At 40.8% G+C, this 126,310-nt stretch overlaps 2 protein-coding genes across 5 annotated transcripts; one reads left to right on the top strand and one right to left on the bottom strand.

Annotated features, from left to right (window-relative positions):
- Positions 1 to 49,443: 49,443 nt before the first annotated feature.
- zc2hc1a (zinc finger, C2HC-type containing 1A) lies at positions 49,444 to 101,293 on the bottom strand. The gene is made up of 9 exons (XM_043689113.2): positions 101,224 to 101,293; positions 92,647 to 92,714; positions 89,224 to 89,340; positions 79,615 to 79,756; positions 66,206 to 66,348; positions 62,630 to 62,723; positions 60,660 to 60,783; positions 57,796 to 57,909; positions 49,444 to 52,113 (listed from the first exon to the last, which is right to left on the bottom strand). Exons 1-9 carry the CDS (start codon positions 101,291 to 101,293, stop codon positions 51,924 to 51,926), a joined length of 1,062 nt encoding a protein of 353 aa, XP_043545048.1. The 3' UTR covers positions 49,444 to 51,923.
- A 73-nt stretch (positions 101,294 to 101,366) lies between these two features.
- LOC122549382 (uncharacterized) lies at positions 101,367 to 113,521 on the top strand. 4 transcript variants are annotated; one of them, XR_006311514.2, is made up of 4 exons: positions 101,367 to 101,507; positions 102,661 to 102,773; positions 108,758 to 108,847; positions 113,159 to 113,521. XR_006311514.2 is itself a non-coding variant. In XM_087985994.1 (3 exons), exon 1 carries the CDS (start codon positions 104,427 to 104,429, stop codon positions 105,417 to 105,419), a length of 993 nt encoding a protein of 330 aa, XP_087842120.1. In that variant the 5' UTR covers positions 102,792 to 104,426; the 3' UTR covers positions 105,420 to 105,524; positions 108,758 to 108,847; positions 113,159 to 113,521. The 4 variants fall into 4 exon arrangements, 1 of the variants encoding a protein (XP_087842120.1); XR_006311513.2 differs by lacking the exon at positions 102,661 to 102,773; XR_015756905.1 differs by lacking the exon at positions 101,367 to 101,507 and having other exon boundaries at positions 101,970 to 102,773.
- The last annotated feature ends 12,789 nt before the right edge of the window (positions 113,522 to 126,310 follow it).

Here is a 126,310-nt window from a genome sequence, read left to right as displayed (position 1 = left end):
AGGCAAGTTTTTGTTACTGTGCCCTCATTTTAGTTTTCCTAACTCCCCAAACTCCAACATGTAACCACTATTCCTGCGTAAAGATCCCCAGATATAACAGTGGTCTCCATGAACAAATCTGTACTGAATTATCGTAACGCTTTGGGCTACATTTGCTTTCACTGGTAGTACGTGTATTGCATTTGCACTGACTGTGGGCTGTTCCTTGGCAGTTTGCACTGGATTTGGAGAAGCATTTTGACACACTATCCTGTATAGAGAAATTGTGGCCAGCAAGAACAAGGCCAACCACTGCATGTTGTTAAGAAGTTGAAGGTGTGTACTGTACCTTTAAGAAAGAGTGAAAGCTATTTTGCACTGAGATCTTACAAGCACCTGACATGTGACTGACTAGCAGTCTCAAAGTGTACTGGAAAATTGAAAATATGTAACATTTGGCTGTTTTCACAACAGTTCAAAATTAACCAATCAGTTGAAATTATGTCCGAGGATACTAAAACCCAATTGAATTTGAATTCATTGGTTTTGCCAACCTTGAACTCATGAGATGATCCAATGCTTGGGATATAAAGAAGCTAGCATTTGGGAGAGTTAGCCAGAAAAAGTAAACTGCCATCTAGGGAGAGAGACTACCATTCAAAACACTCTCTATCAAAGGCACCTTTTTCATATGAACCGTCTTTGCAACAAAGGACTGAAGATGGCCCAGGTCGATCTACAGCCAGAGGACGGAGGACACCAGAGATGACTGCTGCTGTGTGGTTTTGAAATTAAGTTGATGTAATTTTAATATGGGCTTTTTATTGGAACAAGTGTGAGGTAGGTAAGAAACCTGAAAGAGAAAGGAGGCTTCGAGTTGTAAATAGTTGTTGCTTAATGTTCACTTTTAGAATTAATGAATAACTTGATTTTTTTCTTTTAGTAGTGGAAGTTGGGAGTTCTCTGTCACTTATACTTTAACAGATTACGAGGTGAGGTGAGCTTTTCTGGGTGTTTAGTCTAATTAGGAGGAGGGTTCACTGTGGTGTTGTAACAGTTTGGGGACTCGGGCCTGTGATTTGAACAGGTTTTGGCAGATCTAGTCTGAGATTTGGACAGATTTGATCAGATTTAGGGCATAAAAGATCCTAGCGCTTGCCAATTAGTGTCCTAGATCTTTAAATAAACATATAGGAGTCAATTTGTTTAATTTTGATTACTTGTCATTGTTTAAATGTAAAGTGAGAGAATGACTCTTAAGATTACTAAAGAGTTTGAAGATGATTCCTAAATTTGCCAAGGAAGTTTAGAACGACAGAAAAAGACCCATACTTTTAGAATCAGCAAAAAGGTGAGAATTGGGTCTAACCAGGGATAAAAGGAAAGCTGGTAATGGAGCAACTCAAGCCCTTAGGGGTGTCAGAGACACAGACAAAAGCAGTAGAGTTAGAAAACCTTAAATTACAGTTGAGGAAAATGTTAGAAGATAAACAAAACGAGAGAAGAAAAAGAAAGAGAGAGAAGTTTCTTAGTTGAGCAATGAGAGAGAGAAAAAAAGAGAAAGAGAGAGAGAAGAAAGGGAGAGAGAAAAAGAGAGAAAAGAAGGAGAAAGGAGAGAGAAGTTGAACTTCAGAAGTTGCGGCTTAGTCAGGAAAGTCAAGTCAACAGGATGGAGATGAAGGGAGAAGGTAGTGATATATACAAATATGTTAAAACATTGCCATATTTTGATGAGAAAGATGTCGAAGCCTTCTTTATTTCGTTTGAAAAATTGGCTAGGCAGATGGAGGGGTCAGAGAACTTATGGGTAATGCTAGTCCAGACTAAGCTAGTAGGCAGAGCTAGTGAGGTATTTGCACTGCTATCATATGAGGGGTCAAGAGATAATGAAGATGTCAAACAGGCTATTTTAAGTGCTTATGAATTGGTATCAGAAGCATATAGACAGCTGTTCAGAAACACAAAGAAGGAACCAGGTCAGACTTATGTTGAGTTCGAAAGAATTAAACATTGTAATTTTGATAGATGAGTGCAGGCCTTAAAAATAGATAGGACCTATGAGGCTCTAAGAGAGATTATTCTGCTGGAGGAGTTTAAAAACTCACTTCCAGAGGTGGTAAGAATTCATGTGGATGAACAGAAATTTCAAGAAGTGATAAGAGCAGCAGAGATGGCAGATGAATAGATATTGGTGCATAAGGTGTAGTTTAGCTTCTGGCAAGAATTTTATCCTGTGAGGGATAGAAATTGGGAGAAGGGAAGATCCTATACTATGAAACAAAGAGTAGAGAAAACTGGTAATTGTTTACCACAGATTAAAAAAAGAAGCCCAAGAGGGTGGAAAGGAGGTGAAAAGCCTCAGATGTTTCCACTGTGGTCAAGTGGGACAGGTAAAGTCACAGTGCTGATTGTTAAAGAAAGGCGTTGTGGGAAAAGGTGTGGTAAAAGAAGTTAAGCCAATGGCATAAGTAAAAGTTGTAAAGCAGACCCTAAGAGAAATCGAGGAGTTCCGGAAGAGTGCACTACCTAGGCAGGGGCTGGGTATGGACTTAGTACCGGATCTCTATAAAGAATTTGCCTCTGTGGTTAAAGCTTACTCAGAAAGAACAGGGAGAGAAAGGACAAAAAGTGATTATTTGAGAGATACAAGATCTAATCTGTCTCTAATAGCTAGAAATGAATGTATTTTCACTCTTTCTGAATTGTTACCTGAGAGAGTGGTAATTTGTGGGATAGATGGATAGAAATTTAGCATTCTTCTATGTTAAATCAAGTTGGAATGTGTTATAGACTATGCGAGACTACTCAAAACATTCTTAACAGGCAGCCCAGACCATAACTTTGCAATTTGTTTTGGTAAGTGTACGATGAAAATTACCCGGAGTAAGTTAGCTAGGTTAAATACCAGGTTTTTACACAGACAAAAATTTATTCACAAAATTACACAATGAAACACAAAGAACAGAATAAATAACCCCTACAGAACTCAGTCTATCCAAACTAGACTTAGTTATGATTTTTCATATATATACAACAGTCCCAATAAGCAAACCCCCTTAAAAAAACAGTAAAAAATGAAGTTAGAAGGGCAGAAGGAGAGAGGGTTTAGCTACCTGTTTCCACACAGTTCACTGTTGAACTACTAACTAGTTCTGGACTGAACTGCTCAGCTAGAGAGCTGACCACTCCCCTTTCATTATACAGGTCACTTCTAAAATATGACCACTTTGGCCTGATGTCTTGTAAACAAAAGGCTTCTCAACATCCTTTTCATCTCTGTATCAAACTAGTCACATTGGAGCCGGGAGCTGTTTATGACCCCTGAAAAAATCAAGGACACAGTATCGTTGAGAAAAGGAACAGCATTTAGAAAAAAGGGTCCAGCTTTGTGACACCTCCCCTAGAAAAAGAATGAACCATCAATATCAAAAGATGGCTTCATTTTTAAAACCCTTCAAAAGCAAACTGGTTCGTAGTCTAAACACACTATACTAACTATACACATGCAAACATGCACATCCGCCATCGAACGTCCCCGCATCTCATTCAAGTCTCGATAACACATCGGCAATCATGTTTTTGCCACCTGCCACATGCACAATTATCAAACTGAATGGCTGCAACAACAAGCTCCATCTAAACAGTCTGGCATTTTTGTCCTTAAATTTTTCCACAAATGTCAATGGGTTGTGACCAGTGTGTATGATTGTCTCAGCTGCATAGCTGGTAATATAAACACTGAAATATTGTAATGCCAACACCAAGCTTAAAGTCTCTTTTTCTGCTGTTGAATATTTCTCTTGATGAATGTTCAACTTCCTGGAAAAATACCCAATGGGTCTTTCTATTTCCTCGTCATTCTCCTGCAGGAGCACCACACCGATACCCACATCACTGATATCAATAGTCACCTTGAAAGGCTTTGTGTAATCCAATGTGACTAATACTGGGGCAGTAGTTTACACAGTTTTTAAGGTGTCAAGTGCCTTTTGACAGCCTGCTGTCCACTGAAACTTCTTGCCCTTTTTTAACAATTCGGTGAGTGGAGCAGCCATACTGCTAAAGTTCGGCACAAACTTTTGGTAAAATCCATTCAACCCCAGGAACCATAGTACTGCTTTTATCGTTGATGGTGTGGGAAGTTTCCCAGTTACATTTGTTTTTGCATCTCATGGGGCCATTTGTCCTTGCCCAATAACATTGCCCAGGAAGGTGACTTGGGCTTTGGCAAATTCACTTTTAGCCAGGTTTACCACCAAGCTTGCCTTCCGAAGTCGATCGAACAAGTCCGATAAATGCTGTAAATGCTCCTTCCATGAGTGACTAAAAATCATCAGGTCATCAATATACACCACACAGTTGGGTAATCGGGCAATGACTTTATTAGCCAGTCTCTGAAATGTGGCTGGAGCATTTTTCATACCAAATGGCATGACTTTGAACTGATATAGCCCATTTGGCGTTACGAAAGCTGAAATTGCCTTTGCTCTCTCTGACATAGGTACTTGCCAGTAGCCTCTGAGCAAGTCCAACTTAGAAATGTAAGTTACTTGTCCCACTTTTTCACACAGTTCTCCAACCGTGGAATTGGATACGCATCAGTCTTTGTAACAGTGTTGACTTTGCGATAGTCCACACATAACCATTGGGTACCATCTGGCTTTGGCACCATGACTATGGGTGAGCTCCAGTCACTGTAACTTACTTTGATTCTGCCATCTTGGAGCATGCGCTCTATCTCTTTCTGAACCTATGCCAACTTTACAGGGTCATGCCTATAAGGATGTTACTTAATCAGAATAGCATCTCCTATCTCTACATCATGCACAATTAGGTTAGTACATCCCAGTTTATTTCTGCATATCTCCCCATGTGATATTAATAACATGGGATCATTTCAATTTTCTTGCGGAAGGTATCTCAATAATTTATCCCAATTTTTGACAACTTCCTCATTGTCCAATTTGATTTGAAGACTATCCAATTCAGAATCCTCTGAACTTGGTTTTTCCTTCTGTGCTGTAATCATTAACACCTTCTCCTCTTGCTTTCCTTCCCTCTCAAAATGCCTTTTGAGCAAATTCACATGACACACTCTGTGAGATTTCTTCCTGTCTAGAGTCCTTATTGAATAGTTTACCTCACTCAATTTCCTTCCAATTTGATATGGTCCACTAAACCTTGCTTTTAAAGGCTCACTTCTTACTGGAAGTAAGACCAATAACTTATCCCCAATACACAATTGCGGATTTGTGATTTCTTATCCACTTCCTGTTTCATTGTATGCTGTGATACTTTTAAATGTTGGGTAATCCAAGATGGAGGACTGGAATAATTTCTGGCTGTAAGAGCTGCTCCTTTTTTTGAGGTATTTTAGGTGTTGGAGGTGATTTCCTCGAATTCCAGGAGTAGCAATTACTGTTTTATATGCTGTTGCATTGTTTTGGAACGTTGGGAAAAAAAAGTCAAAACAACAGCAGTTTAAAAGGGAGAAGGGCAGACAAAGGAAGCACATGGTGAGATCAGTGCAGGAGAGAGAGAGAGAGAAAAAAAAACCTGCACAGTTACCGCCTTTGCTGTTTGAATTCGTGTATCGCTGGACATCGGAGTGCATCTGGGAAAATTAACAAACAGTGAAATTCACAACTAATCTTGGAGGAACTGTTGGGCGAAGTTCACAGCACAGAATCAGATAAGTTATTTGTTGTTTTAAGTCTGTCCAAGAGAAAGGGTGCAGTAGTGAGTACAGTGGATTCTATCTTGATTATATATTTTTGGAGATAAGTCTCTTGATTAAACTTAAAATATAAGCCATAGCTATTTATTTAACCTGAGGCAGTGTTTGTAGAGGACTAAGACGGTGTTATTTTCTGGGTCTGTAGATTGTGAAGGAGCAAAAATGGCCTTCAAAAATGAAGGAGCAAAAGTGATATGTACTTCTTGTCAGATCTGGGAGTTTAAAGAGAGTTTAAGGGTTACTGCGGATTATATCTGCCATAAATACTGTTGGATGCGAATCTTATCAGCTCGAGTGGATCGGTTGGAGAGACAGATAGAAGTGATGAGGAATTTGCAACAGCAACAGTATGTGATGGATGGCAGTTATAGGAAGGGGGAAAAGTCTCAGATACAGTCACATAGATGGGTTAACTCCAGGATGGGTGAGAGAAGTCGTCACCTAGGGCAGGAGTCTTTTCAAACAGGTATGCTATTTTGGAAAATGCAGGGGGTGATGGACTCTCAGGGAATGTAGCATGAACAGCCAAGTTTCTGGTATTGAGACTGGCTCTAATGCAACGGAGGGTACATCGGCTTCCAAGAGGCCAATTGTGTTAGGGGATTCTGAAGTCCGAGGAACAGACAGACATTTCTGTGGCCAGCAGAGAAAAAGCAGAATGGTGTGTTGTTTCCCTGGTGCCAGGATCAAGGATGTCTCAGAGAGGGTGCAGAATGTTCTCACGGGGGAGAGGGGCCAGCAGGAGGTCATTGTCCACATTGGAACCAACAACATTGGAAGGGAAAAGGTTGAGACTCTGAAGGGAGATTACAGAGAGTTAGGCAGAACTTTAAAAAGAAGGTCCTCAAGTGTAGTAATATCTGGATTACTCCCAGTGCTACGAGCTAGTGAGGGCAGGAATAGGAGGATAGAGCAGATGAATGCATGGCTGAGGAGCTGGTGTATGGGAGAAAGATTCACATTTTTGGATCATTGGAATCTCTTTTGGGGTAGAAGTGACCTGTGCAAGAAGGACAGATTGCACCTAAATTGGAAGGAGACTAATATACTGGCAGGGAAATTTGCTAGAACTGCTTGGGAGGATTTAAACTAGTAAGGTGGGGGGGGGGGGGGGAGGAGCCCAGGGAGATAGTGAGGAAAGAGAAGGATCTGAGATGGATACAGCTGAGAACAGAAGTGAGTCAAAGTCAGGGAAGGCAGGGACAAGGTAGGACTAATAAATTAAACTGCATTTATTTCAATGCAAGGGGCCTAACAGGGAAGGCAGATGAACTCAGGGCATGGTTAGGAACATGGGACTGGGATATCATAGCAATTACGGAAACATGGCTCAGGGATGGGCAGGACTCGCAGCTTAATGTTCCAGGACACAAATGCTACAGGAAGGATAGAAAGGGAGGCAAGAGAGGAGGGGGAGTGGCGTTTTTGATAAGGGATAGCATTACAGCTGTGCTGAGGGAAGATATTCCCAGAAATGCATCCAGGGAAGTTATTTGGGTGGAACTGAGAAATAAGAAAGGGATGATCACCTTATTGGGATTGTATTATAGACCCCCAATAGTCAGGGGAAAATTGAGAAACAAACTTGTAAGGAGATCTCAGCTATCTGTAAGAATAATAGGGTAGTTATGGTAGGGAATTTAACTTTCCAAACATCGACTGGGACTGCCATAGTGTTAAAGGTTTAGATGGAGAGGAATTTCTTAAGTGCATACAAGACAATTTTCTGATTCAGTATGTGGATGTACCTACAAGAGAAGGTGCAAAACTTGACCTTATCTTGGGAAATAAGGCAGGGCAGGTGACTGAGGTGTCAGTGGGGGAGCACTTTGGGGCCAGCGACCATAATTCTATTCGTTTTAAAATAGTGATGGTAAAGGATAGACCAGATCGACAAGTTGAAGTTCTAAATTGGAGAAAGGCCAATTTTAATGGTATTAGGCAAGAACTTTCGTAAACTGATTGGAGGCAAGGTTTGCAGGGAAAGGGACGGCTGGAAAATGGGAAGCCTTCAGAGATGAGATAACAAGAATCCAGAGAAAGTATATTCCTGTCACGGTGAAAGGGAAGGCTGGTAGGTACAGGGAATGCTGGATGACTAAAAAAATTGAGAGTTTGGTTAAGAAAAAGAAGGAATAGACAGGTATAGACAGGATAGATCGAGTGAATCCTTAGAAGACTTTAAAGAAAGTAGGAGTATACTTCTGAGGGAAATCAGGAGGGCAAAACGGGGACATGAGATAGCTTTGGCAAATAGAATTAAGGAGAATCCAAAGGGTTTTTACAAATATATTAAGGACAAAAGGGTAACTAGGGAGAGAATAGGGCCCCTCAAAGATCAGCAAGGTGGCCTTTGTGTGGAGCCACAGAAAATGGGGGAGATACTAAATGAATATTTTGCAACAGTATTTACTGTGGAAAAGGATCTGGAAGATATAGACTGTAGGGAAATAGACGGTGACATCTTGCAAAATGTCCAGATTACAGAGGAGGAAGTGCTGGATGTCTTGAAACGGTTAAAAGTGGATAAATCCCCAGGACCTGATCAGGTGTACCCGAGAACTCTGTGGGAAGCTAGAGAAGTGATTGCTGGGCCTCTTGCTGAGATATTTGTATCATCAATAGTCACAGGTGAGGTGCCAGAAGACTGGAGGTTGGCAAACATGGTGCCACTGTTTAAGAAGGACAGTAAAGACAAGTCAGGGAACGAGAGACCGGTGTGCCTGACCTCAGTGGTGGGAAAGTTGTTGGAGGGAATCCTGAGGGACAGGATGTACATGTATTTGGAAAGGCAAGGACTGATTAGGAATAGTCAACATGGCTTTGTGCGTGGGAAATCATGTCTCACAAACTTGATTGAGTTTTTTGAAGAAGTGACAAAGAAGATTGGTGAGGGCAGAACAGTAGATGTGATCTATATGGACTTCAGTAAGGCATTTGACAAGGTTCCCCATGGGAGACTGATTAGCAAGGTCAGTTTTCATGGAATACAGGGAGAACTAGCCATTTGGATACAGAATTGGCTCAAATGGAGAAGACAGAAGGTGGTGGTGGTGGGTTGTTTTTCAGACTGGAGGCCTGTGACCAGTGGAGTGTCACAAGGATCGGTGCTGGGCCCTCTACTTTTTGTCATTTACATAAATGATTTGGATGGGAGCATAAGAGGTACAGTCAGTAAGTTTCCAGATGACACCAAAATTGGAGGTGTAGTGGACAGCGAAGAGGGTTACCTCAGATTACAACAGGATCTGGACCAGATGGGCCAATGGGCTGAGAAGTGGCAAATGGAGTTTAATTCAGATAAATGCGAGGTGCTGCATTTTGAGAAAGCAAATCTTACTAGGACTTATACACTTAATGGTAAGGTCCTAGGGAGTGTTGCTGAACAAAGAGACCTTGGAATGCAGGTTCATAGCTCCTTGAAAGTGGAATCGCAGGTAGATAGGATAGTGAAGAAAGTGCTTGGTATGCTTTCCTTTATTGGTCAGAGTATTGAGTACAGGAGTTGGGAGGTCATGTTGCGGCTGTACAGGACATTGGTTAGGCCACTGTTGGAATATTGCATGCAATTTTGGTCTCCTTCCTATCGGAAAGATGTTGTGAAACTTGAAAGGGTTCAGAAAAGATTTACAAGGATGTTGCCAGGGTTGGAGGATCTGAGCTACAGGGAGAGGCTGAACAGGCTGGGGCTGTTTTTCCTGGAGCGTCAGAGGCTGAGGGGTGACCTTATAGAGGTTTACAAAATTATGAGGGGCATGGGTTGGGTAAATAGGCAAAGTTTTTTCCCTGGGGTTGGGGAGTCCAGAACTAGATGGCATAGGTTTAGTGTGAGAGAGGAAAGATATAAAAGAGATCTAAGGGGCAACTTTTTCACGCAGAGGGTGGTACGTGTATGGAATGAGCTGCCAGAGGATGTGGTTGAGATTGGTACAATTGCAACATTTAAGAGGCATTTGGATGGGTATATGAATAGGAAGGGTTTGGAGGGATATGGGCGGGGTTCTGGCAGGTAGGACTAGATTGGGTGGAATGTCTGCTCGGCATGGTCGGGTTGGACCGAAGGGTCTGTTTCCATGCTGTACATCGCTATGACTCTATGGCTCTAGTCAACTCTCCGGCTCTACTTACTCGTTCTCTAAAATTTGACACATAGTCCAAATGGGTGATGTCTGAATTCTGACTTATTAATTTCTCCTTAATCAATTTTAATGGTCCTCTTACTTCATGCCTAAAAAATAATTCAAATGGACAGAATTTGGTTGATTCCTCTCTGACCTATCACCTCCATCTCCACCCCCATTCACCTATTATATTCTTTACTACCTTCTCCCCAGGACCCCCACCATTTATATCTCCACCCTGGAGGCTCGCTGCCTCCATTCCTGATGAAGGGGTTTTGCCCGAAACATCGATTTTCCTGCTCCTCGGATGCTGCCTGACCTGCTGTGCTTTTCCAGAACCACTCTGATCTAAACTCTGGTTTCCAGCATCTGCAGTCCTCACTTTTGCCTAATATCTTCAATGGGCCTCAGGTGAAGCACTGTACATGATTCCTGCTTCCTATTTATATGTTTGGTTTTCTTTAGATTGGTGATGTCATTTCCTGTGGTGATGTCATTTCATGTTCTTTTTCTCAGGGGTTGGTAGATGGGGTCTAACTCGATGTGTTTGTTGATAGAGTTTTAGTTGGAATGCCAGGCTTCTAGGAATTCTCATGCGTGTCTCTGTTTGGCTTGTCCTAAGCTGGATGTGTTGTCCCAGTCGAAGTGGTGTCCTTCCTTATCTGTATGTAAGGATACTAGTGAGAGAGGGTCATGTTGTTTTGTGGCTAGCTGGTGTTCATGTATCCTGTGGCTAGTTTTCTGCCTGTTTGTCCAATGTAGTGTTTGTTACAGTTTTTGCATGGTATTTTGTAAATGACATTAGTTTTACTTTTTGTCTGTATAGTGTCTGTCAAGTTCATTAGCTGCTGTTTTAGTGTGTTGGTGGGTTTGTGGGCTACAATAGCCCACCAACACTGTGATTTGGGCGGCACGGTGGCACAGTGGTTAGCACTGTTGCCTCACAGCGCCAGAGACCCGGGTTCAATTCCCGCCTTAGGCGACTGACTGTGTGGAGTTTGCACGTTCTCCCTGTGTCTGCGTGGGTTTCCTCCGGCTGCTCCGGTTTCCTCCCACAGTCCAAAAGATGTGCAGGTCAAGTGAATTGACCATGCTAAATTGCCCGAAGTGTTAGGTTAGGGGTATGGGTGAGTTGCGCTTTGGCGGGGCGGTGTGGACTTGTTGGGCCGAAGGGTCTGTTTCCACACTGTAAGTAATCTAATTTCATGTGGCCCACTTTATTACTTCTTTGACCCCTCAAGGGTTTTTTTATTACCCTGTGTTAAGTTATCCTTATGATCTTCACTGAGATCTACCTTTCCCTTTCCATGTGAGGATTTCTCTTTGCCCCAATTTCTATATCTCATGGACTGAAATAAATTCTGGAAGCCAACCCGTGTTTTATGGACCAGCTCATAATCATCAGCCACTTCAGCTGCTAACCTTGCTGTTTTAACTCTCTACTGTTACACATGAATTCACACTAGTTCCTCTCTAAGGTTACATTCAGCCTTTATCTCCAGCCTTTTACGCTGAGTTTCCCTTTTAACTGTCAGTTTCTGAATTCAAGCATTCTCTCTTTTTCTCTCTGTTCTGCTGCTCTCTCTCTTTCTTTCTCTTCTGCTGCTTTCTCTTCTTCCCTCTCTTCTGCTTTTAATTGTAACTCAAACTGTTTCATTTCTGCTGCCCTTTCCTTATCTCTTGCCTCCAACTCAAGCTGCTTCATTTGCAATTGAATTCTTGCCAACTCTATCGGTTCTGACGGTTTCTGCAGCAAGTTTAAATGCTTAGCTACTGCTGTAATTATCTCTCCTTTTCTCACAGAAGCAGGTAGGCCCAATCTCAGCTGGTCTACTAATTCCTGTGTCTTGGTTTTATTCACCTTTTGCAAAACTTCCAAAGTCACTGCATCCACATCCAGAAAACTTTTGGTGACTGAAAAAGCCATTCCTATCCCAAGCTTTGTCTACCCAGCCAGACTAACACCCAGAATAAAGACACTAGCTCCTACCACTCACTGTTTAAAATTCTGGATGAGCTCAATCTGTTATGGACTAGGCCAGACCACTCAAAACATTCTTAAGCAGGCAGCCCAAACCATAACTTTGCAATTTGTTCTGGTAAGTGTGCAGTGAAAATTACCCAGAGTAAGTTAGCTGGGGGACAAAGAAGTAATAAAGTGAGCCACATGAAATCACAGTGTTGGTGGGCTATGGTAGCCCACAAACCCACCAACACACTAAAACAGCAGCTAATGAAATTGAAAGACCCTATACAGACAAAAAGCCAAACTAATGTAATTTACAAAATACCATGCAAAAACTGTTACAAACACTACATTAGACAAATTGGCAGAAAACTAGCCACAAAACAACATGACCCTCTCTCACTAGTATCCTTACATACAGATAAGGAAGGACACCACTTCGACTGAGACAACACATCCATCTTAGGACAAGCCAAACAGAGACACATACGAGAATTCCTAGAAGCATGGCATTCCAACTAGAATTCTATCAACAAACACATCGTGTTAGACCCCATCGACCACCCCTGAGAAAAAGAACAGGAAATGACATCACCACAAGAAATGACATCACCAATCCAAAGAAACCCAAACCTATAAATAGAAAGCAGGAATCATGTACAGTGCTTCGCCTGAGGCCCACTGAAGATATTAGGCAAAAGTGAGGACTGCAGATGCTGGAAACCAGAGTTTAGATCAGAGTGGTTCTGGAAAAGCACAGCAGGTCAGGCAGTATCCGAGGAGCAGGAAAATCGATGTTTCGGGCAAAAGCCATTCATCAGGAATGGCTGCATTTTTCCAGCAACACATTTTTCAGCTGGGTTAAATACCAGGTTTTAAAATAGACAAAAATTTATTCACAAAATTACATAGTGAAACACAAAGAACAGAATAAAGAACCCTTAACAGAACTCAGTCTATCCAAACTAGACTTAATTATGCTGTTCCAAATGTACACAACTGTCCCACTAAGCAAACCCCCTTATGGAACAAATGCTTACAGGTTGAAGTTAGAAGGGCAGAAGGAGAGAGAGTTTAGCAACCTGTTTCCACACAGCTCCATTACTGAATGTCTAACTCAAGTTCTGAACTGAATGCTCAGCTAGACAGGTGTCCATATCCCCTTGACGTATGCAGGTTACTTCTAAAAGCATAAAGACTTTGGCCTAAAGTCTCATCTGTTTCCAAATAAATAAAAAGGCCTCCAATACCCTTTCATTTCTGTACCACACCCGGCCGTGTCAGAGCCCGGGGTGTTTTTAAAACTCCTCTGTAAAATGTCAAGGACACAGTATCATTGGGAAAAGGAACAGCTTTTCGAACAAAGGGCCCAGCTTTGCGACAGGCAGGAGTGCACCAGATAATGTTGCTTGTAGCATACAGACAGGAGATGTTACAGGTAGCACATGACCTACCAATAGGATGTCACCTAGGTCTACGGAAGACTCAGGCTAAGGTATAAAAACATTTTTGTTGGCCTGGAATGCACAAGGATGCGGTTAACTCTTGCCGTACACGTCTTCCATGCCAAATGATAAGTAAGCCACAGGCAGTAATAAAACCAACAATTCCCGCCCTTAATGAACCTTTCATCCAGGTTATGATTGACTGTGTAAGACTCCTCCCGAGAGCTTAAAGTGCTAACCATAATGGATGTGTCTACCAGATTTCTGGAGGCAATTCCATTATGAAATATTAAGACGAAAAGGTCGGTAGCTTTCTGCATGCGGTATGGACTACCCAGAAAGATTCAGTCAGACCAAAGGTCTAATTTTACTGCTAGGCTGTTTAAGGAAGTTATGGATAGCTTAGGTATACAGCACTTTAAATCAAGTCCATATCATCCTGAACGCGAAGGAGCTTTAGAAAAGTGATATCAGACCCTGAAGACCATGTTAAGAGCGTACTGTCAGGATTACCCGAATGATTGGGATAAAGGTATCGCATTCGTATTTGTTGGCCATTAGAGATGCTCTCGACAAATCTATTCCATTTACTCCCTTTGAATTAATATTCGGCCATGAAGTGAAGGGCCTTTGAAATTAATTGAAGAGCAATTGACAGGACCAAAGTCGGAGATCTCACACTGAGATTATGTATCCGAGGTAAGGGAGAGATTAAATTGGGTAGGTGAGTTAGTTTAACATCACCTGAACAGGGCACAGCATGAATGAAGCTGGTGGCAGATAAAACCTCTGAAATTTGTCCCTATCAAATTGAGAAAAAGTTGAGTTAGGTAAACTATCTGGTAAAGGTGCCAGATAGAACAAAACTGTATTCGGAATGTCACATGAACATGTTGAAACTTTACTATAATAGAGAGAAGGAACTGGAGAAACAGGTTTTAGTTACAGTCCCGCAGAGTGAGGAATCAAATCCAGATGTTGTAGAGTTTGATGTGCCTCAAAATACTTTAAACAATGAAGAAATCCTTGAGGAGTGGGATAAGTTAGTAAACTATCTGTCTCAGGAGCAAAGAATGCAGTTGAAAGGTTTGTTACTGCAGTATGGGGAATAAGATGGGGAGGACTAATGCTATTGTGCATGAGGTAGAAGTAGGGAATGATGTTCTAATAAACCAACACCCCTACAGGCTTAATCCTTTCAATGCCACACCGCTCCAGAAGGAAGTGGATGTGATGCTCAACGAAGATATCACCGAACTGAGTCAGAGCGAGTGGAATTTGCCGATCGTGTTAGTTCCCAAACCTGACAGGACTCAACAATTTTGTGTGGATTATCGGAAGGTGAACGCCGTAACAAAATCAGACTCATATCTAATACCAAGATTGGAGGACTGTATAGAGAAAGTTGGACAAGCCAATTACATCACAAAGTTAGATTTACTGTGTGGTTATTGGCAGGTACCTTTATCAGAGAAAGTGAAAGAAACTTCTGCATTTGTAACCCCAAATGGGCTCCATCAATTCAAAGTGATGCACTTTGCAATGAAGAACACACTGGCCACATTCCAAAACCTCATGGACAGAATTGTGGCTGGGTTAACAATCTGTGCAGTTGATCTGGATGACGTAGTGACCTTTAGTGAATCATGGAAAGATCACATGGTACACTTAGCAGAGCTCTTTGAACAATTAAGAGAAGCAAAATTGGTAATAAACTTAAAGAAAACAGAATTCACGAAAACTGAGATGACGTTCTTAGGACATAACGTTGGTCATGGAAGGTTGACCCTGAGGAATGCAAAGACGAAGGCCACCGAGGAATTTCCACAACCAACCTTGAAGAAAGAGGTGCTTCGATTTTTGGGACTAAACGCATTCTACCGGAAGTTTGTTCCAAACTTTAGCAGTGTATTGGCACTGTTAACAGATTTGCTGAAGAAGAACATAAAGTTTTGGTGGACAGAACATTGCCAGGAGGCATTTGACAATTTAAAGGCAGTATTAGCCACTGCATCAGTTTTATCCATAGCAAACTGTTTGAAACACTTCAAAGTTGCATTCGATGCTAGTGATATAGGAGTTAGAGCTGTACTGCTACAGGTAGGTGATGATGGAATTGAACGGCCAATTGGTTACCTCTCAAAGAAACTCAACACCCACCAGAGAAAATACTCTATCATCGAAAAGGAAAGATTGAGTTTGGTACTGGCCTTACAACATTTTAATGTTTATGTGATGCACAAAGTGTTGGAGGCAGTTGTGTACACGGATCACTATCCTCATACATACTTGGGATGGTTTAAAGACAAGAATATGAGACTATTTTGTTGGAGTCTTATGTAACAAATTTTCAATTTACAAATCGTACATGTTGCGGGTTGTGAGAATGTGATAACAGATGCGTTATCGTGGATTTAACGGGTCAAGTACAGAAAAGATTGAACAGATACCAATATTATATACATATAGTGTATTTCATGGTAATGGGGTTAAGAATTAGAAAAATAAAGAAACCATCTTTTCATTATGATAGTTCATTTTTTTCTGAATCGGGGAGGTTTTATGAAGTTGAAGGAGTGTACTACCTTTAACAGAGAGTGAAAGCTGTTTTGCATGGAGAGCTTGCAAGAACCTGACATGTGACTGACTAACAGTCTCAGAGCGTGCTGGAAAATTGAAAGTATGGAACATTTGGCTGTTTTGACAACAGTTCAAATTTAATCAATCAGCTTAAATTATGCCCCAGGATACCACAACACAATCGAATTTGAATGTATTGTTTTTGTCAATCTTGAACCAATGAGACAATCTGATGTTTGGGATATAAAGATGCAGGCATTTGGGAGAGTTAGCCAGAGAAAGTAAACTGCCATCTGGAGAGAGACTGCCATTCAAAACACTCTCTGTCAAAGGCACCTTTTTCATGTGAACCATCTTTGCAGCAAAAGACAGAAAACAACCCAGGGAGATCGACAGCCAGAGGAAGGAGGACACCGGAGACAACCATCGCTGTCTGGTTTTGAAATTAAGTTCATGTCATTTTAATAGGGGCTTTTATTGGAACAGTATTGTTATAGTGTGGGAGGTAGATCACAAACCTGAAAGAGAAAGGAAGCTTAGAGTTGTAAATAGTTGGCGTTTAATGTTCACTTTTAAAGTTAATGAATAACTTGGTCATTTTTCTTTAAATAGTGGAAGTTGGGAGTTCTCTGTCACTCATACTTTAACAGATTACAAGGCGAGGTGAGCTGGGTGCTTGGTTTAATTAGCAGGAGGTTTCACTGCTGTGTCGTAACAGTGTTCTTTAACATTTAACTTGAACAATTGTTAATGAGTAGCACTGGATCAGGAAGTGCCAACAAGAATATTGAATTTAATATCGCATCAGATATGAGAAGTGAAATAAAGAAGAAAGAAAGTAGATGAGACAGAAAAAAAGTGATCTTTCCTGTTCTCAGTTACATGTAAAAAAAAGTCACCAATCATAATTATATTCTGAAGGAATGAGATTCCATGCTTATACCAGCATAAGAACCAGGATTGGGAATTGGCATTTCAACCCCTCAAGTCTGCTCCACCCTTTGGTACGATCATGCCTGATCTCGTTCAACTCCATTTTCCTGCCTGCTCTCTATAACCCTTCAATTCATTGCTAATTAAAAATCTCTCTATCTTCTGCTTAAATGTACTCAATGTCCCACCATCCATTGCATTCTGCAGTAGTGAATTCCACAGATTCACAACCCTTTGAGAGAAGTAATTCCTCCTCATCTCTGTTTTAAATCTGTTCCACCTTATCCTAAAACAATGACACATTTAGATTAGATTACTTTACAGTGTGGAAACAGGCCCTTCGGCCCAACAAGTCCACACCGACCCGCCGAAGCGCAACCCACCCATACCCCTACATTTACCCCTTACCTAACACTACGGACAATTTAACATGGCCAATTCACCTGACCTGCACATCTTTGGACTGTGGGAGGAAACCGGAGCACCCGGAGGAAACCCACGCAGACACGGGGAGAATGTGCAAACTCCACACAGTCAGTCGCCTGAGGCGGGAATTGAACCCGGGTCTCTGGCGCTGCGAGGCAGCAGTGCTAACCACTGTGCCACCGTGCCGCCCACAATCTAGATTGTCCCACATGAGGACACTTCTTTTCTGTGTCTACGTCAGTGCTGTTTAGCATCTCAGATACCTCAAATGGATCTCCTTGCGTTTTACTAAACCCAGAGAGTATAGGCCTAAACTGCTCAATCCCTCCTCCTAAGGCAGGCTCCTCATGCCTGGAATCAATCTAATGAATCTCCTCTGACTGCCTCCAAAAAACTACATCCCTCCTCAAGTATATGATACGTTTTATAAACCTGATCTAGAAACAACTTAACAATTAACTGCAATTACAGATTTACTTTCTGTAATACTAGATGTCTGCAATTACAAACACAACACAAAGATGTAAAGCATTATTAACTTCAGTTAATTCATTACACCTGTAATTCATTATGTAATAAGAAGAAACTTGCAACAACAGGTTACCATGTAAAATTAGATCCTATCCTCTTAATCTCAAACACGCATTCATATAAGAGACAGGACACTACTCTCTCCAGAGATCATATGATTTTAAAAAAAAGATTAAAGGGAAAAACACCATATGGGCTAAGAGACCAAACTCAAAGGATGAACTAGGAAGAATTCTCACAGGCCTATCAATTTCCTGTCAACAGACTGAAATACTGACATCTGCAGAATCGATTTAAGCTTCAATTAGATTTGAGGTCTGTCAGATTTTGGGGGTTTATAACATAGGCAGTCAATTAATTGTAAGCAATTTTTAAGTTCGTTTATTAAGTTTGTAATCAGAGTTTGGGTATAATACATTCCTTACTTGGATAAAGAAAGGAAACCAGTGACTGCCACAGACGAGAACGTTTTTACTGATCCTGAAGATTCTGTAGACTTGTGAAGCAGAAATGGTGGGCCAGACGGTATTGGAGCAGTGGCGTGTGCATCAATGATATTTCTCAGCATTTTGTGAATCTTTCTTGCAGAGCCCCAGATATCTAGGAATATTCAGGATGAGATAAGAAAGAAAGGAAAGACCTTTAGCAGGAATGAGGGGAGCAAATCAATGGAGGCCCGAATGGAGTGTAGAAAGTGCAGAGGCCATCTTAAAGCAATTAGGAGAGCAAAGATGGAGCATGAAAAATCACCAGTGAGTGAGATTAGGGTGAATCCCAACATATTCTAGGAGTAAATCAAGGGGAGGACGATAACTGGGGAAACAGTAGGATCCATTAGGGACCAAGGGGGCAATCTATACGTGGAGTTGGAGGACATTAGCAGCAGTTTAACTGGGAAGAAAAGGAAGATGTTGGTACAGAATTCGAGAAGAGGGACTGTGAGGATCTTGAGCATGATATAGTGAGTGAGGAGATTTTGCAGGCTTAAAATTGAACAAATTCCCAGGCCCAGATGAGTTCTATCCTAGGCTGTTGTGGGATGCAAAGGAGGAATTTACTTTATAATTTCAAAAATTATACTTTATTCATAAAAAAACTTTGCATATGGTCACAAATGCATTTCAGTTCTGTACAATAGCGGATCAGGAAATCACATTGCAGTTTGAATCTATCCAAATAAACCAAAGACATCTCTTACATATATAAGACTATATTTACATGTGTTTGAGGCACTAGAAGAGTCCAATAACTGAATAGACCCCAGCCAACTTCATCAGGAAGACCTCAAACATTGGTCAAGAAGGGTGATAGAGATAAACCAGGAATTACAGATCATGAGTCTCATATCAGTGGTCAGGCAACCATTGACAAGAATTCTGAAGAAGCTAATTAATCTCCATTTAGATCACAAGGTTTGATCAGGGAGAGTTGGCATGGTTTTGTCAGAGGGAGGTCATGCCTCACAAATTGTTGGAGTTTTTCAAGGAGGTGATCCAATGTGTAGATTATGGTAGTGCAGTTGATGCCATTTTTCAAAGGTGGGAGCACATGGGATCCAGAGTAACTTGGCAAGTCAGAGCCAAAATTGACTTTGTCGCAGCAGACTATGAGGGTACTTTAGAGATGTATTTTGACCTTTTTTTCCATAAAGGCTGAAACAGAAGTATCTGTTCCAAGCCAATAAAGTAAACAGCTTGAGAGACCTCGGGGGTTTTTTAAAGTTGGAACAATAGCAGCTGCATGAAGGGATGTGCTCAAGCTCCCACAGACCCAGAATTTTAATTTAACTTTCAGTAGTTGCTAGAGCCTTGAAGCTGGATGTGAAAGCTGTTATTCCTCTCTCTGTTACATCTAAAAGCCTGGGTTCTGTTCCTGCTGCCAGAATCTTTTGACTGAATTTGCCTTTGCAATAGGTGTGTTTGTGAAGCATTACTATATTGGAATTGTCGCTGTTGGGAAGTTAGATAATCTGTTTTCCAAGAGAGTTGAGTTATTCCAATTCTTTGTCTTTTGTTTGTATTCTGCATTTGAATTCAGAATAAAGTGTCCTTTGCTTCAAATCTAATAGTTTGATCAATCAAATTGTGTCTGAACGCAACGCTTTACACTTGCCTTTAAAAATAAGAAAATGTTGGGGTCTAGGCTTTCTTCCTCACATATTTTGAGGGGTTTGCTCTGGTCCATGACAAGACACAGGATAGTGGTAGAAGGCTGTTTCTGTGACCGGAGGCTGGGGTCCAATGGCATAGGAGAAAGTGAGGTCTGCAGATGCTGGAGATCAGAGCTGATCTTGTGGCTTGGAAAAGTAGACTCCAAGGCAAGAGTGTAAATGATATGTGGAACTTGTTCAAGGGGCAACTATTGAGTGTCCTTGATAATTATGTACCTGTCAGGCAGGAAGGAAAGGGTCGTGCGAGGGAGCCGTGGTTTAATAAGGAATTGGAATCCCTTGTTAAATGGAAGAGGGCGGCCTATCTCAAGATGAGACGTGAGGGTTCAATTGGGGCGATTGAGAGTTATAGGGTAGCCAGGAAGGACCTGAAGAGAGAGCTAAAAGCAGCAAGGAGGGGACATGAAAGGTCCTTAGTAGATAGGATTAGGGAAAACCCTAAGGCTTTCTATAGGTATGTTAGGAATAAAAGAATGACTAGGGTAGGAATAGGTCCAGTCAAGGATAGTAGGGGGAAGTTGCGTGTGGAGGCGGAAGAGATTGGGGAGACACTGAATGAATACTTTTCTTCAGTATTCACTCAGGAACAGGGCATTGTTGTCGATGAGAATACTGAGGCACAAATAAGTAGAATGGATGGCTTTGAGGTATGTAGAGAAGAGGTGTTGGAAATCCTGGAAAAGGTGAAAATAGATAAGTCCCCTGGGCCTGATGGCATTTATCCTAGGATTCTCTGGGAAGCAAGGGAGGAGATTGCAGAGCCATTGGCCTTGATTTTTATGTCCTCTTTGTCTTCAGGAGTAGTCCCAGAAGACTGGAGGATAGCAAATGTGGTTCCCTTGTTCAAAAAGGGGAGTAGGGATAGCCCTAGTAACTATAGGCCGGTGAGTCTCACTTCTGTTGTGGGCAAAGTCTTAGAGAGAATTGTAAGGGATAGGATTTATGCACATCTCGATAGGAATAATGTGATCAAGGATAGTCAGCATGGTTTTGTGAAGGGCAAGTCGTGCCTCACAAACCTTATTGAATTCTTTGAAAAGGTGACGAAGGAGGTTGATGAGGGGAAAGCGGTAGATGTGGTATATATGGATTTTAGTAAGGCGTTTGATAAGGTTCCCCATGGTAGGCTACTGCAGAAAATACGGAGATATGGCATTGAGGGTGAGTTAGAGGTTTGGATTAGGAATTGGCTGGATGGAAGAAGACAGAGGGTAGTAGTTGATGGCAAAGTTTCTTCATGGAGTGCCGTCACTAGCGGTGTTCCGCAAGGATCTGTTTTGGGACCATTGCTGTTTGTCATTTTTATAAATGACCTGGAAGAGGGGTTAGAAGGTTGGGTGAGCAAGTTTGCGGATGATACGAAAGTCGGAGGAGTTGTTGACAGTGAGGAAGCATGTGGCAGGCTACAGCAGGATATAGAAAAGCTGCAGAGCTGGGCAGAAAGGTGGCAGATGGAATTCAATGTAGCTAAGTGCGAGGTGATTCACTTTGGGAAGAATAACAAAAAGATGGGGTACTGGGCTAATGGTCGGATACTTGGTAGTGTGGATGAGCAGAGGGATCTTGGTGTCCATGTACACAGATCTCTGAAAGTTGCCACCCAGGTAAATAGTGCGGTGAGGAAGGCATATGGCGTACTGGCTTTTATTGGTAGAGGAATTGAGTTCCGGAGTCCTGAGGTCATGATGCAGTTGTATAAGACTCTGGTACGGCCGCATCTGGAATATTGTGTGCAGTTTTGGTCGCCATACTATAGGAAGGATGTGGAGGCATTGGAACGGGTGCAGAGGAGGTTTACCAGGATGTTGCCTGGTATGGAAGGAAAATCGTATGAGGAAAGACTGAGGCACTTGGGGCTGTTTTCACTAGAGAAAAGAAGGTTTAGGGGTGACTTGATTGAGGTGTACAAGATGATTAGGGGGTTAGATAGGGTCGACAGTATGAACCTTTTCCCGCGTATTGAGTCGGGTATTACAAGGGGGCATAGCTTTAAATTAAGGGGGGGTAGACATAGGACTGATGTCAGGGGTAGGTTCTTCACTCAGCGAGTCGTTAGTTCATGGAATGCCCTGCCAGTAACAGTGGTGGACTCTCCCTCTTTATGGGCATTTAAGAGGGCATTGGATAGGTATATGGAGGATAGTGGGTTAGTGTAGTTTAGGTGGGCTTGTATCGGCGCAACATCGAGGGCCCAAGGGCCTGTACTGCGCTGTATTCTTCTATCTATCTTCTAAATGTGTTGCTGGAGAAGCGCAGCAGGTCAGGCAGCATCCAGGGAACAGGAGAATCGACGTTTCGGGCATAAGCCCTTCTTCAGGAATGAGGAAAGTTTGTCCAGCAGGCTAAGATAAAAGGTAGGGAGGAGGGACTTGGGGGAGGGGCGTCGGAAATGTGATAGGTGGAAAGAGGTCAAGGTGAGGGTGATAGGTCAGACTGGGGTGGGGGCGGAGAGGTCAGGAAGAAGATTGCAGATTAGGAAGGCGGTGCTGAATTCGATGGATTTGACTGAGACAAGGTGGGGGGAGGGGAAATGAGGAAACTGGTGAAATCCGAGTTCATCCCTTGTGGTTGAAGGGTTCCTAGGCGGAAGATGAGGCGCTCTTCCTCCAACCGTCGTGTTGTTGTGGTCTGGCGACGGAGGAGTCCAAAGACTTGCATATCCTTGGTGGAGTGGGAGGGGGAGTTGAAGTGTTGAGCCACAGGGTGGTTGGGTTGGTTGGTCCGGGTGTCCCAGAGGTGTTCTCTGAAACGCTCCGCAAGTAGCCGGCCTGTCTCCCCAATATAGAGGAGGCCACATCGGGTGCAGAGGATGCAATAGATGATGTGTGTGGAGGTGAGGGGGGAGGTGTGGGTGCAAGTCTTGCACCTCCTGCGGTTGCAGGGGAAGGTGCCGGGAGTGGAGGTTGGGTTGGTGGGAGGTGTGGATCTGACGAGGGAGTCACGGAGGGAGTGGTCTTTTCGGAATGCTGATAGGGGAGGGGAGGGAAATATATCCTTGGTGGTGGGGTCCGTTTGGAAGTGGCGGAAAAGACGGCGGATAATACGTTGTACATGGAGGTTGGTAGGATGGTAGGTGAGGACCAGTGGGGTTCTGTCCTGGTGGCGGTTGGAGGGGCGGGGCTCAAGGGCGGAGGAGCGGGAAGTGGAAGAGATGCGGTGGAGGGCATCGTCGACTACGTCTGGGGGGAAATTGCAGTCCTTGAAGAAGGAGGCCATCTGGGTTCCAAAGGAAGAAAGTCTTTGATTATAGGACGATATAGACAGATTAGTCAGAGGAACAGATCAGTGGCAGATGAAGTGTAATACTGGTAAATGTGAGATGATGCACTTTGGAAGAAGCAGCAAGACAAAGGAGTCCTCAATGGATTCTTGGGCGCTGGGAAGCTCAAGGTAAGAGATGGATCTTGGGTGCTTGCCTACAGACCCTTGAAACATAGAAAATAGGAGTACAGTAGGCCATTCAGCCTTTTAAGCCTGCTGTGCCATTCAATAATCATGGCTGATATGCTGCCTGTCCCTGCTTTTCCCCATAATTAGTTCATAGTGATAAGTTCACCAATCTCTCTCTCTGAATACTCTGTGTCTCTGTGTGTGTCTGTCTCTCCACTTCCCCCTCTCGATCTTTGTTGATGGTATCACCAAAATCTGCTGTCAAGCACCAAATGCAGACTGGGTGATCTGTTCTGTCCGTTTGAATGACCCTGACCTTGTAGATGTATGCCATTTCAGAACACCAACACACAACCTTGCTCCCATGCTAACATTTCTCTCCTCTGCCAGCTGCAGTGTTTCAGTTAAGCCCACTGCAAAGTGGAGGAGCGGCTATTCATTTCACACGTACGCACTTCCTAACTGCCAGGACTCATCATTGAAGTCGTTCAAGTCAGAGAATGAACACTGTTTTCCATTTTGATTATTTCAAACTCCACCTCCTTCCCCGCCCCCATGTCTTATTTGCATTTGCTCTCAGCAAAACACACATGTTCTTAGCTATTAACATCTAATGTTGCTCCCACTAACACAGGCTCTTCATCTGTATCTCACTTCAATGACGGCAGCCATTCCCTTTGCCTTTCGCTCTGGTCCTGTTATAATTAATCACAGAATGACAGAATTGCTGCTGTGCAGAAGGCAGCCATTCAGCCCATCATATCTGAAATGGTTCCCTGTGTTAGTGCCAATCTCCTGCCTTTTCCCATCTCCTTGTGTGCCATTTCTATTCAAATAATCATCCAAAGGCCTCTTGATTGTTTCAGTTGAACCTGTCTCTATTACATTTCCAGGCAATGCGTTCCAGACCCTTCCTACTCATTGTGTGAGAAAGTTATTGTTTTCTCCCATCACCCTTACTCCCCTTGCACTTCATTTTATATCTATGCCCTCTCATTTTTCCGAGTGAGAACAGCTTCTCCCCATCTACTCTGTCCAATTGCCTCAGTTTTAAAAGCTTCTATCAACTCTCTCCAAGAAGAATAATCCCAGCTTCTTTAAGTTTTCTCGAAAGTGGCATTTCTCATTCCTGCAACTATTCACGCAAATCGTTTCTGCACTTTCTCCAATGCATTCACATCTTTGTTGTCATGTGGCATCAACAACCAAAGTCAAAAGCGTGGCGCTGGAAAAGCACAGCAGGTCAGACAGCATCCAAGGAGCAGGAGAATCGACGTTTCGGGCATAAGCCCTTCATCAGCAAAGTGTGGTATCCATCCACTTATTGCAACTTCCAGCTACCTTCTCCCCAGCCCCATCCCCTTCCCATTTATCTCTCCACCCCGGAGGCTCCCAGACTCATTCCTGATGAAGGGCTTTTGCCCAAAACGTCGATTTTCCTGCTCCTTGGATGCTGCCTGACCTGCTGTGCTTTTCCAGCACCAGTCTAATCTTGACTCTAATGTGCAGCATCTGCAGTACCCACTTCTGCCTAGTTGATTTGAACCACAGTGCTCCAGATGAGTCTAACAAGTGTCTTGTACAAGTTTAACATCATCTCCCTGCTTTTACACTCTATATGCTCATCTATTCCACTTGCTCCTTCTCTGACTCTTAGCAATGGTATAAAACCATCATTTTCCAGATGCCTTCAGTCCAAAGAAGAGATTTGGGGTTGACCATGGTCGAGGTAGGTACCTGCAGCCACGTATTCAATTTTTAGTATTCCATTTTGTAATATAATATGAGGCACTGTGGGACCTGATCAACTTGACCATATTCCTGTGATTATTCAGTTACTGCAGCTACAGACTGTTCAGCTTACTCAGCAAGGCATCCCTCTTAGCAATGAACAGGCAGTGGCATTGAGTAACTGAATGCGAGATGAAGCAAGTCAAGGATGTGATCAAGGAAATCCTGAGCAGGGAGACTTGCTGTGAAGGAAATCCTGAGACCTGCTGTGAGGTCTCAGGGATGGTTGATAAGGTTTCTGTGAACATCATGAGATGATCCAGCACTCTCCAAGAGTAATCATGCAGCCATATGATGATGTTTCATTAGTAGCTTAATTAGATATGCTGATGTATATGGAATCAATGACAATTGTGATTAGTTTGTAACCTTTCAGGATGGGCTGAAGTAAGAAGTCAATAATTTCCTTTGTACAATGGGAAAGTGCATGGTGAGGCCAGCAACTTACTTGCTACTGGTGTAACTTTAACTATTTGATGATTAAAATGGACTTGGGCTTTGAACAATTTGTCTTAACTCATTCTTTGTTAACAGAGCAATATGGGACTCAAGACATCAACTGCTTCTCTCTGTCAGATCTGCTGAGGTTCTCCAACATTTTGGTGGGTTGGGTTCAGATTTCCAGCACTCAAAGTATTTTGTTTTTATCAGATCATTATCTGACTATTGAATGTTTGTATATTTGAACCCTAATGTCTCTCTGCATCTTTTCATCACTTTAGAATTTCATCTGATTTTAACTTTTAATTAAAACCTTTCATCGTTTCTGTACTCCAAAGAAAGGTCTTTAGTTTATGTACTTTAACGTTACAGGTAAGCATTCCATCCACAGATTAGTGGACCTGCTCTGCAATCTCTCCACAGCATGGACTTATTTCCAAGAGTAAAACATCCAAAATTGCATACTGTATATGACAAATGTTTCCTTCTCAAAAGCCTGAGTTCTGTTTTTGTACTTTATGGCATGGACTCTTCATCAGTGCAATGTTGTTGTACTCTCTCCCACTGTATGGCTACTGTGGCTGGAAAAGTGCTGGCTTGGGTGCAACAACTCAGAATGAGAAAGCTGTTGCGAGGAACAGTGAATGGGAAGTAAGTCCATCCATCTATCTCTCAACAAGGGGGTGCTGGGTATTAAAGAGTGTAGAGCAGGAAAGATGCGGACATCCTTCATGAACTCAGTGACAGCAGATGCCACAGACCTGAACACTGTCAACCCCAAAAATACAGTCAACTATCTCCTCCACACGGTTCAGGAGTTGAAGGTGTTTTTGACTCCATTGCTCTTGCTCTGCATTCTTCTTTTGTTAATAATTCATTTTAAATGTTTATTACGTCTGCCAAAAGAAAGGATAATTCAGGCAGATGAACTGTGTTTTAATATTAATATCCTAAATTAATATCCGAATTGAGGGTGGCACGATGGCTCAGTGGTTAGCACTGATGCCTCACAGTGCCAGGGACCTGGGTTCAATTTCAGCCTCGGGTGACTGTCTGTGTGGAGTTTGCGAATTCTCCCCATGCCTGTGTGGGTTTCCTCCAGGTGTTCCGGTTTCCTCCCACATTCCAAGATGTGCAGGTTGGGTGGATTGACCATTCTAAATTGCTTGCAGTGTTAGGTGCATTAGTCAGAGGGAAATGGGTCTGGGGGCATTACTCTTCGCAGGGTTGGCGTGGACTGGTTGGGCCGAAGGGCCTGTTTCCACACTGTAGGGAATCTAATCTAATCTGAATACTATTTCTGGGTCAATAAAAGGTATAAAATTAGTGATTTACATGTTCCAAAGAGAGGATCATGAAATCTTTACTGTTTTGAGTTGCATTCAGGACCAATCTCCCAGTGATTTTCCAGTTTGGATTATTGTTGTGGTCCTCCCATTGACTACTGAGCTTAAGCACTATTAACCTAACACCATCGCTTATGACTATGTATTTTGTAATCTCAGTTTTTGCTTTTACTTTCCATCTGAAAAATTTCTTCATACTAACTGAAATTTTAAAGGATGCGTATCGTTGCGAGTAGGAATAGGCCTCTCAAACCTGCTGCACCATTCAGTAAGGTCACATCTGATCTAATCAACTTCACATTTCCACCTACATTGAATATTTTTAAAGCAGAAATAGATACATTCTTGATAAGCAAAGGGATTGAAGATTAACAAAGACTTTGCTTCTAATACGTTTTCAGGAAGAGAATTCCAAAAGCCCATGACTCCCTGTTATTAAAAACAAATCTCATCTGTACCTTGCTAGATTCCCCCATGACAGGAGAGATTCTCTCCACAACCACCTTGTCAGGTCCATACAAGCTATTGTAATTTCAATTGTGTCACCTCTCTTCTATACTCCAACAGGTACAAGATAAGTGGTTATCCTGCTACAGGAAGGATATTATTGGGCGGCACGGTGGCTCAGCGTTTAGCACTGCTGCCTCACAGCACCAGAGTCCTGGGCTCGATTCCAGCCTCGGGCGACTGTCTGTGTGGAGTTTGCACATTCTCCCCGTGTCTGCGTGGGTTTGTTCCGGTTTCCTCCCACAGTCCAAAGATGTGCAGGTCAGGTGAATTGCCCATGCTAAATTGCTCAGTGTTAGGTGCATTAGTCAGAGGGAAAATGAATCTGGGTGGGTTACTCTTCGAGGGTTGGTGTGACTGGTTGGGCCAAAGGGCCTGTTTCCATTCTGTAGGGAATCTAATCTAATCTAAATCGAAGAGGGTTCAGAAAAGATTTACCAGGATATTTCTGGGACTGGAGGGTTTGAGAATGAAAGAGAGGCTGGATGTTTTTCACTGAGGTTTTGGAGGTTGAGGTGTGACTTTATAGAGATTTATGAAATCAAGAGATGGGGGGTAGTTAAGGTGAATAGCAAAGGTCTTTTCCCGAGGGTGGGGGAGTTCCAAACCAGAGGGCATATTTTTAAGGTGAGAGGAGAAAGATTTAAAAGGGACCTGAGGGACAACTTTTTCACACAGAGGGTGATTTGTATGTTGAATGAACTGTCAGCGGAAGTGGTGGATGCAGATACAGTTACAACATTTAAAAGACATTTGGACAGGTACATGAATAGGAAAGGTGTAGAGGGATATGGGCTAATCACAGGAAGTTGGGATATGAGTCTATGACTCTGAGTCCATGACCAACCTTTTCTTCAAGAATATACACCACTCTTTAGGTATTGGTAAGCAAAACTTCTCGATGTGCTATTGGTTTGTCTGTTTTGCTTCCATTGCTACATGAATTCCGTTGCTCCAGAGCCTTTAGCTTTGCTCTTTTTTTAAAGTTTTTGTAACCTCTATCCCTATCTGTTGATTTGTATTGTGCATCCCCACCTGTCAGTCTTATTATTGCCCATCTTAATTTGTTTTTCTTTTGCCTTTCCTCTACTCTTTCATTTACTATATTTTCCCCAAATTTGATCCCTCACTCCTCCTTCCAATAATTAAAACCTTCACTGTTTCCCCAGTTATACTGTCCACTGGAACACCAGGCTTCAGGTGTAGATCATTCTAATTCAGTTCCCATTTTCCACAGTACTGCAATCGATGGCCCACAAACTAGGACACACGTCTCCCACACCAGTCTTCATTCCATGTTCATTTCTCTCATCTTATTTACTTTAACGTCAGTTTTCATGCGGCTCATGTATTAATCCAGACGTTATTACCTTGAGGTTCTTCTTAATTTAGTGTGTACCATCACACAATGATGATGCAGAATAATTTTCCTTGTCCTATCCATTTTGTTGACATCCACATAGACAATCAAGACTGGATCCTCTCCCCCTCACTCTGAGGGGACCCTGAGCAGATATCACTGAATTGGCACTGTGCAGCATCCTGGACTTTTAGATTCAGTCTTCTATTGCACACCGTACTATTCCATACAGCCACAACATCCCTCTTTGTTCCCACTACTTGGTTTCTGGACCCTGATGAATTTGATATATTCTCAGTTCCAAAATAGTAATGTCATACTCAATGTTAACTCCTCTCTACACAGACACTGTATGCCTGCTAAGTTTTCCCTGTTGTTTGCTGTTATTGTAGATTTTTCCAATACTTTTCTTTTAGCATTCCTCTCAGCTTAAAATCTAGACCTATCGGACTATCATCTTGTGTCAACTCCCTCAGTCCTGTGAGATGTATCTTACTGAAAGCAAAGCTATAATAGTGTATGCATACTCACCAAACTAAACAACTGGTTTCTGTCAGCAAGCACATAGATAAATTGAACAAAAAGAGCTCTACCAACCACAACACATCCACGAATACCTCATACATAAATGTAAAACATTATTTAAGCTTCCATATGACTCTTTTGATGTCTAACCCATATGAATAATTTACATTGTTAATGGAATTTTATAATGCTTTCTCCGAACTCCCCGGACTCACAAAGAAACCCCATTGCTTACAAAGCTGTTTTTAACTCCTTTCCAACTGGAAACTACATACATTAAAGTATAACTTTTATTGAAGTAAGGGTAGACCTTCTGGCTTCAGTACAAGCACAGAGATGCGTCTTTAATTTTTAAATTTAATGCTTCTGTCTCTGACCTTGTAAGATAAATTTCTAACTGTAAGTAACTTCAATCTTGTTTGAATTATACTCACTTGAGATGCTGACAACATCCTAAGCAGATGCTCCCATTTATCTACAGTTAATATTGTGTTATATTCTAAAACACATAAACCATGAATCAGGTTTTTTGCAATATTAGTTACTTGTAAAGGGTGTATATTGTTTTCTTGTAAATGTCCATTAAAACACCAATCTACATTACCGTTGTCATCAGACTTTCATGCAATCGATGTAATAAAATTATATTCTAAAATAAATTAGGTTGGGCAGACAATGGTCTAAATTGAAGCAGGTCATTATTGTACTATCAAAACTAAACATAATCTTTATTGAATACTACCAATTAACATTGGTGGTTTTTATTTTAATAAAAATTGGAACATTATTCAACTACTAGAAGATTCCTTGCATGGAAACATTGCAGGAGTAGGCCATTCAACCCTTTGAACCTGATCTGCCATTTAATATGATCATGGCTGATCATTGAGTTCAATACCTTATCCCACCCTCCCCCATATCCCTTGATCCCTTTTGCCGCAAGAGCTATGATCTACCTCCTCCTGGACAAGATACAATGCTTTGGCTTCAATCACTTTCTGTGGTAGTGAACTTCACAGGCTGGCTACTCTCTGGTGTAGAAATTTCTCCTCATCTCAATTCTAAAAGGTTTACGCCTCGTGTTAAAGCTATTACCTCTGGTTTTGGACTCTCCTTCCAGTGGGAACATTCTTCCTGTAGAGTTCTGTTAGAATTTTAAAGGTTACTATGAGATAATCCCTCTTATTCCTCTAAACTCCACTGAATACAAACCAACTGACTCAATTGCTCCTCATTCATCAGTCCTGACATTCCAGGAATGACTTGATAAACCTTCACTGACTCCCTCTATAGGAAGAACATCCTTCCTCAGATAAGGAGATCAAAACTGCAGACAATATTCTGGTGTGACCTCACTAATGTCCTGTTTAATGGCAGCAAGGCACCCTCATCCTGATATTTGAATCCTTTCACTGTGAAGGACAATAGAGTTTGTCTTCTTTAGTGCCTGCTGTACTTGCTCACTTACTTTCAGTGACAAAGAAAGCAAGGTCTCATTGAACATTATCTTCTCTCAAGTTACAGCCATCCAAATAATAATCTGCATTTCTATTTTAGCTACCAAAACAGATAACCTCACATACACATATATATCCCTCAGATACAAGGAGTGTATTTGACATCTGCAGCCCATATCTTACTTTGCTGGTGATTTCTATATTTCTCCTTCACAATTTTTTTCAATCACATTCCAGGCTTTTCTGTATTACAGCATTACTGCAATTGTCTGCAACTTGATCCCCTTGAGCTGACACATAGACCGTTCCTGGATCAGCCGCTTAAGAAATATATTCTAATTCATTGTTTTTCAGTGACCTCCCAATTCCATCTGCTCACTCCTCGAAACTGCTCATACCCACTTACATCTATTAGCTTTCATCTGCACAACTTTGCTGTTCCTCCTATTTTCGCAACATCTGTGAACCTGGATATACAATTCACTGATCGGGACATCAGAACAGGAGAAGGTCACTTAACCTGTTAAGCCTGTTCCACCATTCAGTTAAATCATAGTTGATCATTGACCTCAATGTAACTTTCCTGCATGACCTCTGTATCCCCCGATGTTGTTAGTTGTCAGAAATCTTATCAATGTCTGTCTTGTACATGGTCAATTATTGAGCTTCTGGGGTAGAGATTTCCAAAGAAATTCTTCCTTATCTCAGTCTTACCAAAGAACCCCTTATTCTGAGATTGGGTCTTCTGGCTCTAGAGTTACCAGACAGGGCAAATATCTCATCCATACCCACCTTTAATACATCATAGTAACATTTTCTAAGTTCAATGAGATCAACTCTCATTCTTTGAAACTCGACAGAATACAGATCTAGATCCTCCACTTTGTCTAAAACAATCCTGACATTCCGCTGATTAATCTGGTGAGCCTCCATTACACTAATGACTTGGCTGATTATTAATGAACCCCATTTACTAGATTTTTCCAGACAACAAACCCTAAACCCAAATCTGCCCCAGGTCCTGCCAACAAATAACAAGGGCAGCACAGTGGCTCAGTGGTTAGCAGTGTTGCCTCATGTCACCAGGGATCCAGGTTCAATTCCAGCCTTTGGTGACTGTCTGTGTGGAGTTTGCACGTTCTCCTTGGGTCTGTGTGGGTTTACTTCCACAATCCAAAGATATGCAGGTTAGGTGAATTGGCCATGCTAAATTGCCAATAGTGTTCAGGGATGTGTAGGTTAGGTGCATTAGTCGGGGTAAATATCGGGAAATGGGTCTGGGTGGGTTACTCTTTGGAGGGTCGGTGTGGACTTGTTGGGCTGAAGGGTCTGTTTCCACACTGTAGGGATTCTAATTCTTAAATACCATCAGATTAGCAAGAATAAAAACACATAGATTTGCAGGTAAACTAGATCAAGAATGTTGAAGAAGAAAAAAATGCTATAGCTTGGTAAACAGAAGGCAGACATGTGTATTTGCAGCAGCTGTCCTTCAGTGTGTATACATATGCAATTCCCTGTAAAGTGCACAGAATGAAAATAAGGTGAGGAATTTAACATGGCTGACAGAGTTTTACATCACAGAAGGAGACCTACTGCCCATTGTATGTGTGCCAGCCATCACATATCCATCTAGTCCAGAGATATTTTCAAGCACTTCGCCTCTAGCCTTGTATGCTTTAGCCTTTCAAGTGTTTGATGCTCTGATGGTTCATGCCCCTGCCGCCTTTTTGGTAAATGTGTTCCAGATACCCAACATCTTCTGGATGAAAGTAATTATTCCTTAATAATTATGTCTCCAACTTAGTGACTACTGTTGTGGAGGAAATATAGAGAACTAACAGGAGATGCAGAGAGTTCTTCAAGAAGTAGGTCTTTTATTTGCAAACAAAAAACCGTGACACTGAGAAAGCAGATTCTCGAATGCCCATGGACCTCAGGATCTGTGGATTTTTATATTTTTTTTATCATGCTTCTGTTAGCTTATCAGCATGTCCAACTATATTAATCAAAGTAACTCACTCTAGCTACACAATAAACCAGTGATGTTAGTTCCCATTATCTCTTTAGTTGCACATTCTACTTAATGTTATTCTAATGTCATGGTTAGATATTATTGCTAACTCTGCTACAGTGATCTTCCATTCCTGACTAACCTGTCATGATAGATATTTAGCTATTCCATCTGATACAATAGTCTCCTGTCTCAAGCTGACATACTAACTATTAATTAGATATTTTAATGTCATGTCCCAAATATTTATTGTCCCAATCCTGTCATAATAACAATTAACAGAGAAACGTGGTTTATTATTTGTGTTATCTCATCTCGCCATAGTGACCTTTCAGCTTTAACCTTACTCTGCTAATTGGTGTAAGAATGTTCCACTATGGTTATGCCATCCTGCCTTCCACAGAACACAGGTTGCCAGTGGTCTTCATGCTTTAACCCTTCCCATGCTTTCATGTTCTTTATTTTCCATATTCTCCCCCTTTGAGACCTACTGGTCCCACCCAGAGAAAGAAGACAATAAGTTCAACCTCTCTTTTGCCCAATACAAACAATATAAGTCCTAAATAATTTTCAAAGTCTAAGACTTAAAGGTTCTTCTTCCATTCCTGTGGTCCCTTGGGCCAAAACCCTGTCCTCCAATAACTAGAACAGGAAAAAAGACCCCAGATCCCTCACCATCTAGAACCCGTGCGTTTTTCAGAAGTATCATCGAAGTCCCCACGTAGACATATTCCTTGCACCATGGTGGTTGTTAGATCATACTAATAGAGTGGTGGGGTTCCATCAGAGGACTAAGCAATTCCTGGGGTAGCTGAAATGACCACAAGTTGCCGTGTATTGATGCGAACTAAAAAGGACTTAATAAAAGGTAAAGCACAACAAAAGATGAAGGCAACAACAAGCAAAACCGCACCTACAATAAGACCAATCTTAGCAAACCATGCTCCCCAAGACCCTAATATATTATTCAACCAATCAAAAGCCTGATGTCCAAACCCTGCATTGTTTTTTAGCTCCTGTCTTAGATTCTTTAGTTTGCTTTATTAAAAAATCCCCCAGGCTAGTGTTGTTAAGTATAATGATACAGCAACGCTCCCCAAACATCACACAAACCATGCCTTTTTCTGCCAGTATCCAATCTAAGGCCTGTCTGTTTTGCCATGCCATTTTAGTAGTAGTATCCAATTGTTCTCCCAAGGCCACAAGGCATCATCAGTATAATTGACAACTCTGCTGGTTGTAATAAAAGTAATCCATTCAACATCCTTGCTAACCCCTATCACAGGGATTAGAGCTTCCTAGCCCATGGCAATCTCATTGCGGGCCTTAAACTCATTAGGAGTACCTCTTGGCTGTCCTATGCGATCAATCCGAATTATCGGATCAGGGACATTCCATCGCTTAGTTCAGCGCATAGCTGACTGTGACATCGCATCAAACTGTGCGTGTGGCGATATAACTACCTCATGTAGGAGCATTACACGGGCACAGCTGCCACTCCAGTCAGCGGGCAGCATCGGGCACAACCCTCCTTTCTTACCACACAGCCACAACGTGTCTGCCAGTGGGACGCGTTGAGAATTTAAAACAGCCCCAAAGTGGTGTCCACCTCGTGTTCAATTGTATTCCCACAAAGACCCTTAAAATAGTCGACTGGCGTGGAGCCATTTCACTGAAAGCATTCAAAACTCAACCCTTCCCATTTCCTGAAAGCAGCCAAGGGGAATGTGTAATTAGTCTGACTGGTGGACCACGGGATGCTATAGCCACACCACCGTTGGAGTTGCTGCCTGCCCACAACATCCTGCTGATAGAACGTACAGGCCTGAAGTAGGAGGCACCAAAACGGGCAATGGGATTGCTTGTAAATTGATGAATCATCCAGGTTAAGAGGTCGGCTAGAGTGTTGCAAATGCCATTGAATACAGGTGGTCAAGTTATAAGGCATATGGACAACATAGTATGAGGGGGTTGCCTTAGTAGACAAGAAACAGTCTTGTCCAGACATCATTACAGCTGTATAATTTGCCCATTGATACCAGTGATTGTCACGGGCGCGTACCCATGTTAGGGCAGCAAGGACCGCACTTCTAATACGTCTTTGCCTCCCAGCCTGAACGACCCTAGAATTACCAGTACAGGTCTGCCAAGTTAATGGTCTCCAAATCTGAATATGCAGGCCTGGCATCAGAGAGGGAAGTATCATGGGCATCCCCCATGTCTTCCCCATCCCCACTGCCAGGAGAACTATGCTCCACATCTCCATCACAATCATTTCTAGAATGATCAGTATCCCAAAGAACTTCACCTGTACCTTGTGTGGAACCCTGCTGAGGGGTACTGGCCTCCTGTGTGCCCTGCCTGTCTCCAAGTTCCTCGGTCTCAGCTCCACTTATCTCAGTGTTAGAGTTAGTTTGTGCTGGTGGGAGAACTTTAGTACAATGATTAAGGTGGTACCATATGTGCCATCCTTCCACTTGGATGGCGGTAGGTGATGCCTTAGTCACTACGAAAGGTCCCTCTCTCCTCAGCTCATTACAGCATCTTCGAAAAACCTGCACATACACCCAATCCCCGCCTTTGATAGGTCCTTCCTCGTTAACAGGTGGCAGTTCCCTTTGTGTTTCCTACGGGTGGATAGTCTCATGTATCATAGTTAGCTGCTGCATATATTGCTTAAGTTCCAAGCTTAACCGCTCCAGGCTAGGCCCTTCATATGGGCCTTTCCACCTGGCACTGGTGTAGGTCTACCTGTGAGCATCTCATGCGGTGTTAGATTGGTCATGCGATTAGTCTGCATGCGATAACTCATTAGCGCCAATGCCAGCGCATCAACCCAATCAAGGTTTGTGCTTGTGCAGATCTTGTTTAATTTGGCTTTCAATGTCCCATTCATCCTTTCCACTATACCCTGTGACTTGGGATGATACGCGCACCCAAACCTCTGTTTGATTCTCACAGACTGCAGCACCAACTTAACTACTTTCTGAATGAAGGCAGACCCATTCTCTAAGCTGATCTCCGATGGTATACCAAACCTTAGGATAAATTCATTCATCAGAGATTTCATTACTGTCCCAGCTCCTGGTTTCAACCTTATTTCCACTGTGCTAACTGATTTTACTCTCCCCAGATCTGTATCATGCTGTGACCATAAAGTGGCTGGTAATGCATCCAATCGCTTATTACCATATTGATCACCTTCCCCCACTGTCACTGGCATGCTCCGCTGACTTCCTTCGGATTCCCTGTCAGGTTGCAGCATGCTAAGATTTTAATATAGCTGCCACCCCCAGATTCCCAAACCTCTGTCGTGAGCATATGCCATTCCCTGACTGTTTCTACATGCCTGGCCATACGTCCTAAGTCTTTAGATTGATATCCCTTATTTACCAGTGAGGTTACATGTGTTGCGGCGCCTGGTACTCTGTACCACTTTTCCAGGAATGCATTTCTCTCTATTTGCAGGATCACTCCATGCTTCCCTAATACTATTGGTTCGCTTCTCAAATGTTGTGGAGCAGTGACTTCCTGCTGCCACTGCCTCTCTAACACCTCATCCTGAGACTCATCAAATATCACTGGACAGTGCAGCTCAGACTTAGGTGGTCTTGCTTTAGTCAACATCGTCAACACTTCTGCTTCCCACATCCCCAAATGTCTTGAATATCACTTGCTATATCCTCTATCCAATAAACATTAACATCTTTAACTTCTTGCATCACTAATTGTGTATTGGACTTTTCTATGACCAAGCCCTGCTGTATGCACTCCAATCTTACCTCTAATTGTAGTAAAGCATCCCCACCTAACAAGTTAATTGGCAAATCTTTAGACACTAATATTGGTAGAGCTATCTCCCTACCTTCCATTTCTAATCTTACTGGAGCTGTAAATCGGGTTAACTGTGATTTCCCTGAGATCCCTACAGTTTTAACACATGTACTTGACATGGGAAGGTGAAAGGCATACCACGGCTCTACACAAGTGTATGTGTGCAGTCCTCACTTTCTCCTATGTAGCTCCAGTATCTATCATCACCGGTGTGTGCCGTCCTTCTATATTAACTTGTATTACTGGTTCTTGATCAGCCTCCCATGCTACTACAGGGTAGTGCCCCTTCCCACCCAGGTTCTCAGGGCATCCCTAACATATCCCACATGGGTTAACAGGTCCTGCTGAGCCTGTAGGTGTCTGGGCAGTGGCCACTGGGGATTCCCGCTGTTCAGGCTGCTGTAGGGCAGACAGGGCCCGGTCCAATAAGGGCAATTCCTCCTAAAGTGGCCTGGATGATGGCATCCCCAGCATATCATTTCTGGCCTCCCTTGAGCCTGATTATTTATCATGTACCTTAGTCCCCCATTCCTATGTCCCTGTCCTTGGGGACCCCAGTTCTGTTTCGGCTGCCCTGGATACGTCACCTGCAGGAAAGCTTCTCTCAAAACCTCCGTTGCTGGCATGGGACTTTCTGGCCCCCGTCTGGCTACCTGATAGGACCCCCCCCACCTTGCACCAGAACTTGGCTCACGCCAGTGTTGATTGCTGTGTCGGTTCTTACTGGCAACACCTTTTTAGCCTTCTCTTTTTCTTTCTTTTTAAGCTCTTCGAGCTGCATTTGCGCCAGCTTCCTTTCACCTCCTGCTGCTGTTAACACAGTTTGTCTTTGTCGTTTTGAAACCTTTCAACTGCATGAGCTACATGATCTCTAAATTCCTGGTGGCTCATTGATTATGTTAGACCCACCACCTCCTCCAGCCTTGACCTGACTTGGGAGGGCATTGCCTCAATGATGGAATTTCGGAACATTGTGGTCAGCAACTGATTAGTCTCTATGTCTTGCTCTGTTTCCAACCTCCACGTCTTTAACTGTTTCTCCAAGTAGGCAGCCGGGTTTTCATTTTCTCCCACTGGATCCCCTCATAACAGTCTCTTAAGACCTGCCATACATTCTGCCTCACCTGATCAAACCCGACCCCATCAATCATTGGACTGTCTGCCGCATTTTTCAAATGGGCTCGGACCATTATTTCCTTTAACTTTGGGAGCGCTACCAACCTCACCAGCAGTGCCTTCAAGTCTCCTATAGCCAGCAATTGCCCTGTGGTTTCATCTTCAAAAGCCCTTATCCACTTTCCTGCTCCCTCATGGGCAGCGCATTCTTCAGCCCTTCCAGATCCTGAGTTCCCCAAGGAATGTATTGTGGGTTTCTCCCCTCTTTTATAAGGAGCGTTAGCATCCTTCCCTGTTGGCCCTTTTTCCCTTTATTGACACTACTTTGGAATAAGTCCCCCTCGGGCTCTGAGGAATTTCTAATTCTTCCCATTCTTTAGGTACAGGGCCTTTTTCTTTCCTTGTCTTTCATCGTCCTTTTCTGCTTGCTTTGCGTCACTTTCACTGCTTTTCTCTTCAGCCCTTCTTTCGTATCGCAATGAGTATTCCTCAATTGCTTTTTGTTTCCTTAGCCCATGCAGCACACTAAGCTCATGTTTCAGCTCTTCTTGCTCTTGTTGTGTAGCTTCTAGTTGCTCCTGCCTGTCCCTTTTCTCTCTTTCTCTACTTTCTCTCAGTTCATTTTTGTCTTCCGCACTTCTATCCCATTCTAACTGTCTCTCTATTTCTACTGTTCCCTTTATTACTGGACACTGCTTCAATGCCTATTCATTCGAGTAGGGAGGAGGTCTATTCAACTCCTCCACATCTGGGTATAGAGGGGGTGGGGTGCTGATTCCTGCTTTTCTGTTTCCCATTACTGCTCAGCTTGTTCTTTGCAGCTTTCCTGGTCACCACAGGTGCCTGACAAGCTACCTTCAGTTCCTCACCCTCTTTCCTGAAAAGTTTCAATATTTCCATCTCCTGATCCCTCTTTTGGTTTCTATTTTTAGATTTATCTTTCAGCTTATAGTTCTTAATTAGTCCTTCCATTTCATTGCACATATGTATATCAAAGGTACCTTCTTTTGGCCGTTTAGTCAATAAATCCTTAGTTCTTTTTTCCCATTTCTCAGAAATTTTTACAATATCATTTCTTGCCAATGGAAATTTCTTACTCAGTATCTCAACTGCAGTCCCTTTATCCATCCTACGATATATTTCAGACAAACTAATGTCTTATCTTTGCTCTCGTAAATCACTTCCTCATACCATTCAAGTCCAGTAGTGCTTTGTTCAATAGTATAAGCAATTCCCAACTTTATAACTTGCAATTGTCCCTTATCAATCTATTAATTTCCAAACGTCCTCAATTGCAGCTAGTTAATACAAACAACCTATTCTCATTCATTCAGCTTAAACCAAACTAACACTGCACCTTCAAAATGCACCAATTATTAACGATTTCTTAAGAAATTTCTCTCTCAAAAAAAACTATCTTAAATTCTTACAGTGCAAAATAAAATCAAAATACCCCTGGATCTCGAGCTCCAGGGAAACAAAACACAAACATTTAACCACCATCAAACAATTGTGCATACAAATCAGATCACAATGATCAAACTATAAACTCTCTCTCTCTCTCACACACACATAGACACACACACACACACACAGAAATGTTCTGCAAGCTGCAGCTGCTCGCGCGCTCTCTCTCACACACACACACACAAGAACTCGGCCATAAATCAATCTCTCTCAGCCAGAGCCTTACTTAAACAGACCCTTTGTTCATTTCCAAAAATCCTATTATCCTACAGGCCTTATTTAAAACATTTAACAGTCTAGTAACACTATGACTATTCTCTGCTATTTTACTTTTAATCATCCACTACCAATTTGCTGGCGTTCTAAACAGGTCTATCAGCGCTTTCAGTAAAACAATTTCCCCTTATTTATTCTGCCCTATCTATCTATAGGGTCTTACAAAACAATTTTCCCTTCTTTATTCTGTCCTATCTATCTATAGGTATATTTCTGCCCTATCTATCTATAGGGTCTTATATTTCTGCCCTATCTATTTATAGGGTCTTATATTACTACCCTATCTATAGGGTCTTACATACACCACGTGGAAGTTTTGCTACTTTTTAATCTTACTCACCCCTTACCCCACTGCGCAATTTTCTTGACCAATTCTCCACGTCTCCTTCAGCAGCAATTTACCCCTCGCCTTTGGATCTTGGATCGGAGAGACCCTCCGGCAGGTTCCCGCACCATTGAGTCCCCAAGGACCACTTGAAGCCAACAAAATATAGTCCGAATTCACAGCAAAAATGCTAACCTTTTTTCGTTGGGTACCCTTATTCTGACAGTCTCGGGAGTGCCCCTGGTGGACCAAGAAGCGCTCTGTTACTGCCGCCCTCTGCCCAGGTGGGTCTCTGCATGACCCTGCTCGCAGCGCCAGATTTGTTGTGGAGAAAATATAGAGAACCACCAGGAGACGCAGAGAGTTCTTCAAGAAGTAGGTCTTTTATTTGCAAACAAAAAACCGTGACACTGAGAAAGCAGATTCTCGAATGCCCATGGACCTCAGGATCTGTGGATTTTTATATTTTTTTATCATGTTTCTGTTAGCTTATCAGCATGTCCAACTATATTAATCAAAGTACCTCACTCTAGCTACACAATAAACCAGTGATGTTAGTTCCCATTATCTCTTTAGTTGCACATTCTACTTAATGTCATTCTAGTGTCACGGTTAGATATTTATTGCTAACTCTGCTACAGTGATCATCCATTCCTGACTAACCTGTCATGATAGATATTTAGCTATTCCATCTATTACAATAGTCTCCTGTCTCAAGCTGACATACTAACTATTAATTAGATATTTTAATGTCATGTCCCAAATATTTATTGTCCCAATCCTGTCATAATAACACTTAACAGAGAAACGTGGTTTATTATTTGTGTTATCTCATCTTGCCATAGTGACCTTTCAATCTTAACCTTATTCTGCTAATTGGTGTAAAAATGTTCCACTATGGTTATGCCATCCTGCCTTCCACAGAACACAGGCTGCCAGTGGTCTTCATGCTTTAACCCTTCCCATGCTTTCATGTTCTTTATTTTCCATACTACTGTCTCATGGGAAAGGTTCCTTCTAATCTATGTCACTCACAATTTCGGATATCTCACTTGGGATCCCCCCCTCAGTCTTCTCGGCTCTAAGGAAAATAATCACAGTCTCTCTGCATAGCTGAAACACTCCAGAGCAGATAACATCCTGGTTAATCTTCTCTTGAAAGTAATCACATCCTTTCTTAGTGTGGCGACCAGAATCGCACATAATGCTTCAATTGTAGCCTAACTAAAGCCCTTGTGTAGTTCCATTCTAACCCATCTGCTCTTAAGACCATAAAATGTAAGAATCATGAAGGGTACGGATATGGTTTAAAGGCATGTGTCTTTTCCCTATAATGGGGGATTTCAAGAGTAGGGGGAATTTTTAAAGGTGAGAGGAGTGATTTAAAAAAGTCATGAGGGGTAATTTTTTTACACAGAGGGTGGATCGCATGTGCAAGGAATTTCCTGAGGAAGTCGTGGATGCGGGCACAGTTAAAAAGTTTAAAAGACATTTCGATAACTATATGAATGGGAAATGTTTGGAGAGCTGTGGGCCAGGAGCAAGAAGGTGGGACTAGTTTAGTTTGGGATTATGTTCAGCGTGGACTGGTTGGATCGAAGGATCTGTTTCCATGTTGTATGACTATGACTCTATAACAGAAGTAGGCCATTTTAGCCCATTGACTCTGCTCCTGCATTCAGTGAGACTATGGTTGATCTGCTAATCCTCATCTATACTTTCTTGACTTATCTCCAGAACCCTTTATTCGCTTAATGATTAAAATTTTGTCTATCTCAGCCTTGACCTTACTGAGCAAAAAGGAGAAAGTGAGGACTGCAGATGCTGGAGATCAGAGCTGAAAATGTGTTGCTGGAAAAGCACAGCAGGTCAGGCAGCATCCAGGGAACAGGAGAATCGACGTTTCAGGCATAAGCCCTTCTTCAGGTCCTGAAGAAGGGCTTATGCCCGAAACGTCGATTCTCCTGTTCCCTGGATGCTGCCTGACCTGCTGCGCTTTTCCAGCAACACATTTTCAGCTTTACTGAGCAACACAGCCTCGAATGCTCTCTGTGATGAACAATTGCATAGATCCACAGTTCCCTGAGACAAAAAGAACTTGTTACTCATTTCGGTTTTAATGGGTAACCTCTTATTCTGAGATTATACCCTCTGGTTTTAGCCTCTCCCCCCAGGGGAAGCAATGTTTCTAACAATTTTTTCATGTTTCAGTGAGGTCTCCTCCCATCCTTCTAAACTTCAAGCTCAATTTACCCAACTTTTTCATACACCAAAGTCCCTCCCTTCTACAAACAACCTAGTTAACCTTGTCTGGATTATATCTAATGCAAGTTTATCTTTCCTTAGAATGTCACGATCAAAACACTTCACAGTAAATTGGGTGTGGTTTCACTAGTACCTTATATAGGTTAGCATGCCCTTACTATTTTTATACTTTATTGCCTTTGAAATAAAGGCCTTTTCTAATATCTAATGAACCCAGGTATTAGTTTTTTTTTGTAATTCATGCATTAGAAATCTAATTCCCTCTGTGCTGCAACTTTCTACAGTCTCTCTCCATTTAAATAATATTCAGCTTGTCTGAGATTAGAGAGGGAGAGAATTCCAGAGATTAGGGCCTGTAGGCAGCTGAATACAGCCACAAAAGTCCCAGCAATTAAAATCCAAGTCATACTCAAGAGACAGTAATTAAAAAAGCACAGATTGTTATAGGGCCGGAGATGGGAAAGGCCAGATTCTAGAAGAAGCCAGGTAGTGGCAGGATTTTAAAACAAGGTTGAAAGAATTTCAAAATTGAGACATTGCTTATGGGAAGGCACTGTAGGTTAGCAAGCTCAGATATGATTTATGAATCTTTGCGAGTTAGCATCAAGCAGTAGAACTTTGGATGGCTTTAAGGGTAAAGCATGGGAGCAGGCTAATAATTTACAAGGGGCAAGTGTAAAGGCAATAAAGATATGAATAGTAGGCGGGAGTGGAGATTGGCAGTGTTAATGAGATGAAAATAAACAACACAAATAGGTGTTTGAAAGCTCATCTTGGGGTCAGATAGCACACCAAAGTTGCTTACAATCTTGTTCAGTCTAAACATTATTGTTGCTGAGAGGAGCAGAATCAACATTGGGGAAATGGAGCTTGTGGTTAGGCCCAAAGACAATTTTTCCAATATTTACCTGGAAGTCTTTTCTGTTCACCCAGTATATGTGTCATATAAGCAGTCTAAAAGTGTAGTGACAACAGAGTGACTAAGAGGCCTGAGTATATCAGAGTGCATTTGGAAACCAGTGCTCTGTTTTTCGTTTCCCTTTGGTAACATTAATATGTAGATGAGAAATAGAAGAGGTCCAATAGTAGATACTTGAGGAACACTAGAATTAAATGCTAAATACATTGCTGATATTTCAAAATGACAATTAAATACAAAATATTAAAAGTGCATTTGACAATTTTAAGTTTAAGTAAATAGTGATTTATGTATAATTAGTATCCACTTTGGCAAGAAGGAAGTGCTATTTACTTTGATTTACTTGGCAAGCTTTCTTTATAACAAAATAAAGTGGACACATATCGATGCAGTGCATGCACTTTATTCCTGATTGTTGTACATTATCTCACATTTTAATTAATGACAGCAGAATAACATTTACATTAATCAAAACATTGCAAGAAATGAAAATACTTTTTTAAAGTTTGTTTTGAAATATATTTTTCATGCCCCCATTACAATTAAATACATTTGCTTTGAAATTGGCTTGGTTTGAAAACAGTTAAATGGTGGAATGCTAATATGACTCAGTTGAAGCTTACAAATTAAACATGATCTCTATTCACCAAAATGTTTGCAAGAGTAAAACTATGTACAGTACATAACACCGTGGCGGCACGGTGGCCCAGTGGTTAGCACTGCTGCCTCGCAGCGCCAGAGACCCGGGTTCAATTCCCGCCTCAGGCGACTGACTGTGTGGAGTTTGCACATTCTCCCCGTGTCTGCGTGGGTTTCCTCCGGGTGCTCCGGTTTCCTCCCACAGTCCAAAGATGTGCAGGTTAGGTTGGCCATGTTAAATTGTCCGTAGTGTTAGGTAAGGGGTAAATGTAGGGGTATGGGTGGTTTGCGCTTCGGCGGGTCGGTGTGGACTTTCCACACTGTAAAGTAATCTAATCTAAATAAAACATTAAAATCACTGAAAATGTTGTTTTAGGAAATGGGTGGAAATACTTTTAACATAGTAATGTTTCTGTTACACTGTCTCAGTTAAAACATTAACTTATTAGACAGCTTTCATCTGATTCCTGGCTTCTGATTTTCAATTTATAGAAGATTTCGCAATTCTCACTTCAGCTTAAATCTCATTAGAATTAATTCTAATCTCTTATAAGGTACTTTACAACAAGAATCAAATACATCACATTATTAGGACAAACCTGATCCTACAAATTACAAATACATACATTAATACTTCAGTTTACTTCAAATAATGCATTAACATAAAGCACAAATATTGAAAAAAAAACTCTTTTGAGATGTGTGTACCATTTCAGGAGAAATGTATATTTTACTGCAAATTAACACTGAATATTATCTAAAAACATGTTTGAATAAGTTTATTCCAATAATTAGTTTTTGCATAAAAGTGCGAGGTGTTAGGGAGACCACTCAACAAACTGAAAGAGTTAATGAGCAATGGATGCAATTTGCAATATCTCAAGAATGATAGAATTTCCAAGGTGCAAAAGATAGAAATCTGACACTTATTAAATCCAAATGCTGTATGGGTTTTCCTGCATTTCTCTGTTTTGCATTGTATAGTGTTTTTGGGATATGAAATGAGTGAAATAAAACCAAAGATGGAATACAACTGCCCCAATATTATTCTACATTTCATCTCAACAGAACTGGCTTGGGGCAGCTGTCATTGGAGTCAAACCCTCATTAAATAGTAATATTCTATTATATTAAAATTCTAGATGTAGACATTTTTAAATAGCTAAATTGCCCACAATTAGCTCTTAAACTGTTCAACATTAATAGGTGACTGGCTAATAAGCATTCCCAAAGACTGCTGTACATTCATAACAGTCATACATGGAATCATATGCCAACATTTCTGTACAGTTGTGCATTTGAACATTTTGTATCTTCATTGCAATTGTGTTTCTTAGGGTTTTCTGAAGTGCTTTGATTAGGCTTGAATTTTCTTTTGTCTTACATTTTCAACTATAGGTTGACTTCTCAGCACCAACATTACATGGTGTCAATATTTGAGGAGAAAGTGAGGTCTGCAGATGCTGGAGATCAGAGGTGAAAATGTGTTGCAGGAAAAGCACAGCAGGTCAGGCAGCATCCAGGGAACAGGAGAATCGACGTTTCGGGCATAAGCCCTTCTTCAGGAAGAAGGGCTTATGCCCGAAATGTCGATTCTCCTGTTCCCTGGATGCTGCCTGACCTGCTGTGCTTTTCCAGCAACACATTTTCAGCGGTGTCAATATTTGGTCTACTAGATTCTGTTTTCCAAAGGTTACCTTCTAAAGACTCTTATTACTCTTAATCTTTGTGTTTTCTCTAATTCCTTCAACTTAGCACAGTGGCTCAGCAGTTAGCACTGCTGCCTCACAGTGCCAGGGACCTGGGTTCAATTCCACTCTTGGGTGACTGTCTGGGTGGAGTTTGCACATTCTCACCATGTCTATGTGTTTCCTCTGGGTGCTCTGGTTTCCTCCCACAGTCCAAAGATATGCAGTTTAGGTGGATTGGCCATGCTAAATTGTCCAGGGGAGTGCAGGCTAGATGGGTTAACCATAGGAATTGCAGGGATAAGGTAATGTGGTGGGCTTGGGTGGGATGCTCTTTAGAGGGTCAGTGTGGATTTAATGGGCCAAATAGCCTGCTTCCACACTGCAGGGATTCTAGGAACTCTGGCTCCATTGCCTTTGCACCTACAGTGTTCATAATGAAAACAAAGTGAGGTTAACTCCATGTAAATAATTTTTCACTTCGGTTGCATTCATACCTAATATTTATTTGGTCACACAGCCTTTTCAGTTTTCTGAGGGAAATAACCATAAATCAGTAGGATTGATCACAAAGAATCCATTGTTTTGTTATATCTAAATCAGTTATTTTCAACATATATATTTGTATGCGTGAATATAAGATATTAGGTTGCAAGTTGTAGAATCATCTTTAAATTAGGAACAGCACAAAATGAGGCAGCCCAGTATCCAGGATATAAAGTTTCATTGTTCACTCTGAAGGGTTCTGTGCAAAATGGGCTTAGTTTAATAATTGAGAGCTAAGCTCACACTCAGCACAGAATGGAAAGGCTAGAAATGGTAAATATCAGTGATAGTTGTGACGGCTTTTTCTCAAGCTAAGGCAGGCTTTTTCCCGTATTTTACTTTTTGCAATACCTGTTCTGGTGACTTAAATTACAATTGAGGAACAAGTGCCTACATGTCCAGTAAGAATATTATATAACTTAAATATTACTTAAAACATAAAACTGCTTGCTGGCCAAAGAATTCTAGGTTATAGAAACAAGGGTCTTTCACTTGTTTCAATTACAGCATAGTTTTCCATTGATTACCTCGTTTCCTGTTCTCTTCCCCCCCCCCGCCCCCCCACCCCAAACCCTTTAATATTTCTCTTTTCTCAAGTAATCTTCTGGTCCCTTATATAAAATGAATTGAATTCAATTTCCAGCTATTGTGGTGGAATCGTACCCAATGTCTTCAGAATGCTGGCCTCTGAATTATTAGTCTAGGTACATTACCATTGTGCCATCACTGTCCCCTTTGGCTTTAATAATGCTTATAAAGCAGAGCCCAAAACAACAGGTATAGTGTTGCACAACCTCAGCATTATTTTTATACTTTGTACCTCTATATATGAAACTAAGGATTCCATGTTCTTGTTTCGGTGCATCTTGTTACACTGTGACTATTAATGACCTGTATACCTTGTTCACTTATTCGCTTTAAATTCTTCATATAACAAGTTGATTGGCAGTAAATCAGTCTATTGGACTGACCTTCCATGTTCTGCAATTACAATTTGCGTCACTCTGCCAATTAATGGAAGGCAGAATTCTGCTCATATAAATATTAAAAGAATTATACTGTTATATATAAATGCCCATTTTTGCACTCAGGGAGCTGATGCTGCTCCCGCAAACTTGGAAATCTACACTTCGCATTGTAAATGAAATCGGAGTAAGCTTAACCTATGCTTACAGTCAGATGAGAAAGATAAATCCAGGAATCCCAAAGTATTTAGCTGGTACTCTAACAGGAAAAACATGGAGTAAGATGAGATGCCCATTAAGTGAAGAGCGTAGGGGTATTTCAGATGATTGGTACTGAAGATGAACAGCAATTATCTAAAAGCACATTTTAAAATAAAGGTGAGATGGTTTCAGGAAAACTGTGCTGGACACTAAATCGGTTTAGAAGAGAAAACACACAGGCCTAACTTCTATAAATCGCAACCAAGCTTAAGAATGAGATTGCAAGATACTTGCATGTAGGAAATAATATATTCCTCTAGGTTATACCAATGATTACCAAAACTAATTCATTATGTAATTAATTACTATAGTGTCTAATATTTCAGGAATAGCAAGCTGATATGTGAACATGGTTGAGAGTGTGGTGCTAGAAAAGCACAGTAGGTCAGGCAGGATGATTTCTGATGAAGGACTTATGCCCGAAATGTTGATTCTCCTGCTCCTTGCATGCTACTGTACTTTTCCAGCACTACACTCTCGACTGATCTCCAGCATCTGCAGTCCTCACTCCCTCCTGATATGTGATCATAGTTTCTACAGAATTTTAAAACATCACCTTATTTATTTGTTCTGAAATTACATTGTGTAACATACATAGCACTAAGTAATAACATAAATTGGATTTGGTGTGCAGCATCTCATGTGATTGAATTTAAAAATGTTCCTAATGACTATTACAGTGCAAGTTTGAGGCATATACACACAACTAAAACTCAATACACACTTCAAACAATTCCTGTTTTTTTTCAATGTCACTTCCATTTTGAGACTGAAAGGAATCCAGAGTCTTCAAAGGATTAATTAAAGCTAGTCTTCACATCCTCTAAACAATACAAATTTATGCTCCAACTGCTGAAGTGTTTTTGTTATATTTTGGATTAGAAAATTATTACAGTTAATCTAAATTTTAGAGCGAAAACAAATTTAGGCACAAATAGCAGTCTGAAGAAAATGTTAAGACTTAAGGAATATCACGGACCTAAACAGTTTTTAAAAAAGGTGCCCTAATTTTGTTTTTCCCCTAAGTATCTATGTTCTCAAATCAAATATTTCACTTATCCTTTACCCAGATGGATATGTAAACATGTTCATTCTAAAGATGCCTTCGGTGCAACTTTGATGACAGACTCCATATTTTTGTATGTAAGCCTGATTATTTCATTCCAAGACAATCAATATGCAACTAATTAAAAATTAACAAGATGTGCCAAAATACTAAACAGCAGAATGGACATTTTTTTTCTGGAGGTTAATCAGTTTGAAACATATGTTAAAATCAGTAGAAGTATGTGACAATTAATTTGCCTTAGCTTATATTTATGACAAAAGAAACACTTCACCAGAAAATGAGTTAAAAGCAATATATTTTGGATGGAAAGTAGAAAATATAGTTGACAAACTAACAACTCTATTGGCATTCTACTTTGGATCTTTATTAATATGCACCCACACATACTCAAGCAAATTAGATAGCAAAGGCACTGATCTGTGTGTGAGATATTTGCATACAGTGCCTGTTTAAGGTTGATCCATTTTAGGTTATTTTGCTTAAAATCATTAATAAAGTTGACAACATGTTTGTTTATTGGCGAATTTCAGTTTAAAGTTGTATGACAGACTTTGAGTGGTCTGACTGCACTCAAAACATTTCCCCTATGTTTCTGCTGTTGCACTTGGTTTCCCTGGCTTTCTGTGGTCCTCGGACTTTCTTGACTTTACCCATCCCCTAACGCCACCTTGGCTCCTATTCCTGCCCTCTGCTTTTCCCTTTTGTCAGTGTCCACTTTCACCTGTTTGCTATGTCCTCGGCTCCACCTAGTGGCAGAGGTTAGTCAAATGTCTGCCACTAGATGGAGCCTGGTCAATTAAAACTTCTTCAGGAGAGTTTAGCTTTAACATGGATTCCAACGGGAAACGAGGTACACTTAAATTCCATTCATTTAAGTTGTGATTTTCAGTAATGCAACCACAAATTTAAATGAAGGCTTCCTTTTTACAAATAAACTGGAGTGCGAGATATCCAATTTCTGCAGATGGGGTGGAGACACTGAGAATCAGCACTCCTGCACCTCTTGGCCAAAATACGTGCAGTAAAGTCACTTCTCCCTGAACATTTCTTCATCTCCATCTCACATTTTGGGCGTATACTAGATTCCAACTACCCTGACACCGGAAGATCTGGATTATTAAAGCTGCCTTGCGCTTTTGACAGCGTCTGCCCACCTCACTGAAATATTAAAATTGCTAATATGTCTCCTGGGATGCTTCAGATTTTAAAATTTCAATATGAGTTAAACGTAACCCACCTCTTTCTAAGTTACACCTAGTTTTGAATATTAAACACATCTTTTAACGTAAGAACTTTGTTTATAGTCAGATGTCTTACCAGTAAATGATGAAATAACTGACAAAGCAGTATGATAGGAATTTAAAACCCAATCTCATATTGATTCACATTTTTCAAAACATGCTAGTGTACAACTTACAGTGAGAAACAACAATGTTAATTAACAGATAATAACATTAGCAGTTTACAATTGCTTTCAAATATAATCAACATTTAGTATTTGCATATTGGAGCCTTTATTTTCTACTTACAAACATGAAACTGCAAAGATACTTTTGAGTAAATAGCTTTATCATCTTTCAATTTCTGCCTCTGCTTTAGAGACATCAAGATTACTCCATGTGAAACCAACATACAAACTTAAAACTCTTTCCTCGGCACTTTTTAAAAGGATGTTTACATTTTTAAAATGAAGGAGGGAATGTTCTAAAACAGTATTACTTCATTGTGCTATTTCCAACAACTGTCAGCAATTACTGTGTAACATAAAAACCTAAAGAACTGCGGATGCTGTAAATCAGAAACAAAGTCAGAAGTTGCTGGAAAAGCACAACAGATCTGGCAGCACCTGTGAACAGAAATCAGAGTTAATGTTTTGGGTCCAGTGACCCTTCCTCAGAACTGCAATTACTATGTGTCGTATTAGTGATATTTTTACATACTTTCATATTAATGATCAAAAGAACTTTATTTCTACACCAATTCCCACAAACTTCAAAGATGATCCAGTACTTTTCTGATGCAGTCATTTTATAAGAAACTATGGGAAATAGCCAGATGCCCAAAGTGGCAATGAGATAAATAACCAAATAAGAGATTTTTCCCCAAATATTAGTTTGGCTGGGAGATAGCTATTCAGCAGGATATCAGCAGAACTTCCCTGTGCTTTTTCAAATAGAGTTGAGATCTTTTAACTTCACCTGAGAAGGGAGATTGGTCTTTGATATACCAGTCTAGATCTTCCAGTATCAGGATAGTTGGAAATTAGTTCACCCTAAAAACGTCCGCTTACATGTCTTATGCATCGCACCTCTGACAGTGGAACACTTCTTGGATTTGATGGGCTGAATGGCCTACTTCTGCTTCGCCATCTTATGGTTTTAAGGACCGCATTGACTTGCCAATGCAGATTACAAACTCAAATCCTCAACTTTTGTGTTCAGAGGTGAGTGCTACCAAATCTGGTACTTTAATAAATGTAAAAGTATCAACTAGCCCTCCCTTTTGAGCAACACAGATGATTTTAGTGTATTAAATTTAAACATTTTAACATTAATATTGGATTCATTTTTCTCATTAGAAACAAATTATTCACATGAAACACCCTTGATACATGAAAAACACATCTTCATTGGTACTATAGACCATTGACAATAACTCAGCAGCTTCAAATAAAATGGCAAGACAGAAGAATTGTAATTCAACAGCATCACACTGGTTTATGCCAATTTATAAGCAGTATGTAGCCTGTACATGTGGTGTAGGTTTGTCTTTGGAGATGAGGTGAGCTTTCAATTGTCACAATTGTCTTGAATTGTCACAATAATCTGTCAATAAGTAGTTTCATTAACAGTATAACTGCTTATTTCTTTAATTATTTCAGATTATTCAAAACAGTCAGTAGTTGAAATAAACATTTTATCATTTTGTAGTGTTTCAGCCTAACAGCTATATACCATTACCAACATAATATGTTTTATACTGAAAACATCCACAAACACTTCAAACTCTGGTTATTTTGTATTTGCATAATCTGCTGTTTTTAAAATCATTTTGTACAGTAATGTGACTCGTCGGTTTAAATAGATAAATGAGGTAAAGCTTTAACTTGATTTTACACATAACTGCTGAGCAAGCTCACAACTCTTATCCAACTCTTTTGAGCTGTTATGTTCAGCATATCACATGTTTAGCTTTAATTGTTTTATTATTCAACCCAGAATGTTTCCATTCGGTTTGCCCAATTTATAATGTATTTGATGAGTGGCAGGTTTGTTATTATATTTGGATGACAACTCAACACTGAGCCACAAGTAAAAGCAAGGGTCAGTTTTCTTCCTTCCCACCCCAACTAAATTGTTTAATTTCTTCATTTAACTATTATTATGCAGATTATTCGACACAAAATATGTTGAATGTTCTTTTACCTGACTAGAGAAACCTTCTCTAGAAAACACAGTGAACACCCATTGACTACATGCTATCCTTCTCCCACCTTAAGATTCATGGTGAAGGCACCAGTCTGACCGCAATTCTAGTGCAGTCAAGTGAAAAGAAATTCAAGAGCTCTGCTATAATCTGATTGCCATTTGTAAACAACACAGAAATTAAGGATTCATATCCAAATCAGTGATTCTTACTATTTCACATTTTCTACTTTGCACAGCACAGAATTCAGAGATTAACGTACTTTGCCATTACACGATACATTTATGTAAATGTTCACAACAGTTGCTTAAACCTGGTAGTGTATCATTGAGCAGTGCAAAGCTTAGGAGTGATGAGCTTTGAAAATTGCATCAGCATGTTTTCCTGGAATGTAATTATTCTGCATGATCAAAGGGTCATCCTTCTCACTCCACATTCGCAACAGAACTTTGCGCACTCGATAGGATACTTGGTTCCACATTCATGACAAAATCTTGGCAATTGCTGTCCAGCTGAACTTCGAACACTGGCTTTCATGATTCCATCATTGAAACTTAGGGAATTATCCCTGGTGTCTGAACTAGGTTTCACATTATTCCTGTAAAAGAGAAGTTTGACTTAAGTTAATGAAATGGGAAGGATTTAAGCTTCAACAAGTAGCAAGATTTCAAAACTTGAAAATAGCCAAGTGCTAATCTGAAATAAAAATAATAAATGCTGTAAATATGGAGCAGGTCAGAGGCATCTGGAGAGAGAAACACTTTGGGCCCAAATGTTAGATCAGTGCTGGGACCGTTGTAACTGGCACTGATTTAAAAAAAATGCTTACTGTGTGGAGATCCATCTTTTCTGATCGACCCATGTAGAAGAACTCTGTCAGCTCAGGAATCCACAAAGACGGCAGCAAATAGAATCAGTGAAGATGGGATTACCCACTTCCATTGGTCTGGCTGCCATAAGTTTAATTGTCCAGTAGTAATGGGGACACTGGGTGTCACGTGGGTGAGTGGATTGAAGGCATAATTAGGTATGATGGGGTCAGGGTTGTCAGGATAGGTTGTAAATGGGGATGGATAGTTGGATGGTAGGGGATAGTTGGATGGTAGGGGCTAGTCGAGTCAGGTGGGGAGTCAGTGCGAGTGACTGGGGGTGAGTTTTGGTGTTACCCAGGCATTAGACTAGGATTTGTCAAACATTTCCTGAGGAACTATCCAAAGTTGGATCGTTCTGTATCATCTGTCCTTCGTGGAGAAATTTGCAAAGAAAAACATCTTTGACTACAAGTCCGTCAAGAAGTGGCCAGCACATAGCATCCTCAAGACACTGCGGGACAAGGAGAGGGTAGATTCTGTTGGGTTATTCCCTGAGTAGACTGTCAAAGTCACCTGGTAGAACGGCTCATCACCAGAACTTTCCAAAAGCACGATGACATAGTTTGGCTGGTAATGATAAGGGCACTACCTGTGAGGTCTTTCATGTATGCCTGGACTCTGTGCCACTTCACATTGCTCTTGAAGTGGCTGCGGGGGAGTAGAGATTCTTACACATCTCCTTCAGGCATGTGCTTTTCCAAATCTGGAGACAGATGCAGTGGTTTTTGTTGAGGCTTGTCCTGAGCAGCTCCTTGATGCAGGACTCTGTGCTCTACTGGCTGTTCCCCGGGATGCATACTGAGATACACATTGACTGAGCCTGGTGGATCATCAACTCGGTGAAAGATGCTCTTGGTCAGCCTGAAACTTGATGGCCTTCCCGACCAAGGAGCTGACCTCAACCGGGTGTTGCAGACTGACACATTCCAAGATCCAGGACTACACACTGAGGGCTAAAGCACTAAAGCTTGTGGCAGCTGTCTGCAAGGAGCAATAGGGAAGGATCACTGTCTGCCAAAGTTAAATAGGGATCTGTTCAGTTATCGGACCTTCTGGTGCCTCAAATGCATGTAAACATTGCTTTCCACAAGAACGAAATTCCTGGGTTTTTGTTTGTTTTCAATATGCAAAGATTGCATAGAATTGAAGTGCTCTAGTGACTATGTATGTGAAGATTTTTTATGAATATAGTTTGAATTTAAAAGAAAACTACCTGAAGTTCGAACACTTCTCAAAGTTAGAGTTTTTTTTTAAGAAGGTCCCAGGGACTGCGGGATTATCCATCACAAGTTCAAGTCAACATGTTAGACTTTGTATGGGGTTCTGATGGAAATCTTGAGTCATATATCTGGTGACCCAGAGATTGAAAGATCTAGGCCTTCACTTTAAAACTGTTTCTCTCCATGCTGTCTAGCCTGTCGAGTATTTACAGTATCTTCTGTTCTTATTTCAGATGCTTCTGAATTAATATATTTATATTTCAAAAATTTGCATCCTTATCTTTCACAAGCATAAACACTTTCCAACATCGGGCAATTTCACTGGTAGTAGATGAAACTTTATTTGTATTTTTTTAAAATTCACTCATGGGCATTTATTGCCCATTCCTAATTGCCCTTGATGCCTTTAACATAATAAACTCAACGGACACTTCACAGGAAAATGATTGACACACAGCCACATAATATGTTAAAGTAAATGAGAAAGGCCTTGTCAAAGAGATAGATTTAATGCAGCTTCATACAGAGGGAAGGGAACTCCAGAACCTAGGGCCCAGGCAAGTGACAGAATAGCCACAAGGTTGGCATTAGAGGAATACATATCTTGTCGGGGCTGCGGAGTGGAGACACTCAGAATAGGGAAAGGGTTAGGCTATGGAGAAATTTAAAACACATGAGAATTTAAAATTTGAAGTGCTGCATAATGCAAGCAAGCACAGGTGATAGGACACAGACACAGAGTTTTGTATCATCTGAAGTTTAAAGAGAGAGTAGAACATGACAGGCCAGCCAGAATTGCAGTGGAATTGTTAAGTCCAGAGAGTTATGAAGAGTTTCAGCATTAGGTGAATTTAGGCAAGTTATGAATTGAATGATGCTGTTTGGATGGAAGTAGTTGATCTTATTTGTGGTGTGGTTGTGGTTAGAAACCATTTTATAAATGCCATTAAAATGTTCTCCTTTATCCTTTTGAAAGAACACCACCCAAAATGTTTTTTTTTAATCTGAGATGGTTAGCTAGCTTTCACCTTGTAAGATGATGGCTTGAACTATGGTGGCTAACTCGATGTTAAATATTGCCTGATGTGGCTCAGGATCTCCATTCTGGGAATGGCAGTCTCTGGCACATTTGCTACAGAGAACTAGAGTGGGTAGAGAAGGTGCATGATTCATTGGGCTCTCTTGGCCAACTGAGCTTTTGTTCCTGTTCACTTTAATAAAGAATTTTAATATTTTTTAAAAATATAAATTAAAACCTTTTTGATTTAAATACAAAAAATGTTTTGTATAAATGAATTGGATGAAGGTGTGGTTGCTAAAGTTGCAGATGACACAAAGAAAGATAGAAAAGTAAATTGCATAGAGATTACAAAACAATATAAATAAGTCAAGTGAAAAAGTGGGTTAAAAATCAAGCAAATGGAGTGTAATGTGATCTCCTGACTTTAAGGATATAAGTGCATTGCAAGTAATTCAGAGAATGACCGGACTGTTACCTGGATTACATGGTTGTCTTACAAGGGAAGAGCTAGAATTATAGAAACATTACAACACAGAAAGAGACCATTCAACCCCATGTCTGTGCCAACTGAATAAACTGGATCTTATTTTCTGGCAGCTGGTTGCTAGTCTTGCAGATATCTGCTTTTCAGGTACAGGTTAAGGGTTCATTTCAAATAAGTCAAGGGTTGGACAGACTAGGTTTGTATGTGTTGGATTTTCAGAGAGTAAGAGGTGACATGATCCTGAGGGATCCTGACAGTGTGGATGTAGAAAGGATGATTCTTTTTTTGGGAGAGTCTGGAACTAGTGGTCATTGTTTAAAAAATAAAGTGTCACCCTCTTAGGACAGCTGAGGCAAATTCTTTTTCGCTGAAAAAGGTCACGGCTCTTTGGAACAGACTTTGTCAACAAGTTGGGGAAGTCAGAGCTTGAATATTTATAAGGCAGAGGTGGATAGATTTTTGTCAAGGGAATACAAGGTTGAAGGGTAGATAGGAATGTGGAATTGAGACTACAATGAGATTAATCATGATCTTATGAAATGGTGGAGCAACCACAAGGAGTTAAACAGCCTACATCTGCTCCTAATTTGTATGCTTACATGTTCGAGTGAGACAGTGAAAGTGGAAAATGGCCAATATTTTCTCCTGCCTAGCATACGTTATCCAGGTTCCACCAGTGTAGAAGACGCTTTGAGGACACAGGCCTGGCAGCTCACAGTTAGGTGTTTTCAATTAAGTTGACATTATTCCACAAAATTCAGCTTGGATACAACAGCTGCAACTTTTATTCTGGGAGTTTATTTTAGCATCAAGTGGCAGATTGTTGGCGATTGTGGAGTCTACATAAATGAAGTTATCCAGCATCCATTCTTGATGCTGATAGGAATACAAAATTCAGCGTCAAGGATATGGCCATTCCTTTATCCAAGGTTGACAGCAAAAACAAGTTCTGTACAGGCATGAGTTAGTTTCAAGCTGAAATTATTTCTCTTAATGGCATGCCAGCACAGTGCTATCAGCTGACACCTACGCTTGGATGACGACCAAGTGCACTTTTGTCTTGGATCTTAGACAAGCAAGGCTCAGCAACTTTAGCACCTGTTCTTCACAACAATCAAGTTAGACTTTTAATTCATAATGGATGTCTCCCACAATAGTGTTACTGATTCACAGTGAAATTGCAGTGTTCTCTCCAGGCACCAGCCTAAGCAAAGAGGTCCAGAGTTTCCCAATCTCAGGATGTCCCTATTGACCTCCCTAGGTGAGCACAACATATCGAAAGCAGTGTATTTAGCATCAGCTTCGTTACAGACGTTGCCAGAAAGTCAACATATTTAGATCTCAATCTGTCTTTGGACTTGTCTCCAGAGTTTTCTTTGTCAAGAATTTACTTTCTTAACCTTTAATTCTTCAAATGTATTCACCAGACATTGGAGTTATTTGCTTATAGCTGGGAGTCTGGTTCATCATTTCCCGGGTGTGTCCAAATACCGGTGAGACTGTACACTATTCCAAATCAGATACGCAAGTTTTGAAACAAATAAATACTAATTCTTAAAATGTTATACTTAACAAAAAGTTATCTCCAAGCCAACCTGTCTTGTACATATGGTGCTCCTTTTTAAAAAAAATTGATGCTGGGTACAAATTCTGGATTTCCATACCTATTACCAATGCTTAAAATCATGTAGTAACACTGTGGGGAAGCACCACCCTTCCAGGATAACCTGTCAAGTGATAAATGCCAACTTGATTAGATTAGAATCCCTACTGTATGGAAAGAGGCCCTTTGGCCCATTCAGTCCACACTGACCTTCCGAAGCGTAACCCATCCAGACCCATTCCCCTACCCTATATATTTACCCCTGATTAATGCACCCAACAGTATGGGCAATTTAGCATGGCCAATTCACCTGACCTGCACATCTTTGGATTGTGGGAGGAAACTGGAGTATCCAGAGGAAACCCACGCAGACACAGGGAGAATGTGCAAACTCCACACAGACAGTTGTCCGAGGTGGGAATCGAGCATGGGTCCCTGGTGCTGTGAGGCAGCAGTGCTAACCACTGAGCTACCGTGTCGCCAAGCTGTAAAGTTAACTGTAATATGATCAGAGCAGTTCATGTCTCACAAATCAACAAATGGAAAACAAAATCTGACAAATGTTCAGCTGCAACACACTGTAGCATCCTTCTGAGTATATAAATTATTAAGAAAATAGACAATAGGTGCAGGAGTAGGCCATTCTGCCCTTCGAACCTGCACCACCATTCAATATGATCATGGCTGATCATCCTTAATCAGTATCCTGTTCCTGCCTTATCTCCATAACCCTTCATTCCACTATCCTTGAGAGCTCTATCCAACTCTTTCTTAAATTAATCCAGAGACTGGGCCTCCACTGCCCTCTGGGGCAGAGCATTCCACACAGCCACCACTCTCTGGACGAAGAAGTTTCTCCTCATCTCTGTCCTAAATGGTCTACCGCGTAAAAGGTAAACACTTGCTTCATTTTGTCAATATATTTAAGACTACATGAGAAAAGTGAAATACTTTGAACTTTAAACTGAATTCCAAATAAAAGTGAACCCTCGCTATTCTGGCCATAATAATGACATTAAAATAGCTTAAACAAGGCAGTTTCTTTCCTTTCCAGTTATGGAGTATTAAAAACTATATCACCTTATGTAATTTTCAGCATTGTAGGTCTTTTTGTTCACTGAGCTTGTTCCAGCAACATTCCTCATTCCACTTGGTAGTGTTTGTGTTCGAGATCTGATGTTACTGGGTAAACCCCTGAAATGAAAATGAAATTATCAAAAAGGTAAATTCATAATAATTTATGGATTAAAATTAACTATAATATGATTTTTTTTCAATAAAATGTTATTAAAATCACGGTTACAGTTTTTGTATCAAGTATTTTCAGGCCAGTTATACAATGCCCATTCCTGATGAAGAGCTTATGTTTGAAATGTTGGCGATGCTACCTGACCGGCTGTGCTTTTCCAGCACCACACTTTTTGACAATGCCACATCAGTAGAGGAATACTTGCGTCTTATGGTATTTCATTTTTTTTTTTAATAGTTAATGTCTTGAAATAAAACCAGTAATGCCAGTATTTTTGCTTACTTATACAAAGGCAAGTCAGGAGCAGAGACTGACAAAAAGGTTTGTGTTCATGGTTTGGCAACCAGAGTCCCAAATGGCAGTTGCACCACTAAACACACCAATTACAAAATCTTTGTTTGTGAAAGATTTATTACATTTCTAACTTTCCCTAATTGGAGGTAGATAGGGTAAACTATTGAAAATATAAAGCAGAAAAAGTATAACATGGACTGCTACACTTACTGAATTAACAGAAGTATTTTATAGAAAAGATGCGTATTTAGTGGTCAAGGATGGATAATAAAAGCAGCATGAAGAGGGCAAGAGAATTAGGAGAACTGGTGTCAAGAAAGAGTTGCCACAGTTGAGTGTGTGTTGCTGGAAAAGCACAGCAGGCCAGGCAGCATCCAAGGAGCAGGAGAATTAACATTTCAGGCATAAGCCCTTCAGCAGGAACTCTGACGAAAGGCTTATGCCCAAAACGTCAATTCTCTTGCTCCTCGGATGCTGCCTGACCTGCTGTCCTTTTCCAGCACACACTCTCAACTCTGATCTTCAGCATCTGCAGTCCTCACTTTTTCCAAAGAGTTGCCACAACAAAAGGTTATCCTTTGAGAATTGCAATTTGGTAGATAAAGTTCTCCGAATTATTTTTGGATATGATCTTGTTCACACTGGATGTCTGGAATGGAAGTGTTTTATTCCCCAGTATTAACATCATTTATCTCAAAAGCTCAAAAAGCGAATAGAAACTAATGCATTTGACATTGTTGATTAATTTGCATTACACCAATGATGGATTGATTATGAATACTTAGGAACAAACTTTAAAAGAAAACAAGTAAACATTGCTAAATTTGAATTCACTAATTCAGAATAAATTTTCAATTTGTAAATTGTTGCTTATCATAAAAATAAAAAAAAGACTAGTGAGGAAGTCCAGTTTTTATTTCAAGACATCAACTGTTTAAAAAAATGAAATACCTTAAGACGCAAGTATTCCTCTACTACTGTGGTAGTTATATTCTTGAAAATCACTGCATTAAGCGAAACCGCATTTTGTGAAACACGCAGTCCCATAGAAACCGTATAAGTGTTCAGGTTACGTTCCTCGAACATAGTTAGAACTTTTAAGGGCTGCCACAAAAACTCTTAAAGGAAACCCACCATTTTAATCTGGCATTGCGGTCAGTTTTTTTTAAACAATTCACGAGATTGACACTGGAAAATCATTTGTGGGATGTGGGTGTCATTGGATGGCCAGCATTTGTTGCCTGTCCCTAGTCAGCAACAGTGAAGGAATTGTGATATACTTCCAAGTCAGGATGGTGAGTGGCTTGGAGGGGAATTGAAGGTGAAGGTGTTTCCAGATATCTGCTGCTCTTGTCCTTCTAGATGGAAGTGGATTTGGAAGGTGCTGTCTGGGGACCTTTGGTAAATTTCTGCAGTCATCTTATAGATAACACACACTGCTGCTACTGAGCATTGGTGGTGGAGGGTTAATATAAAACACTTCTTGTCTCATATACAAGATTACTCAACTGGAAGTGTAAAGCTGTAGACAATTTTTAAGATCTTATTCAGCCTTAATGAAGACAGGCAATGGTCAAAATGAGCTGAACAAATAGCAGCTTGCCCTGGAACGCTAAATTTTAGCATTTCTTATTTATTCCTCTGCTCTATTGAGAGTTGCATAAGAACTGCGTTGTCATGCATCAGGCATGTTTTATTGCAATCATGGGTAGCAAACTAGAAACCAGGCTAATCTAGGACTACTTGTACTGTAATGCCCAAAATAAATACTTGCATTATGGGAAGTTAACTGTGCTCGTAAGGTATGCAATTGTTTATCCTCCAAAGCAGTAAAAATTTAATTAAATCAACCATTCATGTTTCAATCATAATATATTGTTCAGTAAAGCTTCTACCAGATTGTGCTAGGTTTTTCCAATGTAAATCTTTCAAACTAGTTTTTTAAATAAACTGGCCATGATGCCAGATTGACTTTATCAAAGCAGTGGGTCTCCTTTAACAGCTTTTATGGCAGGTCTTAAAATTAAGCACAGAAAAAAGAAACCTGACCATTGCATACTAATGAAACTAGTAAATAGTTCGGTATACCAAAGGGTCACCGGACCTGAAAGGTTAACTTTGATTTCTCTTCGCAGGTGCATCCAGACTTGCTGAGCTTTTCCAGCAACCTCTGTCTTTGTTTCTGATTTACAGCATCCACAGTTTTTTCAGTTTTAAAATATTTTGGTATGGTTTGTTTTGAAGTCAATTTCTGTGAAGTCTGCCAAATTCAAACCTACGATCCCAAAGCAAAAGGGCAATGATGCAGCCCACTGTTTCATCCCATTGTATTCAATTTAAAATAAATCCGCAAATTCAGTGACTTCCATATTGGTACATATGGATCCTTATTAATCCTTACCCAGCTGGTTGAATTAATGCTCCAGCCACATTACCAACACCAGATGAACTCCGTTTTGCAGGTGATCCATCTCGAAGTTTATTTTCATAGGCTGCTGTTAGGTTACTTTTGGTGGTAGAAAGTCCTGTTGACAGAACACTGAATGTCGGCTTTTACTAAATTATTACAATTTCAATCAAGTCAAAGACTTATAATGAATAACTTACAGTGAAGGACAACAATGTTTTCCCTACATTGGTACAAGATTCAGACTGAAGATGACATTTTCATAATCGATGTGGGACATTTCATAAGGGATTGGTATAAATCTCAATCTTTGACATGAAATTTGCATATAGCTTAGCTGAAAAGCCATTATTTCCAGAATTGAAGCACCATGAAGAGAAGATGACCACAAATAATTTTTTTTTTCAGAAAATGTACTCGGAGAAATGGCTGAATGATTGCAGATTGAAAAATACACATCTAAATCATGGCAAAATAATTTTACAATTCGTACATAGTAATAACACATTACATCACATTATTCTAAGTACAATTAAAATGTCCTGTAAATGATTATGATTTAATCAGTACTTTGTAAACTGCATTCAAAGAAAACCAGTGTGTTATTTAAAATTTCTCTGCCAGTATGTCCATTTTTGGTAAATAGATCAGTAAGTCCATTCAGCAAGATTTGTATGAAGAGAACAGTTAATAGTAGTAAGTGTAAATATGAATAATAAATAATGTAAAGCAGGTATACACAAACAACTAATGACTCATGGTCTATTGGAGTTTGATATCACATGGGCTTTAGAAACAAAGTGGATGTTCCAAATATAGAATTCAAAATAGGTTACATCCAAGGCATAAGATTTAACGTGCAGAAAAAAATTCAATTCACTTGAAGATTAACATAATTGACAAATTGGTTATGACTTTCACAGCTCACTGATATTATTTATATTTTAAGAAAGCAAAATCACACTTTCAACTGGACACTTTCATGACATTGTTTTACTTTCACAATTAGGCTAACTGGTTAAGATGAGAAAAAGTCCCACACAGGATCTTTGCATGTAGTAAATTACTTAATTTCAATCAGGATATTCACAGAGTTTGTTGCACATTGAAGCATCAGTATTCAAATGTAGAGACTTTAGATAAAAACTGCAACAGCTAAGATGTGCAGACTATTAGCATTCCATAGCCTCAATCTGCTTCAGTGTCATTAAAGCACTTAATCTCTGTCATGACAATAGACCATAAACCCAGATTGTACAGCTGGTTTATGTCTTAAACTGCAGACGTGTTTGTGTTTTATCCTTCCAGGAATAGACAAAGGGGTTAAAACAATATGCTGGTTTGTGTGTTATTTGGCTGATGTGTTAGTGTGGACTAGTTGTGTTGTGAGGTTCACAGCTTATGGACAGCTGATAAGATACTCTGTACTGCAGATAGAGAAATATGCTTACTCACTGAGTTGTGAAAACTAAGCAAGCCAGTGAAGTCGCCATCAAAAAACAGGACAAAAGCTTGTCAGCTATCTTGCAGACTACAAAATCTTAAAGTTAACTACCAATGTCAGCAATATTGGCATCATCCAACTTAATGGATGCAATGTTCTAATATCTACTTATTAAGGAACCCAGAGACTGATACATCTATCTTTTTAACTGTTACCTTTTAACTCAATTCACACTTTTTATCCATGTGTGTGTACTTCACATTTTACTCATCTTGTGTCACATTTGGTAGCTAATAATCTCAGCTTTTGTTTTACTCAGAAAGAATCTTTCTAAATTAATCTTGTTGCCACCAATTCAGAAATAGTTTGATTTAAGAAGGGGAATCCGTTCATCCTTCTTCACCCAAAATCATAAAATAAATTGGAGACCCTCATCTGGGGACTGATTGTAACATACATACAAAAATACGGCAATAGGGAAAAAAACTAAATACACAAAATGAAAAGAAAATCCACATACCACTTTTCCCACCAACAGAAGGCTGGGGAATCCTTGTTAATGCACCAGGTGTTGAGACTGGTGAATTAGTCTTCTTAAGCACTGGAGACCGATGCTATACATTAATAAAGACATACCAAAGAACAAATTTAGTCATAAGCCATATAATGAAAAAGCATAGAAGGCAGTCATTTGGCTAATCATGTCTGTGTCAAATACATATTCGTATATGTTACTTTTCATGTATTTAGTCAATCCCATTTAGAAGTACAGCTATTGATTTATTATTGGGCACCAATGCGACCAGGCATGTACCAGTTGACCAAGAGATCCACAGAATCAATGTAAAAGCACACACTAAGTAGTAGAAATGCAATGCAGAGGGAATGCACATCACTGTTGTGCTTTTCTTACAGCATAAATCACTTACATAATAATGCAACTTTGCCTTAAATAAAACTTACGAGCAGACAGACTTCTCACTCACGCATTCAAACTACTCGGCCATTGAGGAGATCGCAATAATATAATAAACTTGCAGTATTTCTGGTTCATAATTTTTTTGCCACTTTATTAAGAAAGCCTGTTCTTAAGGTGCCAGTTAAAACAAAGTTTGCTGCATATTACCAAATCTACCTCTTTCACACTTTCAGACAACACATTTTAATTAACTTGCTGCATAAAAATTACAATTCTTTCATCAATTATCTCTGGTTATTGATCTTTCGTCCACTGCAGCCACTTTTCTCTCACTCTATGAAAGGCTTCAAGATTTTAAATACTCCTATTCAATCTTCCCTTAACCTTCGCTGTAAAGGAGAACCTCCCAGTTTATCTGATCTCACTTGTAGTTGAAGTCTTATTTTCCCTGTAAGATTCTTCTGCACTTTACCCAAGGCTTAACGTCCTTCCGAAGGTGAGATACCCAGAACTGAATCCAATACACTAGCTTGGGTCCACCAATGTTGACTAAATATTCAGCAAAACATCTTGCTATTATATTCTATGCCTTTAATTATTAAAACAAATCCTGTATAAACCTTTTAACACTTTTCCACTTGCCCTGTCAACTTCTAAGCTTTTCATCAACTTCTAAGCTTTTCAACTTCTGTCAAATGGGAGAACTATACAGCAAGTCAGCATCACTGCGAAGCAGACTAGGAAGAATAAGTAGTAAGAATTGTGTGTGTGTGTGTCTCTCTCTTTTTCTCTGCTGTTAAAACACCAAAGCCTGAAGAGACCAGTTATTTTCTCCTACCAGTGACTGTAATCTGTGGCTTTAGACCAGTAGCTAACAGACTTTGCTCTTATTGTACCAATCGCCCTTTACCTCCTGCAAAGACGTGACAGCATGTGGAGAAAGGAGATGAAGAATAGGAAGTCCTGACAAGCAAAAGAAATGTTTCAACAAATTCTGTGGACTGATGCTATTGAACTGCGTTTCCCAGTTTATTTGTTTTTTTTAACAATCCTCCAACCACAACACCATTTTTTTTGTTTGTATGTGTGTAGGTGGACTAAATGGTGTTATAAATAACAAAGCTGTAAATTTGATAGTTCAAAGCTATTCATTTGTGATTAGAATTTACTTATTTTTAGCAAATATAGTAGGCACAGAAACCTGATCAATGTTTTCTGTTAATTTGAATTCAACATAGGGGTAAACTGGGGACTTTGAGTGCTTTGATTAAATCATTTTGTGGTGACCCTGAGAGTAGTGGGGCTTGAGCATCAGCACACTTTCCAAAGTCGAAAAGTGTGGTGCTGGAAAAGCACAGCAGGTCAGGCAGCATTTGAGGAGCAGGAGAGATGACCTGCTGTGCTTTCCAGCACCATACTTTTTGACTCTGATCTCCAGCATCTGCAGTTCTCACTTTGTCAGAGACACTTTCTAAATGGGTTGTAACAATATAGAAAGAGTATGGGATCCTTGGAGAACTCGGCTAGGGAATGGATAGAGAGAAGCAGGAAAAAGGCAGATAATGAAGTCTAACATTTTACATTGGTCTTCAAGGTGGACACTGTAAATATCCCAAAGATACCAGATATGTAAGATGCTAATGGAAGGGAAGGTCTTAAAGTATTTGACAAACCAATGAGACTGACGTTGCCAATCCCTGATTGATCTACATCTAAGCGTTTCAAAGAAAGTGTCTGTAGAGGTATTGGAGACATTGGCCAAAATATTAGAGGACCAATGCAGATTTCTGCGGTGATGTCCTGGATCTGAGATGACTAACCTCAAACATACACACTCATCTTCCTTTATTCTCGGTACAATTACAACTAGTGGAGAATTTTTGCTGATTCCCATTGACTCTAGGGACCTCTATTGCTACACCTCAGACAAATGTTGCCCTGATGTTCAGTGCAATCAGTCTCACCTCATCTCTTAAGCTCAGCTTTTTTGTTTATACTTGGGCCAAGTCTGTAATGAGGTCACAATTGGAGATCAGTTGTCCTGGCCAAATTCAAATTGAAAATCAGTGAGCTGGTTAGTCTCATGATACCACTGTCAATTATACCTTCCAGTTTGATGATGATTTCATACAGGGCAGTAAGCAGCCAGGTTAAATTTGTCCTTTTTGTTCAAAAGATATTTTGGGTAGATGCCAGCCTTGGGGTAGGAATACCTTGGCTATGGTATAGCTAGTTCTGCAGGTCAAGGGGACAAGTCATCAGTACTGCTGGAACTTTGAAAGGACCCATACCCTCAGCAGTATCCAGTGCCTACAGTCATTTCTTGAAAGCATAAAAAGTGAATCAAGTTGACTGGAGACTGCCATCTGTGTTCCTGGGAACTTCAAAAGGATGCAGAGATAGATCATCTACTTGGCATTTGAAAGTGAAGCTGGTTCCAAATACTTCTGCACTGATATGCTGGGCTACCCCATTGTTGAGGAGGGGATATTTGTGGAACCTCCTCCTCCACTTAGCTAATTGTTCATCATCATTAATGACCGATGGGGCAGGACTGCATGCTGACATCTGACTCGTTGGTTGTGGGACCATTTACTGTTGTTTATGCATGTGACTTCGGCTGTTTGGCATGCAAGTAGTCCTGTGTTGTAGTTTCACCAGTTCTGAGGTATGCCTAATGTTGCTACTGTCATGCTGTCCTGCACTCTTCACTGCACAACAACATTCTCCCACAGCTGAGGATTTTTGGAGATTTTTTTTCTCACTGACCTCTCTTAATCTGATCTTTCCTTCCCTCTATTGTGCTTTTAGCATGAGCTTTCAGCGAGTTAAATATTTTGATTTATACTTGTGATCCAGACTCTATGTATTAATAAGGATTCTCCAGTCTGGTTAGCTGAAGAAACACGCTGTTGCTTGCTTTATTCACATAGATCCCTGGTTACCTGTTGACAATGCCATGGTGCTGTGACTATCTGATAACAGCAAACTGCAGTGTAATGGCCCACAGAAATTTTCTGGGCAAGTATTTACTAGTGGAATGAACAGTGAGTACTGACTGCAAAATATGGGTGCTTGGCACCTGTGTATGTACTGTCCAAAAAAGTGTTTTCAATGTTGCTAAGGTCTACCATGATGCACAGTATCACCTGTAAATAAGACATTTATGTGTTTTACCTGAGTTGGAGTGCTTTGTTTCCCTTTGCTTGCAGCATGTTTAGGCTTGGTAATGCGAGCAGCTTGTTCTTTGCAGAAAGAAATGTGTCTGTCTGCAGCATTCTCATTAAATCTTCTCTGACAGTATGGGCACTGGATAAGATCTTAAAAAATGAAATTTGACAAATACATTAAGATAACAGATTCTTATTATTCAATGTAAGGATTTTATTAACATCTCTGGAATGAAATCAAATATAATGGACATTCTGCATGAAAAGTATGTGCCACATTAGAAAATTAATATGCTTAGTGAAGTAAAATAAAACAAGGCTTACATATTACTTTCCAGGTTAAAAATGAGGATATGACATCAAAATATGCTTGCACAGATTTATCCATTTTCAGTTGTGAGTGATGCTTTTATTAAGGATAATTCAAAGGTTGAAACATAATTAACTGTCAATTGAAATAGAATCTTGACAAAACATTGCAACAGAACAATCTCAGTGGCAGCAAATATAACTGAGATGTTTGGCAAAGCGTTTTACTTTTCTCGAAACTGTGGGAAAAAAAGTACTGAAATACATAAAACAATACAGCATCTGGCAAATCATTAGCATAGATATGAGGAAGCATTTCCAATGTATCCAAGACAGCAAACACAGATGAGCAGTAAAAAATATGCCTCCCCAGCAAGATCTGGTAACACCATGGCCAGGCTACAAGTATAGCTACACATGTCTTAAGTCTGAGCCTCCTCAAAACCCAGTTTTGAAAAAAATCTTGCATTTGACTAAAATGTGGATCAAGTCTCTGCATATGCCAAGTTTATATTATCGCACCTTTATCAATTTCATTTTTGTAACAATTGCTCTTAATTGCAAACTCTTTCATTTCTATTTTCTTCCCTATATGCTGGAGTGCAAATATGTGTTGTAAAATCATTCCCTGTGTTTGAATGCATTGAACAACAAAACTTCTGACTTAACCCTAAAAGACAGTTTGTTGTGGGTCACTTTGAAAATTGGACTTCATGATAGAGGGCTCAATGGAACACACCACGCCTGTTTCAAAAAAGGAGAAAGAACCTGCTTATGGATGAAAGATAGATGAACAGGAAAGAGTTGAACTTACCTCCTTTCCCATACCATAACTACCATTTGGAATTCCCTCCATCAATACCTCAGCTTTATCACCTTCTTTCCCGTTTTCAAAAGCCTCATCAATATCCATTCCATTAAACATGCTTTATTTTAAAGATCTTAATCCGACTCCTTCAAGCCCAACATCCTTTCACTATTCAATGCTCTGAAAGCTGCTGATATCCATGCATTCGTGAGGCCTCTTCTATCTAGTTCAGGCCACCCAGTTATAGAAAGGACATTATTAAGCTGGAGAGGGTTCAGAAGAGATTTACCAAAATGTAGTCAGATATAGAAGGTTTGAGTTATAAAGAAAGGTTGGACAGGTTGGGATGTTTTTCACTGGAACGTAAAAGGTTGAGAGGTGACCTGATAGAAGTTTGTAAAATAATGAGCGGTATAGTTTGAGTAAATGGTGGTTGTCTTCTCCCTATGATGGAAGATTTCAAGACTATGGGGCACATTTTTAAGGTGAGAGGAGAGAGAATTACAAAAGATATGAGGGACAAATTTTCTACACAGCAGGTGGCTCATATGTGGAATGAACTTCCGGAGGAAATGGTGGATGTGGGTACAAGTACAAGGTTTGGAGAGAAAGGAGCCAGGAGCAGGCAGTGGGAGTAGTTTAGTTTGATATTGTGTTTCATATAGACTGGTTGGACCGAAGGGTTTGATTCCATCCTGTATGACTCTGTGACTCTATTAAAAAAAGTTAACTTAAAATATTATGGAATCATACCACACAGAAACAGACCTTTCAGTGTAACTTGTTCAGGCCTAACAAGTTTCCTAAACTAAACTACTCCCATTTGCTATGTTTGGCCCATATCCTTGTAAATTGTTTTTATTCATGTACCTGTCCAAATGTCTCTCAAATGTTGCACCCATACTTGCATCCAACTCTGGCAGTTCATTCCATATATGAACCTCACCTTCTATGTGAAAAAAACTGTCCTTCATGACCTTTTTAAAACTTTCTCCTCTTGCCTTAAAAATATGCTCCCTAATCTTGAACTCCCCCACCCTAGGGAAAAGACCCTTGCTGTTCACCTCCTTACAGCCTTTCTTAAATAAAGGCACAATATTAGACACCTTCCAGTTATCTGGCACATCACCCTTGGTTGTAGATTATGCAAGCAATACTGCTAGGGGCCCTGGAATTTCTTCCCTTGTTTCCCACACCATTCTGGGTTACACTTGATTATGTCCTTGAGTTTTATCTACCTTTATGTTTTCTGAGACCTCTAGCACTTCTGTATTGTGAACTGTTTTTGAAACGTCAACATTTGCCCATGTTCTTTAGCTTCCATTTCTTTCTCCACAGTGAAAAATGATGTGAAATATTCATTTAGTATCTCTCTCATCACCTGACACATAGACGACCTCATTGACCTTTAAGGGACCTGATTTTCTCTTTAGTTGCTCTTTTGTCTGAAAAATATTAAGGTATTTGTAGAATCTCTTTGGATTATCCTTAACCTTATCTGCCAAGGCTATCACCTCTTTGTCCTCCTGATTTCCCTCTTAAAAATGTCCCTAAACTCTTTATATTAAAGAAATTCATTTGATCCCAGTTGTATATGTCTAATATATGATTCTTTCTTATTCTTGGCCAAAGCCTCAATATCTCTATCATCCACTGTTCCCTACTCCTACCAGCCTTACCCTTCAGTCTAACTGGAATGTACTAGCTCTGAACTCTAGATATCTCACTTTTGAAAGCTTTCTACTTCCAGTCATCTCTTTAGTTGTGAATATTCCACCTCAATCAACTTTTGAAAGTTCCTGTCTCATACTGTCAAAATTGACCTTACTCCAGCTAAGGACTTTAAGACCATAAGACATAGGAGCGGAAGTAAGGCCATTCGGCCCATCGAGTCCACTCCGCCATTCAATCATGGCTGATGGGCATTTCAACTCCACTTACCCGCATTCTTCACGTAGCCCTTAATTCCTTGTGACATCAAGAATTTATCAATTTCTGCCTTGAAGACATTTAGCATCCCAGCCTCCACTGCACTCTGCGGCAATGAATCCCACAGGCCCACCACTCTCTGGCTGAAGAAATGTCTCCGCATTTCTGTTCTGAATTTACCCCCTCTAATTCTAAGGCTGTGTCCACGGGTCCTAGTCTCCTCGTCTAACGGAAACAATTTCCTAGCGTCCACCCTCTCCAAGCCATGTATTATCTTGTAAGTTTCTATTAGATCTCCCCTTAATCTTCTAAACTCCAATGAATACAATCCCAGGATCCTCAGCCGTTCCTCATATGTTAGACCAAGCATTCCAGGGATCATCCGTGTGAATCTCCGCTGGACACGCTCCAGTGCCAGTATGTCCTTCCTGAGGGGTGGGGACCAAAACTGGACACAGTACTCCAAATGGGGCCTAACCAGAACTTTATAAAGTCTCAGTAGCACATCAGTGCTTTTATATTCCAACCCTCTTGAGATAATTGACAACAGACTCAACCTGCATGTTTACCTTTAGAGAATCCTCAACTAGCACTCCCAGATCTCTCTGTACTTTGGCTTTACGAATTTTCTCACCGTTTAGAAAGTAATCCATGCTTCTATTCTTTTTCCCAAAGTGCAAGACCTCGCATTTGCTCACATTGAATTCCATCAGCCATTTCCTGGACCACTCCTCCAAACTGTCTAGATCCTTCTGCAACTTCCCCACTTCCTCAGTACTACCTGCTTGTCCACCTAACTTTGTATCATCGGCAAACTTCGCTAGAATGCCCCCAGTCCCTTCATCCAGATCATTAATACATAATGTGAACAGCTGCGGCCCCAACACTGAACCCTGCGGGACACCGCTTGTCACCGGCTGCCATTCCGAAAAAGAACCTTTTATCCCAACTCTCTGCCTTCTGTCAGACAGCCAATCCTCAATCCATACCAGTAGCTCACCTCGAACACAATGGGCCCTCACCTTGCTCAGCAGCCTCCCGTGTGGCACCTTATCAAAGGCCTTTTGGAAGTCTAGGTAGACCACATCCACTGGGTTTCCCCGGTCTAACCTACTTGTCACCTCTTCAAAGAACTCCAACAAGTTTGTCAGGCACGACCTCCCCTTACTAAATCCATGTTGACTTGTTCTAATCCGACCCTGCTCTTCCAAGAATTTAGAAACCTCATCCTTAATGATGGATTCTAGAATTTTACCAACAACCGAGGTTAGGCTAATTGGCCTATAATTTTCCATCTTTTGCCTTGATCCTTTCTTGAACCTTTACACTAAACCTATCCTTTTCCAGAACAATTGTAAAACTAATAAAATTATGATCACTGGTCCCAAAAGCTCCTCTACTAACATTCAGTCACTTGCCTGCCTTATTTCTCAAGAGAAGGTCAAGTTTTTCTCCAGTAGGCACATCTACATATTGAAAAAGACAATTTTCTTGAACACATTAATTTAATAGAAACAGAAAATGCTGAGAATACACAGAAGTTCTGAGAGAAATTGCTTGAAGAGAAACAAATTTAATATTTCAAGTCAGAATTTTATCAGAATTGCTATTGCTAGAATAGTCATGGGCCAAATCTTCGAGGCTCTGGAACATTCGAGACCTCAAGGTGACTATTGCGACCCACTGAAAATTCCACTTGTAGGCCTTGTGTGAATTAACCTGGGTAGCCTCAACATTTAATGGCAATTTTCTTATTCACCGAGACATCTGCAAATCTCTCCAACTTGGAGTTAGATTTACGACAGTACCTAGTAGGTTTACAAATGAGTCCCTAATTATCCACCCTCCGACGCAGATACCACCTGAACACCCATCTGACCCAACTATAACAGTCCTCTTAACCTAACTACAGCACAACTTAAAGAAGGGGGCTCATTATTATCTTCTCAAGCGCAACTAGGGATGGACAATAAATACTGGCTCAGCCAATCATGTCCATGTCACGTGAGTAAATAAACAGAACTATTACCACAATTCCCCTCAACCAAACAACCCAATCAGATCTCCTAATCAGACCCTACTGACTCCAACCAACTAATTCACTAAACATTCAAAGGCTAAACTTTTAACCTACCATATGACAAGTAGTAAAAAGGGGATGTGTCTTTACTCCCCTGACTCTATTCCACTCCAACGGAGCTCCCCAATGGACACTATGTTGTAGATTTCTGTGAAAACCAGGATCGGAAGATCCCGGAAGTAATGTATAGCAACGTCAGGCCAGGAGAACTTTCGATTGCAGCAGCAATCAGACCATCATTGCTGCTGCTCGAATGACCTGGACCAACGCATCTGCAAGAAAAATCATACAATCAAAAAAAAATTAATTATTAAGAATATGATGCAATGAAAGTGAATTTCACAAGACAAGATAAAATTCTACTCCAAAACATAGGATTTAGTTTCTTCAACAAATCAATTGTGATACTGTATTTTCATGTGCAAAATAAGATTAAATATAACTTGAAAAGTAGGAATATAAAAGTGGCAATGGGACTTTGGAGCACACAGACGCAAATCACAAGCCAACATTGCAGATTATTAAGGTTTTTAAAAAGCCAAACAAAAACTGGGACTAATCTCTAGGGAACTGAAAAGTATAGAGGTAATGCTAAACCTGTATTGAAACTTGATAAGACCACACTTGGGAGTACTGCATATACTTCTGGTCACCCTATTAAAAAGATATAAAGACAATGGACAGCATATAAAAGACTGACAAGGATGATATTTGAAATATAAGTTTACATCCATTAGGAAAGGATGAACAGGTTAGGTCTCTTTTCTCTTGAAAGAGGAGGCTGAGAGTTAACTGAGCTAAAATTATGAAAGCATTTGACAGAATGAAAAGAGCTACTCTCTCATGAGAGATAGATGACTGGTGGCGGTTTAACCTGAGGGTCACCATACCTCAGGTGAGGGGAAAGGTTGACAAATGGAGTCTCTCATTGTAACCTCAGCTGATGCTGGAATTGAACACGCTGTTGGCATAATTCTGCATTCCAAACTAGCTGTCCAGCCAAGTGAGCTAAAATCTGATTTTTTTTGCATCTATTTATGCTGTGCAACTGATGGCTTGTCAAGATTGTAATAGTTAAGCACAAGGCCTTCCAGTGCTTGAAACATTTGTTCTTTTCTAGTCACAGGGCAGAACACTCCTGTGTTGATAGGCTACCCAGATCATTTTAAGGTAACTTTAGTCAGGTAGACAGTCTGACATGGTGACTCCTTGTTGGCCAGAGTCACTCACATCAGACGGTTAACACTTTCACGCAGCTGGTGTATCAGATATTTAGATATAGGGCATAAAAGCTCCAGGAGCAGAGATTCTGATGTTATCATTTTTCAGGCAGTCAGGGATAAGCCTCAAGGAGCTGGGAAGGAGGCGCAAAGTCACCTATTGTGTTGGAGAAAATCAGGGCTTAATATGGAACCTCTGTGTGTCAATGAGATCTAATCAGCTGAGAATGGGGGTAAAGGAAGCCCACAGCCATATTTTCTTGGTACAACTGAGAAATATTGGAGCTAAAAGAAACCCTGAGGCAGTGCCAGCTTAGTGAAGCTAACTGTCTGCAGTAGAGCAAAAAATGTGCCCAAAATTAGTAACTGGAATGCAAACTCAAGAATGAAATAGAACACAGAACTGGTTCTAACTGGTGTTCGGTTTTCAGAGAGACACTGTTGTATCAGGGGTGTGATGCCTTAAAAGAAACTGTACTTTCCTTCAATCTTTAAGGAGCAAATGAGACTTTACATTGTGAATGAATCAATGACTGCCGGATTTTGAAATAGTCCAGATACCAGATACAGTTATCAATGCAACAGGAGGATTAAAAGATGAGCAGAATAACGATGAAAGTACCTTTAGCAAATGTGGTATTACAGCACAAACAAAGTTTAAACCAAACTAATAGACAAAACAGATCCTTGAAATGCTTAAGAGACAATTACTAGGTATAACTGGTGTGATTTTAAATATTATTGGTACTCAGTATATGATTTGTTAAATGTTACATTGGTCAATAAACAAAGCATAGACAGACAATTTTACAGCAAACCATTAAGCTGTGCTTAAAAACCAACACACCTTAATAATACTGCAGTTAATTATTGAATTGGATATGCTAAGTAAGAGGGAGGTGCTGGCAAACTAGTATTGCCTCTGGGAGAGTAATTCAAAGACCCAAGTAATGTTCTGGGGAATCAGATTGACAAAGCACACTGAATTTGAATTCACTAAAACAATATGGAATTAAAAGTTTGATGACCATAAAACCATTGTTGACAGTCATAAAATCTCTCTATTGAAAGTTTAGTACAGAGAAATGCCAAATTACCTGGTCTGGCCCATGTACTCCAGACCCATGGTAATGTGGTTCCTAACTCTCTGAAATGGCCCCACCATGCAATTGTTGTATCAGCTGTAGTGGCTATGGGCCCTGACAGTGTCCCAGCAATAGTACTGAAGACATGCATTAGAACTAGTGCACTCCTAACCAAACTGTTCCAGTATAGCTACAACATTGGTGTCTACCTGACTAATGTGGATAATTGCCCGGGTACTTCCTGACACAAAAACTAGGACAAATCTGATCCAACTAATTACCACTCCATCAGTCTTTTAATGATGCAAGGTATCATCGACAGTGCTACCAAGCAGCCCTTACTTAACAATAACATGCTCACTAATGCTGGGGTTCACCTGGGTCACTCAGCCCCTGACTTCATTACAATATTTGGTCAGAGAACTGAATTCCAGAGGCTAGTTGAAAGTGAAAATACTCTCCACTGGCTTGGAGTGATATGAAACACAAAGGAAGAAGTTTGTGGTTATTGGAGGTCAGTCACCTCTGCTCTTCAATATAGCATCCTTGGCCCAAGTATCTTCAACTATTTCTTTACCGGCCTCCCCTCCATCATAAGGTCAGAAGTGAGAATGCTCACTGTTGATTGCATAATGTTCAGCACCATTTGGTACTCCTCAGATACTGAAGCAGTCCATGTTTAAAGGCAGAAATACCTGGACAATATCTAAGTTTTGGGTGACAAGTAACATTCATGGTACACAAGTGCTAGATAACGACCACCTCCAACAAAGATTCACCCCTTGACATTCAATGGCATTACCACTGTTGAATTCCCTGTCTTCAACATCCTTCAGATTACTATTGACCAGAAACTGAACTGGCTGAGACGAATGAATATGTGGTTACAACAGTAGGCCACAGGCTCGGAGTAAATCAGCTCCTGACTCTCCAAAGCCTGTCCACCATTTACAAAGCACAAGTCATGAGTGTGATGGAATACTCCCACTTGCTCAGATGAGTGCAACAACAACACTCAAAAAGTTCAATACCATCCAAGACAAAGAAGCGCATTTGATTGACATTACATCCACAAACGTGGCACACCCTGCACCACTGATACTCAATGGCAGCAGTGTGTACTAACTACAACATGCACTACAGAAATTTACCAAGGTTCCTTATTCTGTTTGTTTTAAGTTACTTGCTAATTAGGAATTAGTAGCAATACACAAAACTACTGAAGAGAAATACTTTAAACTTAATTGTAAAGTTGGACTTACGACATGACTCACAGGGGTGAAAGGTTACATTTAATTCTTAAATTATGTTTGCTGAATGATGTACAAGCAGAATGTACTCTTTTTTTAATGGGCTTGATAATACATAGGAGAATAATGCTAAAATAATGAATTTGAACTTGATGAAAATTAGGCAATTGAATGAAATTATAGCTATTTTTCAATTGCATTCAAATATACTGTCTAATTAAATATGTCAGTTGTTAAATTGGGCTTGATAACCAGTGTAAAGAAGGGCAAGATTACAGCTAATCATAAGTTTGGTCTCATAATTAATACGCAGGGGAATTCTGTTATTTTTTAAGTCAGGTTTGGTTACAAATAGTTAGGGTATAATGTTCATCGGTTGTTAAATTGGGATTGAATGGGACACAGGAGAGTAATTTTATTGCTAAATTGGCCTTGATAGTAGATTTAGGAGATATGAGGTTGGCAACCAAAACATAAATAATCATATCAGTCAATTGTTAGATTAGTCTTATTAATTGAAGGGGACTGGTAATTTAAGTGGTTATTACAGAATCAACACCTGGAAACTCGACTGCTGAACGATCAAAGTATGTTAGGGTAAAGTGATACCACAGATCCAAGAGCTGCCAGGGTATATCAGAAGCACTGAACAAAATATAAGCCAAAATCATCAAGGGGTGAGCTTGGTAGATTCCAAGATATTGGACGACAGAGGTCAGAATCACTATAGAGCAGGGGCTAGGGGAGAATTATGACCATAAATGTACGAGTGAAAAAAGCCCAAGTGGTAGTTGGTGGAAACATGTCCCCAGATGATATCTTTAACTGTGGATCCCAGAGGTCAATAAATTCCTGTTAACAAAAACATATGCAAGATGAGGCAAGATGAAGAAAAAGGGGTAATTTGGTAGGATAGCCAGTAAAAGATCAGGGATAATGAGGTATAAAAACTGAAAATGCTGGAAAAACTTAGCAGATCTGGCAGTACTTACAGAGAGTCGAGAGTGTGGTGCTGGAAAAGCATAGCAGGTCAGGCAGCTTCCAAGGAGCAGGAGAATCGATGTTTCAGGCATAAGCCCTTCATCAGGAATCCTAATGAAAGGCTTATGCCTGAAACATCGATTATTCTGCTCCTCGGATGCTGCCTGACCTGCTGTGCTTGTCCAGCACACATCCTCGACTCTGATCTCCAGCATCTGCTGTCCTCACTTTCTCTTAGCTGATTTCAATCTTACTGCGAAGCCTCTTCCAAGGATGCCGACCTTGAAGAAGTTCTCCTTCTCTCTCTACAAGTACCTATGAAGAGACAAACAGATTTAACATTTTGAATCCAGAATATTAACTCACTGACTTGGAACTCAGTTAAGGACTCAAATGCTGCCAGACCTGATGAGCTTCTCCAGTGTTTTGTTTTCATTTCAGATTTTCAACATCTGGCAGTATTTTGCTTTTATTAAGGAAGATAAGGTGATGGTTCTAATTAACATTTTCTTGGGACTGAGAAAATGAATCCAGAACAATGCCAAACTAATAATAGAATTAGTGGCAAAATAAACTTGGTTCAGGAGTCAGGGAAAAGATTAGTAAAAATTACACTGGAAATACCACAATGGTCCAGAACGCTGTGAAAAGACAAAAGTAGTAAAACTTGTATGCGAGTTGATGTGAGTCAATGTTGATGTCTAGTCTGTTTATGTTCAGATGTGGTGAATAGTAAAAGTGAATGTGTGTGTTTGGAATAAATTGGTGTAAGCTAAAAGAAGCAATAACCAGAAGACACTGTGATAAAAATGAGAGTTTAGGTTATGAAAGAACATTGCTTTTCAATATGCTTTTGTTAGGTGGTAGTGGAATCATAGTATCTCCTCAGTGCAGAAAAAGACTATTCGGCCCATCAAGTCTGTACTGACTTTCCAAAGCACACCCCACCCAGACCCTACCCTGTCTCCATAACCCCACAATTACCTGGGCTAACCCATTTAGCCTGAACATCCATAGACACAACGGCGAAATTTTAAGTATGTGTATCTTTGGACTGTGGGAGGAATCCAGACTACCTGGAAGAAACCCGCACAGCAAACTCCACACAGTCACCCAAGGCTGGAATCAAACCCTGAGGCAGCAGTGCTATCCACTGAGCCACTGTGCTGCCCTCTAGGCCAGGAATCTCTAGGGTGAATCGGGATTGTACAACCCTGTTGATAAGACAGAACAGTGGATGAAGGGCTCCACGCATAAGGTCAAAAAACAAAAGTAGCGTGGCTATTGGCCTGGCAGGTGAAGTGAGAACAGCAGGAGGAAAAGGGAAGCCAGTTGGAGTTAGAATTGAGGAAATCAAGAAAAGGGAAGGAAGATAAGTATGCCATAGTTGACTGGACAAAGAGTGGAGAACAAAAGAGATAAAAAGGTACAGAACAATGCAACCATGTTAATGGGCTGGGATAGGGGTGATCCTAAAGGTATATTGTGCAACTATATCAAGGGTATAGGAAAAGAGGTAGATGGGAAACAATTGAAACAGAAGTTTAACAAAGCTGAGTAGGAGAGAGTCAATATTAAGGTTGTGTAACTGGACCCAAAATGTTAACTTTGATTTCTCTGCACAGATGCTGCCAGATCTGCTGAGCTTTTCTAGCAATTTCTGTTTTTGTTACTGCTTTACAGCATCCACAGTTCTTTATGTTTCTATTTCGTATTCTTTTCTGTCTGTGTGGAACAAACAGACTTACTTGTGTGTGCATGCCATTTTTAATTGAACCGGCAAATTTAAAATTTCGATTGAAGAGGATCAAGGAATAATCAGGTCCTCCTTACAAAACCAGGCTTAGCACTTTACTGGCAAGGACTTAATAAAGCTGTGATGACCATTGACTCTGTGTGTATGGAAGGAAAAGGCCTGTGGAAACACTGGACACAGATCAATGTGTATGGGTACACAAAGAATAAAAAGGACTAACAGTTGATGACTGGCACCCTCTATCTTCTTCTTTACAGGACCGTGGAAATTGCAATACTGCTGATACGTCTGGCAACTACAATTGTGGAGGGACCAAGTCGTTGACCTTTTTATAAAGGACTTGAACCAATCCAACTTACAGTCAGGAGCATGGAACATTAAATGCCACATGAAACAAACTAATATGCATAAGGAATAGCTCAGGGCATTTGGGAATGGGGCAGTAGTGAAACTGTAAAGCAAAGCAGAAAGATTCTCTTTATACTTAAAGCTGCAATGCATAAATCTAGTGTCAGCATCATGAACTATAGTTTAAACTTTATAATCCCTATAATAGATATTTTTCAATCAGCCTGTTCAACTGTGTTATGACACACCTCTGGAATGGGTGGGACTTGTGGTATTGCATCATAATATTTTCTTTTAATCCTTACTGAATCTGTACGCAGTTACCTGTATTGAATTAAGTTCTGTTCTAGTTATTTGTTATCAAATTTTCTAACCAAAATGATTGTTGATTGCAGCTCACATTTTAGGTAATCTGTGCATTGCTTATGGTTTGAAGAAAGTTGTTTAATTCCAATGTGTCCTCTTGAACACACTGGCTAGTTACACAGCTGAACGATGTTGCCAGAATCACTGATTAAACTGTAATCTTTAATTTAGAAAACTAAATTGCTAGAACAATTGTATAGAGCTGGTCTGTATTTATCAATTAATTGCAGCTGTTAGCAATTACAAGTGTGTTGACTTTAAAATCACATTGAGCATAGCAATGTTCAAATGGAATTTTAAGTTCAATTTGAAATTAACCAACATAACAGCTTCCTTATATACATTGACTGCTCAAACACCGCACTGTAGAACCAAAATCATATTTTACTTTTCCTCATATGCTTGAATCTAATACAGATCACACATTTTGAACAAAATATCTGACTATTGGAGCTTTTTAAAAATTCATTCATAAAATATGACCAGCATTTATTGTTCATCCAAGTTTCCCTTGAGAAGGTAGTGGTGAGCTGCTTTCTTGAACTGCAGCAGTCCACATTCTGCACATAAATGAACAATGCTTTTAGGAAAGGAGTTCCCAGAAGTTTGTCCAATTGATACTGAAGGAACAGTGACATAATTCAAAGTCAGGATGTTGAGTGATTTGGAGACAACCTTGCAGGTGATGGTATTTCCAAGCACATGGTGCCTTGATGCTCTAGATGGTTGTGGTCATAGGTTTGAAAGATGCTGTCTGAGAAGCCTGACTGAATTTTTGTGCTTATGACACTATGACTAAGGCATAGGGTGCAGAAGTAGGCCATTCAGCCTATTAACTCTATTCTGCCATTCAATAAGATCATGGATGATTTGATAATCCTCAACTCCACTTTCATGAACTATCACCATACCTTGTTTTGCTTCATAATTAGAAATCTGTCTCAGTCTTGATTGCACTTAAATGCAACAATAGTCTATTCCCTTCACCCTCAAATGCTTAACTAACCTTCCCTGAGTGCATAAAACAGTGGAACAATCGCAAAATATCGTAAATTTTGAAACCAGAAATAAAACAAAATCAGGCAGATCAATGAAGAAAAAAATATTTAAACAGCACTAACATTCCATCAATTGGATCCACCAACTCATTAAACTTTTTAAAAGCATTAATACTAAAATTGCAGATGAAACAATTAAACATCACAGATTTTTGTTTTCAAATTATGATGGACCAAATCTCCACGAGATTAAAACAGTAAAACTTGTATTCTGTGCATGCCTTACCTGGATCATATAAAGGTGGAGGTGGTGGTGGAAGGGAACCTCCATCTTTCACAGTTTTACTCATCTTTTTAGCTGCTCTGATGGTGGCAATAAAATTTTCATGTTTTAATCTCCAGTTTGAGGGTTTTTTGGGAGGCTCAGGCTAAAGAATTGAAACAGAATTGCAATTAAAGTAACATATATGTCATGTGCATGCATCCTACGTACATCATCCTCATTTCATGTTTTGTAAAAGAAAACTCTTAACATGTCTTAATGGAAATATCAGTAATTCATGAAGCAAAATTGACACGGACTGTTAATGAACCAATTTGAAAAGAATCAACTCTTTTCTGTCATTTTCTGCCAAGTATCCACATCATCAATACCTCACAGCAAAAGATAAGGATGAAGCATTCGCAGCAATCTACAGCCTGTGCCAAGTAGTTGATCCATCTTGACCACCTCCGGTGGTCCCGAGCATCCAGATACAGTTTTCAGCCAATTCAATTCACTCCACATGATATCAAGAAACAGTTGGAGACATTGGATAGTGTAAAGGATGTGACAACATACGAGCAACAGTACTGAAGACTTGTGCTCCAAAATCTGCTGCTCCCTTAGCCAAGCACTTCCAGTACAATTGCAACACTGGCATCTGCCCAACAATGGGAAAAATTGCCTGAGAGTATCCTTTACACAAGACGTTGGACAAATCCAACCCAGCCAGTTACTCTCAATCATCAGTAAAGGGATGGAAGGTGTCATCAACAAAGCTATCAAGCAGCACCTGCTCAGTAATAACCCGCTTGCTGATACCCAGTTTGGATTCCGCCAGGGATACTCAGCTCCTGCCCGTAAGGCTACATTCAACCAAGTGTGGCGTCAAGCAGCCCTGGCAAAACTGTGATAAATGGGTAACAGAAGAAAACTCTCTACTGTTTGGAGTCAAACCTGGCAGACAGGAAAATGGTTGTGGTTGTTGGTGGTCAGTAATCTCAGCTTCAGGCCATCTCTGCAGGAATTCCTTGGGTTAGTGTCCCAGACTCAACCATCTTCAGCTGCTTCATTAACCTTTCCATCATAAAGTCAGAAGTGTGGATGCTCACCAATAACTGTTCATGACTTTTCAGGTACTGAAGCAGCCCATGTGCAAATGCACCAGGTTTGGGCTGACAAGTGGCAAGTAACATTTGCGCCACACAAATGCCAGCAATGGCCATCCCTAATAACAGGTAATCTAACTACCAGCCCCTTGGCCTTTAATGGCGTTACCACCACTGAATCCACCTCTATCAATATCTTTGGGATTACCATTGACCAGAAACTCAACTGGACTTGCCATACAAGAACAGATCAAAGGCATGGAATACCGTGGCAAGTAACTCACCTCCTGACTTCCCAAAGCCTATTGATCATTGACAAGCCTGGAATGAATGGAATACTCACCACTTACCTGGATGGGTGCAGGTCCAACAACATTCAAGAAGCTTGACACTATCCAGCACAGTCCACTTGATTGGCACCACATTCACAAACATCCACTCCAGCCACCACCAACACTCAGTAGCAGCAATGTGTACTATCTACAAGATGCACTGCAGAAATTCACCAAAGATCCTTAAACAGCATTTTTCTACACCATGACCACTTCCATCTTGAAGGACAAGGGCAGTAGATACATAGGAACACCATCGCTTGTAAGTTCTCCTCCAAGCTAGTTACCATCTGACTTAGAAATATACTGCCGTCCCTTGCTGTTGTTGGATTAAATCCCTAGAAATCCCACCCTAATGGCATTGTGGGTCAACCCACAGCACATGGACTGCAGTGGATCAAGAAGGCACCTCACCACCATCTTCTCAAGGGCAACTACAGATGGGCAATAAATGCTGCCAGCCAGCGATGCCCACATCCCATGAATGAATTTTAAAAAAAGACTTGGTCACTCACATTTCTAATGTCTTCAAAGTTGTCAATAAATCTTTTTAAAATCCAAATCTCACTAATCAATTTATCCACAAATTCCTCAAGTACTTTAATACATTCATTGAAGTTTTACTTAAAAAGTATCAATATCACCCAAAAGCTTATGGTTAGACATCATATTCCTGTTTAGCATGGTGACTCTCAAATGACACAAAAAAGCACAAACATTATTGTGCAAAACTTTAAAAATAAATATCAGTAGCATTTAGATTATTTATATAATATTTTGCTAACACTCTCTTACAATTTCTAAAAACAGGTTTTGTTTGAAATTAATCCAGTAGTGGCAGTAAGACAATTCCAATTGTTGCTGGAAGAGAATGACAGAAATTGAGGGGAACAACAGGGCATGGAGATGACATTAGTGGACAACAGCAGACCCAAAGCTAACAGAGACAAGTCAGTAGTAAACAGACCAATTTTACATCTAAAAAAATGGAAATAGTGGACGAAGATTTAATTAGGTGTGAACACATTTTAAAAATGTTGTTCATTTAAAAAAACTTCAGCCTTCTCCTGCAAGAGAGTGAAAGGATATTGGAGGTAGGTGGGAATGTGGCCTTGAGGTTACAATTAGACCAGCCATGGCCTTATTGAATAGCGGAGCAGGTTCAAGGGTAGTGGCTTTCTTCAGCTACTAATTAATCTGCATGTCAAATTCTATAGCTTCAACAGTCACAATTCTGATGTATGACATATAAATGTGTCACATATCTGTACAATTTGTCTGAGATCAAGGAAAACAAGAGATAAATTTGCCAAAACAGATAACCTTCCTTGTAAGGTGGATTCAACCAAAATAGAGGATCAGAGAGGAACAGACAACCCAGGCTTTAAAGTATATTACATTACATATGCAAACATTACCATTCATGAACATGGGCGGCACGGTGGCTCAGTGGTTAGCACTGCTGCCTCACAGCGCCAGAGACCCGGGTTCAATTCCCGCCTCAGGCGACTGACTGTGTGGAGTTTGCACATTCTCCCCGTGTCTGCGTGGGTTTCCTCCAGATGCTCCAGGGTCCTCCCACAGTCCAAAAATGTGCAGGTTAGGTGAATTGGCCATGCTAAATTGCCCGTAGTGTTAGGTGAAGGGGTAAATGTAGGGGAATGGGTTTGGGTGGGTTGCGCTTCGGCAGGTCGGTGTGGACTTGTTGGGCTGAAGGGCCTGTAAGTAATTTAATAAGGATTTAATCATGTTACTAACAAGAATGCTGTATTGCTCATCTGGAAATATTTCTAAGAAGCAGTATATTGCCATTCTAATAGATAAATTTGCTTATTTCTTTTGTCAGCTAAAGAGTTTATTCTTGCGTTAAGCTCATCAATGTATACTAGAGGTGGATACTACGACTTGATAATCAGCAACCAGGCAATAACAGGGATATGCAACAATGCTGGCCCAGCCAGTGACTCCCATGTCCACAATTTAAAAACTCAATTAGCACAGAATCAAAATGATACACCGAACTGAAGGCTCGTGGTAGTATTCCTATTTCTGAGCCAGGAATTAGTAGTTTTTGAACAGATTAATTAAAAATATACTAAACTGCCTTTACAACATATTACTCATTTTCTTAAGTATTAAATGTTATTCACTTTGCTAAGTCACTCTGTCTATATATATTAATTGCTTGCACAATCAATGTTGAACTATCAATACAACTACAGGAGGGAAAACTAAAGGATTAATTTATATTAATTTGAGCATAGTTCTTGAACTGCAACTCTGGATCTCTTTTTCACTCTTCCTACACTCTTTCAATGAGATTCTTTTGTTCCCTCTATTAAATTGCAAATAATCAACGTAATTGCACGATCATAGCTCATTTCTCTCATCCTCTATTACTTGTTCAGGTTTGTTTTAAACCTTCTAACCTTGCAACAAGTTGACCGGTGAACGCAGAGCCAGATAAGCCAAATAATAGGCTCTAAACTGACTGCAGAACTCAAAGTGAGCAAGCTTTCAGAGATCAAAGTAGCAAGCCATGGAGGCAGCAACAGATGACAACCAGATGGAGTGAACTGACATCAGAGTCAACTGTAAATGTATAACAAATGAAAAGCTGTAAGCTTATAAGCAGGGGAAGAAGGCAACTGTGGTCAGGAGCACACGAACTGTGCTAGTTTGAGTGTTAAAATATGACTGATGGGGTGACAAAAGAATATAGACAGTAAGTAAATTAATAAAAATAAACTCAATGATTATTTGGTCGTTAAAATTTAAGTAACTTAGATATACCTTCAAAGACAGTACAACTGCATAGATCTATGACCAGAGAAATTCTCTGGAAAGACCTTTTAGACTAGCGTTATCTGCAGGCATGAATACGAAAGGGTTATATTGGATTTTCCACTATCTAACAACAGATCAAATTTAAACATTTTGGTTATTAATAATTAAAGTCATTGATAAGGTTTGCCAGACACTTTGTTTTTCACCATTCTATATGTTGCCCAAGTAAAGTTTTAAATTCTATATTTTGTTATGCATGATCAATCCTTTCTGTTCTTCGACTTTCAGTTTCATTTAATGAAAGTGCTCATATATGGAATAATTGCTTCCCTCTGTCTCCTTCCTCAGCAGATTCTTAATAAAAGTCTTTGACAATTTTGACCACTCATATACATGTATACCTCTTAAGTACTCCCAGGCTTGATTCAATTCAACTCTTCAGGAGTCCTTAATTCACCAAACCAGTGCTTGGTCCCAAGTATTTACTGACTGCCGAGCTTTGAAGTGCTGATGTCACATGAGTCAGTGCAAGAGGGTGCTGAGCTGGGAAGTGGCTGATATCCTGTTGGCCAGGAGGGGCGGCTCCATCCCAGCAGGTCCTGGAAGGTATGGCAACCTCTCAGGTGGGATGCCGTCAGATAGCATTGGGTTTGGGTTTGAGCTTCAGCCCTGTCAGGTGGTCTGTCACTTGGTGGTTGGGGAGTGTCTGGTGAATATGCCTTTGACATGAATTTTCAACTTCAACTGCCCGGCAATCCACCATTTCAATCAAAACCCCACCAAGAATAAATAACCTGTCAAATTAGTAAAGATTTCTTCCCTCTCCTCTTCAATTTTAATAAGTTTCTATCCACTCTGTTGCAAGGTCTCAGAAACTAAATGAAGATTTACTACAAGGTTATTCATACACACAAAATGCTGAACTTCGTTAATAAACCTGCTCATGCAGACTAAGACATGAAAATATTTAAACAGCTGTATTTCAGGCTTAGTCCTACCCAAGCATACCAGCGAAACCTCACAGCTAGAAATGAACAGTAAGATTAACTATACTTTTAGAATGTTCACATTGTGAAACCTAAATAATGCAGAAGCAGTTATTAAAACAGAATTCCAAGAAGACCTGTATATGTAAGAACATAACTTCACGGCTGCAAATTACACAAATGTCAAGTTATTTAAAATTAAAAATCACACAACACCAGGTTATAATCCAACAGGTTTAATTGGAAGCAGTAGCTTTCAGAGTGCTGCTCCTTCATCTGCACAACCGCACAACCACCTGATGAAGGAGGGGCGCTCCGAAAGCTAGTGCTTCCAATTAAACCTGTTGGATTATAATCTGGTGTTGTGTGATTTTTAACTTTGTACACCCCAGTTCAACACCGGCATCTCCAAGTCAAGTTGGTTAATCATAAAAGTTCAATCTAATTCATCAATTCCCGCAGATTCAACCAGACAGCCAAGACTTTAAGTCAGCATGATGAAAAACTTAAAAACTGAGGTGTGGGGGGGTGTTAATGATTGGAGGTGGGGGGTGTGTGGCTAAGATGGCATATCCAATGGTACCACCTACTAAAACAGGAGAATGGTAATTCTCCTATTCATAATTGATGGGTTCCTGTCGTCAAACTGAACCATGGTTTTCACATCAATTAGGATTGTAACTTGAGACTGTGTTATCAATTAAGCCAAAGGATGTTTGCTCCTTGTGCTCAACCACATGATGTCAAAGATTACACACGGTAACTTTCAATCACAGTTTCCTCTTTATCCCAATTGTGACTTCCTTGGTGTCACATACACAACAAACAACAAATTTTCATTTTGAAATCTAATAACTTTCTTTGTTCTTCAGACTCAAGACATAATGCAGTAATGCAATATCAAAGATGCATTGTTGAAATACAGGAATTAAACCATCTTCCTGCTGTCAAAATAAATAGAATAAGGAATTAAAAAAAACAGAAATTGCTGAAAAAAACTTAGCAGGTCTTGCAGGTTCTGAAGAAGATCACGAGACCCAAAATGTTAACTCTGACTTTACTCCACAGATGCTGGCAGACCTGCTGAGTTTTTCCAGCAATTTCTGGCTTTTTTTGTTTTTGTTTATGGTTTCCAGCGTCTGCAGTTATTTCTGTTTTTTGTTTATGTTTATAAATTGCTTGAATTGAGTTATAACAGCATACACTTTAATCAGTTTCAGAATTATTTCACAATATTTGTAAATATAAACAATGCAAATGAGATGCATATCCTGATTTCACAGTACAAAGATCTTCATTAGATGTCAATGTGAAAATAATTTTACATTTTAAGGTTTATCACGATGTTTTTTACTGAATTAATAAGACAATAAATGATTGAGGGACTAGACTTAGTAAATTGTGATTTTTTTTCTTAATTGAATTCAGATTCTCAAATTTCCACGGTAGGATTTCAATTCTGAATTACTTGTTTCAGTCACATAATTATCATCCTATCATATGCTAAAGGATCGATTCTGTTAGTAGCAAATAAAAGCAGATTGAATTCTACACTTCATCACTTTCTGAAATGACAAATCCTCTGGTAGATTTATTAAGAACCCATTCAGTCCTTTTGAGCCCACTCTGCCATTCAATTAAATCATGATTAATCTGTCACAGCTTCAATCACTCATCTTTGCTCCATATCCCTCAAAGTCCTTGACTAATAAATTCTATTTTCAGGTTTAAAATGAATATTTGAACATGCATTTATTGCTTTTTATGATAAAGCTCCACTTCTGTGAGAAAAGTTTCTCCAGAAGGATGTCAAGTCATCTCATTGAAACATAGAGGATTCTTAAACTGTTTGACAGGTTGTGCTGACTGGATGTTTCCCCTCATAGCAGAACCTAGGAACAGAGGGATAGTCTCAGAATAAAGGGACCTCAATAGTTGAGGATGAATTTCTTTTCTCATAGTGTTGAGAGTCTTTGGAACTCCCTGCCACAGAGATTAGTGGGGCAGAGTCATACAACAACAGGCTCTTCAGCCTACCCTGGCTACTCTGGCTAATACTTTTTAACCTGTATTTGGTCCATAGCCTACCATACCCTGGTATTTTAAGTACTCATCAGATGCTTCATAAATGTTGCAAGAGTACTTCACCTGCCTCCACCAACTTCTCAAGCAAAACATTCCATATTTCTACCATCCACCGAGTAAAAAAGTCTTTTCCTCAGATTTCCTCTAAACCATATGCTCCTCACCTTAATCTTATGTCCTCAGGTCTTAGACATGTCTGCCATGAGGAAAATATTCTCACAAACTACTCTGTCTATGCCTCTCAATTTTGTATGAGATTAAGCCCTTGTCCCTCTAAAGAAAGCAAACCCAGCCCATCCAATCACTCCTCATAACAGACTTTTCATCCCAGGAAACATCCTGGTGAATCTCCTCTACACCTCCTCTACAATCATGTCTTTCTGATAGTGTGATAACAAGAACTGAACACTGTATTCTATCTGTGCCCTAACCAATGTTTTATAATGTTGCTACTACTTTCTATGCCCCAGCTAACAAAGGCAAGCATCCTTGTATTTTTTTCACCACCTTGTCTACATGTGCTGACACTTTCAGGGATTTATGGACTTGTATACCAAGATTTCTTTGTTCCTTAGTACTCCTAATAATAATAGGAGTACTATTAGTAATAATATCCTTCCTATAACAGGAAGACCAGAACTGAACATACTCCACAAGAGGTCTCACTAATGTCCTGTACAACCTCAACACAACATCCCAACTCCTATACTCGAAGGTCTGAGCAATGAAGGCAAGTGTGCTAAATGCCTTCTTAATCACCCTATATATGTGATATATGATGAAAACTTTAAAGAATTATATTCTTGAATCCCTCAGTCTCTCTGTTCTACAACACTACCTTAAGCCCTACTTTTAATTGTATGTTTTGCCTTTGTTTGTTTTACCAAAAGGCAATACCTTGCATTTACTTCAATTAAACTCCACTCTTTAGCCAATTGACCTAATTGATCGAGATCTCTTTGTAATCTTAGATAACCTTTTTCACTGTCCATCAATCTTGGTGACTTCTGCAAACTTACTAATCATGTTTTCATGTGTGTAATTATTAGACTTCAAGTGAGTAGAAATGTTGGTTTCCCTACGTTTATCTTCTATTACCATCAAGCATATTGAGTTGAAAAATGTGTTGCTGTAAAAGCGCAGCAGGTCAGGCAGCATCCAAGGAGCAGGAGAATCAACGTTTCGGGCATAAGCCCTTCTTCAGGAATCAAGCATATTGACCAATGTATTTGCATAATCTTCTTAAAGTGACCTGAGCATTTGACAATTTGACTGAAGGCTGCCCAGGTAAGTGTTGCAATTAGCAACCCCCAAGACTGTTCCGCAAATGCTGACCAATTGCAGAATCACATCTAATAGTCAAGATTTTTTATTATGTAAACAAAAGGAATATTTGCTGTTTCTGAACTAGTTAGGAGCTACAGTTCCCCATTGCTTTCTCCTTGGCAACACCACAAATCAGAGATGACTGGTCAACAATCAGTTCCTTTTACTCCTGCAGTATATTCCTTTGATTTTTTGGAATTTGGCATTCTTGCATTTTGTGCTAATGAGTATAACACGAAAAGCTTGTGCAACATCTCTTATTTCAGCAACATTTGAATGATCTTGCTCCACTACATAAATGCAAAGCAGAAGATGATAGCACGAGGGAATCAGAAAGACTTTACAAAGGGCAGAGTCCCATAATTGAAAAGCTGAATCAATGGAAAAAAAATTAAATTTCTGATCTCTTTATCGATGAGTAGTTCAAAATACATCATGCAATAAATTTATCTTTTAAACCACAGTGATCAAAATACAGGTCAAAATACCAAGAATGCATAATTCAAGGCAAACAGGCAAAAACAAGTCAGTATGAATAATGTAGACTGAGAGTTTGATTATGGCATTCAGCATAAACTTAAAGATGTTATTATTCACTATTCTATAAAGGTGTAAATTAAATTAAATGTCACCTATTCAATGTATTGCAAAACAATGTAGTTTGGAGTTAGAACCAACATGCCAGAGGCTCTGAGTGTGCAAAGACTGAGCTGGGACAGATGAGCACATTTCCTAATATCACAAAGAAAGGTGTGAGTAAAACTCAAATTCAAACCATACAGCCACTCATTTCTAGTCCCACAAAATAAAAACAAATTGTTATCCTTGTAATTATTAAAAGCAGTGAAATCCATAAAAATGGATACCCAAAATCCCAAGAGTGTATAAAATTCAAAGGAATCCTGTTAAGAGGTACAACACCACCAGGATATCTGACTTATCCAGTTTACTGTGCAATCATCAGATGGAAAAGACACCAAAAACGCTTGTAAAATTTTATTTACCTACCTTGGGTTTCAGCGGTTTTAAGGTGGGAATGTCAGTTCCTTCAGCTCGCTGCCTACTGGAGTCAAAGGTTTTCCTTTTCTTATTAACATTTTTTTGGCAGATAGGCTCATGCTTTAACTGTAAGGAAAAAAAGGCAATCTTAAAAGTTGTATTGGAAAGCTGAGCAATATTGAATGTGAAATTACTGCTCATCTACAGCAAAAAAAATGACATTTCATTGATTCAAGCAATTCAGGTTCAACAATTTCCTTGCTTCTGGAAAATCTAACAGGTGGAGTCATTGAGGAAGCTGGGGACACAGAAAATCCCAAAAGTTTCTGTCATTAGATTTTTAGCCATCTATTGCTGGATTTCTAGATTTGCTGCATCCATGTGTAAAATCTTATCAAATCTTTCCATTTCATCATCTTTAGTGTTTAATATTAAAGCTCATTGTGATAAAATACCAACAAATTGCTCCAAAGTAATTCATTCTTAGGTAAAAGTAAATGCAGAATCACACAACAGTCAGTATTTGAACAAAATAAAACACTTATAAGCGGACACCTAAATGTTAACGCGTATGCATTTTCCACTTTTGCATTTCTGTTTTGTTTGTAGCTTCTGGATATAATAAATACATTCAACATGCTTCATTTGGATCCAATTCAGGTTGATTGATCAGAAAATAGTGTCTGTTAAGTTCACTGGCAAAAATTTAAAATGCAGGATTGTGGTATTAATAATGGAGTTGATTTCATGTTTCATTCTATAGATTGTGAGCATCAAGAATGAACATATCCTAAACAAAAATGTTATTCCTTCTCTAACATGCCTTCACCTCTGAAAAGTATCTGCTATAGCATGGGTGTGTGAAGTTATCCCATTAACAACAAACAACATGAGGTCTTCTCAATAAAAATAACAATCCAACATGAAAGTGAACTAGACAAATGATAATTATTTGATGAGACCCATGTGCTCTAGGGATTGGCATGTCTCTGCCCAAAACTCATGTGTGCAGGACAGCCTGCAGAATTCATCCCATTCGATGGGCTTGAATCAACCCCAGCTGCCATAACTGATGGCTGTTGCTCTTGCAGAAGTTTCCACGTAATTTATGATGCAAAACTGATGGGGCTTTAGAGAGTGAGAACTTTAAGAGATACATTTTTATAACATCCCAAGATACTTTAATTGTTTTATTCAGTTTCAAGGTGTACTGCAGCAGAAAATGCCCAGCTGCTCCAATTGCATTCCGGGCTGAGTATTCAAAAATTATCCAGGTAAACTTGTATCCTATACCTAAACTAACAGAGTTCAAAGAATATTTATTGCTCTATAAAAATTATACACACAAATCCAGATAGACAGGGGACTTACATTGCTAAACAAGACATACAATAGAACATGTAGTATGAAAAACGTTATTCAGGTGGCTTTGCCTACAAATTAGTTGAGCATGATACTAATTCTATTTGCAAACATGCCTGAAGCCAAGAGCAGCTTGGTTTGCAAATCACCAGCGATGATGCTGCCAGAGTTGAGTTTTGAGTATGTTGTTGCAATTTATGTAGACATATTACATTAACTGTTGTTTAAAGGAAGAAATCTGGGAAGAACATCCTGCATTGACTTGACAACGGAAATGACAATGGTAAACTCAGTCACGTCAACCTTGCAAATGTCCACTTACTATTATCTGGGCCCTTATGCCAAAATTGGGACAGGTGTCCGACCGATGAATCAGGCATTAACCTGAAAGTCATATTCATGGAATTGTATCTTGCATACAAAGTCCCAGATAACACCATCACCAACCCACCTGCTTCTTCAATGAACTTCACTCCAACATGAGGTCAAAAGCGGCTATGTTCACTATGTTTGTGCAATGTTCAACACGACTTATGTCTACTCAGATAATGAAGCAAGTCCATTACCAAATGTAGCAATAACTTGTGCTGACAAGTGGTAAGTGAATTCAGACCAAACAAATGCAAGGCAATGACTATCTCCAACAAGAGAGAATTGAACCAGTGCCCCTTGACATTCATTTCCATTAACACAGAAGCAGCTTGACACCACCTAGAACAAAGTAGCACACTTGACTGGCACCATAACCAAAAACAACTATTTCCTCCATCACTGATACACAGCAACCACCAAGTGCATCATTTACAAGATGCACTTCAGAAATTCACCAAGAATCCTTTACAGTATCTTCTAAACCCATGACCATTACCATCCAGAAGGAGAAAGCAGCAGAAACATGGAAATATCACTGCCAGTAGGCACCCCTCCAAGCCACTCACTGTCCTGACTTGCTATTACTTCAATGTCCCTGTGTCACAATCCTGGAACACTCTACCCAACATTGTGTGGGTCTACCTATAAGGAGAAAGTGAGGTCTGCAGATGCTGGAGATCAGAGCTGAAAATGTGTTGCTGGAAAAGCGCAGCAGGTCAGGCAGCATCCAGGGAACAGGAGAATCGACGTTTCGGGCATAAGCCCTTCTTCAGGAATGAGGAAAGTTTGTCCAGCAGGCTAAGATAAAAGGTAGGGAGGAGGGACTTGGGGGAGGGGCGTCGGAAATGTGATAGGTGGAAAGAGGTCAAGGTGAGGGTGATAGGTCAGACTGGGGTGGGGGCGGAGAGGTCGGGAAGAAGATTGCAGGTTAGGAAGGCAGTGCTGAATTCGATGGATTAGACTGAGACAAGGTGGGGGGAGGGGAAATGAGGAAACTGGTGAAATCCGAGTTCATCCCTTGTGGTTGGAGGGTTCCTAGGCGGAAGATGAGGCGCCCTTCCTCCAACCGTCGTTTTGTTGTGGTCTGGCGATGGAGGAGTCCAAAGACCTACATATCCTTGGTGGAGTGGGAGGGGTCTACCTATAGCAGATCAACTGTGACAGTTCAAGTAGGCAGCTTATTTTATGTGAAATAAATGGAATCAAGCAAAGAAGCTGCTATCCCATAACGATTAAAGAAAGTACTCTTTCACTGAATTGTCCAAAGGACAGAATTCCTAATACTGTTATTAGAAGCATTTGATACTTGAATATTCCATTCACTATTTAAGGACATGCAATAACATAATTAAGCAACATTTGAATTCATAAATGTATCCACTCAAATGTTTTGTAATTAAGCAATTTAGTTTTGCCTCGATATAAAATATTACCCTGTTAGAAATACTTTCCTTCAAATTAGGCTTAATGTGTGCATTACATTGTTTTGATCCACCAAGATTTGTTTCATAATGGTCCTTGGGATGTTACCTTACATTAAAAGGAGATATTGCAAGTTTTTGCTGAATGCCCCTACTATTGATGGTGGCATCCATTTCTTAATCCTGAATAAAACAACAAAATATCAATTATCTCTCGGCAATATAACTGCGGTGGGTGTATGGAAAGAGAAGAGTGAATTTGATACTATACACTTACCCGCACTGCTGGTAAAAACGTTCGTCCACAAATTTTGCAAGATGCTAGATCACATTCTGCTGCTCCACCTTCACAAACAGAATATCAACATGAAAATATTTTAAATGATTATTCATTTACAAGTACACTAGTGACTCAGCTATTCCTCTTCAATTGGACAGCTGTTGTCATCCAAAAAGACATTCCAAAATATCAATATTAGATGTAATGTTGGTGCTTTTAAACAACTGAAATCAGAAAGCTGTGCCCAGTGAGAGATTTGGTGGGGGTGGGGGGTGAAAGTGGGCAGTTAGATACAGCCTGGCAGGTACTTTGTTTGGGGGGCCTGGGGATGGAGGGGAGTCAGCTCTGATCGCAGAGGGAGGTGCAAGTCAGGTATGTAGTTAGAGACGGAATCCTTCAGGTCATGTTGGGTCAGGTGGGGCAGTAGTAATGAGAAAGTCTACAGCCTTAAAACTTGTCTTTAAACATTTAGACCAAAATGTAATGCTGAATTATAGAACACATTTACTGCACTAGAAAATAGACAGGCAGGAAGGCTCAGAAAAGGGGGGATCTTAAAGAATGCAAAAGATAGGGAACTTGGGCTCACCAAGTGATAACAGGATGCTGTAAGACAATTAAGAACATTTGCCTTAGCATCAGTGAATCTGTGTGAACAGGACATCAAATGATAACATTCACAGCCATTCTGTTGTGAAATTAATGACAGTGTTTGATTCTGACCCTGAAACGAAACTCAGTACTATCAAAAACTTTGTAATTAACGGTTAGATGCTGCCAATTATAATGGATTCTTATTACTCCTTGCACTTGGGGCAGTCATAGAGAGAAAATAAATCTTTGTTGTTACAAAACCCTGACTTGAGAGTTCAAAAGGACACTAGAGAGAGAAAGACCATTTTGCTGCTGAGGCTGTTGAATCCAGTAGAAAATTAACTCTTAGTGCTTATCTGCTTTGGATTGAATTTAATTGCATTTTGAGACTTTTTGATGATTTTGAGTAGCCATTACTGGTTATGAAATGCAAACTCTGTAAAAGGAAATATTGATAAAACTTTCACTTACTTGCTGTTTTTACGTACCTTACAGACTGCCCCACTGTTAATTCTAATTAATCAGATCTTATGTCTTATTTGAATTTGAATCACCAACTTAAAAAGAAGGCATGTTTAATTCGAGACTAATTAATCATTTTAAATACAACCTTGCAGGAACATTTCAGCCTCAGGTACAGAATGATTCTGTGCTTAAGTTAAAGAGCAAGAATCTGCTCCCCACTTAAAATGATTCTAAACCTAACATTGAAGAGATTCTGACACAATCTGTCAGGAAGCCATTTCATGGTCAAAGGTTTGCCCTCCTTGATAAGGAGCCATTTCACAAAACAATGATATCAGACATGTGAGCTGTCCAAGGTTACCTTATGACATTTCCCACTTAATTTAGACTGGTACTTCTTTATAGGAACCTATCTCACCAGCAGACTCCTAACTTGGCTGGATTTCTTTTTCCCACCTGATGGATAGCTCAAGGCCTGTAGGAGTGATCAGTCAAGTGCACACAGACCTGTCTTCCTTATGAATTATTGTCTTTCACTGTTATCTAGGTAAAAACAATAACTGCAGATGCTGGAAACCAAATTCTGGATCAGTGGTGCTGGAAGAGCACAGCAATTCAGGCAGCATTCAACGTGTAGCGAAATCGACGTTTCGGGCAAAAGTCCTTCCTGATGAAGGGCTTTTGCCCGAAACGTCGATTTTGCTACTCGTTGGATGCTGCCTGAATTGCTGTGCTCTTCCAGCACCACTGATCCAGAATTTCACTGTTATCTGTCTAACTAAGAACATGCAATGTTTTTGTAAACTTTTGTATAAAGGAAGCCACTTTGTATCAGTATGGAAGTAGCCTGCTGGGGCACTTGAAAAGCTGGTACACTACTCTCCTAGGTTATTAGAACCTAGTTAGTTTAGCTTATAGGTATCAGTGTTATGTTGTAATAGTGATGCTATTAGTGAATAAAGGGGATGACTAAAATTAAACTAGTCTGTCTGTAAGAGGTTTTTATTCCAGACTTCCAAAGAGTACGACCTCCAGGACGAACCAAGAGAGAGGCTTTACAGGTCTGAGTCCACAAGGGATTCCCTGGGCCATCTCAAATCTGTACTTTAACAGTAAGTTCATTTACTTCATTGGGTATCAAGTTCATTCATGTGAACATGGTCTCATTAGAAAGCATTAGGTCTAATGAGGGAGTCAGATGAGGAGTGCTGTTAGATCTGTTTGGGGGGGCAGAGATGTGGAATGATTGATCAGGTCAGGTTGGGGACTTGCAGGGTCAGGGAAGGAGGTGGTCAGCATAAGTGATTGGGACATCAATTACTCAGGAGTTAGAGAAAGCTTTTTCTGTTTCACATTTCCGAGGTAAATAAATCAAAATTGTCCAAAGTCTCTGAATGTAACTCAGAATCTGAGACGTTAGCAGAGGATCCCAGGAGCAGGAGGACTATCTGCTGCAAGCTAAAACTTTCCAGACAATTCTCATGTAGGTCACTGCAGGATATCCACAAGGTCCTGACACACATATTTGCTCCAAGATAATTTAAAGACAAGATGATTTGGCCCACTATCTTTTCCTTCCTGTATTTGAAGTATTACTTTGACTCTATCTGCTAACTGTAGGATTTTTAATGCAGTTCATGTTGAACTGGCCAAATAATTTCTAATCCCCTTACAAACTAGTATACTTATGTTAATGCATCTTACTATAATACAGTACCAAGTCCTACTTGCAATTTGTAATCACATTTATCATAATTAGATTTGAATCCTTATGAGGCATTTGAAATTGCTACTGAATCTTTGAACCAACGATGCCAGTACATCCAGCATGTTGTTTATTTTGTTTTCTGTGGATTATAACCCAAACTTTTCACTTCGCAGTTTGCTAACTGAGACACTACAAGATGATTGGCTAATAAGCCTTCTCGATAGCATCACTGTAGTTTGTATGCCACAGATTGCTATAAATATCTCATGCTTAATTTCATCATACTCTGATAAGTCTAGGAGAAAGGGAGGGGCGGCACAGTGGTTAGCACTGCTGCCTCACAACGCCAGAGACCCGGGTTCAATTCCTGCCTCAGGCAACTGTTTGTGTGGAGTTTGCACATTCTCCCCGTGTCTGCGTGGGTTTCCTCCGAGTGCTCTGGTTTCCTCCCACAGTCCAAAGATGTGCAGGTTAGGTAAATTGCCCATGCTAAATTGCCCGTAGTGTTAGGTGCAATAGTCAGGGATGAATGTAGGGGAATGGGTCTGGATGGGTTGCTCTTTGGAGGGTCGGTGCGGACTTGTTGGGCTGAAGGGCCTGTTTCCACACTGTAGGGAATCTAATCTAACCTTTAACTAGATTTCCCGTAGTGTTAGGGGAATGGGTATGAGTGGGTTGCTCTTCAGAGGGTCAGTATGGACTTGTTGGGCCCAAGGGCCTGTTTCCACACTGTAAGTAATCTAATCTAATCAGATGCTGAAGCTCAGAGTCAAGAGTGTGGTGCTGGAAACACACAGTAGGTCAGGTAGCCTCCGAGGAGCAGAAGTTTATGCCCGAAACATCGATTCTCTCGCTCCTCAGATGCTTCCTGACTTACTGTGCTTTGCCAGCACTATGCTCTTGACTCTGACAAGACTGTCAAAACGTCTAGAGTCCTCTTTGTTACCAGTATTCTTAGAAGTCAGCAGTGAGGACCATTGCTTTGACATTAATCGCAAAAGCCAAACTGTGGATTCAAGGCACAAATGTTAAGGTTTTGAGGAATATTCACACTGAGATAGATTTTGGACCATTCCTACCTCAGTCAGGAAATGTCATCAACATGCTCCATTACTTTTTTTTGTTGGAAGCTCATGATAATCTAATAAAACATAACTCTTCAAATTAACCCTGGTTAATCAAATCAAGTTATCTCCCCAACATATTCTGAAATATATTGATTATAGTTTGTATTTCGTATTGGCATAAGGGTCACAGTGTTTTAGAACCCTATGGCCTTTAGCCATTGTCTACACAACAGCAGACAAGCATTTCTCATTTTCGAGCATTTTGCCCACAGCCTTGTACATGATGGTGTTTCAACTAATTATCAAAATATTTCTAAAATTGTATTACATTTGCAGCCCTCTATCATCCTTTCAGGCAGTGAGTTCCAGATACCCACCATGCTCTGGATGAAACATTTCTCCCTTAAATCCCCTTTAAAACTCCTGCCCTTTACCTTTAATCTATGCATCCAGTTTATCAAACCAGTTACTAAAGGAAAAAAAATTCTTCCTTTCTACTTTATTAAGTCACTGAATTAAGTTATCCCTCAGTCTTCTCTGCTCTAAGGAAAAGCAACACCAGACCAACTGTCCAGTTGCTTTCGAGGATCTGTTGACATGCATTCTCTGTACTCTCTGCCCTACCATTTATCATGCACTCCTTTGCTTTGTCAATCTTCCCAAAATACATCACCCCACTTTTTAGGACTAAATTCTATTTGCCAATATTCTGTCCATCCAACCATCCTTTTGTCTCAGGATTTCCTCCTTGGTATTTACCTCAATTTAATATTTGTGGTTGAGAATTATACAATTAGCTGATCCACTAAGGTTGACTGTAAAAGGGCAATTGAGCTACACACTTAAGACTACTCCAAAGTAGGGTTAAGGTAAGGAGAAGCATAGCATAAAGTGTGCACTATGATATCCAGCCCTAGTTTGGAATATGGGTTTTAGAGGTTATAAATAAACACCAGTACAAATCCAAAATCTTAGTACTTAAGAAATAATCCAAGAAGTCTGCTGGAAATCTGCCTTTTAGAATGATAAATTTTAATCTGCAATTTGAGATGGAGAAGGGAGAATCGGAAGTGTCAGTACTGCAGTTGAACAAAAGGAACTATAGAGCTATGAAGGAGGAGCTGGCCAAAGTTCAATGGTTCAATACCCTACCAGGGATGGGAGTGGAACAGCAATGGCAGGTATTTCTGGATATAATGCAGAAGGTGCAGGATCAGTTCAATCTAAAGAGGAAGATAGATTCTAAGGGGAGGCGGGGCAACCGTGGTTGACTGGGAAACCTTTAAAGAGCATCAGAGGATAACTAAAAAGTCAATATACGGAGAAAAAAATGAGGTACGAAGGCAAACTGGCCCAAAATATAAAGGAGGATAGTAAAAGCTTTTTTAGGTATGTGAAAAGAAAGAAAAAGATTAAGACTAAAATTGGGCACTTGAAGACAGAAGCTAGTGAATTTATTATGGGGAACAAGGAAATGGCTGAAGAGTTGAATAGGTACTTTGGATCTGTCTTCACTGGGGAAGACACAAGCAATCTCCCAGATGTAAAGTGGCTGAAGGACCTAGGGTAATGGATGAACCTGAAGGGAATTTATATTAGGTAGGAAATGGTGTTGGATCGACTGTTATGTCTGAAGACTGATAAGTCCTCGGGACCTGATGGTGGCTCTAGAAATCGTGAACACATTGCTAATCATTTTCCAATGTTCTATCGATTCAGGATCAGTTCCTGCGATTGGAGGGTGGCTAATGTTGTCCCACTTTTCAAGAAAGGAGGGAGGCAGAAAACAGGGAATTATAGACCGGTTCGCCTGAAATCAGTGGTTGGAAAGATGCTGGAGTCAATTATAAAAGATGAAATTATGACTCATTTGGATTGCAGTAACAGGATAGGTCAGAGTCAGCATGGATTTACGAAGGGGAAATCGTGCTTGACTAATCTTCTGGAATTTTTTGAGGATGTAACTATGAAGATAGACAAGGGAGAGCCAGTGGATGTAGTGTACCTGGACTTTCAAAAAGCCTTTGACAAAGTCCCACATAGAAGATCAGTGAGCAAAATTAGCGCACATGGTATTGGGGGCAAAATACTGACTTGGATTGAAAATTGGCTGGCTGACAGGAAGCAAAGAGTAGTGATAGACGGGTCCCTTTTGTAATGGCAGGCAGTAACCAGTGGGGTACCACAAGTTTCGGTGATGGGACTGCAGCTATTTACAATACACATTAATGATATAGATGAAGGTATTAAAAGTAATATTAGGAAATTTGCTGATGACACAAAGCTGGGTGAGGATGTTATGTGAAATGTGAGGAGGATGTTATGATAATACAGGGTGACTTGGACAGGCTAGGTGAGTGGACGGATGCATGGCAGATGCAGTTTAATGTGGATAAATATGTGGTTATCCACTTTGGTGGCAAGAACAGAAAGGCAGATTACTATCTAAATGGAATTGTATTAAGTAAAAGGGAAGTACAACGAGATCTAGGTGTTCTTGTACATCAGTTAATGAAAGCAAGCATGTAGGTACAGCAGGCAGTTAAGAAAGCTAATGGCATGCTGGCCTTCATAACAAGAGGAATTGAACATAGGAGCAAAGAACTCCTTCTGCAGCTGTACAGAGTCCTGGTGAGACGGCAACTGGAATATTTTGTGCAGTTTTGGTCTCCAAGTTTGAGGAAGGACATTCTGGCTATTGAGGGAGAGAAGCGTAGGTTTACGAGGTCAATTCCCGGAATGGCGGGACTATCATATGTTGAAAAATTGGAGCGACTGGGCTTGTATACACTTGAGTTTAGAAGGATGACAGTGGATCTGATTGAGATGTAGAAGACTTTTAAAGGATTGGACACTCTGAAGGCAGGAAGCATGTTTTCGCTGATGGGTGAGTCCAGGACTAGAGGACATATATGAACTGCTCTGCCCCAGAAGGCAGTGGAGGCCAAGTCTCTGGATACTTTCAAGAAAGAGATGGATGGAGCTCTTAAAGATAGTGGAATCAAGGGTTATGAGGATAAGGCAGGAACAGAATACTGATCGTGGATGATCAGCCATGATCATAATGAATGGTGGTGCTGGTTCGAAGGGCCGAATGGTTACTCCAGCACCTACTGTCTATTGTCTAATCCGTTTTCTGACAAAACTGAACCTTGTGTGTGAATTTAGATATGCATGTACAGATTGATTGAGAGCTGCGTAGAGAAAGCAATATACCAACATACTGCTAAATCACATTACTTGAAACAAAATCGACATATTAAACTGATGGGAGCAACATACTTATCAGCAATTTTCTAGTAAATAAATAATTACTAAAAAATGACAGGAAATAATCATTCTGGGATGCAGAGAAGAGAAATCGGTCTAAAGACTAATTATACAATACATATACAGATACTATTGCTTCAATTTTAACCTCTTCGAGTGAACCGGTGAAAAGTACAAAATTGGAAATGGTCACTCCCCTTCTAACTGCCACAATATATCTAAGTCAGGATTCAATTGTGCAAGCAAGACAGAATGCAAGTTTTAACCAGTGCAGTTCTGGATTTCACAGACAAAGTCATTCGAGAATGCCTGGCAGGTACAGGCCCTGACTGAGCAGTATGATGAATGTCACAGGGGCTTGATGAATATATGCAACATTCACAGGTGCTCCTTCAATTGATCGTCAGTTATGATTCGAACACTGTTTGGTTTATAAACTGGATTTCAAGGACTCCACACAGACAAAGGCTCAAATTTCTTGGCCTACAGAGCAGTACTTCAGGATTCTCACTCTGTCGAGAGCTGATTGCAGATTGCTGCATTTCACCAAGCCACGCTGCTTACTGGACTGGGCAGCTATGCCAGTGGAAGTGCTCACTACCCTCAATTTTAATGGCACTTATGACAACAGACTCACAGACGGAAAGAAAGAACGGTAATATTTGCAACTCCATACAAATAGATTCGGCAGGCAGCATTCAGTCTTTTGAAATGCAAAAGCTTCCCATTCATCATCATCCAACTGACATGCAACCACAAAAAGGTCATGCTAGCATGTGCATCGTTTTTATTTTCTCAGAATCAGACAATACATTTACATTAAAACTTGTACAACAATTTTTTTTCTCTACAATAACAATTCATGAATGGAGCAAATATTAGTGTGTGGGCGCTCAAACCGACGTCGCGGTAACTCAAACTTATTCAGCAGAATTTGACTTGGATGACAATAGCTTTTGTGAATTTATACATCGTTAAGCCGTGCAATTACTTTTACCATAAGGTACACTAGTAAAACCAACAGCAAGTCACACGGACCGTACAATTGTCATCAAATGAATCGATGCAACAAGAAAGGTGGAGGAGGGTGGGGTGGGGTGGGAGAGAACATCATCGCAGTTGAGAGCTGCAAGTTCTTTAAAAATTAAATGAAATTCTCATTGGCGGTGATCAGAGATAAAATTTTTGGGAATAATATATATATAATGTGCAGCCGTGGGGATAAGGGGTGTGGCAGAGGTTGGGGGGGAGGGCAGCATTGTCAAACAGCAGAGAGCTTTCCCCTCCCGAGGACTCTGTATCATCATCCTCCTCCTCCAGCACCCCACTACACTCCCTGAGAGATACGGCTGTAAGCCCCCCCCCCCATAAAGGGGGGTGGGGGGAGAATATCCTGCACCTTCTGGGTAAGGGCAGAATCCCGCGACCAGTCGGTCTCTCACCCCGTGTGAGGTTTTCTCTCTCTCTCACCTTGTTGCCCCGGCACCGCCTCCATCTTCGTCTCATTAGCAACGCCAACTGCGTCCGCACCCAGCAACATCGAGCTTCCTGATTGGCTGCCAGCCTCGCCTCGCCCCGCCCATCGGGCGGTTTGACGGTTGGAGACGGACCCTCCTCGTCGTCGACGAACTGACCCCGGGGGGGTGGGGGGTGGTTACTGCTAAACTTCACTCCCCCCGCTGGCTGGGCAACGCCGAAAGCCCGGTCACTGATTTCCCCGGGGAGGAGGAGGGGGGACATTGAGCCCTGAGGGGGTAAGCTGGAGGTTCTGAGAGTGGCGTTCGGCAAAATTGAGACCGCCCCCCCCCGCTGACCCGGGCCACCCCCACCCCCCGCCGCTGACCCGGGCCACCCCCCCCCCCCCCCCCCCGCTGACCCGGGCCACCCCCGCTGACCCGGGCCACCCCCCCCCCCCCCCCGCTGACCCGGGCCACCCCCCCCACCCCCCGCTGACCCGGGCCACACCCCCCCCCCGCTGACCCGGGCCACCCCCCCCCCCGCTGACCCGGGCCACCCCCCCTCCCGCTGACCCGGGCCACCCCGCTGACCCGAGCCCCGGGCCCCCCGCTGTCCCGAGCCCCGGGCCCCCCGCTGACCCGGCCCCCGCTGACCCGGCCCCCCCACACGCTGACCCGGCCCGGCTCCCCCCCCCCAACCTGGGGCCCCCCGCTGACCTGCCCCCCCACCCTCACCCCCACACGCTGACCCAGCCCCCCCCACACGCTGACCCGGCCCGGGGCCCCACGCTGACTCAAGCCTGGGGTTTGGCATGTGAAGAAAACCGGAAACTTTGACCTTCCTGCTCCTCGGATGCTGTGCTCTTCCAGCTTCACTCATCTGGCTTCAAGCATCTGCACTCCTTACTGTCTCCTAGTCTGAGGAAAGGCTGGTTTGACTGGGCTTCTATTTGCTGGAACTTAGAAGAATTAGAGGGGGTGGGATCTCATGGAAGCATACAACATCCCGATGGGACTGGGCAGTCTAAATACAGGGAGAATGGCCCCGATGTTGGGGGAAGCCCAGAATTTAGGGGGTTGCAGCTGAAGAATATGGGGGCAGGCAAACAGGTGGCTGGAAGAACACAGCAACTTCAGGCAGCATCAGGAGGTGGTAGAAAGTGAGGACTGCAGATGCTGGAGAGTCAGAGTCAAAAGGTGTAGCGCTGGAAAAGCAAAGCAGGTCAGGCAGCAGGAGAGTCGACATTCCTGCATCTTGGATACTGCCTGACCTGTGTTCTCCCTGCGTCACACTTTTTGACTCCGCATCAGGAGGTGGAGAAGTCAACCTTTCTTCAAGAAGGTTCTACCAAAAATGTTGATGTCTCTGCCTCCTGATGCTGCCTGGCTTGCTGTGTGCTTCCAGCCTCCTGTTTGGTCCTTTGGATTCTAGCATCTCTCTAACCAAGAGAATCCCTGGAGACACATAGGGAATACATGAGTTTACTGAAGAAGGAAATTAGGAGGACGAAAAAGGGGCACGAGATAACCTTTGGCTGTGAAGATTAGGGTGAATCCAAAGAGGTAATTAAGTATATTAAAAGAAAAAGAATAACTAGAGAGAGATTAGGACCTCTCAAGGACCAAAGTGGACTTGTATGTGTAGAACCACAAGAGATAGATAGGCAAGGTTCTCAATGAATGTTTCACCTCTGTGTTTACCATGGAGAAAGACATGAAGACTTGAGGAAGTTAATGGTGATGTCTTGAGGATAGTCCATATCACGGCAGAGAAGGTGTCAGATGTATTAGGATGTATGAAGGTGGATAAATCTCCTGGTCCTAACCAGATATATTCAAGAATATTGCAAGAGGCCAGAGCAGAAATTGTGGAGCCCTGAATGATATTTCTGCATCATCGTTAGCCACGGGTGAAGTCCTGGAAGACTGGAGGGTAGCAAATGTTGTGCCATTATTCAAGAAGGGCTGCAAAGAAAAGTTTAGAAACTATAGACCAGTGAGCTTAATATCTGTAGTGGGTAAGTTACTTAAGAAGATTCTGAGGGATACGATATACATGCATTTGAAAAGACAGGGTTTGATTAGGAGTAGTCAGCATAGCTTTGTGAGTGAGAGATGATGCTTCACAAATTTGTTAAGAGTTCTTTGATAAAGTGACTGGGAAGGTTGATGAGGGCAGGGTAGTAGACATAGTCTATAAGCATTTCAGTAAGGCCTTTGATAAGGTTCCACATGGTAGGATGCTCTGGAAGCTGAGTTCACATGGAGCCTAGTGCGAGCTGGCAAATTGGATACAAAATTGGCTTGATGGTATGAAGCAGAGGGTAATGGTGGAAGGACGCTTGTCAGACTGGAGGTCTGTGACTAGTGGAGTGCTTTAGGGGTCAGTGCTGGGCCTATTGTTGTTTGTTAGATCTTGGAGTTCAGGTTCACAGTTCTCTGAAAGTGGAGTCACAGGGTAGACGGGGTAATGAAGAAGTCTTTTGACACGCTGTCCTTCTCATCGGTCAGGGCATTAAGTATAGAAGTTGCAAGTTATGTTGCAGTTGTACAGGACGTTGGTGAGGCTGCACTTGGAGTATTGTGTGCAGTTTTGGTCACCTTGTTATATGAAGGACGTTATTAAACTGGAAAGAGTGCAGCAGAAATTTACAAGGATGTTGTTTGGACTCAATGGTCTGAATTCTAGGGAGAGGTTGTTCACGCTAGGACGTTTTTTCTTTTGATCATAGGAGATTGAGGGGATACATTTATAGAGGTGTATAAGATCATGAGAGGCATGGATAGGATGAATGCTCTTAGTCCTTTTCCCAGGGTTGGGGAATCGAGGACTAAGAGACTGGGGGGATGTGACTACAGTGTTTTTAAGGTTGTTGGTCTCCGACCGGTGCCTGCATAGTCACCTTTGTGATCGTTTGTACGTATTTTATCGATTACAAAGTAAGGTCGAACCTCCTCGTGGTTCCCCCCGGTAACGGCCTGTAAGAGGAAGCTTTTGATAGGCAATTTTAAATTGTCTAGAGGTTGTTTTAGTCTGGTTTTATCCTTGGTTTTACCTTGGTTTTACCGGTACTATACACCACTGGCAGTTTTATTGTTTCTCTCTGTTGTTTGAGCAGTACTCGGACCAGGCCAGCGAATACGACCTCAGAAAAGATACGAGACGGCTGGTGACCATTCGGTCTAAATTAGAAACAAAATTTGGCAGCGGCAATTATGGCCAATACCAAAAATTCCGGTTGGGTGGGAGACCGGGTAAATATCCGCCCCGCACGGTTACTATTGGTGGCACCATGCGCAAAATGTGTAAGCCAAAAATGGACTGGACAATCCGTCTTGACGCAGACGGAAGAGACTATAGGGATTATTCCGGCAAGGCTGTCCTCAGGCAGGCACGAGGAAGTCATTAATATCGTCCAGAATGATCAGGACGCAATTCGAAGAGAACAACTAGTAGAGAAGGCCCCTCTGCAGTCGGGTTCATTTAATAGCCGGACAATTTTTAATTCGAATTTTAATGGACCATTTGATTTTAGTCGATATGGAGAATCAGAGAGAGGCGAGGAGAGGTATGAAGGTAGGATTATCCACCCAATAATGAGGGAACCTGATAAAATAGAGGTAATAATTAAATACCCGGTAGATAATTTTAACTGTAATTATTGTAATAAGATCTATAATACTCCGGGGAGGTTTAGGAAGCATTTAAAGATATGTAAGGGAATTAAATCAGTTAGAGTTAGATATAGTAAATGTGAGTGGAAAGGGAATTACCAAGCAGTAGCATGCCACTATCCTAAGTGTTCTAAGAATGATAATAATGATAATAGTAATGATACCAGTAGTAATAATAATAAGGAAGGAGAGGTAGAGAAACTATACCACTGTGAATTAGGTCCTTTAAAATTTAAGACAGCCAGAGGATTGGGGCAACATGAAAGACATGCTCACCCCATTTTAAGAAATGAGAAGAGGAAAAGAGGAAAGGTAGAGAATAGGAATAAGACGGAAAATAAGGAGGATAGTAAGAGGGGAATATGGTCTTATGAGGAGGTGGAGAAAGTGAGGTCTGCAGATGCTGGAGATCAGAGCTGGAAATGTGTTGCTGGAAAAGCGCAGCAGGTCAGGCAGCATCCAGGGAACAGGAGAATCGACGTTTCGGGCATAAGCCCTTCTTCAGGAATGAGGTGGAATTGTTGCAACAATTAGAAGCAGAATTTAGTGGCTGCAAAAATATTAATAAAGTTATAGCTGAGAAATTAGGTTCTAAAACAGCAGAACAAATCTCGGACAAAAGGAGGTTATTAAAGAAAGGTAAAAGTCGCGATGACGATAAAGGTATAGATCAAGAACTGAATCTTAATATGAGTGATAATGATGAAATGGATAATAGTGATCGGGAGATAGATAGGGAAGTAGAGAAAGAAAGATTAAATGAAAAGAGTGATCTAGAGAGTAATAATATTATGGATAAAGTAAACTTTAAGAGTAAGTCACTAACAGAACTAATTAAAATAGTAGAGGATGATATGGGAAGGAATAAAGGTATTAATAAGGAATTTGAGAATATAATGGGTACGATAATGGATAAATTGGGAACGAATAAGGAAGGTGATAAAGATAAGAAGGAGACTCGCATTAAACGAATAGGTTTGAAGCAAAGGGATAGTGGACCAAGAATGAAGAGGAAGGAAAATAAGGCTAAGAGAAGGTATAGTAAAAAGAAAGGTAAATTTAAAGAAATGCAGGTCTTATATAAAACGAAGAGACAATACCTGGCAAGAACCCTAATGGGGGCTCCAGTTTGGTGTGAATGCCCACTAAGTAAAGAATTAGAAGATTACTATAAACAAAGATTAACTAACTCTAATGATAAAAATAACTTGAAAGGTTTTGCCAAATATAAAAGACAAGGGGAGGGGTCGGTGAGTGAGACTCTGACTGGTCCTGTGACAGTAGAGGACGTGAATCATGCCATTAAGGCGATGGACGTAAAAACTGTTGCAGGGCCAGATAGGGTAACACTGAAGGAGATAGTTAAGATATTCAATAAAGATAATACAGTACTTCCTAGAATATATACTATTTGGATGAAATCAGGTATAATACCGGATCAAATGAAAATAAGCAGAACTGTATTGATTCCAAAAGTGAGCGATGAAGAAGGGTTGAAGGATATTAATAATTGGAGACCAATAACTATAGGGCCAATTATGCTCAGAATATTTACTAAAATTATAGCCAGTAGACTAAGTAAAGTAATAACTCTGAATAAAAGACAAAAGGGCTTTATGGCCAGTGTAGCAGGTTGCGAGGAAAACATTAAAATCCTGAAAAATATTATTAATGGGGCTAAAAAGAACGAGAGATTTAGTGGTAGTTTTCGTGGATTTAGCAAAAGCGTTTGACACAGTGGGCCACAAATTAATTCCTGATGAAGGACTTTTGCCCAAAAAGTCAATTTCGCTGCTCCTTGGATGCTGCCTGAACTGCTGTGCTCTTCCAGCATCACTAATCCACAAATTAATTATAACAGTTCTTAAAAGATTCCAACTTCCGTCAATATTTATTAATTTGGTTACAAACTTATATGATAATTTTACTCAAGTGGAAGGTTTTAAAAGTAAAACTGGAAAAATTAAAATTTTAAGAGGGGTTAAGCAAGGTGATGCATTGTTGCTGATTCTTTTTAATATTGTAATGGACCCTCTGATAAGTACCATCGAAGAGAAGAAGAAAGGAATATTTTTAGGGATAGATAGGAACAGCTATCACTGCGCAACATTAGCGTTCGCAGATGATATAGCGTTAGTTAGTCAATCGTATGATGGTATGGTTTATAATCTTAAACTTGTAGAAAAATTTTGTAAAAATACGGGAATGGAGGTTAATATAAAGAAAACAAAAGGATTTTACTTTACATATAAAAATAAGACAATTATATATAATGATAAAATTAACTGGAAGTTAAATGAAGGAAGCATACAGTTTATAGAGCCAGGTAGTATGGATAAATATTTAGGTGCTAAGATTGATCCGTGAATTGGCGTAAGCCAATTATACGAATGGTTAGGAAATTTAAAAAGATCCCCCTTAAAACCAGTTCAAAAAGTAGAAATTTAAAAACATATTTTATTCCTAGACTATATTATTATTTAGTTTTATCTGAAGTTTCTATTAATTATCTTAATAAATTAGATAATAAAATAAAAAGCGCAGTTCAAGAAATTTTACATCTCCCGCAATCGATCACGGATGGAGTATTATATGCCAAGTCCCGTGATGGTGGCCTTGCTTTAAATAGACTGTCAACCTTTATTCCAATCTCGACAATGAGGAAGTACGGGATGCTACAGAAATCTGAGGACAAAATCTTGCATGCATTATTTCGGTTCGAAGATGACAGTGTGGCAGCAAAAATGCATAAATTGAGTAAACTTAAAGTGATGGAAAACATCTGGAACCTGAATATTAATCGGCGATTGGGTGAAGAGGATACTATCAGGGAAGGTAGTGAAGATGAGATGGAAGAGTTCAGCAGTACCAACTATGCTAACTGGAGAAGAGCTACAGAGATGGATGGCCCTCCCCTGTCAAGAGGCTGGGGTTCATTATTATAAGAATGATAGTATATCCAATGGTTGGTTGACTAAAGTACAATATATGAAGACATCTAAAGTTATCAATTTGATTTTACTGAGAACAAATTTATATCCAACAAGAGCGTCAATGTCGTATGGAAGGCCATGTAATATCAAGAATTGCAGAAGGTGTAATGATACGTCAGAAATGTTTGCGCATATCACGGGGTGGTGCCCTTATGTTAAAAACATGAGGATCAAGAGGCATAATAGAATTGCAGAAGAATTAGTTAAGTATGTAAGGAAGAACGGGTGGACAGTATATATAGAACCGAGAATTAAAGATGTTGCCGGGAAACTTTGGATACCGGAACTAATTTTAAGAAAGAACACCAGGTCGTTGTTGTGGATGTAACTATTAGAACTGACCTTCAGATCAACTCGCTTGAATCAGCATGGGAAGAAAAGCTAAACAAGTATAAACATCTAGGAAAAGAGATAATGGACCTCATTGATGGAGGAACAATGTCCTTTTACGGTTTTGTGATAGGAGCCCGAGGGAAGTAGTTCGAAAAGAACTCTGAGTTGATGAAAGCCTCGGGTTCTTGAAATTTAAATCTTTTGCACAGAATATCACAACCCTTGTTTTGTCTTTGACCCTTGAACTTTTACGGATTTTTATGGACTCTTAATTTCTCCTATTGATGTTATTTGATAATGTTTTAATAAGTTTTAGGTATTTTAGAGTTTTAATTAATGATTTTGACAGTTTTTAACGGTTTTATTAATAAAAGTATAGAGTTTTAGATCACTTAGTTAAAAGGTGGTGGGTAGATTGGGGTGTTAAAAATTAAAGAGCACACTTCACACAACAAGTGATGAGCGGTCGCCTAGTCTAACGGTCAATAAGCCCAGCTCATCCCTTGCCTCGCTGCGATTCATAAAGTATTTTACTGTTCCCTTAAGATCATCCGGCTATGGTTTTGCTGGATAGAGGTATCCACGCGTAGACGAGCGACGTTAAAATCTCAAAAAAGACACGATCCATCGCGTATGGTGAGTGCATAAAATTAGGGGGAAAGAATAAAAGGGAATCTGAGGGGTAACCTTTTTACACAGTGGGGGGAGGGGGTACAAGTATGGAATGAGTTGCCAGCAGAAGTGGTTGAGGAGGGTACATTATCGAAATGCCTTTTAAATATTGCTAAATACTAGATAGGAAAGAATTAGAATTTCCCTGGCCATGTGCAGGGAAATGGGGTTAGTGTGAATGGACACACTAACCCCATTTTGGTTGGTATAGACCAGTTTGGGCCAAAGGGCCTATCTTGATACTGTGGAACTCGATGACTCTATGAGTAATAAGAGGTAAGCCATTCAGGACTGAGATGAAGAATTTCTTCACTTAGAGTTGTGAACCTGTGGAATTCTCTCCCACAGGAAGTTGTTGGGGCCAGTTAATTAGATATGTTTAAATGGGAGCTGGATGTGGCCCTTGCAGATAAAGGTTATCAAGGGATATGGAGAGAAAGCAGGAGTGGGATGCTGGAGTTGCATGATCAGTTGTGATCATGTTAAAAAGTGGTGCAGACTGGAAGGACCAAAAGGCCTACATATTATTTTCTATGTTTCTAAGGGAATTTAATGTGCTGGAAAGAAAGAGAAACAGGAGATGTTCAACAGATCAGTCCTGAGAAATGGCATTAAATGGGTGTTGTTACTGCCTCATGGTAATTCCAACAATGTTGTGGTGTCGTCTTGGCTTTCCCTTGAGGTTCCAGTGTGAAAGCCACCTGCTCAGAGTGGTAGTCAGGTAGTTAAAGTGATTAAACAGGTAACTGAAGATAATTTTTAATCAAATTGTTATCACACACTTCTGGAGTAGGTGGTACTTGAACCAAGGCCTGCCTAGCTCAAAAGTAGAGAAACTCTGTTATTGCACCATAAGAGGCCATTATAACTTTAGGTAGGGAATTCTGTCTCAGTGACAGTACCATTTCACCATGATCAAAATCATAACAGGCAATTGGAGGGCATTTTGTCAGAGGTGTATGGGCCCCTCACATTGATTGGCACTTCCTCTAAATGGTTGAGACAGCTGCACAACCTTTCATTGAAGCTATTCAATCCATTATATTCAAGAAAACGGGGAATCTGCAAAGAGGAGCTCATTTTTTGCCAGACTTTTCATAAGGGAACTTAAAAATTGGGAGTTAAACGCAGAGACAGAGGGTTGAATCTAATAGAAATCCAAGAAAAGTGGGCCATAGCACAATTTATGGCAGCATTGCATGACTTGATATCAGCAGCATCTTGCAACTATCTTTGTTTTTGAGTGGCAAGATGAGTTTTTGGCTAGGCAGTGGTGAGTTGCCAGTTAAGGGCAATTATATCCTATTAAATGCAGACTTGGCTTCTTAATATTGCTAAACATGGCTCCGTAGTTAGTACTGCTGCCTCACAACGCCAGGGAACAATTCCAGCCTTGGGCGACTGTCTGTGTGGAGTTTGCACATTCTCACTGTGTCTACATGGGTTTCCTTCAGGGCTCCGGTTTCCACCCAAAGTCCAAAGATGTGCAGGTTAGGTGGATTAGCCATGCTAAATCACCCTTAGTGTCCAGGGATGTGCATGTTAGGTGGGTTAGCCATGGGAAATGCAGCGTTACAGGGACAAGGTGAGAGGGTGAGTCTGCGTGGGATCCTCTTTGGAGGGTTGGTCTGTACTTGGGCTAAATGTCCTATTTCCACACTGTAGGGATCCAATGGTGCCAAACAAGCAAGTTATCACAAAGTCTCAAAATGGAAATTTGAGTAGATACTTGGCAAAAATCAGCTCACTGCTTGCTACAAAGAACCTCCATGTTGAGCACTAGATATCAACATGTCAGGACACATTCCAGGGATACTGGCAACCTGTACCCCACATACACGGACATTGAATCCCAATATATGCCAGCCTCTAAGAACCCTTGTGGCATACCTCTGGTTTACTTAGACGATTCCTTTGCACATCTGTGGTGCACCAGCACCTATTATTATAATGTTGCAGCTCTGACATGCAACCAGTTCATAGACTGGACCAGGTTGTGTCTCCAGGCTGCTTGCTCACTGAACAACCTGGATTCATGCTGCTGAGAACAAAGAATAATACAGCACAGGAACAGGCTCTTTGGCCCTCCAAGCTTGTGCTGACACATATTGCCCTTTCACACTAAAACTGTCTTCACTTACAGAATCCATATCCCTCTATTGCCTTCCTGTTCATGTATTCATTCAGATGTTTCTTGAATGCTGCTATCGTGTCTGCTTCCACCACCTCCTCTGACAGTGCATTCCAGGCACTCTCCACCCTTTGTGTGAAAAGCTTGCCTCATGTATTTCTTTTAAGCTTTCCCATCTGCATACTGAACCTGTATCTCCTCCTCTCCACAATGGGGAAAAAGCCTTATGCTTTCCATCTATTCAGCCCATTCACAATCTTATAAACTTGAATCAAATCACCCCATAAGCTCCTGTGTTCCAGTGGAAGCAAACCTAGTCTATTCAACTTTTCTTCATAGTTAAAACCCCCTACCAGTCAACATCTTGGTAAATCTTTTCTTTACCCTCTCCAAAACATCCACAGCCTTCTGGTAATGTGACCAGAACTGTACACATGCCTTACATTGCCTTGCCTTGCCTTTTGCTTTGCTGTCCCAACCAGAGCTTCCAGGCTCACTGTTCCTGTGTTTTGACATGCCAATTTGCATAAAAACAATGACAGAATCTTGTCATGATTGTCAACGGCCATCAATCAAGTCAAGAGAGATAGACTTCGCTCAGGATGTCCCAGCTAAGTAAGACAAGGACAGCTTCCAATACCAGTCCGTGGGCTTGGACACAGTCAATCAGCCAATCTGACAGTCAAAATCAAGTTGCTCACCATGTGAGGGGTGAGGAGCCTAATGTCAAGCAATTCACTATCCACCATCCCTCTGTCTGCCCTATTTTGGGCAATTTTCTGCTAGAATGAGAGAGGGGCAGGTATTACAGGAGATCCAAGTGGGCGCTATAGCTGTTAGTTGTGGTGGAACTGTTGAAGTATATTTTGTTCTACAAATCCAGATGACACAAGTTTCTGTACAATGATAGATGCTTTACTATCGGACAGCTGGCAAGAGATTCAAAATGTCCCCAAAGTAGCCGTGAGTCTACTTGTGGTGACACTTTTACACAAATCTCTGCCCTGCACACAAAGACAGTATTTTTTCTAGGGATTAAACAAAAGGTTTATCAGTCACATGGTCAATTGTCATTACATAGTTTAAGATAGGTAATTATGAATTTACAAAACCTGATGAATGTCGATGTCCTGTGGTAACTTGTGAATGGATTTCAGGGACTGATTATTGTATTCTTCATGATCATGTTTTGATGGGAAGAAATTAAAACGGAAGGGTTTTGCCTGTTCTCAATGGGGGATTCACATACCTATGCTAATGTGGAGGGGAAGTAAGATATTGGGAGCAGGAGACTGTTTAACAGGGTTATGGCTAAGGCTATCAGTCTTGTCTGGGAAGGACAAATACCTCTGTCTGAGGCTACAGGGGAATCCATATGTGTGGCTCCATTTCTGAGATACAGTCAGCGTCCCCCCTACTGAGATCTTCTGTCTGTATTGTAAGACTATAGGCTTTCTGTTGATACTGCAGTAAGTCCTTTGGTAATGGAATGTTTAACCCTTGAGTCCCCAATGTGTCCTGAAAGAGAAGTAAAGGATGGAACTGACCCCACTGTGGCATTTTAATTTTCTCAGAAGTGTCCTGAGCAGGTAAGTCTGCAGAGCAGAGCATGTACAGCAGAGCAGAGCATGTGTTGGGGGTTTAAGGTGGGTGACAGCAAGTGAGGGAAGATGTCGCAGGCTATTGTGAGAGTGGTAGAGCATAAGACTTGGTGGGAGGTGGTGGTAGAACCACCGCTGATTTTTCACTACTTTTATTTTTACTCTCTTATCAGCTTTGATTTGGAGTTGTAAACTGGAAATTGTCAGCTGAGAATGAGGACTCATGGGCAGTTTGTGGTTAAAAGAAAAGGACAGTACAAACAAACTTTTGTTTGTGAGGCCAGACCTGGAGGCTAATTGCAGGCTGGTTCTTATTTTAAAAGAATTCCAACAGAAACAATGACACCTGGAAGTGTACGTAAACAGATAACAGAAGTTGGCAAAGTTGGCTTTTAATGGGAACTGGTTTTGGTAAGTCGAGAAGAGATCACATGTTCAAGCAGATGGCAGTTGTTGACTGGTAATTGAGGCCTCAGGGTGAGAAAATCAGTTTATTGGGATGGAAATGGAATTGATGTTATTTTTTGAACTGTTTTTTTCTAGGGGAGATGAGCTTGGCTGCTCCCAACACTGCATGAAGTTTCAAAAGCTGCCTGCCTAAATCTCCCACACCAACTTCCGGGAGCCCAAAGAGTAGCTGTCTTTGGGTGAACTTAGAAGGTAACCCGGATTGGTGGTTCTGGAAAAGCAGCCAAGAAGTCCATATTTATACCTGTGAAACAATGCATCATGAAAACCGTTTGAGTAATCTGGCCAGTTTTGTTATTTTCTTTATCCCTTAACTGTGTTTGTCTTGTTTTTGTATGAATTGTGGTTGAAAAGAAATACTTTGGGTGAATTAGATTACCATGTTGTTTAATTTTCTGCTAAATTTCTTGTATATTTAATAAATGGTTGCGTCTTTTGTTTAAATTGTGTTTGGAAATTAATTTTTCTTGAAGTCTGGGATTGGTTATTCAAAGGTTTGGTTAGGAACCATCAAAGTAACTATTGCAGTCTTTGACACTTCAATTTTACTACGTCCTGAATACAGAAGTAGAAAAACTGATGGATTTGATAATGTATGAAACATTAGGCTACTTAAGAGTCCATGATGCTCCAGTAGTATATTAGTATGGGTAGAAGATTGGGTAACTAATAGAACTTTGTTAGTGAATAGAAAAGAGAGGGATAAGGAGACGCTTTCAGAATGGTAAATTGTAACTATTGGAGTACCATAGAGATTAGTGCTGGGGGGGCCACAATTATTTACAATATATTAACCTTGCATGAGGAAGATGAATGTACCATAGTGAAGTTTGTGTAAAACACCGTAGCAGAGGCAGATTCAATGCTGGTTTTCAAAAGGAAATTGACTAATTCTTTGAAGACACAAAATTGCAAGGTTTCTGGAAATGGCTGGGAAGTAGGCCCAGCCAGTTTACTTTTGCCAGCGTGGACAGATGGGCTGAATATCCTTTCCTGATGCTGAAGCTATTCAATAATTTTGCATGGCTATTGATTTTATTGCACAACTCAACAACAGAAATTCAAGAGAGAAACTCGCCACAAGAGCCACTAAACCTCTAAAAATGCAGTTCCTGCGCACCTGCAAGGGCGTCATACATCCTGGTGGTCTGCATTGCTGTACAGACAAAGGTGGAGCTGAAGGAGCATGTGGAAGAGAACTCTGCTTCCTCCTCAGAAGAGGACGAGAATCAGCAGAGTGTGTGGCAAAGCCATTGGAACTCATGCAGAGGCGTCCTCACACGACCAGATGGTAGGGAAGCTCATTGCACCTTGATTCAGGAACACAGAGGCTGTAAGATCCTGGGCTGGATTTATACATTCAGCATCTTTGTCCACTGTCTATATTTCCTCAGCACATTCACATCTCCTGGTGTCCAGTCATTATCAAAAAGTGGCCTAAGCCACTTGTCCAACTAAGGCTGCTGCGATGTCCTAATACTACTAGAATAACATGTGTGGGTTGGAAAATACCTATTAACAGTTGTTCAATTGACAAGTGTTACAAGATGCACTTAATGAACTGCAGATTGATGCTAATCCTGCTTTTCTGCCCTCTTCCGAGAGTTTCTACAGGGTATGCCCTCTGTAACTGAGGTAGGTGCAGAGACCAGCTGCTTGAGTATGTGTCCCAGCATCTCAGATGCACTTGATGCTTACCTTTCAGTTATGGTGCCCTTGAGGATATTACCTCAGTATGCGCCACTTACATCCATACAGGTTCAACTTCAGTCAGAAGAGTTTTGAGGCATTAGGTGCAGCTCCATCAGAAGGGCAGGAGAAAGGGAACTTTCTGTCTCCAGCAGCTCCTTCATGGCCCACCTGCACATCTTCACCTGGAGTGGGAGAGCACTGGGCTGTCCATCATGCATCTATCGACAACAGTAACCAACGATACAGAGTAGGTATCGTACATTCAGTTCATGCCAGTCCACTGATCCTGCATCCATTTGTTGGACAGCTGCATATGAATGTCTTTATTCACTTGTGGGATGTGGACATTGCTGGCTGGTCAGCATTTATTGCCCATCCCTAGTTAAGCTCAAGAAGGTGATAGTGAACTGCCTTATATATGACAATTTTTGATACCTTGATTTCCATTACAAATGATGGCATAAAATTGAATTTATTATACCATTGTCGAATATAAAAATTGAATCAAATCTATGATTTTAAAATAATTAATTTTTAGTCATCAATTCCTTGTCATATTGTTCTCCATTGTCCAAACCTAGTTCTGATGTCTGATACACATATGCCTTGAAAAATCAACTAATAATTTATGAAACCTGATATGTCTGTGATATGTTGGGTTGAAAAATCTTAGAAATGAATTATGGACATTTTTCAGATCAAAATATTCCCATTTACCTATATCCATTTGCTATTGTATCATTAGGTGGCACTGTAGTAGGATTTCCAATATTACTTAATTGCATGGATCATTGAATAAATTAATATTGAAAAAGGTTTGAATCAATGTGCAGTTTCAGCTTTTAGCCACCTAGTGGTGTTGCAAAACAATTTTACTTTCCTGAAGCATAATGCCAATGAATTTCTGTCTTACTGCTGCTTCTGTTGTACCATGATAAATATTAAAGTTTAATTAACTATATTATCGCTATAAATTCTGAACTTTTATCTGGGATTCATAAATTTGTTTCATTACTTGTTCATAATATATGTGCATCACAATCTATTGCTCAACTCTAAATGCCTTTATGAAGGTAGTAAAGACCATATCTTTGCGTTTCTCTGCATTTTAAATTGTAGACTGAAATGAGAAAAGTTCTGCTTTAAAGCCAAGGATTGCAGATGTTTAACAAGCCAAGTAACCTGACATTCATTACAAGCATTATATACATAGCTGCTCATTCAAGCAGTAATTAAAGTGTGGTTTAGACATAAGTTAAAGTTGAAGGATTATGTTTTGGCAACAAGAAGCTGATTGGTCTGTTGAGTTGTGACCTTATTTTATAGTGATCACTCAATTAGCAGCAGACATCTATTGGCAAGGATATGTGCAAGTACTTTGCCACTCCATAAGGGTATCTATTTGTGAGTCTTAATTTTGTTTGCTGAAGAGGCCAATAGATTCTGTTGCAGCGTGGGCATTAGTGGATAGCAATAGTGGTTGGAAGTGGTGGTGGATGGGCCTTTCTGATGTTCTGTCTGATCTTATGCAAGAGTCGCTTTTGTTCAGTGGAGATCGCTTTCCTGGCATATAACTTTCTGCTGGATGACTTTTCTCCAGTGATTCCAGTTTCTAGCCATATCCTCCCGTTGTTGATGTTGATATGGAATTTCTTGAGGATGGTCCAGATGTTATCTTTGATGTGTTTCTTTTGGCCACCAGTGAAACACTGACCTTCCTTCAGCTGGGAGTACATAATCTGTTTTGGGAGGCATGAGTTGGGCAGTAAGATGAATTATGGTGGTGATGATACTGGCCTCCTTCAAGACGCTGGTGTTAGTGCACTTCTCTTCCCAGTACACTTCTCTTCCCAGGTCATCCACAGGATTTTTTGTAGGGATGTCCGGTGTTAGTGTTCCAGTGCTTTCAGGTGCTTACTGATGGTAGTCCACGTTTCAGCTCCACTTGGCAGTCTGGGAAGGACAATGGCTTTGTAGATCAGAAGTTGAGTCTGGATTTGTAGGTCATGGACATCAAACACCCTTTTTCAGAGTCGGGCATAGGCTGCACCGACACAGCTCAGACAATGTTATATTTCTGCATTGATGCTGGCTTTGGAGGAGTGAAGACTGCCGAGGTATGGGAAGTGATCCACATTTTCAAGGGGATGGTTGTTGACCTTTATTGTCAGCGATGTGGAGGGACTGTTGGGTGATGGTTGATCTAGTACTAGAGTCTTTTTTAATGTTATCAGTGTTAGCTGATGGTTGATGGAATGCTAAAGGTCTTTTTTTCTGTTAAGGGACTTTGATGCCTTGGCAAACGCATCCAAGATGCATTGCAGATCTTCCGCAGAGTATGCTGTGATGATGTCATCAGCATATCCAAGATGGAGCTGGTAGAGACATTGCCCTTGGCCTTGAACTTAAGGTTGAACAGAGCCAGTCAGGCAGCATCTAAGGAGCAGAAGAATTGACATTTTGAAAATAAGCTCTTCATCCTACCATTAAGGTTGAACAGCCTACTATCCATACAATAAATGATTTGAATTCACTTGGGCAGGTTTTGGCCAGTGAGATGGAGGGTGGCAGCAATGAAGTTAATGAACAGGGTGGGTGCGATGATACAGCCCTGCATGAGCCCCATCTCCACAGTGAAAGGCTCAGTGTCTAATCCACATCATGCAGCAGCCTTAGCATCGTGATGAATATAGCAGAGCAGCAGCATTGTGACAGTAACTGTTGCAGAACCTGGCTGCTAACTGGGTCAAAGGCCTTCGTTAGGTCGATAAAGCCTTGTTAACCAGTTGTTTTTGTTTCTGACACTTTTCTTGTAAATGATGTGCTGTGAAGATCGAGCCTGTTGTTCCTCTGTGCAGGTGGAAGCCACCTGTGAATCAGGGAGTATTTCCTTAGAACAGCAGACATCAAATGGCAAGGACATGTGCAAGTACTTTGCCAGTGTAATTCCCATAGTCAGTCTTGTCACTTTAGAATATGGTCACAACCAGAGCATCCCTGAGGTCTGAGGGGAGCTCTTCTTTGAGCCTAGTGTTCAAGAGCAAAGCATGTATATGTTCATGGAGCTGTGGGCCACTTTCATTGAGGTTCTCTGCAGAAATCCCATCAGGACAAGGGACCTTGTTGTTTATTCAACTCCTTATGGCATCTAGTACCTCTGTCGCACTGGGAGTTTCTCCCATGTCACCTTGCATGGAACTCTGGGAAGTTGGAAATTAGTTGATGATTTCCAGGTTGACTTTGGTATTATGGTTGAGGAGTTCTTGGAAAGGTTCTCCAGCAGGTGTTTATTGTGTCATTGTTCTTGAGCAGTTTTTGTCCCTCTTTAGATGCAGGCGTTTCGAACATGATAGCTTAGAATGTATACTGCCTCAGTGGCACTGAAGAAGCCTCTGGTCAGTTCTGCCAATTGCTGGATTTCCAAGGCCTTATCTGTCTACCATTTGTTTTTGAGGTCCCTTACCTTCTTCTGGACATCAGCTTTGGAATAGGCTATTCTTGTGGCCTTGCAGTTGATGTCATCCTGTTAGTCAATAAGCTGTTCAATTTCTGCATCGTCCTCATCGAACTAGTCCTGATGGTTTCTGGATTTGTACCCAAGGGTGTTATTGCAGGCACTGAGAATGGTTAATTTAAGTAGACTCCAGTATTCTCCGACGTCCTCTGGGTATTCCCAAGGTAGGCTTTTAGCAAGTGAGGCCTGTAGATGTTGTGTAGTGACCGTGTCATCCAGGCTCTCAATGTTGAATCTTAGCTTGGTCTGCTTCTGTTTTTGTGTAATCTGACGGACATTGCTCAGTGGATAAGGCAGTGATCAGCTGCAACAGTCTTCGAAGTTGATCACAGCTGTCATGACATTCACATCCCAACAGTCCCTAGAGCGAACAATGACATAAGAAATGAAATGCCTTCAAAATGCTTTGAATTTGTTTTTCTGATGAAAGAGTGTGTTTGTGAGGGTGAGGTTTGTACTCAATGCATTTTGTAAGAAGAAGGATTCTACTGGAGTTGACATTATCCTTCCTATAGTGCCATTGTGGTCTTGACCAACCCTGGCATTGAAGTCTCCAAGAAGAATTACCTTGTCCTCCTTGGTAATGTTTGACAACATAGAGTCATAGAGATGTACAGCATGGAAACAGACCTGTTGGTCCAACCCATCCACGCCGATCAGATATCCCAACCCAATTTAGTCCCACCTGCCAGCACCTGGCCCATATCCCTCCAAACCCTTCCTATTCATATACCCATCCAAATGCCTCTTAAATGTTGCAATTGTATCAGTCTCCACCACATCCTCTGGAAGTTCATTCCATACCTGTATCACCCTCTGTGTGAAAAAGTTGCCCCTTAGGTCTCTCTTATATATTTCCCCTCTCACCCTAAACCTATGCCCTCTAGTTCTGGACTCCCTGACCCCAGGGAAAAGACTTTGCCTATATATCCTACCCATGCCCCTCATAATTTTGTAAACCTCTATAAGGTCACCCCTCATCTTCCAGGGAAAACAGCCCCAGCCAGTTCAGCCTCTCCCTATAGCTCAAATCCTCCCACCCTGGCATCCTTGTAAATGTTTTCTGAACCCTTTCAAGTTTCACAACATCTTTCTGTTAGGAAGGAGACCAGAATTGCACACAATATTCCAGCAGTGGCCTAACCAATGTCCTGCACAGCCGCAACATGACCTCCCAACTCCTGTACTCGATACTCTGACCAATAAAGGAAAGCATATCAAACGCTTTCTTCACTATCCTACCTACCATTTGCCCTCATTGGTGCCAAATGCTGCACCTATATTCCCGACTCCAGTGAGAACATTATCAATCTTGCCGATCACATTCGGAAGGCTGCCTCCGAGCTCCGTGACATTAGCTCCCATTGAGATCTGTGGAGCTGGATGGGTGAATGGTTCAATCTTTTAGCAAATGTCCTCTTGCAGGGCCTCATTATACTTGTCATCATTTTCATTGTCATTTCAATTTTTATCATGTGTACGCTTTGGCTCAATTGTTGTTGAGCATCGGGGGATGGTCATGAGTCAGTTGTTGATCCCCACAGCAAGTTCAGACAGGCCAGTGAAGAGTGTACTTCAAGTTTCCTCTTGAAATCATGAATTGCCTCTGATTCCAGTGCATTCATAATCAATGAGTTTAGGTTCATTACCACTGAGTGCATACAAATATTCTTCCCCACACCTTCCTTGTGTCTCTTCTCAAAACAATGAAATGGTTTGTCACTGTCAACTGTTTGACCTCATTACTACATGCTGCAGCATCTTTAATGATATCACCAGATCAAGCAAAGTAAAAGGGACAAGATAAGATTTTACATCAATGAATTCTAAGATGTCTTCCTGCCACTTACCACCGTACTACCATTCTTAGGTTGCAAGTGCTTACCATTAATACAATGCAGATACTGCAGACCACTTTATAGTCAAGAGTGTGGTGCTGGAAAAGCACAGCAGATCAGGCAGCATCCAAGGAGCAGGAGAATCAATGAAGGGCTTATGCCCAAAACATTGATTCTCCTGCTCCTCAGATGCTGCCTGACCTACTGTGCTTTTCCAGCACCACGCTCTCGACTCTGATCTCCAGCATCTGCAGTCTTCACTTTCCCCTTCCAGACCACTTTATACCTCAGCATTCAAGTGCATGAGATTATTTATTCTCAGCATAGTGCATCAATCCTACTAAAAGCCTCACATATTCATTCCTTGGTTCATGTCCCTTTGTTATGTTATACCTGGGTTTGACTGCATCCCATGAAATTAAGAGTGCATTTCTTAAAATTCTTCTTCAAGAAGAAGGAAGTCAACTGCACCAGGCAACTCACCACACTTGCTGTTCCTCCAACTTCCTCTGCAGTGATGCATTGACATTCCTGGTTGGGAGCCAAATGAAGGATTTGAAAGCAGGAAAAAAAGTAAAATCATGGAAATTATTGGCCAACTGGTTTCACAACTGTTGTAAGTTACTGGACGGCCTTATTTGCATGTGCTTTTTACTTATTTGAAGACTGCAGAGAGTATTAGCAATTGCTAGCATTATTTCAACTGCATCAACTTGCACCTATAAAGCCTTTTTAAACAAAAACATCTTATATCTCGATTGAGTTTTTACTAACTGAGTAAAGTAATGGATGATGGTAGACTTGTTGATGTTGTATACCTTGATTTCCAAAATGTTTTTGACAAACTCCAATGTTTTTTGAAAACATTTAACAATACAGATTTCATTAGTGGGAGTAGGTTAATTTGAGCCTGATTATAAGCCACATTCCGTAGATTTCTGTGTGGAGACCATTCATGATTGTTATTTTTATTAATAATTAAAACAAATGTAATGTAGTCTACAGTTGAACAAAGATATGATTGCAACAATACAACTGAAATGGGCCCCAGTTTGACAAATAGTATTCATATTAGAGAAATGAATATGGACTGGAAAAATGCTAAGCATGAAAGGAAGGGAACTGAAGCCTGTTGTAAAAGGAAAATGTGGCAGCATTTCTTATAAGTATTTAAACTTTCATGACCAAGGAGCAAGAATTCGACCTCAATCAAAAAAGATACTGCATTCATATTTCAAAGTAAGCTGCAACAATTCATTCTTGCACAAGATCACAGTTAGCTATCGTTTCAAACACTATGAGCAGTTTTGAACCCCTCACAGTGAGTGATATTGAAGTTTGAGAAAAGTTCAAGAGAGAATATCAGGCTAACAATTCTCAATTTCAAGTACCTTAGTTATCCAGAAATATTTAACAAAGTCTGTCTATATGTGACAGTCATGATTTGGAGATGCCGGTGTTGGACTGGGGTGTACAAAGTTAAAAATCATACACCAGATTATAGTCCAACAGGTTTAATTAGATGCACACTAGCTTTCAGAGCGCCGCTCCTTCGTCAGGTGATTGTGGAGGACACAATTCTAAGGCACAGAATTTATAGCAGAAATTTACAGTGAGATGTCACTGAAATTATACATTGAAAAATACCTTGAAAGATTCAACAGACAATCAGGGTATTTTTCAATGTATTATTTCAGTGACATCACACTGTAAACTTTTGCTATAAATTCTGCGCCTTAGAATTGTGTCCTCCATAATCACCTGATGAAGGAGCGGCGCTCCAAAAGCTAGTGTGCTTCCAATTAAACCTGTTGGACTATAACCTGGTGTTGTGTGATTTTTAACTTTTATGTGTGACAGGTAAGCATAGACTCAGATTATAGGGCAGCACAGTGGCTCAGTGGTTAGCACTGCTGCCTCACAGTGCCAGAGACCTGGGTTTGATTCCACCCTTGGGCTATTGTCTGTGTGGAGTTTGCATACTTTCACCATGTCTGCGTGGGTTTCCTCTGGGTGCTCTGGTTTCCTCCCACAGTCCAAAGGTAGGTGGGTTTGGTGGATTGACCTTGCTGAATTGCCTGTAGTGTCTAGGGATGTGAAGGTTAGGTGGCTTAGCCATGGGAAATGAAGGGTTACAGGATTGGGGTGAGTCTGGGTGGGATGCTCTTCAAGTGTGGACTTGATGGGCCAAATTACCTGCTTCTGCACTGTAGGAATTCTATGGTATTTGACTTTAAGTATATAATGCAATAGAAATATGTGAGTATATTCATTCTGAAAACTTAGTTCAACTAGATAGGTCATGGAGATAGGGTGGGGGAAGGTAGCTGATGCATGAATTACACAATTTAATAACTTGATCGGATTTAAGGCAGTTCTTTTTTGAAACATTAGCATATCTATGGGACAAGTTACAACCTTGTGTTGAGTGTTGATTGACTGTATACCCCTCAAGTGTGCTTGACCATGTGCTGGCTGGGGCAGAGATCACACAATGCAAGAGGTCAGCTCCCAATAATGCAAGGGTTGAAAGTGTGGTGCTGGAAAAGCACAGCAGGTCAGCAGCATCCAAGGAGGAGGAGAAACTACGTTTCAGGTGTAAGCCCTTCATCAGGAATAAGGCTTGTGAGCCAAGGAGGTAGAGAGATAAATGGGGGGGGGGGAGGGGGTGGGGGGTGCGGGTGAGGCTGGGGGGAAGATAGCTCAGAGTGCAATAGGTGGATGAAGTGGGGGTAATGGTAATAAGTCGGCGAGGAGGGTGGAGAGGATAGGTGGGAAGGAAGATGAACAGGTCATGAGGGCAGTGACGAGTTAGAAGGTCGGATCTGAGATAAGGCGGGGGGAGGGGAAATGAGGAAACTGGTGAAATCCACATTAATCCCATGTGGTTGGAGGGTCCCAAGACAGAAGATGAGATGTTCTTCCTCCAGGCGTTGGGTAGTTAGCGTTTGGTGATGGAGGAGGCTCAGCACCTGCATGCCCATGACGAAGTGGGAGAGGGAGTTAAAGTGTTCGGCCACAGGGTGGTGGGGTTGCTTTGTGCATGTGTCCCGGGATGTTCTCTGAAGTGTTCTGCAAGTAGGTGTCCTGTCTCCCAAATGTAGAAGAGAGCACATTGTGAGTAATGGATACAGTAAAAGACGTGTGGAAGTGCCAGCAAATCTATGATAGATGTGGAAGGCTTCTTTGGGGCCTTGGATGGAGGTGAAGGGGGAGGTGTGGGCACAGATCTTGCAATTCATGCTGTGACAGGAGAGCTGTAGATGTAATGGTCTTTACGGAATGCAGATAGGAGTGGGGAAGGAAATATATCTCTGGTGGTGGGGTCTGGTTATAGGTGGCGGAAACGGCGGAGGATGATAGGATGTATCCGGAGGTTGGTGGGGTAGAAGGTGAGGACCGGGGGTGGGGTTCTGTCTTTGTTGCAGTTGGAAGGGTGTGGTTCAAGGGTGGAGGTGTGTGAAGTGGAGGAGATACCCTGGAGGTCATCACTAATCACGTGGGAGGGGAAATTGTGGTCTTTGAAGAAGGAGGTCATCTGGTGTATTCTGTGGTGGAACTGGTCCTGCTGGGAGCAGATGCGGCGGAGGCAGAGGAATTGGGAATAAGGATAGGGTTTTTACAGGAGGCATAAGGAGGTGTAGTTCAGGTAGCTGTGGGACGTCATTGTCAAGAGGGCAGTAGGAGGAAGTGTCTGCAAGTTGGCACCTGGCTTCAGCAGTGTAGAGGTCAGTGCGCCAAACTACCGGGGTCCCCTCCTTGTCCATTGGTTTGATGGTGAGGTTGGGGTTGGAGCAGAGGGAGTGGAGGGCTGCGCGTTGCGAGGGTTGAGAGGTTGGAGTGGGTGAAGGAGTGGACAGGTTGAGGCAGTCAATTGAGGGGGTGGACCTGGGTGGGATGCTCCATGGAGGGTCAGTGTGGACTTGATTGGCCGAATTACTTGCTTCCATGCTGTAGGAATTCTATGATCTAAAAAAATTCAAGTGACTTAATAGATATGGGTCCCACGAAGTTTATTAATCATTTGGCTATGACAAAAATGAGACAATATGCAGATTAAAAGTCTTCATATAAGAAGCAGTTCCAGGAATTAAAGACAGTTCAATTATTGTCAAATTTAGGAGGGACCAGAAGTTGTTCAACCTTGTCTGAGGTTGTCAGCTTTCTTATCTTCGTGACTCACACTCAGTTAAACTGCAAACTGAAACTCTTTGAGGGTTTGAAATTGCAGCTTACATGTATTTGCCAGTCAAATTGTTATAACAAATCAAAAGTCTCACCGGGTAATGTCAATGGATGGCAAATATCTTTAATCTAACTAAATGATGAATGTGTTCCTTTTATAGATGTGAACAAAAATATTTGCTTTTGCAGCTAATAATTTTACAGTATATCCTTTTCCCACAAATAAATGCTGGGTTTCAAGATAATTGAATTCAAGATAATTCAACCTCTAAAGCGAACAGTCAAACCGCATGGTTTAAGCAAGCCATTTCTTCTGTTGGAGCAGATTATATTAGATTAGATTAGATTCCCTACAGTATGGAAACAGGCCCTTCGGCTCAACAAGTCCACACGGTCCCTCCGAAGAGCAACCCACCCAGACCCATTCCGCTACATTTACTAAAGCATCTAACACTATAACTAAACCGTTTTGTCCCCCATCATCAATAACCTGTGGTATTTTCTTCATCTATTGACTACCACCAGTAAAACATCTCCTGTTTCCAATAAAACATCTCTTGCTTCCAGTTGAACAATACACATGCAAAATCCATTCAGGGCAATCCAAGCTATCAGAAGTGAGGAAGGGGGGAAGGGGCTTGTTTCCCCTTTTTGTCCCCTAGTCAAATATTGGTCAATTAACCTTGATCAACTGCTTCATTACTTACTATATTAAGACTCACAGCATTTTGACATTAGGGCACATGTAGGCCATTATTTATTCCTGGGAAGCTGGGAGAATTAGCAAGATTGGCACGGGTAGTCAGATCATGTGCCGTGGCGCTGGACTGAGCTACTACGATGGAATGTTTATTTGAAATTTTTTACCTGACTGTAATGTAAATCCTTTAACGATGTCTTACTTCTAACTTAAGTTTTAAACTCAGTAAAGTAATGCAACTACTTTTTTTTCCTCTTTTGTATCCAAGATTTGTACCTAGATACTTGTACTTAAGATGGCGCCGTAAGAGGCAGACATTATAAAAGCTTTTCACTGTAATTCTACAATAGAGTATACGTGACAATATTATTGTTGTGTCACCAGTCTTACCAGATCATAGGGGCTGCACTCTCATTAGAGATAAGTGACTGGTGGTGATTTAACCTGAGTGCCACCAGACCTCAGGCGAGAGAAGAGGTTGAGAAGGAGGATATTCTGATTCTGAAAACTGAGAACATTCAGTTTGGGAGAAGATTTGTAGTGCGGGTACTTGTTGTTGTGGTTCTGTTCACCGAGCTGGGAATTTGTGTTGCAGACGTTTCGTCCCCTGTCTAGGTGACATCCTCAGTGCTTGGGAGCCTCCTGTGAAGTGCTTCTGTGATGTTTCCTCCGGCATTTATAGTGATTTGTATCTGCCGCTTCTGATTGTCAGTTCCAGCTGTCCGCTGCAGTGGCCGGTATATTGGGTCCAGGTCGATGTGCTTGTTGATTGAATCAGTGGATGAGTGCCATGCCTCTAGGAATTCCCTGGCTGTACTCTGCCAGAGGAAACATCACAGAAGTGCTTCACTGGAGGTTCCCAAACACTGAGGATGTCACTTAGACAGGGACGAAACGTCTGCAACACAAATTCCCTGCTCGGCGAACAGAACCACAACAACATTCAGTGTGTAACTGTTTTGAACTGAAGCATCATGGGACAAGGTTATTGCACATATTTCAGGGGATTAGTATAATTAACAAAGATAATTAATTACTGCATTGGTTCTCAAAAGGTAAGCTTGCATTCAAAAATACAGTGTTTAATTTGAGACGGAATAACTCCTATCCCAGGAAGGCCAACATATAATAAAAAGTAAATGTATGAAAAAACTAGAGAGAAATTTTCCGGAAATGTTCTTGCGTCTAATTACCCCAGAGTTTTCCAAATCATTTTTTTTGCTACTTCCAGAAGGAAACATGACACCTAGAGAATAATGAGTGTCCATGAACTATGCAATATGCATCACAACTATATT

Source organism: Chiloscyllium plagiosum, unplaced genomic scaffold (genome assembly GCF_037043375.1).
Source record: "Chiloscyllium plagiosum isolate Xiang-an unplaced genomic scaffold, Cpla_swu_hap1 HiC_scaffold_4, whole genome shotgun sequence".
Taxonomy (NCBI): Eukaryota; Metazoa; Chordata; class Chondrichthyes; order Orectolobiformes; family Hemiscylliidae; genus Chiloscyllium; species Chiloscyllium plagiosum.
The sequence above is the reverse complement of the archived record's forward strand: the minus strand, read 5'-3'. Positions and strand labels throughout refer to the sequence as shown.

What these genes read in the sequence shown, in the direction of transcription:
- zc2hc1a (XM_043689113.2), bottom strand. Translation starts at nt 101,293, where the DNA reads ATGTTGCTGGGTGCGGACGCAGTTGGCGTTGCTAATGAGACGAAGATG. An exon ending in GGCGGTGCCGGGGCAACAAG is followed by an intron (nt 92,715 to 101,223) that starts GTGAGAGAGAGA and finishes CTGTTTGTGAAG; the next exon opens with GTGGAGCAGCAGAATGTGAT. An exon ending in GCATTAATTCAACCAGCTGG is followed by an intron (nt 57,910 to 60,659) that starts GTAAGGATTAAT and finishes TTTTCATTTCAG; the next exon opens with GGGTTTACCCAGTAACATCA.
- LOC122549382 (XM_087985994.1), top strand. Translation starts at nt 104,427, where the DNA reads ATGGCCAATACCAAAAATTCCGGTTGGGTGGGAGACCGGGTAAATATC.